Source organism: Rutidosis leptorrhynchoides, chromosome 3, assembly GCF_046630445.1.
Source record: "Rutidosis leptorrhynchoides isolate AG116_Rl617_1_P2 chromosome 3, CSIRO_AGI_Rlap_v1, whole genome shotgun sequence".
Classification (NCBI taxonomy): domain Eukaryota; kingdom Viridiplantae; phylum Streptophyta; class Magnoliopsida; order Asterales; family Asteraceae; genus Rutidosis; species Rutidosis leptorrhynchoides.
This window is the reverse complement of record NC_092335.1, coordinates 470470728-470614906: the sequence shown is the minus strand read 5'-3', so window position 1 is coordinate 470614906 and position 144179 is coordinate 470470728. Positions and strand designations below refer to the sequence as shown.

The window sequence follows — 144179 nt, the reverse complement described above, 5'->3', positions numbered from 1 at the left end:
CATTGGCAGACTTAGGTGCTAGTATAAATTTAATGCCATATTCACTATACACTAAACTAGACCTTGGAGAATTGAAACCAACCAGAATAAGCATACAACTAGCCGATAGATCAATAAAATATCCTAGAGGGATAATGGAGAACATGCTAGTTAAAGTTGGTACTTTAGTATTTCCAGTAGATTTTGTTGTTCTGGACATGGAAGAAGATTCTCAAGTTCCTCTCATATTAGGAAGACCATTCTTAAACACGGCTAAAGCAATGATAGATGTGTTCGGTAAGAAATTGACCCTAAGTATAGAGGATGAGAGTGTTACCTTTTCAGTTGATAGAGCAATGCAACAACCACAATCTGCAGATGATACATGTTATTATATTCAAACTATAGATGCACATGCAGAATTATTAGAAGAATTTCCAGAATTACAAGGAACAGGAGAATGTTCTTTAGGAGAAGGTAATGAACCAATTGATGAAGCTGAAATGTTAGCTACACTTATAGCTAATGGATATGAACCAACAACAGAAGAAATTCAAATGCTAAAAGAAGAAGACAGATATCGATACAAATCATCGATAGAAGAACCTCCGAAATTAGAGTTAAAGCCACTTCCAAACCATTTGGAATACGCTTATTTACATGGTGAATCTGAATTACCTGTAATAATATCGTCTTCTCTTACTAAAAATGAGAAATCACAACTCATTTCTGTGTTGAAAGCTCATAAACCAGCCATTGCATGGAAGATTCATGATATTAAAGGAATAAGTCCTTCGTATTGCACACATAAAATCTTTATGGAAGAAGGTCATAAAACGTATGTGCAACGCCAACGAAGACTAAATCCTAATATGCAAGATGTAGTTAAGAAAGAGATTATTAAACTGCTAGACACAGGTCTAATTTATCCAATCTCTGATAGTCCATGGGTAAGCCCAGTTCAATGCGTGCCTAAGAAGGGTGGCATGACTGTCATTACAAATGAGAAAAATGAGCTTATTCCTACTAGGACTGTAACAGGATGGTGTGTGTGTATTGATTATAGAAAATTAAATGACGCCACCAGAAAAGATCACTTTCCCTTACCTTTCATAGATCAAATGTTGGAAAGATTAGCCGGAAATAGTTACTATTGTTTCCTAGATGGATTTTCCGGATATTTTCAAATTCCAATAGCACCCGAGGACCAAGAGAAAACCACATTCACGTGCCCTTATGGTACTTTTGCTTACAAACGCATGCCATTTGGACTTTGCAACGCCCCTGCAACCTTTCAAAGGTGTATGATGGCGATTTTTCATGACCTGATAGAAGAATGCATGGAAGTATTCATGGATGACTTTTTAGTCTTCGGTGATACATTTGAATCATGTCTAGTTAATCTTGAACGAATGCTTATTAGATGCGAACAATCAAATCTAGTACTTAATTGGGAGAAATGCCATTTCATGGTTAAAGAAGGCATCGTTCTTGGACATAAAATTTCAAAAGAAGGAATTGAAGTGAATAGAGCTAAAGTAGATGTAATTGCTAAACTTCCACATCCCACCAATGTTAGAGGAGTTAGGAGTTTTCTAGGGCATGCCGGTTTTTACCGACGTTTCATAAAAGATTTTTCTAAAATTGCCACTCCTATGAATAAACTCCTAGAAAAAGATGCTCCATTCATCTTTTCAGATGAGTGTATCAAATCTTTTAATATTCTTAAAGAGAAACTCACTAATGCACCGATCATGATAACACCAAATTGGAATCTACCATTTGAACTAATGTGCGATGCAAGTAATTTTGCAATGGGAGCCGTTTTAGGACAAAGGATTGAAAAACGATTTCAACCTATATATTATGCTAGTAAGACGTTACAAGAAGCACAAACGAACTATACAACTACTGAAAAAGAACTCCTTGATATTGTCTTTCCTTTTGACAAATTTCGATCATATCTCGTTCTAGTAAAAACGGTGGTCTATACCGACCATTCTGCTCTTAGATACCTATTTTCAAAATAAGATGCTAAACCAAGATTAATCCGTTGGATCTTACTCTTACAAGAGTTTGATATTGAAATCCGAGATAAAAGAGGAGCAGAAAATCTCGCCGCTGATCATCTTTCTCGTCTTGAAAATCCCGAGTTAGAAGTTCTAAATGAATCGGCCATACAAGACAACTTTCCTGATGAATATCTATTAAAGATAGATTATAATGAAATCCCATGGTTTGCAGACTATGCAAACTACTCAGTTTGTGGATTCCTTGAAAAAGGATTATCGTACCAAAGACGAAAGAAATTCTTCAGTGATATAAAACACTATTTCTGGGAAGATCCACATCTGTTTAAAAGTTGTCCCGATGGAATAATACGCCGATGTGTATTTGGAGATGAAGCTAGTAAAATTTTAAACCATTGTCACACAGGACCAACAGGAGGGCATTATGGGCCTCAACTAACAGCAAGAAAAGTTTATGAAGCTGGATTCTATTGGCCTACAATTTACAAAGACGCACACCTTCTTTGCAAATCCTGTGATGCATGTCAAAGGGCCGGAAAAATAAATCAACGTGATGAAATGCCACAAAATGTCATCCAAGTATGTGAAGTATTTGACATTTGGGGTATTGACTTTATGGGTCCATTTCCAAAATCTCATAATAATCTATATATACTCGTAGCCATTGATTATGTATCTAAATGGGCGGAAGCACAAGCTCTCCCAACTAACGATGCACGAGTTGTAGTCAACTTTTTAAAACGTCTTTTTGTAAGGTTTGGAACACCGAAAGCTTTAATAAGTGATCGGGGTACTCATTTCTGTAATAATCAACTTGAGAAAGTTCTTAAAAGATATGGAGTAACTCATAAAATCTCCACCGCATATCATCCACAAACAAGTGGACAAGTTGAAAATACCAACCGGGCTTTAAAACGTATTCTAGAGAAAACCGTAGGATCAAATCCGAAGGAATGGTCCATTAAATTGGAGGATGCACTCTGGGCTTTTAGAACAGCCTACAAAACTCTAATTGGAACCACACCTTTTAGACTTGTTTATGGAAAAGCATGTCATCTTCCAGTAGAAATTGAACACAAAGCATTTTGGGCTTTGAAGACATGTAATCTTGATTTACATGAAGCCGGACGTCTACGAATAAGTCAACTAAATGAATTAGAAGAATTAAGACATGAAGCATACGATAATTCGTTAATCTATAAAGAAAGAACGAATAAATGGCATGATTAAAGAATCAGAAGTTCAAAAGAATTTAAAGAAGGAGACAGAGTCCTTCTTTTCAATTCACGATTCAAGCTATTTCCTGGAAAATTGAAATCAAGATGGTCTGGACCATTCATAGTCAAAAGAGTTTTCCCATACGGAACGATAGAATTGATAAATTCAAATGGGATTGAATTTAAAGTTAATGGTCACAGAGTTAAACATTACATACATGGTCCGATGGAAGTTGACAATGAAGTTAATCATAATTTCACCACCCAAGAAAACCTTCAAAATGAAAACATAAATATGTTATCAACAACATATGAAAAATCAAAACTGTAATATAGGGAGGATTCAAATTTGAGTGATGAAGAAGAATTCCTATACAAACCTCCCATTCCAAGAAACGAAGAAAAATGTGAACAAGAAATTCAAATAGAAATGAAAGAACCAAGGAAAGAACACCCGAAAAAGGTTTACAAACCAACTCGACTTACTAAAGCAGGAGACCCGGGGTGAATTTATCATTTCTTGCTTACTTAATGATGGTGTTGTATATAATGGACTCGCAGATTTAGGAGCAAGTGCAAATATTATGCCTCTTTCCTTATACAAAAGATTAGGCATGGGTAAATTAAAACCAACCAAAATAGGTGTTCAATCATTTGACCAAACCATTAAACACCCGGTTGGAATAGCAGATAATTTACTTGTTAACGTGGGAAGTTTGACCTTTGTTGCAAACTTCATAGTGATTAATATGGAGGAAAACCTTGATATTCCTCTAATTCTAGGTCGCCCATTTTTAGCAACCACCGAGGCATTCATTGATGTAAGAGAAGGTAGAATAACACTTAGGAATGGTGATACATCGATCACCTTTGTGAACCGAAAAGTTAGATCTCCACAAACCAAAACTGTTAGACCAATAAAAATGCATAAGTGTGGGGAAGATGAAGAAACACTTAATGATGATCCAATCACAAAGAATGCCGTTGATGATACAAAATTAGATGAATCCATTTTTAACAGTTCAACGAAGAAACTTTATAAACGGATTCACGATGCTAAGATTAAAGGAAACTTTAAGTTATATAACCGATTAATATCCAATTTATCGTCAAAAGAAAAGGCAATGTTAGTTGAATTTGTGAAAGTTACGGAGGAAATCAACAAATGGATTGAAGTAAAAGTCAAAGATATACAAGTTGTTAATGATTCAATTGAAAATAATGTTAATCACAATTTCGATACCACAGCCAACTAAGTGTGGGGAGAATCAAGGGGTTTATGTATTTCTGTTAGAGTTAGATTGTCTGTTTTCGTGTAGTTCTAGAAAATGGAACCTAAATGGTCTTTCCCTAGCAGACCCTAAAGAACTAGTCTTCTCCCCCCATTCTGAATTTTTATTTTTTTTTTTAGGTTTTTAGGAAATGAAGACTGCCTGTGAATTAAACCATGGTCTAATGCTACACGCTTTGATCACTAAACGTAATAATGACATACTACCTAGTGAATTAGTATCAGTAATCAGAGAAAGAATGGACGGAGTTAGAAAAGAATCCAGATGCGAAGATAATAAGTTACAATTTGGTAAAGGAAAATCAAAATCCGCAGCGAAAAGAAGAGCACGACACCTAGAAAGATGTCACAAATGCGGAAAATGGTCACATGGAGGTAAATGTTCAAATAATCAAACCTATTCAAACACCGAATTTGTTACTTTATGCAGAGACGGACCGTTCATATGTTTAGAAGAAAAGACACTGAATGCTCGAGGTTACGCCTATGTAGCTATGGAAAACCAATTAAACCGACTATCTTATGAATGGGATAGATCATATAACTAAGAAATCTATTTCACAGGTATGTTTGTACAGTTTTTATTTTATTTTTTTATTTTTATTTTTAACCTTTTGATAATAAACGCTAATTTGTTCGCTAAAAAGTATTAAATTGGTATTGAATAAAATTAGGTTTGGCGACCGAAATTATTGATATCATTCAAAAATTTATTACATCACTGCGAAATTTAACGTTTATTCTTAAGGTATAAATATCTTTAAACAATCAACCCAAAATATTTCAGAAATTCGTCATGAGTTAAATTAGGTCTTGGAACCGAAATTACTTTACCGAAAAGAGGGGCGCATATTTTTGATAATATTTGATTGATTAAAGTGGGATAAAAAGACAAAAAGATTTTTAATTTTATTTTTACCATGTTTTTAAAATTAATATTTAAATCTTAAATTAATATTGTAAACTTTGTAAAAACAATATTTTTAAAATTGTAAATATTTGAAAAATTAATATAAGTTTGGTGTGAATTTATAATATGAATTTTTAAATTAAGTTTGGTGTGAATTTTTAATTTTTAAAATATGAAATTTTAATTTTATGCATTTCAAATTTTAAGTTTGGTGTGAATTTTTAATATTAATTTTGAATTTTATATTTAAGTTGTGTGAATTTAAAAACAAAAATTTACTTTATCTCATTAAGTTAAAAATATGATTTTTAAAATTCGTCGTAAGTTGAAGACTAGGTCTTTGAACCGAAATTGCTTTACCCGAGGGAGGGACGAGAACTTTTATTATCATAATTTTTAATCTTATTGAATTAAAGTATGCCAAAAACATTAAAAAACCCAAAAATCTTAGCTTTTAAAACAATCGCTACAAAAAGACAAATTTTAAAATTTTGTCGAGGGACGGACTAGGACATCGATCCGAAACGACCTCGTCCTAAATAACAAGGGAAACAAAATTTTAAAATTAAATACTTAATTGTTTTATAAGTTAATGATTATAAAAATAAAATAAAAAATATAGCAAACTCCGCGACTCGCGGAGTTTGGAGGTTTAATCCCCGCGAGTCGCGGAGGGACAAATTTACAGAAAAAAATAAAACGTAAAAAAACAGATCAGTGCACTCCACAACTCAAACAAACTGCGAAATAACAGCGAAAATACCCGAAAAATACACCCCAAAATCACAATTTTTAACCGTTAATCACCAAATCTTTTACTAAAATCATGTTGAGAAGGATGCTATCTAGGAATTACTCAAGAAAAACGGTAAATTTCTACACCTAAACACCATTTAATCCGAAATTTGGTGTTCTTGAGCAATTTTTTCCCCAATTTGATTTTGATGCTTTTTAGTGTAATTATGCTTAAATTGTTTATGTATTATGCTTGTATAACCTAGATTGATGCTGTTTAACATGATTAGAAGCCTTAAACTTCAAATTTTGAATAATCTAGGGTTTGTGTTCTTGAGCAAATTTGGGGCTTTTTGATATAAACAGGTTATGGCCTATTTTTGTCATGAATTATTGCTAAATTAAGTAGTGTAACATGTCTAGGTAGTTAAATGATCCAAACTTTGAGCCTAAACATGATTTTGAGAATTAAAGTGGACTTTTTCAAAGTCTAAAATTCATGAACTTGATTTTTGAGAGATAATGCCATTTGAAACTTGTTTAATTGCTAGTAATGATTATTTTGACATGTTATTTGAGTTGAATGATTATGAACTTGGCGAACATTTTCGTATATGCTTATTTGAAAAAGTGTAGATTTGATAAAAATGTGAAAATGAGCTTAAGTTTGATATAAATAGATCATGTCATTGTAATTATTTTGATTGATGATTTTGCTGACACTAATGCATATTTGGATGCACAAAAATTGTGTTTGATGTGTTTTGCAGACTGAAAGGGGTGAATCTTCATCCCAAGCCCGTAATGCTCCTGCTGAGAATGCAGAACAACAGGAGGTGGATAACTACTACAAGCCGGATATACCTCATCCAGTCATGACCTTTTCCGATATGCACTTGGAAGAGTTGCACCCGAACCTGAGATTCGACAGACTTTGGATAGATTATCCAAAATATCAAAGGGGTTTGCATACTCTTCATTCTAAGGTTGTTGAGGTACCGAGGGTCATAGAATGGGGACCCTTAGAAGCTGTAGAATTGGCCAGGCCAATTAGGGAATTACTTGTACAGAGGTATGGTAATTCTACTTTTAATGACTGGGTACGTTTATTCACCATGCGTAGACCTGTATATAAAGTATGGTGTGAAGAATTGTTATGTAGTATAGAGTTGAATGATCGGGTAGCTAGTTTAACCGATCGTTCTTTTATTAGATTTTTGTTAGGCGGTTCGATGCGCCACATGTCTTTACTGGACATGGCTCAGGCTTTACGTATATATACGCCTGAGGAGTTAGCATCTGCCGATTGTAGAGGGTTGATACTAAATGGTAGAAAGATAGATGAAAATTTTGATACACACGGTGTGTGGAGTCAAATGACAAGCCATCACGGTTTCAAAGGGGGAAATTACTCTTATTTGGATATAGATAGAGCCGAATTAAGAGTGATTCATAGGTTTTTAGCTAATTCGATTACACAAAGGGGTAAGAACAAGGAAAAAGTAAATGAACAGGATTTGTTTTACCATATGTGTATTCGAGACCCACAAAGCGCTGTAAGTATACCGTATTGTGTGGGTTATTATTTATCAGCTATGGTTCGGGGGATGCGACCGCATAGCATAATAGGAGGTGGTATTTTTATTACTTTGATTGGTGAATATCTCGGTGTGGATATAAGTCGGGGGGGATTATTAGTAGAAGAACCAGAACCCCGCGATACTATAGGTTTAAATGTATACCATGGTGCGAAAGTTTTGAAAAGGCGAAATAACGCCGCAGTACCATACCATGGTAGACATCCACAGGTTGAGAGAAACCAACAGCAAGGTAATGTAGGAGGGGGGAATGAGATGCAAGAAATGCAAAGGTTTATAGCTTCTCAGGAGTACGAAAATGCTAGACAGAGAGCATTTGAAGATTGGCAAGTTCATCAGAACCAAATCATAGCTCATTGCCAACATATAGGTAGAAACTATATTCCTACACCGAAACCCATCTTCCCTCCCTGGTCTATAGAGATGCAGCCACCATATCCTACGTATAACCCTGCCGAAGCATTCTATAGCACCTATGGTTATGCCTGGAACCCCTATTGGTACCAATATCATCCCTAGTATACTTATTTTTTTTTTTTTTTTGTAATTTGTAATTATTGATACGTTTAATACTTTTGTTAATATTGTAATCATTTTTATAATTGTCTAACTTTTATTCTTAGATTTTAATAATTTTTGAATGTGGGGTAATATACCAAACTTCAAAAATATGTATATATGTTTGCAGTTTATCTTATGTACACAACAGGGTAAAACAACGCATTTTCAAAGACTGGCATTAAGTTCAGCAAAAGCAACTAATTTTGACGACAAGAAGCAAAATATATGTGAAATAACAACAAGACGGAATGAACAAATGATTTGCACCATTTATCATTCAGCAAACAAACGCCAATATATTTGGAAACTTTGGTAAAAATTTAATCATTTTCACACTAATCACCCTCAATAATTTAAATTGTTACTGATTTCTTGCAAATGAGGGCATTGCAAGATCTTAAGTGTGGGAAGGGGTTAAATTCTTTCGGATTTTAAAATTTTTATCTTAAACACTTGGTTACCATTAAAAATACTAGTAAAGCAGTAGTTGTATTAGAATCTAGTGCTCTCTGATAAAAAAAGAACAGCCCTAGTCTTATATACTAACTACCCAATTCTAGTAAAAATTTTCAAAATTTTCAATTAAATGAACTCAAAATCATGTTTATACATATTTATGAACAATAAAACTAGGTTTTAACACCGAAATTATTGTTACCTCAGAAAGGACATAAATTGAGAAACAAACTAAAATGTTAAAATTCATTTAAAATGGAATAGAGGACGATAAAAAGGAAAATAAAAGCCAAGTGTGGGAAAATTTACCAAGTTATCTTAAACATATGTCACATATATCTGTAACAAATAACTGAAAATACTTTTGCTTTGGACTAAACTAAACTGTTTTACCCGATGAAAGAAAAGAAAAGATGGATCTACACGATGAATCAATTCCATCATTAAAAGGAAGTAAAGTCTTCCGAAAAAGACACGCGCTTCTTGATTTAGGTCATGAAGTTGTCGTCCAGACCAGCTGTAGGTTGACGAAAAATCTAGAAAAGTCATCACTAAAATCAGCAGGAAATCCACGGACCTCAGCATTAAACAGGGTCGCCAAGTGGTCAGATTTATCCTAACCATGAGAAGGATTTATCTTGTACAATGGGGGGGCACCATGCAAATTAGCTGGATAAGACTAATGAATCAGATCCCCAGAAAGGATAATCTCCTTAAAAGATCAAAAATCAGCTTTTAAGCCTGATATTACTCAATCCTTGAGATTGACCTTAAAGATTGAGAATTACAAACTCATGGAATTCAATGATATCTAAACTCGAGCTTGAACGAGAAAATATTTTGATCAAAATTACAAACCGATTTGTTTTCTGAAAACCCTATTTTCAATGCGTTCATTACCATTAAACGTAAAATCCTAGGAATTCACCTGGAATTCATTAGGTCACCTGAACTAAATCGGGTGTCAACCGTAAGAACGGTGGTTGCATAGTGGTCAAAGACAGGACCTTGTGCCATACCAAAAAATCATAAGGGTGAGCTTTACTATTGCTCCTACCAAGGATAGTAATTGCGTCCGACACGTTATAGACCATAATTAAAAGCATGTCAGGGGACATTGCCTTAACAGTTGCTTGTTCAACGCTTTCCTTTACAACCGGACGGTAGTTTACCGAAAGGTAATATACGGGACAAGTGAACTGGACGTGTTGCTTTCCAAATACAAGGTTAGCAAGTGGGTGACACAAAACCATAAGTTTTGAGCTAAAATTTTCAAATCTGAAACCCACCAAACCCACAAAAATATTTTGCAAACACCGGTAAAGGGTTATTCCGGAAAACTTATCTAGGGTAAAAACTAGATTTAATTTTCAAAAGATCAAATGTTTTCATAAAGATCCAATTTCCTTAATGGATCTAAATTTTTATAGTCATGTGGGACTGTAAACCATATCGTTACTACCATTGTTTATACCGCCGTATAGAAATCACTGATGTACAAAGTGTGAAGAATAAAGAAGTGATTCTAGTATTTCAAGACGATATTGCTTGAGGACAAGCAACGCTCAAGTGTGGGAATATTTGATAATGCTAAAAACGAACATATATTTCATAGCATTATTCCTCAAGAAAGACAAGCTTTTAGTTGCAATGGTTCTATTTACAAGTAATATTCATTTAAATAATAAAAGGTAAAGACAAAAGACAGATTCGACGAATTGAAGACGCAAACGACCAAAAAGCTCAAAAGTACAAAAGACAATCAAAGAGGTTCCAATTATTGATAAGAAACGTCTCGAAATTACAAGAGTACAAGATTCAAAATGCAAAGTACAAAATATAAAATTGTACGCAAGGACGTTCGAAAATCCGGAACCGGGACTAGAGTCAACTCTCAACGCTCGACGCAACGGACTAAAAATTACAAGTCAACTATGCACATAAATATAATATAATATTTAAATAATTCTTATAATTATTTATATATTATAATTAATAATAAAAACCGTCGTCAAGAAAGACTCCAAACCAGAGTGAGCTGTAATTGCAAACTCCGCGACTCGCGGAGTTTGAAGGCAAAAATGCCGCGAGTCGCGGAGCCCCAAAATGAAAAACTGCCTATAAAGCCAACCGAATTCTGATCATTTTAATCATCTTTTTCTTCTTCTCTTATAATACTACGTAAAAATTTATATTTATATTTTAATTTTAATTTTAATTTTAATTATAATTCTAATAATAAGGGTATGTTAGCGAATGTTGTAAGGGTGTAAGTCAAAATTCTGTCCGTGTAACGCTGCGCTATTTTTAATCATTGTAAGTTATGTTCAACCTTTTTATATTAATGTCTCGTAGCTAAGTTATTATTATGCTTATTTAATCCGAAGTAATCATGATGTTGGGCTAATTACTAAAATTGGGTAATTGGGCTTTGTACCATAATTGGGGTTTGGACCAAAGAACGACACTTGTGGAAATTAGACTATGAGCTATTAATGGGTTTTATATTAACTAAACAATACCTTGTTAATTTAATATACAAACTTATAATTCGACGTATTTATATATAACCACATACGCTTGACTGGGTACGGTGGGCGGGATATCTATAAATACCAATAATTATTCATTTTACCGGATACGGAACTGGATTAATAGTTAATAAACTTGTTGAAACAGGGGTGAATTACATTCAAGGGTAATTGGTGTAATTGTTAACAAAGTAGTAAAACCTTGGTTTACACGCAGTCGATAACCTGGTGTATTCATTAAACAAAGTATTAAAACCTTGTTACAATTCGAATCCCCAATTAGTTGGAATATTTGACTTCGGGAATAAGAATAATTTGACGAAGGCTTTCGCTCTTTATATTTATGACTGATGGACTATTATGGACAAATCCGTATGGACATATTAAATAATCCAGGACAAAGGACAATTAACCCATGGGCATAAAACTAAAATCAACACGTCAAACATCATGATTACTGAAGTTTAAATAAGCATAATTCTTTTATTTCATATTTAATTTCCTTTATTTTATATTTAATTGCACTTCTAATTATCGCATTTTTATTTATTGTTATTATATTTAATTGCACTTTTAATTATCGTACTTTTTAATTATCGCAAGTTTATTTTATCGCACTTTTATTATTCGCAATTTCATTATCGTTATTTACTTTATGCTTTAATTTAAGTCTTGTATTTATTTTTAATATTTTACATTTGGTTTTAACTGTGACTAAAGTTTTAAAATCGATAAACCGGTCATTAAATGGTAAAAATCCCCCTTTATAATAATAATATTACTTATATATATATATTTGTATTTTTATAAAAGTAAACTAATATAGCGTTAAGCTTTGTTTAAAAAGATTCCCTGTGGAATGAACCGAACTTACTAAAAACTACACTACTGTACGATTAGGTACACTGCCTATAAGTGTTGTAGCAAGGTTTAAGTATATCCGTTCTCTAAATAAATAAATATCTTGTGTAAAAATGTATCGTATTTAATAGTATTTCCTGCTAAAATTAATAACTATTTTATATACCCCTCGCGAAACATCACTATATAATATGCTAACTTAATGATTTAAAACCTAGAAACACGAAAAACATCGTAAAACCGGACATACGCCGTAGTAGTAACACCGCGGGCTGTTTTGGGTTTGATAATTAAAAACTATGATAAACTTTGATTTAAAAGTTGTTCTTCTGGGAAAATAATTTTTCTTATGAACATGAAACTGTATCCAAAAATCATGGTTAAACTCAAAGTGGAAGTATGTTTTTCAAAATGGTCATCAAGACGTCGTTCTTTCGACTGAAATGACTATCTCTTACAAAAATGACTTGTAACTTATATTTCTGACTATAAACCTATACTTTTTCTGTTCAGATTCATAAAATAGAGTTCAATATGAAACCATAGCAATTTGATTCACTCAAAACGGATTTAAAACGAAGAAGTTATGGGTAAAACAAGATTGGATATTTTTTGATAGTTGTAGCTACGGGAAATATTGTAACAAATCTATATTAATCATATCCTAGCTAACTTATATTATATTATACATGTATTCTAATATATTATGTAATCTTGGGATACCATAGACACGTATGCAAATGTTTTGACATATCATATCGACCCATCTATATATATTATTTGGAACAACCATAGACACTCTATATGCAGTAATGTTGGAGTTAGCTATACAGGGTTGAGGTTGATTCCAAAAATATATATACTTTGAGTTATGATCTAGCCTGAGATGTGTATACACTGGGTCGTGGATTGATTCAAGATAATATATATCGATTTATTTCTGTACATCTAATTGTAGACAACTAGTTGTAGGTTACTAACGAGGACAGCTGACTTAATAAACTTAAAACATTAAAACGTATTAAAAATGTTGTAAATATATTTTGAACATACTTTGATATATATGTACATATTTGTTATAGGTTCGTGAATCGACCAGTGGCCAAGTCTTACTTCCCGACGAAGTAAAAATCTGTGAAAGTGAGTTATAGTCCCACTTTTAAAATCTAATATTTTGGGATGAGAATACATGCAGTTTTATAAATGTTTTATGAAATAGACACAAGTAAATGAAACTACATTATATGGGTGAATGATCGAAGCCGAATATGCCCCTTTTTGCTTGGTAACCTAATAATTAGTAAACCGATCTACTAATTGACGCGAATTCTAAAGATAGATCTATTGGGCCTAACGAACCCCATCCAAAGTACCAGATGCTTTAGTACTTCGATGTTGTTTTTATCATTTCCAAAGGATTTCCCGGAATGATAGGGGATATTCTTATATGCATCTTGTTAATGTCGGTTACCAGGTGTTCAACATATGAATGATTTTTATCTCTATGTATGGGATGTATATTGAAATATGAAATCTTGTGGTCTATTATTATGATTTGATAATATATAGGTTAAACCTATAACTCACCAACATTTTTGTTGATGTTTTAAGCATGTTTATTCTCAGGTGATTATTAAGAGCTTCCGCTGTTGCATACTAAAATAAGGACAAGATTTGGAGTCCATGCTTGTATGATATTATGTAAAAACTGCATTCAAGAAACTTATTTTTGATGTAATATATTCTTAATGTAAACCATTATGTAATGGTCGTGTGTAAACGGTATATTTTAGATTATCATTATTTGATAATCTGCGTAATGTTTTTTAAACTTTTATCGATAAAATAAAGGTTATGAATGTTTTAAAAATGAATGCAGTCTTTGAAAAACGTCTCATATAGAGTTCAAAACCTCGCGACGAATCAATTAATATGGAACGTTTATAATCAATATGAACGGGACATTTCAGTTGGTATCCGAGCGTTGGTCTTAGAGAACCAGAAATTTGCATTAGTGTGTCTTATCGAGTCTGTTAGGATACATTAGTGAGTCTGGACTTCGACCGTGTTTTCTTTAAAAATGATTGCTTAACACTTTTATTGGAAACTATATATTATTAACATGTAAATATTATGTGATATATTAATCTCTTAACGTGTTTGATATTGTGTGATAGATGCCTACCTCTACTACAAATCCCATTGATTCACCTAATAATAATGAAGAGTCGAATATATTTTGGGAAGATTCACAAATTTCCGAAGAGGAACCGGAAGAGGAGGAACCGGAAGAAGAGGAACCAGAAGAGGATGAATCGAAAGAGGAGGAACCAGAAGAAGAAGAGGTTCCGGAGGAAGAAATATTGATATCTATAGTAAATCATTTAAATAAAATAAAATCCTCAACCAACAGACCAAATTTAATAATGGCCAATGGTGTTTCCGCGGAAGAAGCAAAATATTGGGAAGATTACCAATTTTCCGATGAATCGGATCCCGATGAGGATTCCGATGATGTTATAGAAATTACCACAGCCCAATTTAATAAAGCGAAAGAAAATAATAAGGGAAAAGGTATAAAAATAGAGAAACCCGATTCCAACCCCGATGAACTTTATATGTATCGACAACATCCGTATTTCCTAAAATGTAACAATGACCCGGGAACCTCTAAACCACCAGGTTTCTCTAAACCATTGTGGAAAATGACGGATCGTATTAGAGGAACACCATATATTCCTAGAAAATTAAGAAAACGAACCAAGTTCGAAGAAGAAGAAACCAGCGATTCAGATTAGAGGGTTGTAATCATGTTGTATATTATATGTATTGTAGTGTGCTTGTACTTTTATGTTCTATGTAAAAAAAATTGCTTGTATTGTTTGTTAATTATCTTTTACAAATCTAATCCTTGTCTATTTTACAGTATAAAAACAAAATGGACGTTAAGGGTAGACAACCGAATATTTTAGAAGACCTACCAGAGGATATGATTGAGGAAATCTTGTCTAGAGCCGGTCAGAATTCATCCGCACATTTAGTTATGGCGAAATTAACTTGTCAAACATTTGAAAGACTTTCCAGAAATGCCTTAGTTTATAAAAGGCTTTCCTTTGATAGGTGGGGTATATCACATTGGGTAGAACGTAAGTTACGCCGTGTTTTCTTTAAAGCATTAAATGCGGGGAACCCAAATGCAATTTTACGCTACGGGTTAAGAACCTATTTTGACTCAACATATCCCAACATAGGATTTCGTGAATTAGAAAGAGCTTCTAACATGCAACATAAAGAAGCATGTTATGCTTACGGGTTAGTGATGTTCGCTTCTTACTAAAGTGAGAAAAAGAACATCGGATTGCAGCTTTTAAATAAGACCTTCCCACAAGTGACGGATTCAGTAGTTGGGGTGTGAAACAAGGTTTTTAGATTATTACGGGGCTGTTGGACATTACGAAACCCTCGTCCTTTTGACGACATTACAACATGCTGCCTAGCCAATGGTCATAACGGTTATTTTCCACAAGACCAAGGATGGGAAGTCGTCTTAGTAAAACCATAATGCATGACTTGTTTCTGGACTTATGAATTACGTGTCTTTATTTCCTTTGCTGAACAACTTGCGTATTAACTAGATTTATCTTCAAAACTGTCATGTATCAAAGTGTACTATATTTCATGTTATATGTAATATAGCGATGTTGTAAGTTTGAAGAATATTTATATGTGATATATTATTATAATCAGTTTTTCATATGGAATTGTAGTAGTTGAATTGTATATTAGCTACTAAGTATGAACTTAACGGGTAGGTAGTACCCGAATTTAAACTTATAAAACGCTAATATGAAGAAAAAGCTTTTATAAATGAGTTCATATTATGCTACGAAATACTATTGACTACTCTTAATATTCTGTATGATTAACTCGACTCAGTTGGCTATTTTGAAGGAAATGGCACCGACTACTCGACACACCATGAATATGAGCGAAGAGGAATTTTGTACCTTTCTTGCTGCAAACATAGCCGCAGTACAGGCTGCGCTACATACCAACAATAACTCTGATTCTAGCAATGCAGCTAACGGCGCAAGAAATCGTGTAGGATGCTCCTACAAAGAATTCACTGCCTGCAAACCTTTGGAATTTGATAGAACCGAAGGACCAATTGGATTGAAACGGTGGACTGAGAAAGTCGAATCGGTGTTTGCCATAAGTAAGTGTACTGAAGAGGACAAAGTTAAGTACGCTACACATACCTTCACAGGTACTGCGTTAACGTGGTGGAACACCTATCTTGAATAGGTAGGACAAAATGCTGCTTACGCACTACCGTGGCCGGAATTTAAGCAATTGATGAACGAGCAGTACCGTCCTAGAAACGAAGTCAATAAACTCAAGGCAGAACTTAGAGAGTTACGAACACAAGGGTTCGACGTTACCACATATGAATGACAATTCACAGAGTTGTGCCTATTGTGTCCGGGAGCATTCGAAGATGAAGAAGAGAAGATCGACGCATTTGTAAAAGGGTTACCAGTAAGGATTCAAGAAGATGTGAGTTCACACGAGCCCGCTTCTATACAGAAGGCAAGTCGAATGGCTCATAAACTCAAAAATCAGATTGAGGGAAGAATTAAAGAGCAGGCGGACGAAGAAGCCAACACGAAACAACTCAAGAGGAAGTGGGAGGAAAACGGTGACAAGAGTCACCAGTACAACAACAACAACAACAATTACATCAACAATCGCAACAACTATTCCAATAACCGTAACAATAATCGCAACAATAACCGCAATCCTAACAATAACTACAACAAACATCCCAACAACAACAACAACTACAACAACCGTTTCAACAACAATAACAATCCCAACAACAACCTCAATAACAACAACGGCAACAAAAACCAAAAACAGCCATTTCATAGGTGTGAAGAAAATCATCAGGGGTTTTGCACGACATTTTGCAACAGGTGTAAAAAATGGTCATAGCGTGACAAAGTGTGAGGTCTACGGACCAAAGTTTAACAGAGCTAAAGGAACAAATAATGTCGGAACAAGTAATGCCGAAACGAATAGTGTCGGAGCAAGTAATACCAACGCTGTTTGTTATAAATGTGGAAAACCGGTCCACATTATTAGAAATTGCTCGAATCAGGGGAATACTAATGGGCAGGGCCGTGGAAGAGTTTTCAATATTAATGCGGTAGAAGCACAGGAAGACCCGGAGCTTGTTACGGGTACGTTTCTTATTGACGATAAATCTGCTTATGTTTTATTTGATTCAGGTGCGGATAGAAGCTATATGAGTAGAGAATTTTGTGCTAAATTAAGTTGCCCATTGACGCCATTGGATAGTAAATTTTTACTCGAATTAGCAAATGGTAAATTAATTTCAGCAGATAATATATGTCGGAATCGAGAAATTAAACTGGTTAGCGAAACATTTAAGATTGACTTGACACCAGTAGAGTTAGGGAGTTTTGATGTGATAATCGGTATGGACTGGTTGAAAGAAGTGAAAGCAGAGATCGTTTGTTACAAAAATGCGATTCGCATTATGCGTGAAAAAGGAAAACCTTTAATGGTGTACGAAGAAAAGAACAACGCGAAATTAAATCTTATTAGTAGTTTGAAGGCGCAAAAACTAATAAGAAAAGGTTGTTACGTCATTCTAGCACACATCGAGGAAGTTAAACCTGAAGAAAAGAACATCAGTGATGTTCCCGTCGCAAAAGAATTTCCCGATGTATTTCCGAAAGAATTACCGGGATTACCCCCACATCGATCCGTTGAAATTCAAATAGACCTTGTACCAGGAGCTGCACCAATAGCTCGTGCTCCATACAGACTCGCACCCAGCGAAATGAAAGAATTACAAAGTCAGTTACAGGAACTTTTAGAGCGTGGTTTCATTCGACCAAGCACATCACCATGGGGAGCTCCTGTTTTGATTGTCAAGAAGAAAGATGGTACATTCAGGTTATGTATCGACTACCGAGAGTTGAACAAACTTACCATCAAGAACCGCTACCCACTACCAAGAATCGATGACTTATTTGATCAACTACAAGGCTCGTCTATTTATTCGAAGATCGATTTACGTTTTAGATATCATTAAATGCGGGTGAAGGAGGATGATATTCCAAAGACTGCTTTTAGGACACGTTACGGTCATTACGAGTTTATGGTTATGCCGTTTGGATTGACTAACGCACCAGCTGTGTTCATGGACCTCATGAACCGAGTGTGTGGGCCATATCTTGACAAGTTTGTCATTGTTTTCATCGATGACATACTTATTTACTCGAAGAATGATCAAGAGCATGAAGAACATTTAAGAAAAGTGCTAGAGTTGCTGAGAAAAGAAAAACTGTACGCTAAGTTTTCAAAGTGTGCATTTTGGTTGGAAGAAGTTCAATTCCTCGGTCACATAGTGAACAAAGAAGGTATTCAGGTGGATCCAGCAAAGATTGAAACCGTTGAGAAATGGGAAACCCCAAAAAATCCGAAGCATATACGCCAATTTTTAGGACTAGCTGGTTACTACAGAAGGTTCATCCAAGATTTTTCCAGAATAGCAAAACCCTTGACTACATTAACGTATAAAGGGAGGAAATTTGAATGGAAGGATGAACAAGAGAAAGCGTTGCAATTGTTAAAGAAAAAGTTAACTACGGCACCTATATTGTCATTACCTGAAGGGAATGATGATTTTGTGATATATTGTGATGCTTCAAAGCAAGGTCTCGGTTGTGTATTAATGCAACGAACGAAGGTAATTGCTTATGCGTCTAGACAATTGAAGATTCACGAGCAGAATTATGCGACGCATGATTTGAAATTAGGCGCGGTTGTTTTTGCATTAAAGACTTGGAGGTACTACTTATATGGGGTCAAAAGTATTATATATACCGACCACAAAAGTCTTCAACATATATTTAATCAGAAACAACTGAACATGAGGCAGCGCAGGTGGATTGAATTGTTGAATGATTACGACTTTGAGATTTGTTACCACCCAGGGAAGGCGAATGTGGTAGCCGACGCTTTGAGTAGAAAGGACAGAGAACCCATTCGAGTAAAAGCTATGAATATAATGATTCACAATAACCTTACTACTCAAATAAAGGAGGTGCAACAAGGAGTTTTAAAAGAGGGAAATTTAAAGGATGAAATACCCAAAGGATCGGAGAAGCATCTTAATATTCGGGAAGACGGAACCCGGTATAGGGCTGAAAGGATTTGGGTACCAAAATTTGGAGATAATAGAGAAATGGTACTTAGAGAAGGTCATAAAACCAGATACTCAATACATCCTGGAATGGGGAAGATGTACAAGGATCTCAAGAAACAATTTTGGTGGCCAGGTATGAAAGCCGATGTTGCTAAATACGTAGGAGAATTTTGACGTGTTTAAGGTCAAAACTGAGCATCAGAAACCATCAGGTCTACTTCAATAACCCAAAATCCCGGAATGGAAATGGGAAAACATTACCATGGATTTCATCACTAAATTGCTAAGGACTGCAAGTGGTTTTGATACTATTTGGGTAATAGTTGATCGTCTCACCAAATCAGCACACTTCCTGCCAATAAGAGAAGATGACAAGATGAAGAAGTTAGCACGACTGTATTTGAAGGAAGTCGTCTCCAGACATGGAATACCAATCTCTATTATCTCTGATAGGGATGGCAGATTTATTTCAAGATTCTGGCAGACAATACAGCAAGCATTAGGAACTCGTCTAGACATGACTACTGCCTATCATCCACAAACTGATGGGCAGAGCGAAAGGACGATACAAATGCTTGAAGACATGCTACGAGCATGTGTTATTGATTTCAGAAATAGTTGGGATCGACATCTACCGTTAGCAGAATTTTCCTACAACAACAGCTACCATTCAAGCATTGAGATGACGCCGTTTGAAGCACTTTATGGTAGAAAGTGCAGGTCTCCGATTTGTTGGAGTGAAGTGGGGGATAGACAGATTACGGGTCCGGAGATAATACAAGAAACTACCGAGAAGATCATCCAAATTCAACAACGATTGAAAATCGCCCAAAGTCGACAAAAGAGCTACGCTGACATTAAAAGAAAAGATATAGAATTTGAAATTGGCGAGATGGTCATGCTTAAAGTTTCACCTTGGAAAGGCGTTGTTCGATTTGGTAAACGAGGAAAACTAAATCCAAGGTATATTGGACCATTCAAGATTATTGAACGTGTCGGACCAGTAGCTTACCGACTTGAGTTACCCCAACAACTCGCAGCTGTACATAACACTTTTCACGTCTCGAATTTAAAGAAATGTTTTGCTAAAGAAGATCTTACTATTCCGTTAGACGAAATTCAAATCAACGAAAAACTTCAATTCATTGAAGAACCCTTCGAAATAATGGATCGTGACGTTAAAAGACTTAAGCAAAACAAGATACCAATTGTTAAGGTTAGATGGAATACTCGTAGAGGACCCGAGTTCACCTGGAAGCATGAAGATCAGATGAAGAAGAAATACCCACACTTATTTCCAGAAGATACGTCAACACCTCCAACTACTTAAAATTTCGGGATGAAATTTATTTAACGGGTAGGTACTGTAGTGACCCGAACTTTTCCATGTTTATTTATATTAAATGAAATTGATGTTTACATGATTAAGTGTTTCCAACATGTTAAGCAATCAAACTTATTAAGACTTGATTAATTTAAATAGGTTTCATATAGACAATTGACCACCCAAGTTGACCGGTGATTCACGAACGTTAAAACTTGTAAAAACTATATGATGACATATATATGATTATATATATAGTTAACATGATATTATGATAAGTAAGTATCTCATTAGGTATTTTAACAATGAGTTATATACATAAAAATGAGACTATTGAATTTAAGAAACTCGAAAACGATATATATAACGATTATCGTTATATCAACGTCTTACTAAGTACATATGAATCATATTAAGATATTGATACACTTGTTTAATTATATTAAATTATAAGTAAATATATCATTAAGTGTATTAACAATGAACTACATATGTAAAAATAAGACTACTAACTTAATGATTTCGAAACGAGACATATATGTAACGATTATCGTTGTAAAGACATTTAACTGTATATATATCATACTAAGATATATTATGTATCATAATATCATGATAATGTAACAATTTAACATCTCTTTAGATATAATAAACAATGGGTTAATAACATTTAACAAGACAGTTAACCTAAAGGTTTCAAAACAACATATACATGTAACGACTAACGATGACTTAACGACTCAGTTAAAATGTATTTACATGTAGTGTTTTAATATGTATTCATACACTTTTGAAAGACTTCAATAAACTTATCAAAATACTTCTACTTAACAAAAATGCTTACAATTACATCCTCGTTCAAATTTCATCAACAATTCTACTCGTATGCACCCGTATTCGTACTCGTACAATACACCGCTTTTAGATGTATGTACTATTGGTATAAACACTCCAATGATTAGCTCTTAGCAGCCCATGTGAGTCACCTAACACATGTGGGAACCATATGAGTAATCATTCATGACTTATTTACATGTAAACAAAATTACACATCCTTTATATCTAATCCATATATCAACGACCAAAAACACCTACAAACACTTTCATTCTTCATTTTTTTTCTTCATCTAACTGATCTCTCTCAAGTTCTATCTTCAAGTTCTAAGTGTTCTTCATAAATTCTATAAATTCTAGTTTCATAAAATCAAGAATACTTCCAAGTTTGCTAGCTTACTTCCAATCTTGTAAAGTGATCATCCAACCTCAAGAAATCTTTCTTATTTACAGTAAGATATCTTTCTAATAAAAGGTAATACTCATATTCAAACTTTGATTCAATTTCTATAACTATAACAATCTTATTTCGAGTGATGATCTTACTTGAACTTGTTTTCGTGTCATGATTCTGCTTCAAGAACTTTCAAGCCATCCAAGGATCCTTTGAAGCTAGATCCATTTGTCTCTTTTCCAGTAGGTTTATCCACAAACCTTGAGGTAGTAATGATGTTCATAACATCATTCAATTCATACATATAAAGCTATCTTATTCGAAGGTTTAAACTTGAAATCACTAGAACATAGTTTAGTTAATTCTAAACTTGTTCGCAAATAAAAGTTAATCCTTCTAACTTGACTTTTAAAATAAACTAAATACATGTCCTATATCTATATTATATGCTAACTTAATGATTTAAAACCTGGAAACACGAAAAACACCGTAAAACCGGACATACGCCGTCGTAGTAACACCGCTGGCTGTTTTGGGTTTGATAATTAAAAACTATGATAAACTTTGATTTAAAAGTTGTTCTTCTAGGAAAATGATTTTTCTTATTAACATGAAACTATATCTAAAAATCATGATTAAACTCAAAGTGGAAGTATATTTTTCAAAATGGTCATCAAGACGTCGTTCTTTCGACTGAAATGACTACCTCTTACAAAAATGACTTGTAACTTATATTTCCGACTATAAACCTATACTTTTTCTGTTTAGATTCATAAAATAGAGTTTAATATGAAACCATAGCAATTTGATTCACTAAAAACGGATATAAAACAAAGAAGTTATGGGTAAAACAAGATTGGATATTTTTTGATTGTTGTAGCTACGGGAAATATTGTAACAATTCTATACAAATCATATCCTAGCTAACTTATATTGTATTATACATGTATTCTAATATATTATGTAATCTTGGGATACCATAGACACGTATGCAAATATTTTGACATATCATATCGACCCATGTATATATATTATTTGGAACAACCGTAGACACTCTATATGCAGTAATGTTGGAGTTAGCTATACAGGGTTGAGGTTGATTCCAAAAATATGTATACTTTGAGTTGTGATCTAGCCTGAGATGTGTATACACTGGGTCGTGGATTGATTCAAGATAATATATATAGATTTATTTTTGTACATCTAATTGTGGACAACTAGTTGTAGGTTACTAACGAGGACAGCTGACTTAATAAAATTAAAACATTAAAACGTATTAAAAATGTTGTAAATATATTTTGAACATACTTTGATATATATGTACATATTTGTTATTGGTTCGTGAATCGACCAGTGGCCAAGTCTTACTTCCCGACGAAGTAAAAATCTGTGAAAGTGAGTTATAGTCCCACTTTTAAAATCTAATATTTTGGGATGAGAATACATGCAGTTTTATAAATGTTTTATGAAATAGACACAAGTAAATGAAAGTACATTATATGGGTGAATGATCGAAGCCGAATATGCCCCTTTTTGCTTGGTAACCTAAGAATTAGTAAACCGATCTACTAATTGACGTGAATCCTAAAGATAGATCTATTGGGCCTAACGAACCCCATCCAAAGTACCGGATGCTTTAGTACTTCGATGTTGTTTTTATCATTTTCGAAGGATTTCCCGGAATGATAGGGGATATTCTTATATGCATCTTGTTAATGTCGGTTACCAGGTGTTCACCATATGAATGATTTTTATCTCTATGTATGGGATGTATATTGAAATATGAAATCTTGTGGTCTATTATTATGATTTGATAATATATAGGTTAAACCTATAACTCACCAACATTTTTGTTGACGTTTTAAGCATGTTTATTCTCAGGTGATTATTAAGAGCTTCCGCTGTTGCATACTAAAATAAGGACAAGATTTGGAGTCCATGCTTGTATGATATTATGTAAAAACTTCATTCAAGAAACTTATTTTTGATGTAATATTTTCTTAATGTAAACCATTATGTAATGGTCGTGTGTAAACGGTATATTTTAGATTATCATTATTTGATAATCTGCGTAATGCTTTTTAAACCTTTATCGATTAAATAAAGGTTATGAATGTTTTAAAAATGAATGCAGTCTTTGAAAAACGTCTCATATAGAGGTCAAAACCTCGCGACGAATCAATTAATATGGAACGTTTATAATCAATATGAACGGGACATTTCAGTGTTCACCATATGAATGATTTTTATCTCTATGTATGGGATGTATATTGAAATATGAAATCTTGTGGTCTATTATTATGATTTGATAATATATAGGTTAAACCTATAACTCACCAACATTTTTGTTGACGTTTTAAGCATGTTTATTCTCAGGTTATTATTAAGAGCTTCTGCTGTTGCATACTAAAATAAGGACAAGATTTGGAGTCCATGCTTGTATGATATTATGTAAAAACTACATTCAAGAAACTTATTTTTGATGTAATATATTCTTATTGTAAACCATTATGTAATGGTCGTGTGTAAACGGTATATTTTAGATTATCATTATTTGATAATCGACGTAATGCTTTTTAAACCTTTATAGATAAAATAAAGGTTATGGCTGTTTTAAAAATGAATGCAGTCTTTAAAAAACGTCTCATATAGAGGTCAAAACCTCGCAACGAAATCAATTAATATGGAACGTTTATAATCAATATGAACGGAACATTTCAGTTTAGGGAAATGTACCTTCTGGATTTGACTTACGTTCTCAGGACCATCAGAAGACGCGTCCGAGGAGAATTCACTTTCAGTAGAAACCAAATCATCACCGATATGTTCAGGATTTTGACGAATAGTACCGTCTTGAGGATCAGACTCCAATCTATTCTTAAACCTTCGCTCACGACGATCCAAGCGCCTTATCCTCTTAGCCTATTGTTCAGTCAGTTTCCTAAGCTTATCAGCCTCTTTCTTCGACTTCTCAAGTTCACTGGTCAACAAATTTACCTTAGCTTCTAAATCAACCACCAGCTTATTCTTCTCCTTGTTCTTAGCCTTCATCATTTCATGACTGTTCACCAAGTTTAGCATAGTTTCCTGAAGACTTACTAAGGCAGGATTGGGAATAGAAAGAGCGGTAGAGTTGCCTGCCTCAGTAGTAATAGTTGGTGGTGGTGGTGCTTGCTAGGTTGGTTGTTGAGTAGGTTATACTGGAGGTGCCTGATATGGTTGAGTTGGTTGAACATCAGGTCTTTGCGTTGATTATTAAGTATTAGCAGCAGCAGCAGACAACGACACATCAGTCCTCTTCTTGAACCTTGTCCTCTTAGGTCTCCTTAATGGTTCATCATCTATAACTTCCCTTCGTTTCGAAGATAATAAAATATCAACACCCTCAGTCACATCGACTTCATCCTCCAAACTATTGTTATCCAAATCTTCTCTAGTCCGAGCTGACTGAGAACCAGCTTCTTGAACTTCTTCTTCTTCCTCTGATTCAGTTAACACTGGAGTAATATCCTCCTTACCAGAATCACTATCATCATTTCTCCACATCCTCGGGTTTCGAGCCACATAGTCAACCTTGAGCAGATGTCCAAACAACGGACGGTTCGGAGGAGTGGTATTTCCCTTATAGAACATCATTCTTCTCACAACCTCATCGGTCATGATATTCAGCTTAATACGATTCGAGTCCTCCTTAACAAGCTCATTGTGTTGAGAGTCAATGATAAGCTGCAGAAAGTGAGGATACAACAGATATGGATCAGATTTGAACTTATTATTCTCCACCATGTAGTCGAAGATCGCACCAGAAAAATTGAGTGACAAGTTCAGAATCAAAGCAACCATCATTGACTGCATGATAGAGTTTAGCTCATCGTGTCCTTCCCTCCTTGAGCTTAGACAGTGAACTATAACATGAGCCAAGTAACAGAAAGTCGGACAGAAACCAGACTTTAGCACCTTAGACTTGGTTAAATCCCCAGTATACCTACACCTGTGGAGACAGCCTTTAACCAGTCCCATATTCAGCCTCGTTTTCATCTCAGCAGAGTCACCAAAATCCCATAGCCTCCTTATATGCCCCTCAGTAACCACAATGGGCTTCCCTTGAACTGTACTGCTAATAACATCAATCTGACGATCACCATCCATCGTCTTAGACAACTTAGCGTTTTTCCAGAACTTACACTGGTGTGAGAAGTAGGAAGGCACATCGTACGAGATAGCCTTGTAGATACGAGACCTCTCTAAGAACTCCATGATCCCGTGATAGTCAGCCAGATATTCAGATTTGTTCAAGTTTGCAAGCATATTGTTGTTGCCTCCAACCTGAAGCTCATTATTATGCTCCGTTGCCTTCTTAGAGTGAGATCTAGTGACTTTCTTAGGCTTAGACCTCTTATCAGCATGAGGACGACCGGAACCAGAGCCAGTGCCCTCAATAGTAGGAACATTAGAAGCAGGAGTTCCAGACATAATTAATCTGAAAAAACACACAAAATATCGCAAACACAAGCATTAATAATCACAAAATCAAAACTAGGGTTTCTGAGGTGCATCCGTACGGTTGCATGATGATTTAACACGATTGCAGTTGTAACCGTACGGGTGCATGGCCAAACCACACGGATACACAATTGAATTTAAAATGTGAATATTGTGTGTAACCGTGCTGTTGCACAATAAAGTAACCCGGTTGCATGTTCAACCGTACGGTTGCAGATGCAACCGTACGGTTGTGTTCATCGAAGCTGTTAGGGTTTTTGAAACCCAAATCACACAAGGTTTGTGTTGATCATCAAATAAATGATTGATAAAGCTCCAATGACCTCCGTCTAACATGTTTAAGCCAATAATTTCGATTAAAACAACATGCAAATCCTTGTATTGACCTCACTTTTTCAAAATTTAAAAACTAATCAAAACTAGAAATTTAAATCACGAATCTCGTACCTGTAGTGATAAAAATGATCACAAACTCAAATAGGATTAGTAAAACAATAGCAAAAACTCCTTCTAGCACTTGTCAATTTTAGATGTAATTTGCACTTGATAATTATGAAAGCATGAACAAACTCGGATCTGAATTTGGGTATTTATACCCAACCTGCAACCGTACGGTTGCAGGGGTGTAACTGGCCACAATTTATGCAACCGTGTGGGTGAAAGTATTACCCGTAGGGTGCACATTAAGTCTAAGAACCCTTAACCCATATGTAACTGTCTGGTTACATGGTGTATCTGTACGGTTTCACAGTGTAACCGTACGGATGTATACTCTCAAAATTAAAATTTTCAAACTTAAGTCCAATCATTCTCACTGTTGTTAATTTCCAATTCAAACTTATCCTTCTAATCCAGAACAAGCTACTTCCCCAAATTCTCAAACTTATCAATTTCACTAGATCCCTTTACAACTATGAATGAATCAAGTAACCTAATACCCAATCATCGTCATTTTTGGATCTTTCACACTTGCTATCTCCCTCTAGTCCACACATACGGAGTTTAAGAAGTAACCACCAACTGTCATGCAATACTATACTGAATATGACATGCAAAAATGCCAAAACACACTAAAATCTTTTTGTATTTTTCATATTAAGATACATTCTATCTAAATGCAAATGCAAACATATACAACATGGTGAAATAAACAATAAACAATCCGCATAGTGAACATTACAAGCACACATTTGAGAACTAATCAACTCGCTATCGATATTACATAATCAAGAACAAATTTAGCGACTATCAAACATAAGCACATATTTTTGTGAGAAGATGAATTAATCAAATATTTTTGGGATCAGAACTGAACCTTAATTTGCAGTTTTAACATCGTTAATTCCTTTTAGCTCATATTTTAAGTACCTACACTTTTAGCTTTTGAAAATCAACAAACTCGTCAGATTTTCCTTCCAGACTTTTTGAAGATCACTTTAGCATTTAATTACTTGAACATATTTCTATGTCTGCTTAAATCATAGACTCAATCCTCATTTGAGATCGCACAATTTATTAGGGAGTCAATTGAGCACAATATATTGAAGTTGTCCGCTATCACCTTAATGTACTTTCGATCTAATCAAACAGGAAGGTTCTCACGATGTTTCTAGCAACCCTGGCAGCCATGAGCTTCTACCTTAAACTTATACCTTTCGATTTAGAGAGCTTTGCTTATCTCAATTTTATTGCATACTCCGAAAGAACGCATTTAGATACCAGCGGCTATAAACCCCATGCTTGAGCGGAAAGCTTATAATGATGGAATGATATGATGTATTTGGGAGTGATGGAATTCTAAGTCAAAATATCCTCCAGAAGATATCCCCATCTATCTAGATCAATCGGCATAACTCATATCAAAGACATTGGAAGCGAAGTCCTGCTAAACGATAGCTTCATGGACAAAATGATTTGAGTTCTCTAGATCTGAAACTCTGTCATCACTTCTCCCCCTCAGATATAGATAACTTAAATTATACGGATCCGCACATTGTTTGATCACCTTTCTTGTTTAATCATTGAATACATTAGATGCATATACACTAAATTCCAAATTGATATCCCTGATTCTTTGTTGTTGATGTGGTGCACCATCTTTATTTAATTACAGAAAAATAGATATACATGAATCAAATATAACATAATCCAATTTTTATTTTTATTTTTTTGATTTTCTGATGTTGCCTTTTAACTTTTGCAAACATAAATGATAATTAACATAAAATGAAATAAACAATTACAACTTTGATGATGATGCGCCACTTTTTTCATTGAAGATGAATCACACTGCAGTCTTAATCTTTGGTGTTGAAGTAGTTTCCTTCTATTGTTGACACATTTTTAAATCGATATTTGTCTGTGATACAAAATTGCACTTTTCAACCCGTTCTTAGTGAGAACACTCCCCTTTGGATACTTGACTGAGCTACTGGTGCGTTTCGGCCTAAGCAATAAAGCTTAATAGAAACTGCTATGCATTCTAACAGAGTAAGCTCACCTTGTGGACTTACTTGGCAATCCTTCACTAGAGTATAAATCCTAGTAGGGTGACCACAACCGTCTGTTAAGTTCCAGAACGATTGTTTCTCAGTACATTCTCAGTGATAGTTAGGTGACTATCGTCAACTGCTGTAAATCTTTCCATGATTTTCTTGTCAAGATTATTAACTTTATATTTGTGTGATCATCTCATTTCAAAATTCAATCGTCAAAGCTTATCAATTTTCAACTAATCATGCATTACTTACTTAATACGCAAAACGATAAACATGCAAGTTCAGTAATACAATCATTTCCCAATTTCACATAGCAACTTCTCATTTTCTGGTTTTTCATATTTTTATGGTTTTTGATTTTACCGATGTTTTTGTATTTTCTGGTGATGCAATTATCTCAACTAATCTACTAAAGCAAAAAGCAAACAAACATAATCTTTTTGGTTTTTCATTTTAAATTGCATAACAAAAAATAAAATGATCTTGCAAAACAGAAATAAGCTAATTAACCATGCAAAATGATGCAACATGCATATGCAAATGTACAAATTATACAGATTGGATGGTTACTTCAATAACTCCTTATCAGACACAACCTCTACCCTATCTTTCACTCCTAATACATTCAACAAGAACAGAAAATGTGGATGGTCAAAAGCCTTTGTAAACAAATCAGCACGTTGGGTTGTGTTACCTATTTATAGGACATCTATTAATTTCTTTTCGTAGCAGTCCCTAATAAAATGATACTTGATCCCTATGTGTTTGGTCTTAGAATGGTTAACAGTGTTTTTAGTCACAGTAATAGCAGCAGTATTATCAACATAGATATGAGTGTTAGAAATATGCAAACCGTAATCCAGCAGCTGTTGTTGAATATAGACAACTTGAGACGTACAACTTGCAGCACCAATATACTCGGATTCACACATTGATTGTGCGACTGCTGTTTGTTTCTTACACTGCCAATTCACTAATCTGCTATCCAAAAACTGACAACCACCAGAGGTAGATTTAAAATATCTTTTGTAGCCTCCATAGTCAGAATCACTATACGCTGTTAACTCGAACCCATCCTTTCGTGGATACCATAAGCCCAAAATAGGAGTTCCCTTAAGATAACGCATGATCTTCTTCGCAGCTAACATATGATTCATATTCGGATGTGCTTGATAATGAGCACATAAACAAGTCGCGAACATGATATCAGGGCGGGATGCAGTAAGATACATTAACGAACCAATAATAACTCTATATAGGGTCGGGTTGACTTTTGCCCCTGTATTTTCTGGTGTATTCTCGTGATTCACTGATAGAGGATTCTTGGCAACTCGTTCATCTTCCATCTTGAAGCGGCTCAAGATGTCAGCTACATACTTCAATTGATGTAGAAAGATGCCTTTTTCCATTTGATTAACCTGCAGCCCTAAAAAAGAAATTAATGGCTTCCAGTGAACTCATCTTGAATCGTTTTTGCATAACTTCCTGAAACTCATCTACCATTTTCTGATGTGCAGACCCAAAGATGATATCGTCCCCATACACCTGTACCAACATTATATCATCGCCCTTTTCCTTGATAAACAGAGTTTGATCGATGACTCATCTCCTAAAACCATTCTCTATCATATAGTTTTACAGAGTTGCATACCAAGCTCTCCGGGCTTGGTGAAGACCATACTACGCTTTTTCTAAGAGATACACCTTTTTCAGATGATGCGGATTAACGAAACCCGGTGGCTGAGTCACATATACTATTTCCTAAAGAGCGCCATATAATAATGCATTCTTAACATCCATCTGAAAAACCTTAAACCCTTTAAATGAAGCAAACGCCAAAAACATTCGAATAGCCTCCAGTCTAGCAACTGGAGCATAAACCTCATCGTAATCAATCTCAGGATATTGCTAAAAACCTCTGATAACCAATCTTGCTTTGTTCCGGATCACAATACCTTGGTCATCTTTCTTATTTTTCAAAACCCACTTCAGGCCATAAGGTTTACAGCCTGATGGTGGAATCACCAATCGCCAAACACCCAAATGATTGAATTATTGTAGTTCTTCCTGCATAGCCGAAACCCACTCATCATACTGCAATGCCTCTTTGACATCCTCAGACTCAATTTGCGACACGAAGCAACAGTGCGCATTCCTGAAGATTCTTCCGGTCTGATTCAAATGAGTATAAAAAGCAGTAACAACATTTGCAGAGAGTGTGACACGCTCATATGAAGTAGAAGTTCCGTCTGTCATAGCACCTAAAACACCTGCAGGGTCAAATACATAATCATCAAAATGTTTAGGGAGAGATACAGTTCAAATAGACCGTCGTGGTCCGTTGATCTCAGTAGATTCTTCCGTGGTGGTCTGAATAGGTTCCCCAGTCGTGGTTTGAATCAGTTCCTCATTCACCACATCATCAAATACTTCATTAAATACTTTATCCCCCTCATATTGTAATCCCATCTCTTCTAATTACGGAATAGAATCATCGGAATATGATTCATCATTATTTGGCCCAGTTTCCAGTGTACTTTCCTCAGCTACAATCGGTATTAGTTTACACACGCACATCAGACATACGTTCAACGGAGATACGCATGTTATACATCATTTGTGCTACAATCTCTTCATCCTCAGAGTTATCCCAGGTAGATGGAATGACTTAAACAAATCATTATAATCAAACTGCCACGAATACCCTTTACCATCTGGAATATAAGCATGCCTTTGAATATCGATTTTAGTACGTTCTTTAACACACCGAGAATCCAAATTATATACCCTTTACACGCATTCCCATAACCCAAGAATCTTCGTGCCACCGCTTTCGGATTGAATTTTTCACATGTATCCCGACCATGATGGTACAAAGAGAGCCAAATGGGTCAAGATGTTTGATATTTGGTTTTCTTTTCAATAGCACCTCATAACATGTCTTGCCATGATGTTTCACAACAAGAACCCTATTCATCATATAGCAAGCATTTGAAACTGCTTCACTCCAAAACGTAACAGGTAATTCGTAATTCTGAGTCAGCCAACATGGTTCTGGCAGTCTCAATTAGAGTTCTATTCTTTCTCTCAGCTACACCATTCATCTGTGGAGTGTAAGGTGAACTGAACTGTTGTTGAATACCTCTTTCATTACAAAACTCTTTCATCTTCTGATTCTTAAATTCGGTCCCATTATCTGTATGGATCATTCTTACTCTCAACTTGTACAATGTTTCAAGTCTCATGATCAGTAACTTGATTTGATCAAACGTATCAGCTTTACTTTTTAGCATCACTACCCACATGAAACGCGAGTATTCATCAGTAACCACTAAACAATATGAATGACCAGTGATACTCTTCTTGTTGATTGGACCAAAGAGATCCATATGAAGAAGATCAAGAGGAGTTTCAATGGAATGATTTTTCTTAACTTTATGTGGCTTTTTGGCTTGCTTCCATTTCTTACATGACAAACATCCATTAGGAACATGAAACCCTTTTACATTAACTCCTTCAACCAAATTGTTGTGAACTAAGTGGTTCATCTTCCTGAAGCTTAAATGACCCATCCGTTTATGCCATAATATAGACTCTTGTTCAGAAGCTTTGGATACGAAAGCCTGTTGCCAAGTAGCTGCTTTCACATAAGCCTTTGACATATCCAGAATGTATAGGTCTTGACATCTAGGTGTCGTCATAAGAATCATGTTTTCAGGAACTTTGTACTCTTTTCTCATAATATAACACTGCTGCTCGTCAAATAGATCTTTATGCCTCTTATCACACACTTGAGAAACTGACAGCAGGTTATTCTCTTTAACATAACTCACTTTATCAAAACTGATCGAGGAATTCGAAATCATCCCTTGAGCAGTAATAAAACCTCCTTGATCACCCACAAAAGAAACAGGTCCTACTTTTATAGATTTAACATCATGAAGCAGTGACATATTTCTTGTCATGTGCCTGGACGCCCCACTATCAACAATCCATGTATTTTTTTTTGGGACTGTAGGCGACTTGCACAAGTAGATAAAAATGATTACTTTAAGGGGGATACCCATGCTTTGTTAGCAATGGGTTTCCCGTTGACATTAACAACCTTTTCATCTTCCCCGTCATTAGCAACACCCGAGCTACTAGCCCCATTTAATCCATCCTTATTTTTTCACATTTGATTTTTATGCAAAGCTTTCTTGTAATAAACATTGTTTTGATCAACCTTTAAATCATTTACAGATTTGGACGGATGTGCTGGAATCACATGCTTTTCAGACTTCCCAGATGAAGGTCTGGTTAACATGATTCTTTGGAGGAGAGACTGATCTATAGTTACGAAATCGTTTGGGTGGACTTAGCTTAATTCTCCTCCTGGGTGCAGTAAACTTCTTAAGATAATTAATGGCCCTGTGACCTCCCAACCCACAATGAAAACATGAGCGTGTTTCCAAATTATCACCCCTGTAGTTAGAGTCAAGCCTAGGGTTTTGTCTAATTAGGGATCTAGGTCTTTGAGGTCTGGGTGGATACCTCCTTTGCACAGGCGATCTTTCAGGAGTCCTATTCAGAGACCTTTTTGGTGGAGGAACATACTTTGGCGGTTACATGCTGGTTTCAAGAAATCTTCCTCCTCAAAACTAGGACCTTTAACAAATTTAATTAGGGAACGATTCCTAATTCTGATTGGTCTCTGAATAGCAGGGTTTTTCAGAATAGTCACTGGCTTGGGGTAAGGTTTACCAGTACTATCATTCTTTGAGGTTTCTACCTTCTCAGTCTTTGCGACACCTACCATAGTAGTCTCAGAACTATCTAACCTTTTACCCTTATCATGTTCCATCTCAATGGGTTAAATCGGAACATAGTCCTCTCCAAACTGTTTCTCTGGCGGTGAGAAACTATAATCATGCTCAAAAGGTGAAGGACACTGCTTGTAGTCACCACCAGATTCCTTTCCTCTTACATTTTGACATACTCTAAAACAAAAGCAGACCTCTAAAAAATATATGCCTCATCTCTTTCAATTTTAAAGCTAATCCTTAATGATTCTTTTCTCTCTTAAGGGCATCTATCTCAGCAATCTATCTGCCTCATTATGGTCTAAGTATTAAGCAAAACATTAGATTTCAAATCTGTCACGTGGTCCTTTAGGGTTTTAATGATTTCCCTAAACTCCTTCTCTCTAGTTTTAAAGATCAAGTTATCCTCATACTGTCTCTTAAGTGTCTCATTACCTTTTCTAAGTATCTCAATTTCCTTTTCTAAGGCAGTACAATTATTACAGTTTAGGCAAATCTCAGTCAATTTCTTAATCTGTTCTTTTAATGTAACACATTTAGGACAGGAAGTTACAGATTCTCCAAGTCTTTAAGTTTCAATTCTAAACTAACACAATTTTCACAAACAGTTTTAGTTTCTGATTGTACCTTTTCTTTATTAGACGAATTTGCCATAAAAGCATAGAGACGCATAACTTTCTCCTCAACTTGACCAGATTCTGACACGGACTCCGATTATGATTCAGAAATCGAGCTATCTGACCCAATGTCTAAATTACCCATCTTTTCAGCATTAACTTTCTCAGCAGCATTACCAGTCGTTACACCATCAATACCAGAACTGCTTCCAAAAAACTGACCATCATTCTCACAAGACTTCCAAGATTCGTCATCTGAGGATGAAGACTTACTGTCAGTCCATACGTCCCCATCATTGTGAATGGCTCACTTAAACTTTTCTACCACCCTTTTGTTCACAATCCCTCAACTCAAGTAATTTGCCCAGTACCATGCTCGGACAATTCTTTCTTCCATTTTGCATCTTTGCAAGACTTGTCTCATCCAACACATCCCATATTCTCTCTCTCAGCTTTCCCTTTCTCAATCTCTTCCTGAACTCTCACAACATTAGCATGATGATCATAAGTATCAGTTACCTCAATAGACCAGTCATACACTTCATCTTCATACGTTGCAGCCAAAGCTTCGGAAGACTCTTCTACAATCAGTATATTGATCTTAGCTTTAGGTTCTCGATTCTGATTGTGAAATGGATTATGAAAACCTGGCTGCTTCGGCTTACTACAGTTTCTCTTGAAATGACCCAACTCATTACAATTGTGATATCTCACTTTATTCATATCAAATCCAAACTTGGTGTTCTTGTTGATACCCAGATTCTTCTCACCAGTTTTCTGCAGATACCTCGTAGCCTTACGAATCACACTACCCATAGCCCAGAGGATGTCCATCTTCTCCATTTCATTCTCATCGATCTGATCATAGTCCTCCTATTCCAAGTGACTGTTCCCAATATGTCCATTCAGCATATCATAATATGAGTTCACAACCATAGCAACTAATGCCATATCCTCCTCAACCCCTTAAATAGTACGCAATCGAATGTTATCTGTTTTGAGAATCTAAGTACTCTCATCTTTGTGTGAAGTGGTATGATGAAGAACACTTTGGGGAGCTGGAGTAACATAGCTAGATGTCGATTTTTGATTGTTGGAGGGGAAAGCTGTCTGACAAGGTGCATGTTTCTTATTCGTTGAACCAATAGCTGGAGCTTTGTAAACAACAGGGTTTTGAACCACTTCCAATTTTTTCAAATGTTCCTGCAATTCAAATTCCTTAGCCTGCAACTTAGTAACAAAACTACTAAAAGAATTATCCAAAATCACACATGATTGCACAATTTGATGCACGATTAGATCCCACTTAACAGGCAAACCCTCACAAAAACACTGCACGATCTTCTTATTCGTGAAATTAATATCAAACCTCTTAAGCTCAGTCAACAAATGACAGTACCTAGCAATAGCAGCCTCTAAAGTTTCATCAGGTTGGACTGCAAAGTTTTTCCATTCCTTCTTCAACACTTTACCCTTAGTCTTTCTATATTCAGCACTACCCTCAACGCCACTCTCAATTGTATTCCAAACTGCATATGTAGTCGTATGTGTCTCAAACTGATGCAAAATCTCCTTAGAGAGAGATTGTGTAAGATGACTGTACGATTTACATTCTAAATTGTAGTCCTCTCTTTCTACTGCGTTAAGTTTCATAGGAGTCTTAGATTCACCTTGATCCTTGACGGGAAACATGTATTTAACCTTCAAGAAGTTGTATAGCCGAGAGTCAATACCATTCAGCGAGATTAAATACCTAGGTTTCTATTCAGCATAGTCATCAAGAGATTCAAACCTAGGTACTCTATAGGTACTCCCTATTTCATTCTCAGTTTGAAGAAATTTCTGAAGACCCGACGAAGAGGCACCAACTAAAGCTGATTGCGTTTCGGAAGTTTCAACTTGATCTGTCATTGTAACCGTATGGTTGCAATACACGGATGCACAACAGTTACATGGATGCAGGTCTAACACAGATGTACTAACACGGTTGCAAGGTTACACGAATTCAGGAGTAACCGGGTAGGTATTATACGGTTGTGGTAGGTATCCGTACGGGTATAAGATGTATTTGTACGGTTGCAAAGTCACACGGTCGTAGGTTAAACGGGTGGGTTTTACACGGATGCAAGGATGTATCCATACAATTGCAGTAACCGGGTGATGTATCCGTATGGTTGTAGTGTGTAACTTTATAGTGGTGTTCTTGATGAATTCTGGGGAGAAAACTGCACCAAAATTAGAGTTTTGGATTTGATGGGGTCTAGCACTCGATCTGGATTAAAAAGCTTGATTCTTTTACGTCCAAAGCAATTATTTTGACGAGATTAATGAAATGCCCCGTTGATTAGGCATGAGCAAATTGACCGAATAACCGAAACCGATCCCGAACCGAACCGGTACCGGTACCGAAAACCGTACCGAACGGTATTCGCTATCGGTTTCGGTATTTAGAATTCATTGATTTTGGTTTCGGGATTTTTCGGTACGGTTCCGGTAATTAAACGGGAATTCGGTACTAGGTACCGAAACATACCACATAGTATAAAATTGAATATCAGAATTATATAATAGAAAACATACACACACAAAAAAAACCTAGTTACCTAAGGTGTACATTTAAGTTTGTACATATTTGGAATGAAATTCTTACTTATTAATTATTACAGTTTTAATTGAGTTAATGTATTCTGAAAGTTGTAGTAACTAGTTTGAGTTATGTGTGGTACTATAAATACTATTTGAAGAATATTAGGTTTAGTATACTTAGTTTTAGGACTGAAGAGTTAATGTATTGTGAAGATTATTAATTTTAGTATACTTAGTTGAAGAATATATAACAGGAGGTTCTCCATCGCTTGAATAACTTTACAAGAATATTAGTTTTAGATGCTTGATAAAAACATATAAATTGTTTAGGACTAAAGAGTTTAAATTGAGGTATTAGTAGTTCAATCGATAAATAATATAGTTACTAGTATGTTTTGATCATATAACATACTATATGATATATGATTATATATGCACATGATAGGACCTTGATAGTTCTGTCGATTAATAACGTCATTGGTTTTTTCTAGGATGAAGATACATTTGTTGAAGACACCGATTATATGAACATCAGGGATGATGATGATGTTGTTTTTAACGGATAATCTACACCATATATAATGAAAGAAAATAATGTATATGTATATACATCATACCATGTCACTCGAATTATCTAAACCATTGTCAAAAAAATGCGGTACCAAGTGGGTAAAAAACCGAAAAATACCGGTACCGTACCGGTACCGAAACCGGTACCGTATTATAATTTCAGTACAGTTTCGGTTCTCTATTTTACCCAAATTCGGTTCGGTACTAACTGGTTCCGGTACGCTTCGGTACGGTTCCGGAACTGATCTCATCCCTACCGTTGATATCGATTATAAATGTTTCATATTAATTGATTTCATTGCGAGGTTTTGACCTCTATATGAGACGTTTTTCAAAGCTTGCATTCATTTTAAAAATAAACCATAACCTTTATTTTATTGATAAAGGTTTAAATGACATAATATAGATTATCACCAACGATAATCTAAAAGTACAGAGTTTCCACTCAACCATTACATAATGGTTAATAATATGTTACAAACAGAGATTTTTGAATGCAGTTTAAACAATATAACACAAGCATGCTGACTTCCAATCTTGACCTTTGATAGCATGCAACAACAGAAACTTTTTAATAATCACCTGAGAATAAGACATGCTTAAAACATGAACAAAAATGTTGGTGAGTTATAGGTTTAACCTATATAATAAATCATAATAATAGACCACAAGATTTCATTTATAAACAACATACAGGAATCACGTCTGTATAAAAATCACTCATACGATGAACACCTGGTAACCGACATTAACAAAATGCATATAGAATATCCCCAACATACAGGAATCACATCTGTATGAATTTGAAGTACTAAAGCATCCATACCCTGGATGGGGTTGTTAGGTCCAATAGATCTATCTTTAGGTTTCACGTCAATTAGTGGCCAGTTCACTAATTCTTACGCTACCAAGCAAAAATATGGATATCCGGTATAACAATTCGATCATAGAATGTAGTTTTCAAGTACTTGTGTCTATTCTGTAAAACATTTATAAAACAGTATGTATTCTCATCCCAAAATAATTTGGTAGTAAAATTGGGACTATAACTCACTTGATAAGATTTTTCAAATCGTTGAAAAATTAAGACTTGGCCTCGATATGATTCACGAACCTATAACAATTATATATATATATATATATATATATATATATATATATATATATATATATATATATATATATATATATATAGTTAGTTTTCTTGCATAAATATCAAGGTAGAAGTTAAATGGTTGGTTTCCACATGTTTCTAATCAATTATGGCTGATTAGGTGGTGATTTTGATGTGTATTTACCAATGGTAAATGCGTCTAGAAGCTGTGTATAATACGAGTAAAAATACATATGAATACGAGTAGAATTCTTGAGAAAATTGAATGCGAATACGAGTTTAGCTATCTTTGTTGAGTATAAGTATATTGATATATGTATTTAAGTTTTTCAGAAGTGTATTAATACATCTTAATACAATACATATATATACATGTTAACTTAAGAGTTATGACGTTGTTAAATGTTATATATATATATCATTTTGAAACTCTTAAGTTATGTAACATCCCGCCTTTTTCCGTTAAATTTATTTTTAACACCGTCTTTTTCTTTTAAATAATACCTTTCGTTATTTAAATTCGTAGTTTCCGTTGACTAACGTTCACAATAATTCCGTCATTTAATTATAACATCTCTCGTTAACTTGCGTTTTAAAAATATTCGTTTGGTTAATTCCCGCACCCGCTCTGAAACTTGAGGGACTAGTTCCGCCACTTGACCAAAGAGGTGGCTAGTAGTTGACTAGTCAACCACTCACCACCTCCACCCCTCATTCATCCATTTCTTTTTCCTTCTTTCTTTCTTTTTTTCTCTCAAGAACACAAACATAAATCATCATCTAAATCCGGATCGGGAAGCAAACTTCAAAACAAATTACATATTTGGAATCCTCTCTTCATCCTCTACAATTTGATACCAACTTCATCTCGTTTGGGTAACTTTCTAAAAACTCTAGATTTCTATAAATTCGTGTTTTTGACTTGAAATGGTGTTAGTTAGTGTCTATGGCTCGTGTATAACATGAATATATGTTTTGTTTGCTCGATTCGTTGTTTTGAGTAACTAGTTTGAACATTTGAAATGGGTTTGCTTAATCCTTGATTTTGGATGAGTTAATGTTGTTAGATTGTTAAAGTGCATGTTTTAATTGTGTTACTAGTATCACTAGCTTCGTTTGGATGTGTAGGTTGATTAAGAAAACTTCAAAAACCCGATTAATGATTTTGTGATGTTTGACTAGGGTTTGATAGTTCTTGACATGAACATTTGGATGTTTAAATGCCATGGAATGTTAATTGTTAGTGTTTAGTAGTAATGTATGCTTCATTACCTTCAAAACGGCATATCATATGTGTGAATTGGATTCCCGAAACTTAAAATGCAATTGATGAACTTGAAACTTTGAAAATGGACTTTTAAATGATCACTTGACGAGAAATCGGTTATGGAAAATATTGTTTTTGTTTGATGAAACATGTTTAGTTGTGTTCCTTGTCAAAAGAGCTTTCCAACGGTATAAGATACGCTTTCTAATTGTTTACGGTTTGAGTTTTGCGTTTGTTTGAAATTTTACCAAGCCTTGAACAAGTGAAACAGGCCAGGGACCAGGCCACGGCCATTGTCGCGCCGCGGAGCAATTTGTCGCGCCGTGGCCCAAAGGGTGATTTTAGAACATGTTTTTCAAGCTTTCTGACCTTCAACATAGGCATTTGTCGCGCCGCGGAGCAATTTGTCGCGCCGTGACAATTGCCTGTTTCATCCGAACTTCAGCAAACTTGTTTTGGCCATAACTTTTTGACCGTAACTCCGTTTTCGATGAATCAAATATCGTTGGAAACGTAATAAGATTTCCTTTCTAATGGTAAGGTTTTGAAATGTCAACTCAAACTTTATTACAATCGTTCTAACATGCTTTTATACTTGATTCTTGCATGAAACTTGACAACGTGATTCACATGCTATACTATTCGAGTCGTAACGAGCCATAGGACTAATTGAACACATTTCACCCGACCTTGTGTCGTAACCGGTTAATTGATATAACTTACTTGTTTAGGTCAAGGCTAAGCAACTTTCATGCACACGTTTACTTGTTGAAGTACCTTTATACTCGTGCACTCGAGGTGAGATCATAGTCCCACTTTTTACTCTTTTGAACTTACTTTTGGGATGAGAAAACATAAACGATTCTTTTGAACTAAGTGAACACAAGAACGGAAAAACAAACATTCTACATACGAGTTTAGAACGAAAATCCTCAATCCGATTATCATTAGTTACATCAGATGGTGTAAGCGAGAACTTATGTTATATGGCCATATGGGTTTGACAAACCCTCATTCAAACGGTTCGCTACCGTTTACGAATGAAATATATTTTCGGGAACAGTGTTGTTCTAGCACTAAGTGATGGGGTATTCAACGGACGGAACGTTAAGCTTTGATAATTGGGTGCTCGTGAATATTAACTTTTAGAATGTATTACTATTATTTCAACTTTGCAAATCTTGTGGTTCGACTTACTTTACCTTTACTCACTTACTTAAACCTATGATTTCACCAACGTTTTTGCGTTGACAGATCCTTCTATGTTTTCTCAGGTTTATACATGGCTACTTGATACATGCTTCTGCACTCTTTGATTACTTGATTGGAGTCTACCATGCATGCATACGCTAGGGATAGCACTTTTGGATTCAAACTTTTGTCTACTTACTTACGCTATTTATAGCAACTGTGATTTTAAACTAATTATGTCGCGAGTTATTTAAATCATACTTTATGACTTTTGTAAACTTAGACTTGTTGTCGAACGGTTTTGTAAACTAAACTTGCAAGTCTTGTACCTTTCAAATGAATGCGACATGATTTAGGTCAAACGAGTCTCATATAGGGACTACGACCACGCAACGGGACCTAAGTTAACGGCGCCGTCAATAACGGTTTTGGTCGGGTCGTTACAAGTGGTATCAGAGCGTTGGTTGTAGGGAACTAGGACGTGCATTAGTGTGTCTAACAGAGTCGTTAGGACGCATTAGTGAGTCTAGACTACAACCGGATAGTTAGCATTTGCATTCTGACATACATTTGCTATAGATAGCACTTACTTGACTACTTGTGCATTATACTTGAATCATTCTTAGGAAAACTTTTTAATGGTACCCAACCTTCGTCATACGAACTCGTATTCCGCCACTTTTTGGTAACACACGTAAATTCATGATTCACACACGTATGGATGACGACGACTTCATTAGTCATACTTGTTCGGGAACTCTGTCTCCCGGATTGTTATTTGCCACCGTTTCAACTTACTATCGGTTTCCCACTGGTGTTTCTTACTATCTACTTTTTAGTGTTACTACCATCACTACTCTAGATGAGTATCGTCATCACTATTTATCGCTACGGTTGCGTACTACTTGTTATCATGACTCGTTACTCTTTTCATACCTAAATACATTATTGTTTGAATCGAACCGATTTGACGTTAACAATCATTTATACTCTTCCCGCGGGGAAACGCTTCTTTAGAGTTGTAGAAACTATTTCGATTTAATACGAGTCACGTTTGAGACGTCGTTACATTTTGTTCATTTTAGATTTTCGCGATGACACGAACTTGAACCCATGGAGTGATGTGGGAATGGAGGTATGAGTTAGCGTAATATAACGACATTCGATCAACGTGGTTATATTACGGTAAGACATACCAAAGTTCTAGTGACGCGTGATGGTGGTTAGACTCGATCAACCTAAACACCACCATGTGCCATGTGCATGACTTCATCCTTTCATGTTTGGACATCCGAAAACCCCGAGAAAATTGATAACAACCATACCGGGGACACCCCTTCGACTTTTGTCGAACTATACTTATGCTTCCGAATGAATTACCGATTCCTCTCGACTTCAACCGTATGTTACACGTGTATACTATCTCGTCCTCGCACAGTCTTATTGACTAATTACGATTTACTCGTTATGCTCGCACCGAGGCGGAAACTTCTCTCTCATCACACTCGTACTTCCGGTTCAGGAAATCTTTACTCTAAACTCTCAATGGGGGAAGAGACTCTCCACGTTATACTAGTATTCACCTCGAGGGTGAATAGTTCCGACGAACGTTTTTCTTTCAGAAACCGATGAGAACTTGCCCCGACGAACGTTTTCGAAAACCGATAAATCTTTCGCGGCGCGAAATTCTTGAGAAACAAAAACTTGTTCAAAATATATCTTGTGGAGATATACTTCGTTTCGGATCGAGATCCTCGTTTCACTTCTAGATTTTGGAGTACCTTACAAAAAGCCTCGGGACCGCGTTTAGACATGAGTACCGCGTACCATCCACAACCCGACGGACCGAACAAACATACGATTTAAGTCTTGAAAACCATAATACGAATTTGTATTACCAACTTCAAATTTACTTGGGAAAAGTATTTTCCTTTAACCGAATCCTCGTACTACAATGATCTTCATTCGAGTTTTAACGTCACACCTTTTGAAACCACATGTGACCGGAAACGCCATTCTCCTTTGACGAACCAAGTAAACGATGACCAATTCACCGGGACCGGGATTATGCATGAGCGACCGAGAAAACTTATCCATATCCAAGAAAGACCCAACACGACTCGTTGTCACCAAGAGCTACGCCGATGTTAGACGTAAACATTTCAAATTCCACGTGGGAAACCGCGTCACGTTAAGAGTCGCACCTTGGAAAGGTGCAATCCGTTTCGGGAAAAACGTAGGAAGCTAAATCCGCGATATTTTGATCCTTTAAATTCTTGGGGTGTTTTGGACCCGTCGCTAGCCGTTTAGATTTTTCCGACTCATTTTGGGTCTCCGTTTATCCTACATTCGATGTATCAACTCAAAGACGTGTTTTGCGAAACGAGAACTTGTTATCTCCTTTGATGAACTCACTATCGACGATAACCCTCACTTCCTAGGAGGACCGGTTGAAACCATAAATCGTGAAGCCAAACCTTAAAACAACACATGATCCCGACCGTCAAAATTCGTTGAAATACCTTAGAACGTACTTCTCCCTCATTCGTAGAATTGGCAACACAAGATCTCGAGGAAGATTCAACGACTACTACTTCCAACTAAATTTCGGGACGAAATTTCTTTTGAGGTGTGGATAATGTAACATCCCGCCTTTTTCCGTTAAATTTATTTTTAACACCGTCTTTTTCTTTTAAATAATACCTTTCGTTATTTAAATTCGTAGTTTCCGTTGACTAACGTTCACAATAATTCCGTCATTTAATTATAACATCTCTCGTTAACTTGCGTTTTAAAAATATTCGTTTGGTTAATTCCCGCACCCGCTCTGAAACTTGAGGGACTAGTTCCGCCACTTGACCAAAGAGGTGGCTAGTAGTTGACTAGTCAACCACTCACCACCTCCACCCCTCATTCATCCATTTCTTTTTCCTTCTTTCTTTCTTTTTTTCTCTCAAGAACACAAACATAAATCATCATCTAAATCCGGATCGGGAAGCAAACTTCAAAACAAATTACATATTTGGAATCCTCTCTTCATCCTCTACAATTTGATACCAACTTCATCTCGTTTGGGTAACTTTCTAAAAACTCTAGATTTCTATAAATTCGTGTTTTTGACTTGAAATGGTGTTAGTTAGTGTCTATGGCTCGTGTATAACATGAATATATGTTTTGTTTGCTCGATTCGTTGTTTTGAGTAACTAGTTTGAACATTTGAAATGGGTTTGCTTAATCCTTGATTTTGGATGAGTTAATGTTGTTAGATTGTTAAAGTGCATGTTTTAATTGTGTTACTAGTATCACTAGCTTCGTTTGGATGTGTAGGTTGATTAAGAAAACTTCAAAAACCCGATTAATGATTTTGTGATGTTTGACTAGGGTTTGATAGTTCTTGACATGAACATTTGGATGTTTAAATGCCATGGAATGTTAATTGTTAGTGTTTAGTAGTAATGTATGCTTCATTACCTTCAAAACGGCATATCATATGTGTGAATTGGATTCCCGAAACTTAAAATGCAATTGATGAACTTGAAACTTTGAAAATGGACTTTTAAATGATCACTTGACGAGAAATCGGTTATGGAAAATATTGTTTTTGTTTGATGAAACATGTTTAGTTGTGTTCCTTGTCAAAAGAGCTTTCCAACGGTATAAGATACGCTTTCTAATTGTTTACGGTTTGAGTTTTGCGTTTGTTTGAAATTTTACCAAGCCTTGAACAAGTGAAACAGGCCAGGGACCAGGCCACGGCCATTGTCGCGCCGCGGAGCAATTTGTCGCGCCGTGGCCCAAAGGGTGATTTTAGAACATGTTTTTCAAGCTTTCTGACCTTCAACATAGGCATTTGTCGCGCCGCGGAGCAATTTGTCGCGCCGTGACAATTGCCTGTTTCATCCGAACTTCAGCAAACTTGTTTTGGCCATAACTTTTTGACCGTAACTCCGTTTTCGATGAATCAAATATCGTTGGAAACGTAATAAGATTTCCTTTCTAATGGTAAGGTTTTGAAATGTCAACTCAAACTTTATTACAATCGTTCTAACATGCTTTTATACTTGATTCTTGCATGAAACTTGACAACGTGATTCACATGCTATACTATTCGAGTCGTAACGAGCCATAGGACTAATTGAACACATTTCACCTGACCTTGTGTCGTAACCGGTTAATTGATATAACTTACTTGTTTAGGTCAAGGCTAAGCAACTTTCATGCACACGTTTACTTGTTGAAGTACCTTTATACTCGTGCACTCGAGGTGAGATCATAGTCCCACTTTTTACTCTTTTGAACTTACTTTTGGGATGAGAAAACATAAATGATTCTTTTGAACTAAGTGAACACAAGAATGGGAAAACAAACATTCTACATACGAGTTTAGAACGAAAATCCTCAATCCGATTATCATTAGTTACATCAGATGGTGTAAGCGAGAACTTATGTTATATGGCCATATGGGTTTGACAAACCCTCATTCAAACGGTTCGCTACCGTTTACGAATGAAATATATTTTCGGGAACAGTGTTGTTCTAGCACTAAGTGATGGGGTATTCAACGGACGGAACGTTAAGCTTTGATAATTGGGTGCTCGTGAATATTAACTTTTAGAATGTATTACTATTATTTCAACTTTGCAAATCTTGTGGTTCGACTTACTTTACCTTTACTCACTTACTTAAACCTATGATTTCACCAACGTTTTTGCGTTGACAGATCCTTCTATGTTTTCTCAGGTTTATACATGGCTACTTGATACATGCTTCCGCACTCTTTGATTACTTGATTGGAGTCTACCATGCATGCATACGCTAGGGATAGCACTTTTGGATTCAAACTTTTGTCTACTTACTTACGCTATTTATAGCAACTGTGATTTTAAACTAATTATGTCGCGAGTTATTTAAATCATACTTTATGACTTTTGTAAACTTAGACTTGTTGTCGAACGGTTTTGTAAACTAAACTTGCAAGTCTTGTACCTTTCAAATGAATGCGACATGATTTAGGTCAAACGAGTCTCATATAGGGACTACGACCACGCAACGGGACCTAAGTTAACGGCGCCGTCAATAACGGTTTTGGTCGGGTCGTTACAAGTTAGTAGTCTCAATTTATTATATAACCCATTGTAAATATACTTAATGAGATACTCAAATATCATATATATATATATATATATATATATATATATATATATATATATATATATATATATATATATATATATATATATATATATATATATATATAAATACACACACACACACACCATTATATCATTATTACAAGTTATGACGTTCGTGAATCGTCAGACAAACTGGGTGGTCAAACGTTTATATAAAACTCGTTTCAAATATTCAAGTCTTAACAAGTTTGATTGTTTATCATGTTGGAAACATTTATTTATGCAAATATTAATCTCATATATATCTACGAAAAAATTCGGGCCGTCACAATTAACACCTATTACTAATAAAAACACTGACTAACACGTAAACAAATTAAGATTTGGTGATTTCTTTGCAAAAACACTAAACCCACACTTTCAAAAATGATTTTGACACAAAATTCGATCGATTAATCATACCTACAGCTCTGATACCACTTATAGAATCGTGTAAATAGGATTAAACGATCTAATCTTCAATATCGAATGCGAAATAACTCGATATTGGGTTTTATATCAAAAACAATCAAACAAACAATGATCTTAAGTTATTAATTGACTTTAGGATGATTAAGATCAACCCACAAGAGTGCTAGACGACTAGGGATTCGGTTATGACAGTTAGAGAGGTTTAGTATACGTGTTGGTCCCTTGATAACATCAGGAGTATTGTAGAGGGGGGGTGAATACAATTATTTTTAAAATAACTTAACAGTTAAACACGATTAGTATTCAAGCATGCAAATAAATAGAGTTACAGGTAATTTTCAACAGTTATTCTTTATTGATTGAATCACAAAGAATCACAACTATCCTTGGCGGAATGATAGTTGGTTGATACAGATTACCTAGATTATAGCTAAGAGGTTAACTAACAGCTATTACACGTTTTGACTCTATAAAAATAAACCCACACCACTAGTTGTTACAATAGTGGATACAACAATTTATAGTAGTCCTATTATCCGTGTAATGGTTCTATTGTCCACTGGTACATAAGATGTCTGTACTTGTGGGGACAACTATATCAGAGAGCATGCTCTCCTCTTTCCTCTTTGGTAGCTATTTGTAGGAACATCCCAATTCGGTTTGGCACCACTATTTGATTATACAAATAGAATGTTGTGTTCCCTAGGTGTTGACAATGTATAACCCATGTCTGCACATGCGTTAAACTTCTGCATTCCCACGTGGTCTTGTAAGGTCACTTGTCAGCCGCTGACGCGTGTCCTTTTCTGTTCAACTTTGTCTTAGACTTCTGTTGAATAGTACCATAGATGTAGACCACTCGGGAAACTACTATGCTTATAATGGAGCATAGATGTCTTGTGTAGTAAGCTGCATTCCAGCTGTGCTGGTTCTTCATTGCTGAGCCACTTCATGTTCTTGATTTGCTGAGTACACATCCTGTGCTGATTGAAGAACACTGTCTACCTTGTGCTGGTAGACTGAGCAGCAAACTAAACACTCGACACAACAATATCTGCTGTCTATACATAAACAAACTTGTGCTGACTGCACATAACATTTTAGTGTATATAAATTACAGTTTTGTCATAATTAAATCCTTAATTATTTTGGGGACTCAACAAACTCCCCCTATTTGATGATGACAAAACCTATGACATATAGAGAAAACACTAAAGTCAGCACAGAGGGACCTAATGAAAAATAGGCAGTAAATTTGTCCGTTTTTTAAGTTTGTTTTTGGGATCTTTTGCTGAGTTACCCATATCTTATAATTTGATATAATTTTGAAGATAAACTCATTTCACTTTCATTACAACAAAGTATGTACAGTAATTACAACAACAGCAAAATGAAAAGTGAATTAAACAAAAGATACAATTTGAGCACATAGGAGACTATCTATCTTTATCTTTATCTCGTTCTTCTTCAGATAGCTCCTCTTGTTTGATTCTCCAGGCTTCAGGGGACAGATAAGGTACATCAGCAGGGTCAAATATAGGGATATGAGGAGGTAGAATGATGGGGCCTCTTCCGGTTGGTCCTTCACCAGTAGATTGCTTTCCTTTAGGCTTTTGAGAAATGACTTCTTCTACATTCACCACTGGTGCATTCCCAAACCTTGTTGCTTTCTTGAAGAGCTATTGGAGTTCAGATTTAAGTGTATTTTTTATAGCACTTTCACCTTTACCAACAAAATACTCCAAGATCTCCATCCATTCACTAAATCCTAGGGATCTTAACTCGTCATAGTTTATTCTTTCTTGAACCTTATTCTCCTTTATGACATTGAAAGCTCTTTTTGACCCTCTGTTCACTTTGATGATCCTGCTGGGATTGGATCTTTTATTCATCACATCACCATACCTACTCCTATAATAATGATCACGAAATTCAATGGTACGGACAAATTCTATAGGAGCAGTAGCAGGTGCTTTCTCAGCAGCTTCCATCTCATCAAGTGCCTTATCCTGTTCTTTGACAATGGCTTTGGCTAACTTTAGGGACTCAGCCTCTTGCTTTTTATCAGTGGCCAATTTGTCTTCTATGTCCTGAAGCCTTACCCTCTCAGCAAGTTCAGCATCAGCAGCCTCCCTTCTTTAATGTTCAGCTTGTAGGCCCAACAAATAATCGTCGGCAGTGATTTTCAGGGATTTTGCTGTTTCAATCATCTTTCTACCCTCTTCAATTCTAAGGGCAGCACGATACTCCCTTAGATCCATACCCAGCTGGAGAGCCTCTTGAAATTGAGCTTTCTCCTCATCAGTAGAGAGCCTTTGACCACTGTTGTTTAAGTATACACTAATTTCAATGCCATAAGTCAAGGCGGTGATGTAGAGTGGCTGATCAAGGGGATGATGCAGCAACCTAACTTGGCGTATCCTTTCATTAATAGCAGCTTGTCTTTGCTCATGCAATTCTTGTACAGTGATCTCCAGCCTGTAAGCATCTCTTTCATCTGGATTCATTTTAAATAAGTCTGGCTCACCACGGGTAACTGAATCATCTTCCCAAGTTCTGTGTTTACCATGACATTTTGGGGAAGATGGAGGATACATGATTGATTCACCTATGCCAGATGAACTCACTGAAAACTAATTAACACGATTATCCTGTGTTCTGTTAAAATAAGTGAGGGTCTGGGGAGAGATAGGTGATTGAACAAGTAAGTGATCTCTACTACCCCAGACTATAAAGTCAGCAGGATTAACAGTATCATCATCTTGATTAACACCCAGCTCAACCACCTTGGCTGGGTCTTCAACACTTGTAACACCCAGCAGCACACTTCTGGCTGGGTCTTCATTCACAGCACTCCTTGCTGTGTCTTTAGTACCAACTGACCGATTAGTATCAGCTGGTACAACCACCTCAGTATCTTCATCAGCTGCCTCAAATAAGGGTCCTTTCTTTAGGGGCTGATTGTCCCTAGGAGCAGATTTCACCCTTTGTTTATCAATGGGCATGGGTTCATCTGATGGTTCTTGTGTTGATACTGGCTCAAGTGGAGGCAAGTAGGGAACGATAGCAAGAAGCTCCCCCTGAACATCATCATCATCAATATTGATTATGTCTGTTGGCTTTTGTTGTGGAGCTGGCTGTGCAAAAGATGTTGGACGAGAAGATGAGCTGGTTTCTAACATAGCATCTAACCACTTCATAAAAATGTCAGCTCTAACTCCTCCCCCTGACTCAGTAGATGCAAGATAATCTTTCATTTCTTCAGGACTCATCCGTTTGATCCTGACTGCTCGCTCAGCATACAGCTTTGCCCTCTTTTTGTCGTATTTGACCATGAACTTAGCATTTTTTTTTTTCGTGCATCCTTTTTGAATTTATCAATGCCAATCAGGTCATCATCAATGTCCCTCTTTTTTGGGTCATCCATCTCCTATGCTCAATTCTGTGGCATTTACGAGCAACATAGGCATCCCATTTGACATTGAAGGCATCATTTAATTCTTGCTGTCTCTTCTGATGTCTCTCCAGTTTTCTTTTCATTCTTCTTTCAATAGTTTGAGAGACAACAAAAGCTTCAGCAACAGCCAATGCAGACACATCACTGGGCTTACTGCCAGAACCAATATCATCCACTGATGTGGCAGACACACTGGGTTGAGATTCACCAGCTGCCTGTACACCAGCTTCAGTATGAGCGTTGCTGGGCTTAGTGCCAGAGTCTTGACCAGTAGTACCATCACCACCATCACCATCCCTCCTTGGTTGTTTTGGAGCCTTTTCATGCTCATGCTCCCCCTCTGATTGTTTTCTCTTTTTGAGTTTCTTTTTAGATTTCTTCACCCCCTTTTTGTCATCAGCAGGGGCAGAAAGGTGAACAGGGGAGACCAGTGCATCAAGGTCACTATCTGAATCTGGAACAGAGAATGAAAAATTATTCCAGTCAGCAACTTCAGGAGTAAGATGGGCACCAGGATCCACGCTAAATTGTCGAAGAAGGAGGTTGGAAGACCTAACTTCATTCCTTGCAACACCCATAGCCATCTGTTCAACAATGGCCCTAACATCACCCTGTAAGGTAGCCAGTCATTGCATATTTTCAACCATTTGAACATAGGCAGAAGCAGGAATCATGTTAGCCATTTGTTGTTCCTGCGAATCCAATCTCTCATGTAGCACCGTATTTTCTTCATTAAGAAAAAGAATTCTGCGATTAGCAGCGTCCAAATCAGCTTGAAGACGGGTAATATCCTCAGTATACTCATTGTGAGAGATGATTCGTTTCTTTAAGTCCTCCTCCTCTTCATGTTGTCTGACAATGGCATCCACCGCAAGATCTGCAAAGGCACATACTTGTCTGAGCTGGGCTTCAATATTGGAAGTGGTAACTTACCCAACGTTACGTATGGCTTCAGTCACACTATCAACAATAGTAGTGCGAATGGTGTTTTGTAGATCAGGTGTAACTTCGGCGAGTGTCTTATAGACTGCCAGGGTGGAGATGTCAGCTATCTCATCAGCATTAAATTTAGCATAGCTGGTTGAGGGGTAGTCAGTAGCAGCTAACACAGAACTACCTCCGTGGGGTGGTGGATGTGGAAGGTCAGAATCTGACCCGTCACCATGATCACCATCATTTCTACCTTCACCCGAAGGTTTAGAACCACTGGTATTCTTGTCAGCATCATTGACAGCATCATCGGTGAGATCCACTGGTTTGTCTTTAGTACCAGTCACATTATCATGAGTGACTGGTTCATCCTTACCAGTACCTTTATCAGCATCACCATCAGAAGAAGAAGCTGATGAATCAGAAGGTACCGGCGAATCAGGAATATTCTGCATAATGTATTTACCAGTAGAGGGATCTCTGATGAACTTGAAAGGCCTCCATGTACCAGGCCATGGAGAAGCAGCTGGAGCCATGCCAAAATAGTGATAATATGGCTGCTCGCTTATCTGTTCTAAAGTAGCCAGCCTCTCATAAACTTCTTCTCTAGCTGGTCGATCAAGCTGAGACAATAGTTCAGTCAGCTCTTCGCGAGGCAATTTGCTGGCTGAGACTATGGCAGTTTGAGGATCAGTTGTTAGCTGATCCACCAGCAGAGCAACTCTGGGAGTGATAGACGCTCCCCGATAGATGAAGTTAGGTACAACTTCATCAGGATCTGGCACCTGGCACACATATGGTTTCTTCTCAGCAGAAACAGTAACCTGAGAAGAGTCAGTATTGGCAGTAGCAGAGGTACCAGCATCCAAAATGGGTTCCGCAGAGCCAGTAGCAGCAGTAGGTGACTGTGCAGTAAGTGAAGAAGCAGCATCTGCAGCACCTTTAAAGAATGTATCCGGTGTTGAGTCAGAAACCTGTAGATTACCAGTGGAATCCATAGTAATAAATTGTCGCGATTGAAGATTAGAAACATCCGGAATAACATTAGTAGCAGCAGTATCCATCTTTGGCTCTTTGGAAACATAGCCAACATAGCCAGCATTAACAAAATCAAGACCCTCCAGAACAGTATTACCCTGTGAACCAGAGTCAGATGGAAAAGTAGCACTTGTACCAGCATCCATGATAACATCATGTACATTAGAATCAGATGGAAAAGTAGCACAAGTACTAGCATCCACAAAAACATTCTGTGCATCAGCAGAAACAGCAGCAGAATCAGCAGCTTTATCAGCACCCTTTGGTTCAGTGACAGGTTCATCAAGTAGAACATCCTTGACAATATTGTTAATTACCTTTTTAAGAACAGGAGGATCTACTATGATTTCATCTTCCACTTCAGGTTCAGTAGTGGAAGCAGCAATACTGGGAGCAATATCACCAGCAGCTATAGAAGCAACAGTACCAGCATCAGCACCACCAGTAGGAGAAACAGTAGCACCAACACCAGTAGCATAGGTAGCAATCTCATGAGTAGGAGCAATAACATATTTAACTTGCTCCCCCTCTGCCTGTTCATCTACCCTGCTAAGAACTGAAACAATAGAACATTTTATGTTAACAACTGTAGAACCAAATAAATTTGACTCAACAATTGCATCTGTTGTTGGTCTCTGGGGACAGACTGGTGATTTGGTCAGCCCTTCGAAGGAGACATAATAAGGTGTCTGTAAGTACAGATGTGACTCTGCTGACTCATTGGCAACACATGTTGACCCAGATAGTGTAAGAGTTCTGGCTGGTAATGATGTAGGAGTGAGACTCTTATCATGATCCGAGTAACAGAATGGCTGTACAGTATCCTGAGCTGGTTCAACACGATGAGGACCCAGCTCAAGTTTGCTTTGGGGGTCAGGTATGTGCTCTGCTGGTTGTACTGTCAGCAGAGGATATAGCATTAAGTTTAATTTAGAAAAATGTGGAAGTGTCTGGCTAGAAGAGTATGGGTTGCTACTCTTCTTAACACTAGTTTTAAAACCAGTTAGCTTGGGGGCCAAGGTTATACCTTTAACTCCACTTTCATTTTTCAAGTCATCAGGTAAAAGATTTTTAATTAAGTTAGAATTTTCTGCTGTTTGGTCTAGAAACGCACCAGGTTCCATAGTCACATCCTTTGCAGGAGCAGCAGTTGAGACTGGTGCAATCTCCCATGTGGTGTGCTTGGAGCCAGCTTTTGCACGTTTAGATTTGCATGTTACCAAGAAATAGTTAAGCAACGGATTCCAATACTAGAAGTGGGAAGTCAGTATATAAGACTAGGGTTGTTCTTTATGATCAGAGAGCACTAGATTCTAATACAACTACTGCTTTACCAGTATGTGAGATGGTGGCTGTACTAGTTGAGGTAGCTGGCTTCTTCCTTTTTACAGCTGGCTTTCGCTGAGGTCCCTCCCCCTCAGCTGATGCAGCACCAGAGACAGTCGGTTGGTTCACTCCACCTCGAGCAGCAAGATACTCAAGCATGCCTGGTGTCAAGGCATTATATAGAGCAGCAGGAGCATCTTTTGGCATTCCCCCTTGTTTTGGAGGTAGGTCAAATGATTCATCAGCAATCTGCTGGTAAGCTTCACCCAGCTCATTTTCAAAAACAAGGCTCAAAAACCTTGGAAAGGGGATTAAGTGTGTTTGTTTGGGTGCAAGCACCATTTCCCTTAGCCTTAAGTAAATTTCACCGGCATAATCAATATTTCGATTGAACAGCATCCCGTGACCAATCTTCGGCTCAAATTCAGAGCACTAATCAAAGCTCCCGGACTTCTGACTGATGCAATGAGTCAGCAAGCCAAAGAAGTAATTCCACAGAGGTGGCATCTGCTTCCATAAGGGCGTATGAGCCACTGGTCCATCAAACCCTATAATTTCCAGTACTTCTCTTCTAAACTCATCACTGGTTGATGAATTAACAAATGGACCAATAGGTAATTGGAGAGCACGTTGGATGGCATCAGCAGTGATGGAGCAGGGTAGGGTTTCAGTCACCATGCCACGAATACATGGAACGTTCTGTTGAGTGTTGGCCGTGGTGGCAGTATACCAGAATCTGGCCAAACAGGCCGGATAAAGACGAGAAGGTATGCCGGTAATAGCTCGAGCCAGTGGTGATTGTCTTATGTAATCGATAAGCGTATCATAGCCCATGTTGTCTTTGGATTTGGGAATTGAAAGGGCATGAGCAGCATTGCCTCGCGATAGGCGAATGGAAGAGTGTTCAGGTGCATTTGCAGCCCTAATAAGGTTTGGGTGCAGGTTGAACAACGGGCCCTGCACCACTTGTTCTTCGATGACCGGTGGTGGTTGCTGTTCCGGTTGTTGTGGTTCTACCGGTTGTTGTTGCTGTGGTTGTTGCTCCTCTGGCTGGTTTGTAGTAGGTGGTGATTGATGTTGTTGTTTTTCTGCCATTAATGATTTCGTAGAAGATGGATGTATGAATTGATTTGAAGATTTGGGGATTTTTAGAGAGAGGAGTGTGAATTTGAAAACTGAATAACCGAAGGTTATTATGGAAGATAAAACACTCTTTTAACCGTTGTGATTGGATGAAAAAGGCAGGAGAGAGAAAAAGACAACTGCTATTAGCAGGCGCGTGGGCAGATGTGACAGACTGGCACACTTTCGAGGGGACACAGACTGTTGATTTGACGTATATACGGCTTGAACACTCATACCTCCCATTCAGTATTAAATGCAGCAGGTTTTAATTAAAAAAAATGATTTAAAAACCACAAAATAAGTTTTGTATTAAATACAAAATACTTTCTTACATTTAATATGTCATGAATTTAATTTAAATCATTGGGAGTAAATGAGTTTCAGATTTAAGGAATCAATTAATTTTGTGAGCTATTTATTATTTCAATTAAAAACATTTTGAGTAACCAAAGTATAAAAGACCTTGTTGTACTGAGTGTTTTACATGTAGGCAGTAAGTTAACAAAAATGACTTACTGGTTTGCCCTACATGTTGTCGAGCCAGCACACCAACAAAAATTGTCTTTTATTTAAAGTTCAAGCATACCCAGCTCAGAGATGAGATAGTTAAAACGTTTCTCATCTAAGGGCTTTGTGAATAGATCTGCTAACTGCTGGTCTGTTGAAATAAAATGTAGCTCCACATCTCCTTTTTGAACATGATCCCTTATGAAATGATATCGAACGTCAATGTGCTTTGTTCTTGAATGCATCACAGAATTGTTGGTGATAGCGATTGCACTTGTGTTGTCACGGTAGATTGGAGTCTTTGTAACATGAACACCATAGTCTTTCAGCTGGCTTTGCATCCACAGTACTTGAGCAGTACAACTACCAGCAGAGACGTATTCTGCCTCAGGAGTAGATGTGGATACAGTATTTTGCTTTTTGCTCGTCCAATTGACTAGCCTACCACCCAGTAACTGGCAACCACCAATAGTACTTTTCCTGTCTATTTTACACCCTGCAAAATCAGCATCTGAATACCCAATTAGCTCAAAATCCTGATCTTTGGGGTACCAAAGACCACGTTTAGCAGTAGCTTTCAGATACCTAAATATCCTTTTGACTGCTAGCAAGTGTGACTCTTTAGGATCAGCTTGATATCTGGCACAGAGACATGTGGCAAACATAATATCTGGTCTGCTGGTTGTGAGATAAAGTAGGGATCCAATCATACCTCTATATTCAGTGATATTGACTGGTTCACCATTGGGATCAGCATCTATTTTAATAGATGCTGCCATTGGGGTCCCTATATCTTTTAAACAGGTCCAACCAAATTTCTTTAGCATATCTTTGATATATTTATCCTTACTTATAAAAATTCCATCATCAAGTTGTTTAATTTGCAATTCTAAAAAGTATTGCAAATCTCTTTGTAAGTTCATTTCATATGTCTTTCACATAAGTTTTAAAAAATCTTGACATTCACATTCACGTTTTTCCAATCGGGATACATGTAGGGAAGTCTCAGCGTGCTAATGTGGGTCTTTATGTTTCTTAGGCAAATTTTTAAGTTGGTGTAATCTTTTACTATCTTTTTAATAAAACGTTCATTCAATATTTACATATTTGTATTTTATTCTATACTTTTTTATAAATATATATAAGAGATTCATTTTGGGTAAGCGAGGACACTCTCCTATTAACGAGCACATTGGCTCCCCCATAGGTAAAACCTCGGGTAATCAAGCCCTCCCGAGCGCGAGACCTGGTACCGGGTGAATTGCGCATTATGTGCACCCTCTAGTCACACTTCCTTTTTGAACAATTTGGCATAGCCAGAAATTAAACTCGGATAATGTGCTTCATTGGGCAACTCGGTGAGGCAAGCCTGAATGGTCATAAGAGAATCATTTAATGAGAGGGAACATGTAAAAGTTAGAAATATATGGGAAAGAAAAGGAAAAATTTTATACGAAAAAAATGCAATAATGAAAGATGAGATGGAAAAGCATTAAGGGGGACAATACTTTAAAAAAATATACTTTTACCTTTTCAAGTTGACTCAACCGAGCACGTTAGTGAGATATAGTACCTGAAATCAAAATTTTCTTTTCTTGATGTTAACATTAACATTAACATTAATGTTAATCTTAAATGTGAATTGTCGCCTAACCAAATAAAAAAGGTAAACAACAACGTAGCTAGCTACCAAAGCTGGAAAGTTGTTAAGCAAGTTTTCGTTTGTGATGGCTTTGTTTACTGCATGCTTCCTTCTTGTCTTAATCCCTTATGAAGCTTCAATTTCTTTCAATCTTACAGATATTAGTCCAAAATTCAATACAATGTTTCATTTGAAAGAGGAGATTATGCATCCGATGAAGGAATCCAGGTGACCCCAGAAAACAAACGTAACGATTCGACAAAGTTTGCAGGCCGAGCGACATATGTCCAACACTTAGAGAGGTTTAGGATACGTAATCCTAACATTGAACCCGAATTGACCTCAATATACATTCAGCACCTGCAACCGTGTGGTTGCAGGATGCAACCGTGCGGTTGCCCTTTGTACCCGTACGGATGCATGTTGCATCCGTGCGGTTGCACTCCAGGTGTGTAAACGAAACGTTAAAGCGTATTAACTCGTAGACAATTACACATCGTCTACTATAATGAGCTCGGGGACTAACATTATGCACCAACACTAGATACACCCATTTGTAAGCGATTTGTGAACGGTCAGTAGCTTCTAAACTTTAAAAGGTTTCAAGGCCAAAGGGAGAACATGTAGCGGCTTACCTAGATCTCGTATTTCTCACGTAGTCTGTCGGTCAAATCAATGATTCTCCTCCCGAGATTAAAGAGATCGAATTCCTCCGGGGAACACACGAAATAAAGATATGAAGATTCTTAAATTTAGTCATCGTTTCTTTAAACCGTGTATTTTTCGAGATATATCTATTGGCATAGTGTCAAAGTCCCAATTTTTTTATATTCAACCTTATATTCTGATTTGCCTTACAAATGTGCGATTAGCGATATCAGGTTGTATTTCGAAAGAAATCGGGACTTTGATACTTTGCCAAACAGATAGATCTCAAAAATATACATGGTTAAAAAAAAGTGACTAAATTAGAACAAAGGATCAACATATATGACTTTCAAAGTTTAGTGGCCACATGACATTCGCAAATCGATTGTGAATGGTCGTATCCGGTTTTTGGCCTAGTCGCAAATCGCTTGCGAATTGGGTGTAACAGGTTTTTTTCATATACCCAAATCGTTTGCGAATGGGAGTATCCGGTGTCTGCAATCATGACCAAAAAATTTCTAGGAGTGACAAAAAATCATGCCATACACAAGCCGCTTGCGTCTTGCGTGGGCATATTAAAGTTTTTCTTTTTTAGGGTGAAACGTTATAGGCATTCTTCGCTAATAACCTGGTTAAGAACACGTCTCAATAATGCTGAAAGGGACGTGTTAACAAGTGGTTTGTGTAAAATATAAAGCTTATAGCAAATTAAACAGACTGCCAATCATATCCCACAACTTTGTATCACATTTCCATAATCATGTTCATCTCAATATACATTCTTTTTGTTTTAATCCCTCATGCAACACCAATCTCATTTGAATTCGAAAATATCAATACAGCAAATCTGAACACAGGCATACTAGTGTGGGTGATATTTCTGTTTCCAACAACGGAATCCAATTGCTTCAAGATCAGACAATTGAGGAAACAAGCCGGGCGACATACGCCAAACCGCTTCATCTTTGGGATAAAGCTTCAAATGAGCTTGCGGATAAAGCTTCAAATGAGCTTGCTAGCTTTTCTACACAATTCTCAGCTTCAAATGAGCTTGCTAGCTTTTCTACACAATTCTCATTTGTGATTGAATCAAGCTATTCTCGTGATGGTAGTATTTATGCGGATGGACTCACATTCTGATAGAAAACCGTGGGTACTTTTAAATTTTATAAATGCAGCGGAACATGAAAAATAAACATCTTTTATTTAATTTAAAATAAACATCTTTTATTTAATTTAAAATAAACATCATTTATTTTATTATAAACTTTCAAGTAAAACATTCACACGATTAACGATCCCAACAAGATCCAATTACACCATTAATAATTGTCAATTAATAAATTCACAAAGAGGAGTTTAGATATACCTTTAGCGAGCGATGCAAGAACGGCAGAAACAACTGTCCATGTCTATATTGAAACATATATTCAAAGTGTATGAATATCTCCATGGTTGATCCACACAGCACCTCAAACAATACCAAACGGATGCTAGTCCGTATATAACCTTAAAACAATATCAGTATATTGTTTTCACTTATCGAAAGCAAAATCAAGTTTATTTTGTTTAACTCAGTTGACCAAAAGAATAGAACCACACAGCATGTGGTGTTCGGATCATTGAAAAATAAGAATTATCTTCTTTGATTTTATGTGAAACCAACATCCCATGATTGATTTGAGTAGTAGCCTTAATGAGCAAAAACATAAACACACACACACACACACTGTGTGTTGTAAATAAAAATGCAATTTTTAAAGACAAAAGTAGGGAAATGAATGAATGTGTGAAATGGTGGGCACATGAGTATATTTATTCATTCATTTCTGTATCTTACTTTTCTTTGTCAACACCCGTGACTTTAAAGGGTTAAAGGTATCAATTATTTTTGTAGACATGCATAAACCAAAAGTCCAAGAGGCAACTAAATTTATTATATTTTATTTCATTTGTTTTCTTTTAACCTAAAGCCCATCCACTCCACTATTTAATAATTCAATGCCCATTTATTTTAATACTCATATTAAATCTTTTTCTTTAATAAATTTAATTAAATCATATTTAATTAAAGAATGCTTTTCAACTTGTAGGTTATAAATTATATATCAACAATATATAATAATTGGTGTCTAAATGCTAAAGTGTGTGACCCCATAGGCCTGTACATAATCGGTAGTATAGATTTGTGTTATGATATGCACAATGAACCAACAAACTCCCACTTGTGAATGACATAACATCTAGAAAACTATACAGACATATATTAGCGTCTAGCAACACGTCAATGCCCCCGAAAATATACAAGTGTTTGTTTCAGGTAAACGAACTATCATTATTATTAAAATGATTTTAATGATTGAGTGTCATTCGTCCTTTTATTACTGATACTGAGTTGACATGAGACATGGATCCAGTCATTCTCATTTATCAACTAATTCTGTTTCTCGATCTAGAAAATTTGAATGTGATCACTAAGTTAAAATTGATCTACAATCAATATAGCTTGGACACGGCTGTGTAAATATCCATTCACTTTCATCAAGTGGCCCAGTGGTATCATACTCTCAAATAGAGGAATAAATCCCATTTTGATTATATGCGTTCATCATGTACTTCACATCATACCTAATGATGGCCTTTATAACTACCTTGTTCAGGATAGCGTTTAACCATATCAAAGTATAATGTGTCACACAATCGAAAACCAACATACACACCTCAGGTCTAAGGACACAAAGACATAATCATTATGAGATTCACTATTGACGATGATCCATGCAGTGACATCTCATGATTGGGTCATTCCAATATTCATCATCAATGAATACATATGACTTTTGGCCTCAGCTAGTTAACTATTCACCATCAGTGAATAAAACCAAATTTCATAATAATCTTAGTTCATGTTACTCCCATAACATGACCGATTATGGAGATTTAGAATAATCAACAATTATTCATGGATTAAACATGCTAATATAGAACACAGTAATATAAATGAAAACGACCATACCGAGTATCTCAATTCATTTAGATAAAACTGTTTAATGTTCCAGAGATATCCAAATACTAAATTACAAATGAAAAAGATTAGTAGCTTAACGAAGTCCAATATTACTAGCATGATCATCATGCTGGTTGTGCATTAAGGGCTTCGTGAACGGTTCAGCCACGATATCATCTGGTTGAACCTTAAGAATACTAATATCATTCCTCTCAACGACTTCATGAATGTAGTCAAACTTTTGAAGAATGTGTCAGATGGATTAATGTATATGTCATTCTTTCTCAAGTATAATACGTGACGAACTATCACAATACATTTTCATAGAAGATTTAATGTTGGGAACTACTTCGAGTTCAACAGTAAACTTCTTAATCCAGACAGCTTCCTGAGCAGCTTCTCAAGCAACAATGTATTCTGTTTTTGTTATAGATTGTTCAACCGTGCTCTTCTTAGAGCTCTTCCAGTCAACTATCTCGTCCATCATGACAAAGACACAACCTGACTGGGATCGAGAATCATCTCGATCAGTTTGGAAACTAGCATCATGTATAAAACTTAATACTTGACTCCTTTTTCAAACCACCGTAAACCAAGAACATATCTTTAGTACTCTACGAATACTTAAGAATATTCTTAACAAAAATTAAATATTCTTAACCTAGATTTTGTTGATAACGACTCGTCAAACTAAAAATTAACGAGACGTCATTTTAGTACATAACATGGCATATATAATGGATACTATAGTCGAAATATATGGGATACATTTCGTTCGTCTTATCTCATCATGGGTGATAAGACTTTGAGACTTGCTCAAGGATATGTCCTTTTGAACATGCAATGCTCCAAGGTTGGAGTAATGCATGCTAAATCTCTGCAAGATAAGATATGTACATTAATTCAAACCAATCAGCCATTTGAATCTATTTCTATAGATCATGATTCCAAGTATATAAATGAAATGTCCCGTTCTTATTGATTAAAAACGTTCCATATTAATTGATTTCGTTGCGAGGTTTTGACCTCTATATGAGACGTTTTTCAAAGACTGCATTCATTTTTAAAACAAACCATAACCTTTATTTCATAGATAAATGTTTTAAAAAGCTTTACGTAGATTATCAAATAATGATAATCTAAAATATCATGTTTACACACGACCATTATATAATGGTTTACAATACAAATATGTTACAACAAAATAAGTTTCTTGAATGCAGTTTTTACACAATATCATACAAGCATGGACTCCAAATCTCGTCCTTATTTAAGTATGCGACAGCGGAAGCTCTTAATAATCACCTGAGAATAAACATGCTTAAAACGTCAACAAAAATGTTGGTGAGTTATAGGTTTAACCTATATATATCAAATCATAATAATAAACCACAAGATTTCATATTTCAATACACATCCCATACATAGAGATAAAAATCATTCATATGGTGAACACTTGGTAACCGACATTAACAAGATGCATATTTAAGAATATCCCCATCATTCCGGGACACCCTTCGGATATGATATAAATTTCGAAGTACTAAAGCATCAGGTACTTTGGATGGGGTTTGTTAGGCCCAATAGATCTATCTTTAGGATTCGTGTCAATTAGGGTGTCTGTTCCCTAATTCTTAGATTACCAGACTTAATAAAAAGGGGCATATTCGATTTCGATAATTCAACCATAGAATGTAGTTTCACGTACTTGTGTCTATTTTGTAAATCATTTATAAAACCTGCATGTATTCTCATCCCAAAAATATTAGATTTTAAAAGTGGGACTATAACTCACTTTCACAGATTTTTACTTCGTCGGGAAGTAAGACTTGGCCACTGGTTGATTCACGAACCTATAACAATATATACATATATATCAAAGTATGTTCAAAATATATTTACAACACTTTTAATATATTTTGATGTTTTAAGTTTATTAAGTCAGCTATCCTCGTTAGTAACCTACAACTAGTTGTCCACAGTTAGATGTACAGAAATAAATCGATAAATATTATCTTGAATCAATCCACGACCCAGTGTATACGTATCTCAGTATTGATCACAACTCAAACTATATATATTTTGGAATCAACCTCAACCCTGTATAGCTAACTCCAACATTCACATATAGAGTGTCTATGGTTGTTCCGAAATATATGTAGATGTGTCGACATGATAGGTCGAAACATTGTATACGTGTCTATGGTATCTCAAGATTACATAATATACAATACAAGTTGATTAAGTTATGGTTGGAATAGATTTGTTACCAATTTTCACGTACCTAAAATGAGAAAAATTATCCAATCTTGTTTTACCCATAACTTCTTTATTTTAAATCCGTTTTGAGTGAATCAAATTGCTATGGTTTCATATTGAACTCTATTTTATGAATCTAAATAGAAAAAGTATAGGTTTATAGTCGGAAAAATAAGTTACAAGTCGTTTTTGTAAAGGTAGTCATTTCAGTCGAAAGAACGACGTCTAGATGACCATTTTAGAAAACATACTTCCACTTTGAGTTTAACCATAATTTTTGGATATAGTTTCATGTTCATAATAAAAATCATTTTCTCAGAATAACAACTTTTAAATCAAAGTTTATCATAGTTTTTAATTAACTAACCCAAAACAGCCCGCGGTGTTACTACGACGGCGTAAATCCGGTTTTACGGTGTTTTTCGTGTTTTCGGGTTTTAAATCATTAAGTTAGCATATCATATAGATATAGAACATGTGTTTAGTTGATTTTAAAAGTCAAGTTAGAAGGTTAACTTTTGTTTGCGAACAAGTTTAGAATTAACTAAACTATGTTCTAGTGATTACAAGTTTAAACCTTCGAATAAGATAGCTTTATATGTATGAATCGAATGATGTTATGAACATCATTACTACCTTAAGTTCCTTGGATAAACCTACTGGAAAAGAGAAAAATGGATCTAGCTTCAACGGATCCTTGGATGGCTCGAAGTTCTTGAAGCAGAATCATGACACGAAAACAAGTTCAAGTAAGATCATCACTTGAAATAAGATTGTTATAGTTATAGAATTTGAACCAAAGTTTGAATATGATTATTACCTTGTATTAGAATGATAACCTACTGTAAGAAACAAAGATTTCTTAAGGTTGGATGATCACCTTACAAGATTGGAAGTGAGCTAGCAAACTTGAAAGTATTCTTGATTTTATGTAACTAGAACTTGTAGAATATATGAAGAACACTTAGAACTTGAAGATAGAACTTGAGAGAGATCAATTAGATGAAGAAAATTAAAGAATGAAAGTCTTTGTAGGTGTTTTTGGTTGTTGGTGTATGGATTAGATATAAAGGATATGTAATTTTGTTTTCATGTAAATAAGTCATGAATGATTACTCATATTTTTGTAATTTTATGAGATATTTCATGCTAGTTGCCAAATGATGGTTCCCATATATGTTAGGTGACTCACATGGGCTGCTAAGAGCTGATCATTTAAGTGTATATACCAATAGTACATACATCTAAAAGCTGTGTATTGTACGAGTACGAATACGGGTGCATACGAGTAGAATTGTTGATGAAACTGAACGAGGATGTAATTGTAAGCATTTTTGTTAAGTAGAAGTATTTTGATAAGTGTCTTGAAGTCTTTTAAAAGTGTATGAATACATATTAAAACACTACATGTATATACATTTTAACTGAGTCGTTAAGTCATCGTTAGTCGTTACATGTAAATGTTATTTTGAAACCTTTAGGTTAACGATCTTGTTGAATGTTGTTAACCCATTGTTTATTATAATAAATGAGATGTTAAATTGTTATATTATCATGATATTATGATATATAATATATCTTAGTATGATGTATATACAGTTAAATGTCGTTACAACGATAATCGTTACATATATGTCTCGTTTCGAAATCATTAAGTTAGTAGTCTTATTTTTACATATGTATTTCATTGTTAATACACTTAATAATATATTTACTTATTATTTAACATAATTAACCAAGTGTATCAATATCTTAATATGATTCATATGTACCTAGTAAGACGTTGTTATAATGATAATCGTTATATATATCGTTTTCGAGTTTCTTAAATTAATAGTCTCATTTTTATGTATATAACTCATTGTTAAAATACCTAATGAGATACATACTTATAATAAAAACATGTTAACTATATATATAACCATATATATGTCATTGTATAGTTTTTACAAGTTTTAACGTTTGTGAATCACCGGTCAACTTGGGTGGTCAATTGTCTATATGAAACATATTTCAATTAATCAAGTCTTAACAAGTTTGATTGCTTAACATGTTGGAAACATTTAATCATGTAAATATCAATCTCAATTAATATATATAAACATGGAAAAGTTCGGGTCACTACAGTACCTACCCGTTAAATAAATTTCGTCCCGAAATTTTAAGCTGTTGAAGGTGTTGACGAATCTTCTGGAAATAGATGCGGGTATTTCTTCTTCATCTGATCTTCACGCTCCCAGGTGAACTCGGGTCCTCTACGAGCATTCCATCGAACCTTAACAATTGGTATCTTGTTTTGCTTAAGTCTTTTAACCTCACGATCCATTATTTCGACGGGTTCTTCGATGAATTGAAGTTTTTCGTTGATTTGGATTTCATCTAACGGAATAGTGAGATCTTCTTTAGCAAAACATTTCTTCAAATTCGAGACATGGAAAGTGTTATGTACAGCGGCGAGTTGTTGAGGTAACTCAAGTCGGTAAGCTACTGGTCCGACACGATCAATAATCTTGAATGGTCTAATATACCTTGGATTTAATTTCCCTCGTTTACCAAATCGAACAACGCCTTTCCAAGGTGCAACTTTAAGCATGACCATCTCTCCAATTTCAAATTCTATATCTTTTCTTTTAATGTCAGCGTAGCTCTTTTGTCGACTTTGGGCGGTTTTCAACCGTTGTTGAATTTGGATGATCTTTTCGGTAGTTTCTTGTATAATCTCCGGACCCGTAATCTGTCTATCCCCCACTTCACTCCAACAAATCGGAGACCTGCACTTTCTACCATAAAGTGCTTCAAACGGCGCCATCTCAATGCTTGAATGGTAGCTGTTGTTGTAGGAAAATTCTGCTAACGGTAGATGTCGATCCCAACTGTTTCTAAAATCAATAACACATGCTCGTAGCATGTCTTCAAGCGTTTGTATCGTCCTTTCGCTCTGCCCATCAGTTTGTGGATGATAGGCAGTACTCATGTCTAGACGAGTTCCTAATGCTTGCTGTAATGTCTGCCAGAATCTTGAAATAAATCTGCCATCCCTATCAGAGATAATAGAGATTGGTATTCCATGTTTGGAGACGACTTCCTTCAAATACAGTCGTGCTAACTTCTCCATCTTGTCATCTTCTCTTATTGGCAGGAAGTGTGCTGATTTGTTGAGACGATCAACTATTACCCAAATAGTATCAAAACCACTTGCAGTCCTTGGCAATTTAGTAATGAAATCCATGGTAATGTTTTCCCATTTCCATTCCGGGATTTCGGTTTGTTGAAGTAGACCTGATGGTTTCTGATGCTCAGCTTTGACCTTAGAACACGTTAAACATTCTCCTACGTATTTAGCAACATCGGCTTTCATACCCGGCCACCAAAAATGTTTCTTGAGATCCTTGTACATCTTCCCCGTTCCAGGATGTATTGAGTATCTAGTTTTATGAGCTTCTCTAAGTACCATTTCTCTCATATCTCCAAATTTTGGTACCCAAATCCTTTCAGCCCTATACCGGGTTCCTTCTTCCCGAATATTAAGATGCTTCTCCGATCCTTTGGGTATTTCATCCTTTAAATTTCCCTCTTTTAAAACTCCTTGTTGCGCCTCCTTTATTTGAGTAGTAAGGTTATTATGAATCATTATATTCATAGATTTTACTCGAATGGGTTCTCTGTCCTTCCTGCTCAAGGCATCGGCTACCACATTTGCCTTCCCCGGGTGGTAACAAATCTCAAAGTCGTAATCATTCAACAATTCAATCCACCTACGCTGCCTCATATTCAGTTGTTTCTGATTAAATATGTGTTGAAGACTTTTGTGGTCGGTATATATAATACTTTTGACCCCATATAAGTAGTGCCTCCAAGTCTTTAATGCAAAAACAACCGCGCCTAATTCCAAATCATGCGTCGTATAATTTTGCTCGTGAATCTTCAATTGTCTAGACGCATAAGCAATCACCTTCGTTCGTTGCGTTAATACACAACCGAGACCTTGCTTTGATGCGTCACAATAAATCACAAAATCATCATTCCCTTCAGGCAATGACAATATAGGTGCCGTAGTTAGCTTTTTCTTCAATAACTGAAACGCTTTCTCTTGTTCATCCTTCCATTCAAATTTCTTCCCTTTATGCGTTAATGCAGTCAAGGGTTTTGCTATTCTGGAAAAGTCTTGGATGAACCTTCTGTAGTAACCAGCTAGTCCTAAAAACTGGCGTATGTGTTTCGGAGTTTTCGGGGTTTCCCACTTTTCAACAGTTTCTATCTTTGCCGGATCCACCTTAATACCTTCTTTGTTCACTATGTGACCGAGGAATTGAACTTCTTCCAACCAAAATGCACACTTTGAAAACTTAGCATACAATTCTTCCTTCCTTAATACTTCTAACACCTTTCTCAAATGTTCACCGTGTTCTTGGTCATTCTTTGAGTAAATAAGTATGTCATCAATGAAAACAATGACAAACTTGTCAAGGTATGGTCCACACACTCGGTTCATAAGGTCCATGAACATAGCTGGTGCATTAGTTAAACCAAACGGCATGACCATAAACTCGTAATGACCGTAACGTGTTCTGAAAGCAGTCTTTGGAATATCATCTTCTTTCACCCGCATTTGATGATACCCGGAACGTAAGTCAATCTTTGAATAAACAGACGAGCCTTGTAGTTGATCAAATAAGTCGTCGATTCTCGGTAGTGGGTAGCGGTTCTTGATGGTAAGTTTGTTCAACTCTCGGTAGTCGATACACAACCTGAATGTACCATCTTTCTTCTTGACAAACAAAACAGGAGCTCCCCACGGTGATGTGCTTGGTCGAATGAAACTACGCTCTAAAAGTTCTTGTAATTGGCTTTGCAGTTCTTTCATCTCGCTGGGTGCGAGTCTGTAAGGAGCACGAGCTATTGGTGCAGCTCCTGGTACAAGATCTATTTGAAATTCAACGGATCGATGTGGGGGTAATCCCGGTAATTCTTTCGGAAATACATCGGGAAATTCTTTTGCAATGGGAACATCATTGATGCTCTTTTCTTCAGTTTGTACTTTCTCGACGTGTGCTAGAACAGCATAGCAACCTTTTCTTATTAGTTTTTGTGCCTTCAAATTACTAATAAGATGTAGCTTCGTGTTGCCCTTTTCTCCGTACACCATTAAGGGTTTTCCTTTTTCTCGTATAATGCGAATTGCATTTTTGTAACAGACGATCTCTGCTTTCACTTCTTTCAACCAGTCCATACCGATTATCACATCAAAACTCCCTAACTCTACTGGTATCAAATCAATCTTAAATATTCTCGATTTCGACATATATTATCTGCTGAAATTAATTTACCATTTGCTAATTCGAGTAAAAATTTACTATCCAAAGGCGTCAATGGACAACTTAATTTAGCACAAAAATCTCTACTCATATAGCTTCTATCCGCACCCGAATTAAATAAAACGTAAGCAGATTTATTGTCAATAAGAAACGTACCCGTAACAAGCTCCGGGTCTTCCTGTGCCTCTGCCGCATTAATATTGAAAACTCTTCCGCGGCCTTGTCCATTCGTGTTCTCCTGGTTCGGGCAATTTCTAATAATGTGGCCCGGTTTTCCACATTTATAACAAACTACATTGGCATAACTTGCTCCGACACTACTTGCTCCGCCATTACTCGTTCCGACACCATTTGTTCCTTTCGTTCTGTTAACCCCTAGTCCGTAGACCTCACACTTCGCCGCGCTATGACCATTTCTTTTACACTTATTGCAAAATTTGGTGCAGAACCCCGAGTGATACTTTTCACACCTTTGGCATAGCTGCTTCTGATTGTTGTTGTTGCGATTGTTATTGTTGTTGGGACGATTGTTGTAGTTGCTGTTGTTATTGTTGTTGTTGTTGTTGTTGTTGTTGTTGGGCCGTTTGTTGAAGTTGCGATTGTTGGGATAATTGTTGCGATTATTGTTGTAATTGCTGTTGTTGTTGTATTGGTGATTCTTATCACCGTTTTCCTCCCACTTTCTTTTGACTTGCTTCACATTGGCCTCTTCAGCAGTCTGTTCTTTAATTCTTTCTTCAATCTGGTTCACTAGTTTGTGAGCCATTCTACATGCCTGTTGTAGGAGGCGGGCTCGTGTGAACTTATATCTTCTTGGATTCTTTCCGGTAATCCTTTCACAAACGCGTCGATCTTCTCTTCCTCATCTTCGAATGCTCCCGGACACAATAGGCACAATTCTGTGAATCGTCTTTCGTACGTGGTAATATCAAATCCTTGGGTTCGTAACCCTCTAAGTTCTGTCTTGAGCTTATTGACCTCGGTTCTGGAACGGTACTTCTCGTTCATCAAGTGCTTGAATGCTGATCACGGTAGTGCGTACGTATCATCTTGTCCCACTTGCTCTAGATAGGTATTCCACCATGTTAACGCAGAACCTGTGAAGGTATGCGTAGCGTACTTCACTTTGTCCTCTTCAGTACACTTACTTATGGCAAACACCTATTCGACCTTCTCGGTCCACCGTTTCAATCCGATCGGTCCTTCGGTTCCATCAAATTCCAAAGGTTTGCAGGCAGTGAATTCTTTGTAGGTACATCCTACACGATTTCCTGTACTGCTAGATCCAAGGTTATTGTTGGTATGTAGCGCAGCCTGTACTGCGGCTATGTTTGAAGCTAGAAAAGTACGGAATTCCTCTTCATTCATATTCACGGTGTGTCGAGTAGTCGGTGCCATTTCCTTCAAAATAGTCAAATGGAACAAGTTAATCATACAGAATATTAAGAGTAGTTAATAGTATTTCGTAGCATAATATGAACTCATTTATAAAAGCTTTTTCTTCATATTAGCATTTTATAAGTTTAAATTCGGGTAGTACCTACCCGTTAAGTTCATACTTAGTAGCTAATATACAATTCAACTACTACAATTCTATATGAAAAACTGATTATAATAATATTTCGCGTTCAAACTTTTATACAATATTTTACAAACTTACAATACCGCTTATTTTACATAAAGCATGAAATATAGCACACAATAACTTTGATACAAGATAGTTGTGAAGATAATTCTAGCTAGTACACAAGTCGTTCAGCAAAGGCAATAAAGACACGTAATTCATACGTCCAGAAACAAGTCATGCATTCTGGTTTTACTAGGACTACTTCCCATCCTTGGTCTTGTGGAACATAACCGTTATGGCTGTTGATAAGACAGCGTGTTGTAACGTCGTCAAAGGTACGAGGGTTACGTAATGTCCAACAGTCCCGTAACAATCTAAAAACCTCATTTCTTACCCCAATTACCGACTCCGTCACTTGTGGAAACGTTTTGTTTAATAGTTGTAGCCCGATGTTCTTGTTCTCACTTTGGTGAGAAGCGAACATTACTAATCCGTAAGCATAACATGCTTCTTTATGTTGCATGCTAGCCGCTTTTTCTAAATCACGAAGTCCAATATTCGGATATATTGAGTCAAAATAATTTCTTAACCCGTTGCGTAAAATAGCATTTGGGTTCCCCGCAATATATGCGTCAAAGTAAACACATCGTAACTTATGGGTTTCCCAATGTGATATCCCCCATCTTTCAAACGAAAGTCTCTTATAAACCAAGACATTCTTGGAATGTTCTTCGAATGTCTTACAAACTGATCTCGCTTTAAATAGTTGTGCCGAGGAATTCTGACCGACTCTAGACAAGATTTCATCAATCATGTCTCCGGGTAAGTCTCTTAAAATATTGGGTTGTCTATCCATTTTGTGTTTTTAAACTGTAAAATAGACAAGAGTTAGATTCATAAAAAAATACTTATTAATACAAGCAATTTTTACATATATCATAAAGCATAAGCACACTATATTACATATATTACAGCACACGAATACAACTATCTTATTCCGACTCGCTCGTTTCTTCTTCTTCGGTTTTGGTTCGTTTTGCCAAGTTTCTAGGGATATATGATGTTCCCCTAATACTAACTGTCGTTTTCCACAACGGTTTAGAAAAACCTGGTGGTTTAGAGGTTCCCGGGTCATTGTTACAACTTAAGGACTTCGGGGGTTGACGATACATATAAAGTTCATCGGGGTTGGAATTAGATTTCTCTATTTTTATGCCCTTTCCCTTATTATTTTCTTTTGCCTTTTTAAATTCAGTTGGGGTAATTTCTATAACATCATCGGAATTCTCGTCGGAATCCGATTCATCGGAGAATTGGTAATCCTCCCAATATTTTGCTTCCTTGGCGGAAACACCATTGACCATAATTAACCTTGGTCGGTTGGTTGAGGATTTTCTTTTACTTAACCGTTTTATTATTTCCCCCACCAGTTCTATTTCTTCATCCGGTTCCGATTCTTCTTCCGGTTCCGATTCTTCTTCCGGTTCTGACTCTTCTTCCGGTTCCTCTTTGGGAACTTGTGAATCAGTCCACGAATCATTCCAATTTACATTTGACTCTTCATTATTATTAGGTGAGTCAATGGGACTTGTTCTAGAGGTAGACATCTATCACATAATATCAAACGCGTTAAGAGATTAATATATCACATAATATTCACATGTTAAAAATATATAGTTTCCAACAAAATTTGTTAAGCAATCATTTTTCAAGTAAACACGGTCGAAGTCCAGACTCACTAATGCATGCTAACAAACTCGATAAGACACACTAAGGCAAAATTCTGGTTCTCTAAGACCAACGCTCTGATACCAACTGAAATGTCCCGTTCTTATTGATTAAAAACGTTCCATATTAATTGATTTCGTTGCGAGGTTTTGACCTCTATATGAGACGTTTTTCAAAGACTGCATTCATTTTTAAAACAAACCATAACCTTTATTTCATAGATAAATGTTTTAAAAAGCTTTACGTAGATTATCAAATAATGATAATCTAAAATATCCTGTTTACACACGACCATTACATAATGGTTTACAATACAAATATGTTACAACAAAATAAGTTTCTTGAATGCAGTTTTTACACAATATCATACAAGCATGGACTCCAAATCTCGTCCTTATTTAAGTATGCGACAGCGGAAGCTCTTAATAATCACCTGAGAATAAACATGCTTAAAACGTCAACAAAAATGTTGGTGAGTTATAGGTTTAACCTATATATATCAAATCATAATAATAGACCACAAGATTTCATATTTCAATACACATCCCATACATAGAGATAAAAATCATTCATATGGTGAACACCTGGTAACCGACATTAACAAGATGCATATTTAAGAATATCCCCATCATTCCGGGACACCCTTCGGATATGATATAAATTTCGAAGTACTAAAGCATCCGGTACTTTGGATGGGGTTTGTTAGGCCCAATAGATCTATCTTTAGGATTCGCGTCAATTAGGGTGTCTGTTCCCTAATTCTTAGATTACCAGACTTAATAAAAAGGGGCATATTCGATTTCGATAATTCAACCATAGAATGTAGTTTCACGTACTTGTGTCTATTTTGTAAATCATTTATAAAACCTGCATGTATTCTCATCCCAAAAATATTAGATTTTAAAAGTGGGACTATAACTCACTTTCACAGATTTTACTTCGTCGGGAAGTAAGACTTGGCCACTGGTTGATTCACGAACCTATAACAATATATACATATATATCAAAGTATGTTCAAAATATATTTACAACACTTTTAATATATTTTGATGTTTTAAGTTTATTAAGTCAGCTATCCTCGTTAGTAACCTACAACTAGTTGTCCACAGTTAGATGTACAGAAATAAATCGATAGATATTATCTTGAATCAATCCACGACCCAGTGTATACGTATCTCAGTATTGATCACAACTCAAACTATATATATTTTGGAATCAACCTCAACCCTGTATAGCTAACTCCAACATTCACATATAGAGTGTCTATGGTTGTTCCGAAATATATATAGATGTGTCGACATGATAGGTCGAAACATTGTATACGTGTCTATGGTATCTCAAGATTACATAATATACAATACAAGTTGATTAAGTTATGGTTGGAATAGATTTGTTACCAATTTTCACGTAGCTAAAATGAGAAAAATTATCCAATCTTGTTTTACCCATAACTTCTTTATTTTAAATCCGTTTTGAGTGAATCAAATTGCTATGGTTTAATATTGAACTCTATTTTATGAATCTAAACAGAAAAAGTATAGGTTTATAGTCAGAAAAATAAGTTACAAGTCGTTTTTGTAAAGGTAGTCATTTCAGTCGAAAGAACGACGTCTAGATGACCATTTTAGAAAACATACTTCCACTTTGAGTTTAACCATAATTTTTGGATATAGTTTCATGTTCATAATAAAAATCATTTTCTCAGAATAACAACTTTTAAATCAAAGTTTATCATAGTTTTTAATTAACTAACCCAAAACAGCCCGCGGTGTTACTACGACGGTGTAAATCCGGTTTTACGGTGTTTTTCGTGTTTTCAGGTTTTAAATCATTAAGTTAGCATATCATATAGATATAGAACATGTGTTTAGTTGATTTTAAAAGTCAAGTTAGAATGATTAACTTTTGTTTGCGAACAAGTTTAGAATTAACTAAACTATGTTCTAGTGATTACAAGTTTAAACCTTCGAATAAGATAGCTTTATATGTATGAATCGAATGATGTTATGAACATCATTACTACCTTAAGTTCCTTGGATAAACCTACTGGAAAAGAGAAAAATGGATCTAGCTTCAACGGATCCTTGGATGGCTCGAAGTTCTTGAAGCAGAATCATGACACGAAAACAAGTTCAAGTAAGATCATCACTTGAAATAAGATTGTTATAGTTATAGAATTTGAACCAAAGTTTGAATATGATTATTACCTTGTATTAGAATGATAACCTACTGTAAGAAACAAAGATTTCTTAAGGTTGGATGATCACCTTACAAGATTGGAAGTGAGCTAGCAAACTTGAAAGTATTCTTGATTTTATGTAACTAGAACTTGTAGAATATATGAAGAACACTTAGAACTTGAAGATAGAACTTGAGAGAGATCAATTAGATGAAGAAAATTGAAGAATGAAAGTGTTTGTAGGTGTTTTTGGTCGTTGGTGTATGGATTAGATATAAAGGATATGTAATTTTGTTTTCATGTAAATAAGTCATGAATGATTACTCATATTTTTGTAATTTTATGAGATATTTCATGCTAGTTGCCAAATGATGGTTCCCACATGTGTTAGGTGACTCACATGGGCTGCTAAGAGCTGATCATTTGAGTGTATATACCAATAGTACATACATCTAAAAGCTGTGTATTGTACGAGTACGAATACGGGTGCATACGAGTAGAATTGTTGATGAAACTGAACGAGGATGTAATTGTAAGCATTTTTGTTAAGTAGAAGTATTTTGATAAGTGTCTTGAAGTCTTTTAAAAGTGTATGAATACATATTAAAACACTACATGTATATACATTTTAACTGAGTCGTTAAGTCATCGTTAGTCGTTACATGTAAATGTTGTTTTGAAACCTTTAGGTTAACGATCTTGTTGAATGTTGTTAACCCATTGTTTATTATAATAAATGAGATGTTAAATTGTTATATTATCATGATATTATGATATATAATATATCTTAGTATGATGTATATACAGTTAAATGTCGTTACAACGATAATCGTTACATATATGTCTCGTTTCGAAATCATTAAGTTAGTAGTCTTATTTTTACATATGTATTTCATTGTTAATACACTTAATAATATATTTACTTATTATTTAACATAATTAACCAAGTGTATCAATATCTTAATATGATTCATATGTACCTAGTAATACGTTGTTATAATGATAATCGTTATATATATCGTTTTCGAGTTTCTTAAATTAATAGTCTCATTTTTATGTATATAACTCATTGTTAAAATACCTAATGAGATACATACTTATAATAAAAACATGTTAACTATATATATAACCATATATATGTCATCGTATAGTTTTTACAAGTTTTAACGTTCGTGAATCACCGGTCAACTTGGGTGGTCAATTGTCTATATGAAACATATTTCAATTAATCAAGTCTTAACAAGTTTGATTGCTTAACATGTTGGAAACATTTAATCATGTAAATATCAATCTCAATTAATATATATAAACATGGAAAAGTTCGGGTCACTACAATAAATAGCTTCTCCAAGATCATTTACGAAAAAATGTTTTCAAGTCAAGACTTGGCATCTTGCAAGTTGAAATGTTATTTTCAATAAGCAGTATGTCATTAATATACAAGATCAAGAAGACTACTTTGCTCCTACTAGATTTAATGTAAACACAGAGCTCATCTTATTTTTGAGGAAAAACCAAACTCTTTGATATTCTCATCAAACTTAAGATTCTAGCTCCTGAATGCTTGCTTTAATCCATAAATGGATTTTAGAAGCTTTCATACTTTAATAGGATGCTTCGGATATATAGATCATTTTGGCTGAACCATATATACGTCCTCGCTTAGGTCGCCATTTATAAAAACGATTATGATATCCATTTACCATACTTCATAATCATGAAAAGTAGCTATGACAATAAGTATCCGAATTTATAAAGCTCGCGATCAGTGGAAAAGTTTCATCATAACCTTTTGCCACGAATCAAGCTTTAAAAGTGTTTACATTACCGTCCATGCTAGTCTTCTCTTTGAAGACTCATTTACACCTCATTGTCTTACAATTGGGTGGAAGATCAATCAAATCACATACTTGATTATCTTTCATGAACTGCATATTTGCATTCATAGTATCTCGCCATTTTTAAGATTCGTGATCTTATATGGCCTCATGGTAGTTAGAGGGTTCATAATCCTCTAGGTGAGGTTCATCTGACTTAATCAGATAATCAAACCTCTTATGCCGATGAGGAGTTCTACCAGACATATGAAGTTCAGCTGCAACACGTTCTGACTTACCAACAATGCGCTCAGATTCAACGTGTGGATTACTAGTGCTTATAGAAGGTATGTTACTTTGTGGTTCTTGAATTTCTTCAAGATCTACTTTACTCCCACTAAATTCTTATAAGAGAAGATCTTTTTTTTTTAAAGAATTTAGTAGACCGAGCAGAAAACACTTTGTTTTCAGCTTCGTAGTAGAAGTACTAGCCCATTGTTTCCTTTGGGTATCCCATAAAGTGAAATTTAATACTTCAGGGTTTTTATTTGTTTGAAGTGTCATGCTTCACATACACTTCACAACCCCAGAATTTCAAATAAGACAACTTGGGAATCTTCCCATGCCATACTTTATATGGTGTCTTTTCTACCTTCTTGGTTGGAACCATATTGAGTATGCCCGCAGTAGACACTAATGCATAACCTCAAAAAGACGGCGGTAGAGTAGTCAAACTCATCATAGATCAAACCATATCAAGTAAAGTTCGATTCCTCCATTCAGACTCACCATTGAGTAATGGTGTGTGAGGTGGAGTGAATTGTAAGACAATCCCACAATTCTACAGATGGTCCAATGTGACGACCCGAAAATTTCCGACTAAATTTAAACTTAATCTTAATATGAATTCGACACGATAAGCAAAGTCTGTAATGTTGAGTCTCAAAAAATTTGGAACTATATTTATGTAATCAATTACCCTTCGACTATTCCCGACAATTCACGAGCAACCTTGTATATATATATATATATATATATATAAGTATATGAACATTACTAAATAAATAAACATACACTTTAACTAAATAGAATTAAAAATGTAGAATAATATATAGAATAATTAAGTTGTTATTAATAATTAAGTTGTTATTAAAATGAATCTATATATATATATATATATATATATATATATATATATATATATATATATATATATATATATATATATATAATATATAATTTCCATATAATTATTATTATATGTAATATATATACTTGTATAGTGTGTAAATATTCAATTATATATTATATAAGTAATAAATTGTAATATAAATAAATTAAATGTAGCTACAAGTTAAAAATATAATTGTTATGAAAACTATTATTATTACTACTTTCATTATTATTAAATATTAATATCAATACTAGCATTATTAATATTATTTTAAATATATATAATCTATAGATGTGAATTTGATATATGTAAATTGTTATAGTATTGTTATTTGTGACGATCGCTCCAAATCCATATGGACGGACACGTCATTCATCGATTTCATTGTGAGGTATTTGACCTCTATATGATACGTTTTGTAAATATTGCATTCTTTTGAAAAGGCACACCATAAATGAATATTTAAATCAAAGGTTTTCAACATATGATGATTTCTACATATAGACAATCACCTAAAATAATAGTTTACAATAGTACTTCTGTTGACAATGCAGTCAAAATAAGATACATGGTGATGATTTGGTGAATGCAACATTTCCTTGAAAAATATGCCATGTAAGACTTCATGCACATAGCTTGTCTAACATATAAGCAAACAGCGGAAGACTTCTAGGAAACCTGAGAATAAACATGCTAACAAGTGTCAACACAAAGGTTGGTGAGTTCATAGTTTTAGTGTTTCGCATAATCTGTATATAAAAGTTGGATCACAAGATTTCAGTTGTTTCATCCAGAAACGTTTATCAAAATATTCTACGAAATTGAGCACCCTGGTAACTAAACTTAACGTATATATAATTTATACCCTTTGTATAATCATCTTAATAATACACACAAACTAACGTGTACGCTTCTCAAATAGCATACGTCCGTTAAAAGGCTAGTGCTCTAGCTCGGACGGGGATATCAAGTCCTATGGATCCATATACTACTACTCGCGCCCACCAGTTCTTATAACCGGTAGTTACTAGTTACCAAAGCTAAGGGATTTTCGGTTCAAACTCAGTGTAGAATTTAGTATGTACTTGTATCCATTGTGTTTAAAATAAATTGCATGTATTCTCAGTCCAAAAATATATATTGCAAAAGCAATTAAAAAGGGATCAATGAAACTCACCTTAGCAGCATATAAAGTCATTTACCAAAATGTGACCGAAACTCGGATTACCAAATAACCGTAGATCTCAACCTAGAGAACATATGTTGGTCAATAAATGTCTATCAAGCTAGGTCTGGTCATAGTGTATCACAATCCTAATGCTCGATATCGATATACAAAAGTTATCCAAAGTCGTTTTAAAAAGTCAATTTTGACAGTTGTTTAACAAAATGAGACGTACCTTATATGAGGATTCATTTACTCGGTTGGTAATATTCAAAAATCCAATTTATCAATCTCGTAAACAAGTTGTTTAAATCTTAATTGCAGATTCAAAAGTAATTTCAATTAACGTCAATCATAATTCAGTTGATCATATCTTTTAATCCGTTCATCGAAACTATTCGATATCTAAATGAAAAGTCATTGATTTTTCGCCAGCTTTCCAAAAACATGCATATCATATACCTTTTACCAGTAATATATGTATTTAATTCGTGATTCATCATAAACTGTTTAACGACGAAATTTTGCATACGAGCATGCATAAATATATATACTCGAGCACTAGACATGGATACACTATTAGTATATAAAAGATAAAATATAAATGCTTACGTATCAATATTGTGATTCAGTATTGCAGAAAAGTACGTAGACGCAACATAGATGATAACAGTAGGTTTGACTTGTAAATAATACCCATGAACATTACCCATAACCTCCATAGCTATAACCCATAATTTTCTTAGCTTTATCCCGCTCATAAAACTATTTTGAAAGTGACACGCTCATGACCTCGTCGTAGTATTTTATGTATAATACTAATAATATTACTAATAATAATTAGATTAATAATAACATTAATCTTAATAATAATAAAAATAATAATAATAATAATAATAATAATAATAATAATAATAATATAAATATAAGATGTATCGTATATGTGTGTGAGAAAACAGAACCGAAGTCGAGCTTTTATATAGACTTGGCCAGCAATATGGTGCCATGCGATCGCATGGCTTCCAAGCCTTTCTCCCATGCGATCGCATGGGCAAGATTCCCAGCTCACGATCTTTTAACATTTAGCTTGTCGACATAATATTATATAATATATATAATATATTTAATTTATATAATTAATTATATATTATATTAAATTCACATACATAGTTGACTTGTAATTTTTGTTCCGATAATTCGTACGTTGTTACTCGACTTATGTCCCGGTTCCGGTTTCTCGAACGCATTTTCGTACACTTAGAAAACTCGCTTTTTACGTTTCGTGACTCGTACCTTTGTTAAAATATAGTCTTAAATTATCCCTAAACCATACCACTCGAGGTATAACTTATACATTTGAGTGTTTTGGTCATTTACTTCTATAAATCATCGTCTCACTATTTGTTAATATATATATATATATATATATATATATATAATACATACATTTTCATTTTGAAATAGTGTTTTACTGTAGCAAAGTCAATTTCACTGTAGCAAAGTCAATTTCACTGTAGCAAAGTCAATTTAGTGATTTTCGAAAACACTGTAGCATTTTGAGTACTGTAGCAATTTGAAAATACTGTAGCAAATTAGTGTTTTACTGGTTCATCTTAAACGCTTTAGTTAACTTATCTAAATATCAATCGAATCAATAAACGAATGTTACTATCGTTTACTAAATAACTTGAAATTATATATATGTATATATATTTTTAATATACATAAATCAGTTTTTAAATACACATAAAATTTAATAATAAATATTTCAACTTATCATATATATTCAAATAGATATTTAAACCAATAAGTTTAATGTATGGTATCAAACAATTAATACATTGTTACCTTTTCAAGTTATAGTATATATGTATATATTTACATATAATTGTTCGCGAATCGTCGAAAACAACCGAAGGGTATTTAAATATATAAAAGTAGTTCAAAAATTTTGAGATTCAGTTTTACAGACTTTGCTTATCATGTCGAAAATGTTAATCATACAAAGATTAAGTTTAAATTTGATCAGAAATTTTCGGGTCATCACATTATTACTGAAATTATTATTATTATTAGTATTATTATAATTAGTATTATTATTATTATTATTATTATTATTATTATTATTATTATTATTATTATTATTATTATTAATATCAACATCAATATTATTAAAAATTATTATTTGTATTTTAATTGAAATATATGATTTATTATATTTAGTATTATATGTAATGATATTATTGTTTTTATTTGTATTATTATTGTTATTAATATTAATATCCTTATTATTATAAATATTAATAATATTATTATCTTCAATACATTGATAACTATTAATATTAGTTAAATTTAAATTATGTAAACAAATATATATAATTACAGTTATATAGAAAATACATAAATACATAAATACGTATACGGTAGTTTTATACAGTTATACATATACTCAGATAAATATTTAATTGCGCATTCTGTTTCACTTCACAATCAACTTTATTTGATTTATATTTTCCTGTCTGGTCGATCATGTATCAGCTTTATTCCATCGTACAAATCAAGTGGAAAAACCAGCTATCTGTTAATATTTTTATTCTTTTTATTTAATTTCTGTCTCAATTTTTGTTAACTGTAGAAATCAATCATCAATACAAACAAATTGTGATCAAATCATGTTAGAGTATCAAACAAACATTACACGTTACATAATCTCTATTATTGTTTCAAAAATCAAACGAAGAGAGCAGATAATGAAACCGTAACCTCTATTCGTTACAACTTTTCATCATTTCCTTGAATTCGATTCAATTTTTAAAATCTATAAATGAGGTTAGATTAGAAATCCTCTAGTAAAATTATCTGCAAAGTTTCATACCCCAAATCTTAATATCGAAGTCTAATTTTGAGGTCAAAGTTTGAATTCAAAAAGTCAAACTTTTGTTCAACAATCAAATTGAGGTCGTAGATGTTGTTTCTGTTGAAATTTTTGATTTCTAAAGTTTTAGTGAATGATTTAACACATGTTTCATGTTGAATTCATAATCTAAAAGTGTTTAAAAATCAAAATCAATTTTGAACTTCGTGGTGTTCTTCAAACGACTGTTGTGTTGATTTTTTTTCTCACTTTCTGTTTCTGTTAATCCATCCAAACATAACGAATCATTTTCTGTAACAAATCATATCCTAATTCCAACCCTAAACTCACGGATATGATTTTGATTTCTCGCTGGTCGATTATTTAAGTGAAGAAGAAGAAGTAGAGCACAAGATAATACGGGATATAATAATATAAGGTGTAATAAGTTTAGAAAAATATAATGGCTTAGATGGTTTGGGTGTTGGAACCGTTAACGAGAGTTCGAGGGTTCGAGCCCGGCTTGTGGCATCTATTTTTTTTTTTAAAGCGTTTTGAGGTAGTTTTCTATACTAAAATTATTATTATTATTATTATTATTATTATTATTATTATTATTATTATTATTATTATTATTATTATTATTATTATTATTATTATTATTATTATTATGATTGTTAATGTTATTATTATTAGTAATATAGTTATTAGTATTATTACCATTATTATTATTTTTACTAACATTAGAATATATTTAGTATTATTATTATTGATATTATCCCTAAGTATTAATATTAAGTATTATTAGTTTTAATATTACTATCATAATGAAATATAATATATCTATCATTAATATTAGTAGTATCATCAAAATTGTAATTATTATTATCATTATTATTATTATAAGTATAAGTATTATAAGTATTACTAAGATTATTATTATTATTGATTGTTATGAATACTATGATTAGTATTATTATTATTATTAACATCCTTATTATTAGTATAAGTATCGTTATTATGATTAAGATTATTAACAATAGTATTTTTAAGATTACCATTAATAATAAGATCGTTATAATTATTATTATCAAGTAATAAGTATTAATATCAAAAATTAATATTTTCAGTATCATTATTATAAATTATCCATTTTTATTAAAAACTACTGATACAATCTTATTATGAGATTTATTATTAAAAATTAACATTAATATTCGTATTAATCAAATTATAAATAATATCATCATACTTATTAGTATTATCACTACTAATATTTCAAATATTATCTTAGTATTACTAAAGTACTGTTTTAACAAACCAATAATACACACACACACACACACACACACACACACACACACACATATATATATATATATATATATATTGTGACGACCCGGGAATTTCCGACCAAATTTAAACTTAATCTTTATATGTTTCCGACACGATAAGCAAAGTATGTAATGTTGAGTCTAGAAAATTTTGAAACGATGTTCATATATTCATTTGACCTTCGACTAGTTCCGACGATTCACGAATAACTATTTGTAAATAGATACATATATATTTAAAAATGTATATATGTATATTTTAATATAATTTGAAATATTATATTATGTAGTTATTAGAATTAATTTTGTAAAATAAAATGATATAAGTAATAATAAAATTTATTATTTAAATAATAAATATATATATATAGTATATTGAAAATATATATTTGGTTTTGAATTCATTCTGTAAACGATAGTAATACTCGTTCATCAATCGATGGTTAATTAAGCAAGTTTAATTCAAACTTATGTAATTTTAAAATAAACAGTGATACGAAAATGAGTTCTATAAATTTTAAGCTTATTAAAAATGTATTTAAGAACTATTTGTTAAGTTTTAACACTTTTTATATTTTACCCAGAATTGAGAGGGACAGTTGATGTAATTTTTATTTAATAAATTAATGATCGAATTTTATACCATAATGACCAAAATAAATAAATATAGTTAATTTAAAAATATGAGATTTTTCTGAACACTTTTATTCACCACTGATTTCGTACGATACCCAGTTCGTGAAAACTGTCGGTAGAAGATTACAAACTAATTGGCTGCTTTCCTATTGTGTTATTATTTGACATGTACCATTTTCTTTTATGTCCGTGATTCATTCCACTAGCTCATCTTATCTCAATTCATATTATATTATAGAATATATCTATATATTCATATTCAGAAGACATATGCATACATAGAACAAAACTAAAATCCATCATTCTTTCTTTCTTATATCTGTAAACCAACCTTGATAACGGCCACCATCTTCAAATCATTTGTATTTTCTATTGCTGATCTATCGACACCACCAAGCCATCCTCATCACCTTTGCCAATGCTAACCCGCCACTCTAACGACCCATCGTGAACCCACCATCACTTGTGGCTAACTATTACCGTCATGGTTTGGTCTAAATATTAACCTTATCACCACACCATCAACTACTGTATCACGCTGCTATAGACGTCCTGTTTCAACAACAAACCACATCACCTCGTGAAATCACCACCAAGACAATCATCACCACCTCACTCCCTCTCTAACCTCTCTCTCCCTCTCCTTCGTAAAACACTATCAAATGAACTAAACCACCACAAGCTATTCGAATTATCACCATGCCACCTGCAACCTTACTCTCTTCGATCATCACCATCATCGTTCACTTATGACAAACTGTGTACGTATATTTCTCTAATTATATGAAACGTTATATTTTTTTGTTGTGTTTCACTTCTTTGGAAACCCACGACCAAAACCACCATTACCATTATGAACAACCACCATCTCCAATTAACTACCACTTGAACCTCCTGTCGACTACCATATCACCACATAAAACCCATGACCAACCTACCATTAAACATATATATATATATATATATATATATATATATATATATATATATATATATATATATATATATATATATATATATATATATACACCTCTTTGTTAGACGGCCCAAACCCAAAAAGAAAACCCTTTCTTTACTCAACTGTAAAAGCTATGCAACCTTCACCCACCTTATTACAAACCACTGCTGCGACCTCTTGATCACAGCTGTAAATCGTCACTTAAAACCTTCACAAAATCTACAGGTTTTTGTCAACTAGTTAATCCTGTTTTTCTGGTTGAAGCATTAAGCTGCTACTACTCGATGTGTTCTACTTCTGTTTACTTCATGTTCTGTCCGAAAACTATCATAAAACCACTTCACCATCCAACCAATCAATCATGAACCGTTACTGCTATATCCTTCTATTAGTAACCACCCTTGAATCCCACTATTGCTTGATACTATTTTTTTTCTTTTTGCTGGATAGTAAAAACGAAAAGAAAAAAAAAGAATGATGATGGTACGAGTATGATAATGATGGGAGGGGTCGTAATTGTCTGCTACCACTTGCCTTTCTGCTAATTTATATTATAAATCGAAAACCCTTTATTCCTTTTTGACTCACGGCTGCTTACTCGTTTTCTCTTCCCTGTTATCCTTGCATTTCTGTGTTGGGCCGACCTTAATTAAATAGTTTGGGCTTGTGAAGAAAATATTGGGCCACGATGATGCATCTATCGTTTCTAAATTCTGGGTTTTACTCGACAGTAGGTTATGACGAGATGATAATTGACGATGAGGATTATGTACATGAAATGATGTGTTGGTGATAACATTTGACGATGATAATATTATGTCGATAATGATAAAGAAGACGATGGGTGTTGATGATGAACCAAGAGGATGATGACGATAATATTATGTCAATGGTGATATGATAACTAAGATGATCGATGTGTGGTTGAAGATATAGCTCGATAATGATGAAGACCGTAGAGGGATATGAAGAAGATGAGGTTATAACGAGATTTTGATAATGAATATACAAGTAAGAATAAGAAAGAAAAATGATTAAAGATTTCGGATTAGTAATATGATAAATAATTAATTATGTGAATTAATACAAGAACGCAATTGGCGGTTAAATGGTTTGGATTGTGCTTGGTTGAGCGGGAGGTCATGGGTTCGAGTCTTGTATGAGACAATTTTTTTTTGGGAAAAGCTTGTTGGAGGTAGTTTTTCTTACCAAAGATTATTATTATAAATATTATTATTATTATTATTATTATTATTATTATTATTATTATTATTATTATTATTATTATTATTATTATTATTATTATTATTATTGTTTTGTCATTAAGTAACATAAGTATTATTATTATTATTATTATCAACTATTTTTAATATTAGTATCATAAGTATTAGTATTATTATAGGTAGTATTATTAGCATTATAATTAGTAATATAAATATTAGCATTATCATAATGAGTATAATTAATATTATTATCATTATTATTATTAGTATTATTAAAATATATAGTATTATTATTAATATGACTATTAAAATTTCTATTAGAATCATCATTTTTATTTAAAAGTACCATTATTATATAAAATATTATTTTTATGAAAACTAACATTTTTATCTTATCATTATTATCTTTTCATTAAAATTATTATTATTACTAACATTACTTTTATTATTAGTAGTATTATCAAAACTATTAATGGCAGTATCATTACTAAATCTAATTACTTTTAGTATTATTATTATTATCATAAAAAGATACAAATTTTTATTTATTATTATTGATATTATTTTAACAAATAAATAACTATATAAGAATATTTTTAAAACATATCACATAACAACATTAATATTTTCATAATAAATACTAATTATTTATCTAATGTATATAAAATAAAGTATAGTTAATTTAACTATTAATGAAACACACAAGTTACTGAAATAACAATTAATAATAATATCTAAACTTGTTCGATTACAAGTATATGCTTTAATAGATATATGAATAATATAGGTTCGTGAATCCGAGACCAACCCTACATTTATTCAATGACGTCATATGTATTTTTACTACAAAATACAGTATGATGAGTTTCATTTGCCTTTTTACCCTTTATATTTTTGGGCTGAGAATACATGCACAATTTTTATAAATGTTTTACGAAATAGACACAAGTAACCGAAACTACATTATATGGTTGAATGATCGAAGCCGAATATGCCCCTTTTTGCTTGGTAGCCTAAGAATTAGGGAACATCACTAATTTTGAGAATTAGTGCACGCCTAATTGACGCGAATCCTAAAGATAGATCTATTGTGCCTAACGAACCCCATCCAAAGTACCGGATGCTTTAGTACTTCGAATTCGTTTTTATCATGTCCGAAGGATTTCCCGGAATGATAGGGGATATTCTTATATGCATCTTGTTAATGTCGGTTACCAGGTGTTCAATCCATATGAATAATTTTTGTCTCTATGCATGGGACGTATATTTATGAGAAATGGAAATGAAAATCTTGTGGTCTATTAAAATGATGGAAATGATTATTTATGTTAAACTAATGAACTCACCAACCTTTTGGTTGACACTTTAAAGCATGTTTATTCTCAGGTATTACAGAAATCTTCCGCTGTGCATTAGCTCATTTTAAGGATATTACTTGGAGTCATTCATGGCATATTTCGAAAGACGTTGCATTCGAGTCGTTGAGTTCAATAAAGATTATGATTAAGTAAATGACAGATTAGATCATTTATAGATGGATATTATGAAATGGTATGCATGCCTGTCAACTTTCGATGAAATGAAAGTTTGTCTTTTAAAACGAATGCAATGTTTGTAAAATGTATCATATAGAGGTCAAATACCTCGCGATGTAATCATATGTTATTGTATTCGTTCTTATGGATTAGGATGGATCTTTACATGTGGTATCAGAGCGGTGGTCTTAGCGAACTAGGTCTTGCATTAGTGTGTCTAACTGATAGTTGTTTAGATGCATTAGTGAGTTTGGACTTCGACCGTGTCTGCATGTCAAAAGTTTTGCTTATCATTCGTGTCAAAAATCATCAACTTATTATCCTTAGAAAATTACCTGCTTATCATTCCTAGTCTAGACACATCTTACTGCATTGATTGCATGAATAGTGTATAGACGAAATTCATATCTTAGCGTATCTGTTATTGTTACCTTTGCCTGACAGCTTCCGTAGATTCCTCCGTAACTTATGGGATTTTAGTATGATATATGCATATGTAAATTATGTATTGCAGGGTACTAATCTACATCCTATAATCTATTTCTTATCGAAAATCCTTCATTTGATCGTACGATATGGATCCCTCAACCAGTTTGAATTCCGCAGATTCTGACAGTTATTCTGACACGGATATTCACCTAAGCTCCGGAAGCAGCGTCACCAGAATGAATCAACCAATCATCCATCCCCAATTCATCTGATGGGTTCATGATCTACTTAATCATTGGAGACAAGAAGAAGGTGATCCTTTCCACCCACCGAATTTCCCTCTTGGTGAAGAACCTGAAGCAGTTACTGGCGAACCTATCCGAAACACCATTTTCAGCCTCATTTCCAGGGTAGCTCGTCACGATTATATTCTATCTACAATTCTAAACCTTATTCAGCCGCTCATTCCGACTGACAATCATTCCGGAATAATGGAAGAAGTCAAAAAGCTTCGCGCTCGAGTAATCAATTTGGAGAATATGGTGCAAAACTTACCAGCTTCAGCAACAACATCAACATCAGTACCACCAACAACCCAAGTTTCAACATCACATGCCTCAACATCGCAATCTATACCTCGAGCATAATTTTCGTTCTACATCTTGTCCTACATCGATTATCTTCGTTCTACGTATCGTTCTACATCCTTGATCTTCGTTCGACATGACGATTATGTAATCTCTAATGTTTTAGAGATTATGTATTCTTGTTCTAACGGTAAAGCAAATGAGATTAATATCATATTAACTCATTAAATCCATGATTACATCTGAAGAAAATATATATGTATATATGTTTTCATAAAGATTGTAATTAAAAATTCTTTTGTACAAACTGTTAATGATGAAAATATTTTAACGGGTAGGTAATACCCAAGGAATATTTAGATTTCACATTAATAAATTACACTGTACATTCTTCGAATCTGATTCAACAAGCCATTTACTATCCTACTTACATCCACAGATATACGTATCCGTTCACCACAGAATTACCCTTTTCATTCAATTTCATATTTGGATTTTGACCTATCAGAATTCGACAAGTGGCATAATGAAGAAAACATTGGACAAAATAAAATTTGTTACAAACAAACAAATTAACTATGAGGAATTTTTTTAAGAATCCACGCTAACAAAATCCTAGCTAACTGTTCCTAGCTAACTGTTAATTCCTTATTACATTTTATTATCGCAATTTATTTATCGCAGTTTATTTATCGCAATTTATATTCTCGCAATTTTATTTATCGTCATTTAATTTATGTTATTTATTTTACGCACTTTATTTATCGTCATTTAAATACTGTTATTGACGCATTTTAAATATCGGGACACGTATACAATGTTTTGACATATCATATCGACGCATCTATATATATTATTTGGAATAACCATAGACACTCTATTTGCAGTAATGATCGAGTTAGCTATACAGGGTTGAGGTTGATTCTATAATAATATATATACTTTGAGTTGTGATCGAGTCTGAGACATGTACACGGGTCACGATACGTATTAATTAATTCGAATATTATATATTAAACTATATATGAATTATTGGACTATTAACTGTGGACTATCGACTGTGGACTAATAACATTGGACAATTAAAATGAATTAAAATATTGATTATAACATATGAAACTAAATATTTCTTCAAGTTTGCCACTTGAGTTCATCTTAAACCTCATTTGTATCTTGACGATTACAATCTGCTTTCAAACCTTTCATGATTCATGAAAACACCTCAATCGAAAGGATGAACCAATCGCACTTTACCTACGAAAAAAAGATTGATACATATAGTTATGCACCTGAAAAACTCTCGGAAACTGAGTAAACGTTTAACACGTAGCTGTGCTAATTCCTTTAACGTTGTTATTACTGAAAATAACTTTGCAATCTCTTTTCAATTTAGCAAATTTTGTCACAGCTCCAACAAGTCAACTTCAACTTTCATTCGGATTAGCCTTATTATAGCCTTGATATATAAGTCTGCCTTTCATCATCGTTACCGGAGAACCGTTTATATTCCACACATTAGCAATAAACTTATTAGCAACTTCATTACTCATTGGCTTAAGTCTCTCCGAAGAGCCATTATATCTGTTCGTTAAAACCCTATCATGTACTCATCTGTATTTTGTGACGGTGATTGCCATATCAAATACCGAGAAGAATTAATCATTTATTCTCGAATTTCTCAGCGTTCCTACGTCAATAGTTATATAACGTATATCTTCTGGACTGATGAATATCAACTCGGAATCTATGAATTCCTGAAAAGAACTCTAGCTCACGAATCAGATCTCTGAGTTCTGAAAAAGCTGATGAAGGCAGTGTGACAGTCGAAAGTTTGATGATAAAAATTAGAGTGTTGAAAAAGCTCAAAGATTTTTGACAAACAAATTAAACAAACCATAAAGGAGAATCTGAACAAATCATAAGGACTAAACTTATACATAAAGAATCCTGATGATTCTGTATCCGATGAAACCTTCAACGAATATCTTGCTCCGTACTCATGTTAAAATCTTGCGAAAAATCTTTCTTCATCAACCATCGAACTTAGAAATTCCAAAATATCATCATAAATATCTTCGATATTTCTGAAGATATTTTCATAAATATTCTCGTCCGAAATTATTTATCTCTTCGTGCTATCTATATTACATCATAAAGGAAACTACTTTAATTTCTAAATTTCTTTAAAATTCGAGTTTGAATTATGAATGATTTTGAAGTAGTGTTGGGAACTGAAGCATGAGTTAGTATAATATAATGACACTTGATCAATGTGATTATATTACAGTAAGTCATGCTGAGTTTCTAATGGGACATGATGATTCACAGATCATAACGTCATCACGTGCCATGTTACATAACTCTTTCATTCTGCTTAACTTCTGAACATATCAAGAAAATATATTCTTGATAGTTCTATTCTCAGTGATTCTGGTAATTTGACAAATCAAATCATGCTATTACATTCTTTCTTGTTTAGAACATTAAGTTCATTCGAAATTTCGTACTTACGAATTCTGGACCATTATTCGCTTGATTTAAAGTCGGGAAGAGAAAACAAAAGAATGAAGATCTGAAATAAAAATGGGAGTATAAATCACAGTAAATTGGAGAGAGTATTAACTGTGGATGTCAATAATTACAGAAGGACAGAAGTAAAGACATCGAAATGTAAGGGAAGATATAAACCCAACAACAACTCAGAAATTACAAACCGTGGATATTAATACGAATAGCAATATAAAGACACGGTAGAATTAAGAATAGTATCACCCCAAGGTAATAGTAGAAGTAAACAGATTTTTCTGGTGGAAGATTGAAAAGAAGGATGACAGAAGTGATAATTAGAAAAACATCAAGGATTAGAACTGGATTAAGCATTTTCACAATCTTTTGGATGTATGAACTAAGAAAGAAAGTATAGGAATGGTGAAAATAATGGGACAGAAGAGTTTAATTTATAATGGAAATATCAGACAGAGTAATCGAGGCAGATCACCGTATTTAATTATAGAGGTTCTAATTTCCTTATTCACCGAAGAACCATATCTTGTAGATTTTAAAGATTTTCTTTAAATCCCTTGAATTTCGGAAACCAACTGTGACTACGTCAAAAGTTAAGTCGAACCTCTACTTAATTCAATTCACTCTTTTGTGATAACTTCACTCATACGCTTCGAATAATCGAATTGTTTTATCTGTATTACCCGATGATGATAAAACTCTATTCATCAACTCATATTTGTTATGAAAACATTTCTATTATTAGCCATGACCACCTCACTCAAATTTCAGAATGAAAAATCTTTAACGGGTAGGTACTGTGACGACCCGGGAATTTCCGACCAAATTTAAACTTAATCTTTATATGTTTCCGACACGATAAGCAAAGTATGTAATGTTGAGTCTAGAAAATTTTGAAACGATGTTCATATATTCATTTGACCTTCGACTAGTTCCGACGATTCACGAATAACTATTTGTAAATAGATACATATATATTTAAAAATGTATATATGTATATTTTAATATAATTTGAAATATTATATTATGTAGTTATTAGAATTAATTTTGTAAAATAAAATGATATAAGTAATAATAAAATTTATTATTTAAATAATAAATATATATATATAGTATATTGAAAATATATATTTGGTTTTGAATTCATTCTGTAAACGATAGTAATACTCGTTCATCAATCGATGGTTAATTAAGCAAGTTTAATTCAAACTTATGTAATTTTAAAATAAACAGTGATACGAAAATGAGTTCTATAAATTTTAAGCTTATTAAAAATGTATTTAAGAACTATTTGTTAAGTTTTAACACTTTTTATATTTTACCCAGAATTGAGAGAGACAGTTGATGTAATTTTTATTTAATAAATTAATGATCGAATTTTATACCATAATGACCAAAATAAATAAATATAGTTAATTTAAAAATATGGGATTTTTCTGAACACTTTTATTCGCCACTGATTTCGTACGATACCCAGTCCGTGAAAACTGTCGGTAGAAGATTACAAACTAATTGGCTGCTTTCCTATTGTGTTACTATTTGACATGTACCATTTTCTTTTATGTCCATGATTCATTCCACTAGCTCATCTCATCTCAATTCATATTATATTATAGAATATATCTATATATTCATATTCAGAAGACATATGCATACATAGAACAAAACCAAAATCCATCATTCTTTCTTTCTTATATTTGTAAACCAACCTTGATAACGGCCACCATCTTCAAATAATTTGTATTTTCTATTGCTGATCTATCGACACCACCAAGCCATCCTCATCACCTTTGCCAATGCTAACCCGCCACTCTAACGACCCATCGTGAACCCACCATCACTTGTGGCTAACTATTACCGTCATGGTTCGGTCTAAATATTAACCTTATCACCACACCATAAACTACTGTATCATGCTGCTATAGATGTCGTGTTTCAACAACAAACCACATCACCTCGTGAAATCACCACCAAGACAATCATCACCACCTCACTCCCTCTCTAACCTCTCTCTCCCTCTCCTTCGTAAAATACTATCAAACGAACCAAATCACCACAGGCTATTCGAATTATCACCATGCCACCTGCAACCTTACTCTCTTCGATCATCACCATCATCGTTCACTTATGACAAACTGTGTACGTATATTTCTCTAATTGTATGAAACGTTATATTTTTTTGTTGTGTTTCACTTCTTTGGAAACCCACGACCAAAACCACCATTACCATTGTGAACAACCACCATCTCCAATTAACCACCACTTGAACCTCCTGTCGACTACCATATCACCACCTAAAACCCATGACCAACCTACCATTAAACCTATATATATATATATATATATATATATATATATATATATATATATATATATATATATATACATACATATATACCTCTTTGTTAGATGGTCCAAACCCAAAAAGAAAACCCTTACTTTACTCAACTGTAAAAGCTATGCAACCTTCACCCACCTTATTACAAACCACTGCGGCAACCTCTTGATCACAGCTGTAAACCATCACTTAAAACCTTCACAAAATCCACAGGCTTTTGTCAACTAGTTAATCCTGTTTTTCTGTGTAACATCCCGTTTTTCCCGTACATATTTAAAGGTACAAACTAAATTATTAGCACGATTATACATGTTCGTTTATGTGATTAAATGAGCCAAAGTGTTAGTTTTTGAGTAAATGTATAATTATATTTATATACGTGAATGCGTGCGTATGAGTATTTATAATGTGTCGAGATGGAGTGAGTCGTGCGAGAATTAAGGTTGAAGCTAGGCGTGCATAGGAAGTGTGAATGAGGTGTGCTAATTGTTTGAACCATCGTTTTGTGTTAAATGGTCGAAGTGACCAGGCTCAGGCAAACGTCGCGTCGCGGCAAATGGGTCCGCGCCGCGGCATATCAAGCGAACCAGGATCAGGGAATGGATTAAGAAGGGTCTATTTTCCCTTTATGTGTCGCGCCGCGATGATTGAGTCCGCGCCGTGACAGTTCTGATGGACTGGTGTCGGACTTAGCTCATTTTAAGGGGTTTTAAGGGGCAAAATGGTAAATTGACATGTGGATCTGATGGGAGCATTAACTCTCCACCACATATTCATTTATTTCATTTCCTTTTTCATTTTCTTTCCAGTTTCTCTCCCAAAACACAAAACCCACTTAGTTTAATCTTGAGATTTGGAGTTGGAGATTTGTGAATCAAACCTACGAGCGAGATTTAAAGTTGTTCTCCTTGTTACTAGCTACGAGAAGATAGTCTTGGTAAGTTCTAACTTTATGTTTTAAGTTTATTTGGTTAAAGGCTAGGGTTTGGGTTACTAGAGATTTGTATGACCCATTTGAGGGTAAAACGGGTGAGTTTGGGTTATGTTGTTGTAATGAAACCCTAATAGCCACAATCTAGGGTTTTGGCCTTGTGATTTGGAGTTGTAAGTGCCAAATGATGTTGTTAGTCACTAATGCACTTTAAGATTAATGAAAGAAGTGTAAATGGGTAAGTTTGACTTGATTGTGAATCTAAGAAATATAAAATGGGTCAAAATGTACTAGTTGACCTAATTAGATGAAATGGGTATGGATTGCCCTAAGTTTTGTGTTAATTGAAGTTAATAGACTTTAATTCACTAGTCTTAGTGATTAAAGTCGAGTCTTGGCCATTTATGGGCGGTCGTGAGTAGTTGAGTCATTTAATGCAAATTGGGTCATTAAATGCTCAAGTAGGAGTATTGTGGTTAATCCAACTAGTTGTGAAATTGAATGTGCACTTAATGATTTAGGTACATTGCGTTGAAGCTCGGAAGTGCTAAATCATCATCCTTGTGATAAGGTGAGTGGAATAATTATACGTTCATGTATATGGCATGTTTATTTGTGAATGTTATGGTATGAACCATGTGCCGGTAGTGCCATAACATGTATGTGACGGATATAGGATGTGAACCACATGCCGGTAGCATCGAGTGTGAACCACGTGCCGGTAGCACTATAAAGTGAGGCGTGAACCACGTGCCGGTAGCGTCAAAGTGTGAACCATGTGCCGATAGCACTATAAAAGAGTGAGACTCAAATGCGTATGGTGTGAACCACGTGCCGGTAGCACCATAGCGTCATGGTTAACCATATTGTGTTGTGATCGTTTAGCATTATATATATATATATATATATATATATATATATATATATATATATATATATATATATATATATATATATATATATATATATATATATATATATATATATATATATGGTGTTGAGTATATGCTAATGAGATTTGGTGTCAATGTACGACTTGTTGGTATTTCGGGTATGATTGACTTGCTATGTGAGTTACATGTTCGTGCGAGGTATTTGGTATTTGTGATTGCAAATAGATGGGTTATATATATGTATGTATAACTATTGCATTCACTAAGCATTGCTTACTCTCTCGTTGTTTACCATTTTTATAGGTTCCGGCTTGGACAAGGGTAAGGGCATACGTTTGGACTAGTGATCTCCCGCTTATGTTGTCGGGGGTGCTTTTGGTGTTAGCTTTTGAAGTTGGCCTAACGTTTTGGGTAGTTTAGCCCCAAACCATGCTCGAGGTCGTTTGGATTATAAACTATCATTTTAGTAGGTCAAACTTGTATTAAACTTAATTAATGGCCTTCGTGCCTTTTGTAAACATTTAAATTGTTGTACATTTAAATGGAACTTGTAGAATGGTTTGCATATTTAATTGGCGCGTAAATGTGTATTATAAAAAAAAATTATCGTATGGAATACGGGTTGGGTTGTTTTAAGTGGTATCAGAGCATGGTCTAAGGGATTTAGGCGACTTGAGATAGGTGCCTAGACTTGAACTTTATTGTGTGAGCGCTTCATGTGGGACTTGTAGGACTTTGGGTATAATCGGGAATTGTTAGTGCTTTGGTTTATGTGAACTAACCTTGTGCTAATTGATTTGTGTTGTGTTTAGCAAGCATCGAGCGAGATGGATGTTGTACTAGCAAGTTAATGCGACATGCTCGCGTAACAATGATTAGCTACCATTGTTACGGGTGCAAATCGTGTCAAACAAGTAATGTACAACGATTGTCGAGCAAGATGGATTAGTGTGGTGTACATGTATATACTTACATGTTATATCTTTTAGTTCTTTGTTTAATCCTTTCTGTTTTATAGAATGAAGACGAGAAACGGACACGATAATGATAACGGTGGTACGAGTGAGGATGCTGAACTCACGGCCAAGGTTGAGGCCATCTTTAAAAAGTTAAAGAAGGATTTTCTTGACGATGTCCGAAAGGTCTTCCAAGAGTCGGTCGATGGACAAGTGACCGAAATGATCAACGATCGAATGAAAGCTGCAATAGAGGAGGCTTTAGAGGCTAGAAACATTTATCCTCGAGGCGAAGGGGGTGAAGGTAATGGTGGGGGTGGAAGGCGGGACTTCCACTACAAAAATTTCAAGGATACTCAACCTCCGATGTTTAATGGAGTGAGGGATCCATTGAAAAGCACTTGTTGGATTTTAAATATCGAGGGAGCTTTCCGTACCGCGGAATGTCCTCTCGAGAAGAAGACGAGATATGGGTCTAGCATGCTACGTGAAGAAGGCAAGTTGTGGTGGGATGATAAAATCAATTTATATGGCGAAGAGCAATGCTTGAGCTTGACATGGGAGGAGTTTAAGAAGGAATTCTTCCAAGAATACCGAACTTCTTCCGACCTTGATAGAATCCGGGACGAGTTGCATCATTTGCAACAAGGTTCAATGGACTTGGTTACTCTCAAGTCTACCTTTTTGTCAAAGACTCGTTTTTGCCCGGAATATGTTGGTGACGATCACAAATTAATGAAAGATTTCTACCGTACTTTAAATGATGAGTTGAAGGGTAAGATTAGTCGGGGTATGGCTAAGTCTTTTGAGGAGTTGTTTGAGTTGGCTCGGGGTTTTGAGCCAGAGGTTCCAAGGAAAAGCGATTTCACTTTTTCTAAAAGAAAGTTTGAAGGTTCGAGTCATTCGAACTTTTCAAATAAAAAGAACAAGAAAGGCTCCAAAAGCTTAAGTATGTGAAGAAGGGTGCTTCCGGGGGTTTCGGGCCCACGTATTTTAATTGTAAACAAAGGGGACACATGGCCCGTGATTGTACCAATGGCCCGAACAAATTTACTTGCTATAATTGTGGTAAAGAAGGACACCGAAAGTCAGAGTGTCCCGATTTGAACAACGATAATGTTAAAAGGCTAGAGAAGGCGGCGGGTATGGCTCGAGGTCAAAACTATTTGATGACTAATGACGAAGCCAAGCAATCCAACGAAGTTGTCTCAGGTACCTTCTTGGTTAATTCTAATCCGGCAAGGATTCTTTTTGATAGCGGTGCAAATTTGTCGTTTGTGTCTCCAAAATTTGTGCCTAAACTTGATGGACCGTTAGCTAAGTTAAGTCATCCGATAGAAGTCGAAATAGCGGATGGCAAGACGGTGCTAGTGGTTGATGTGTGTAAGAATTGTGATGTCGTTTTTGGTGCCGAAAACTTTAAAATTGATCTCATCCCTATGACTTTGGACGATTTTGATATCGTTGTTGGTATGGATTGGCTCGATCGAAATAGAGCCGATATTGCATGCCATGAAAAGTTTATTCGTGTGAAGACCCCTAGTGGGGGAGAGTTAATTATTCATGGCGATAGACGAAGAAGACTTGTGCCGATATGTTCTTTTGCACGGGCACGTCGTTTTCTTGTTAGCGGTGGCATGGATTTTCTTGCCCATGTTGTTGATACTCGTGATGAGCCACCACCTATTCATGAAATTCCGGTGGTTAGTGAATTTGAAGACGTTTTTCCGGATGAGTTACCGGGTGTTCCGGCGGAAAGACAAGTTGAATTTCGTATTGAGTTGGTTCCGGGAGCTACTCCCATTGCTAAAACTCCTTATCGTTTAGCACCAACGAAAATGCAAGAATTGTTAAATCAAACCCAAGAGTTGCTTGAGAAGGGTTTTATTCGACCGAGTGCTTCGCCGTGGGGCGCTCCGGTTTTATTCGTGAAAAAGAAGGATGGTAGTATGCGGATGTGCATCGACTACAGGGAGTTGAATAAAGTGACAATCAAGAATCGTTATCCACTGCCTAGGATCGACGATTTGTTTGATCAACTCCAAGGTGCGACATATTTCTCTAAGATCGACCTACGGTCCGGCTATCACCAAATGCGGGTCCGTGAGGAAGATATTGAGAAAACGGCTTTTCGAACGCGTTATGGGCATTTTGAGTTCATAGTTATGCCTTTTGGTCTTACGAATGCACCGGCGGCATTCATGGATCTTATGAACCGAGTGTGCCAACCTATGTTGGACAAGTCGGTAATTGTGTTCATTGACGACATACTTGTTTATTCAAAGAGTATGAACGAACATGAATGTCATTTGCGTGAAGTATTGAAGACATTACGAAAGGAGAAGTTGTATGCTAAGTTCTCCAAATGTGAATTTTGGCTAAGGGAAGTTCAATTCCTTGGTCATATTGTGAACGAAAACGGTATTCAAGTAGATCCGGGGAAGATAGAGACGGTGAAGAGTTGGAGACAACCGACTACGCCTACAGAGGTCCGAAGTTTTCTCAGATTGGCCGGTTATTATCGTCGGTTTATCCAAGACTTTTCTAAGATCGCTTCTTCGTTGACGAAATTAACAAGGAAGAACGCGAGGTTTGTTTGGGAGAACGATCAAGAAGTTGCCTTTCAATTGTTAAAGGAGAAGTTATGTCAAGCTCCGGTGTTAGTATTGCCGGAAGGAGTGGAAGACATGACGGTTTATTGTGATGCTTCGTTAAATGGACTCGGGTGTGTTCTAATGCAAAGAGGTAAAGTCATCGCTTATGCCTCTCGACAATTAAAAGAACACGAGACGAGATATCCGACTCATGATCTCGAGTTGGCGGCGGTTGTGCATGCGTTGAAAATTTGGCGCCATTACTTGTATGGTGTCAAGTGTACGATTTATTCGGATCATAAGAGTTTGAAACACCTCTTTAATCAACGAGATTTGAATTATCGTCAACGTAGGTGGATGGATGTGGTGAAAGATTATGATTGTGAAATACTTTATCATCCGGGCAAGGCGAATGTGGTCGCGGATGCGTTAAGTCGAAAGAGTCATCACCCGGCGTTACGATTGGGGTTGTTACGTATGATTATTACTAACGATTTTCTTGAAAAACTCGGTGTGATTCAAATAGAGGCTTACGTTCACAACAAGCATGCGGAGCGAATTGTGGGACAATCGGAGTTCATTACTATGGGCTCGCGTGGTTTGTTGTCTTTTCAAAGAAGAGTGTGGGTGCCTAAGATGGGTGATTACCGACAAGTGCTACTCGATGAAGCACATAAGTCAAAGTATTTCATTCATCCGGGCGCGACGAAAATGTATCTTGATTTAAGGAAAGATTATTGGTGGCCGGGCATGAAACGTGATGTTGTGAATTATGTTGAGCAATGCGTCATGTGTTTGTAAGTTAAAGCCGAGCACCAAAAGCCGTATGGTAATTTACAACCGTTAGAAATCCCGAAATGGAAATGGGAGCACATTACCATGGATTTCATCAAAAAGTTACCTAAAATGGCAAGAACCTAATTTGATTCGATTTGGGTTATAGTAGATCGATTGACGAAAAGCGCTTTGTTTCTTCCCATTAAGGAAGCGATATCGTCGGAGACCTTAGCTAAGTTGTTTATCAAGAAAGTCATCTCTCGACACGGCGTTCCTATATCGATTGTTTCGGATAGAGATACTCGTTTTACATCTCGATTTTGGGAAAAGTTTCATGAGGATATGGGTACACAATTGAAATTGAGCACGGCATATCATCCTCAAACGGACGGTCAAACCGAACGTACGAATCAAACTTTGGAAGATATGTTACGCACGTGCATTATCGATTTTGGTGGTAGTTGGGACGAGCACTTACCTTTGGTGGAATTCGCGTACAATAATAGTTATCATACTAGTATTGGGATGCCACCTTATGAGATGCTTTATGGGCGTAGGTGTCGAACCCCGATTTGTTGGGGTGAAGTGGGACAAAAGGAAATCGGGAGTACCGATTTGGTTCAAGAGATGAATAGCAAGATTGATGTGATTCGAGAGCATTTGAAAAAGGCTCAAGATAGGCAAAAATATGATGCCGATAAACGTAGACGAACGATCAAATTTCAAGAAGGTGACATGGTGATGCTCAAAGTTTCGCCATGGAAGGGTATTATTCGGTTTCGAAAATGAGGAAAGTTAGCTCCTCGGTTTATTGGGTCGTTTAAGGTTTTAGCTCGTGTTGGTGAGGTCGCGTATCGTTTGGAATTACCCGAAGAGCTTGCGGGGATCCATAATACATTTCATGTTTCCCACCTCCGTAAGTGTCTTGCGGATGATTCATCTTGGGTGCCATTAGACGAGATTGAGCTAAATAATAAGTTAGAGTATATCGAGGAACCGATTGCCATACTTGATGAGAAGGTCAAAAGATTGAGACATAAAGAGGTAAGGACTTTTAAAGTTCAATGGCGTCGTAGTAAGGGTTCCGAGTTCACCTGGGAGCCCGAAGAGTTTGTATTGGTTTATCTTCCTTCTTGTCATGCGGCTTGGATCGCGAGAACGCGCTCCGATTCAAGTGGGGGAGAGTTGTAACATCCCATTTTTCCCGTACATATTTAAAGGTACAAACTAAATTATTAGCACGATTATACATGTTCGTTTATGTGATTAAATGAGCCAAAGTGTTAGTTTTTGAGTAAATGTATAATTATATTTATATACGTGAATGCGTGCGTATGAGTATTTATAATGTGTCGAGATGGAGTGAGCCGTGCGAGAATTAAGGTTGAAGCTAGGCGTGCATAGGAAGTGTGAATGAGGTGTGCTAGTTGTTTGAACCATCGTTTTGTGTTAAATGGTCGAAGTGACCAGGCTCAGGCAAACGCCGCGCCGCGGCAAATGGGTCCGCGCTGCAGCATATTAAGCGAACCAGGATCAGGGAATGGATTAAGAAGGGTCTATTTTCCCTTTATGTGTCGTGCCGCGACGATTGAGTCCGCGCCGCTACAGTTCTGATGGACTGGTGTTGGACTTAGCTCATTTTAAGGGGTTTTAAGGGGCAAAATGGTAAATTGACATGTGGATCTGATGGGAGCATTAACTCTCCACCACATATTCATTTATTTCATTTCCTTTTCCATTTTCTTTCCAATTTCTCTCCCAAAACACAAAACCCACTTAGTTTAATCTTGAGATTTGGAGTTGGAGATTTGTGAATCAAACCTACGAGTGAGATTTAAAGTTGTTCTCCTTGTTACTAGCTACGAGAAGATAGTCTTGGTAAGTTCTAACTTTATGTTTTAAGTTTATTTGGTTAAAGGCTAGGGTTTGGGTTACTAGAGATTTGTATGACCCATTTGAGGGTAAAATGGGTGAGTTTGGGTTATGTTGTTGTAATGAAACCCTAATAGCCACAATCTAGGGTTTTGGCCTTGTGATTTGGAGTTGTAAGTGCCAAATGGTGTTGTTAGTCACTAATGCACTTTAAGATTAATGAAAGAAGTGTAAATGGGTAAGTTTGACTTGATTGTGAATCTAAGAAATATAAAATGGGTCAAAATGTACTAGTTGACCTAATTAGATGAAATGGGTATGGATTGCCCTAAGTTTTGTGTTAATTGAAGTTAATAGACTTTAATTCACTAGTCTTAGTGATTAAAGTCGAGTCTTGGCCATTTATGGGAGGTCGTGAGTAGTTGAGTCATTTAATGCAAATTGGGTCATTAAATGCTCAAGTGGTAGTATTGTGGTTAATCCCACTAGTTGTGAAATTGAATGTGCACTTAATGATTTAGGTACATTGCGTTGAAGCTCGGAAGTGCTAAATCATCATCCTTATGATAAGGTAAGTGGAATAATTATACGTTCATGTATATGGCGTGTTTATTTGTGAATGTTATGGTATGAACCATGTGCCGGTAGTGCCATAACATGTATGTGACGGATATAGGATGTGAACCACGTGCCGGTAGCATCGAGTGTGAACCACGTGCCGGTAGCACTATAAAGTGAGGCGTGAACCACGTGCCGGTAGCGTCAAAGTGTGAATCATGTGCCGGTAGCACTATAAAAGAGTGAGACTCAAATGCGTATGGTGTGAACCACGTGCCGGTAGCACCATAGCGTCATGGTTAACCATATTGTGTTGTGATCATTTAGCATTATATATATATATATATATATATATATATATATATATATATATATATATATATATATATATATATATGGTGTTGAGTATATGCTAATGAGATTTGGTGTCAATGTACGACTTGTTGGTATTTCGGATATGATTGACTTGCTATGTGAGTTACATGTTCGTGCGAGGTATTTGGTATTTGTGATTGCAAATAGATGGGTTATATATATGTATGTATAACTATATCATTCACTAAGCATTGCTTACCCTCTCGTTGTTTACCATTTTTATAGGTTCCGGCTTGGACAATGTAACACCCCAGCTTAACATGACCACAATATTGTCCGCTTTGCCCGCAGGCGCACGGCTTTTTCTTGGCGACCACACACGAGAAGCACTTTGCCAGGAGGTCACCCATCCCGGTAGTGCTCTCGCCCGAGCACGCTTAACTGCAACGTACTCGCACATCTGCTCTGCCTGTAATCCCAAAACGCGTTGTGTCATTTAAGCGTGAGTATTACATTATAATCCCATGATCACTCATGTGTGTGGGCAATGTGGGATTTGCCTAGGGTGTTACATTCACCCCCCCTTAGGGACTCATCGTCCTCGATGAGGTTTGCCCCACCACCCCCAACGGCACATGAGTGGCTCTGATACCATTCTGTAACACCCCAGCTTAACATGACCACAATATTGTCCGCTTTGCCCGCAGGCGCACGGCTTTTTCTTGGCGACCACACACGAGAAGCACTTTCCCAGGAGGTCACCCATCCCGGTAGTGCTCTCGCCCGAACACGCTTAACTGCAACGTACTCGCACATCTGCTCTGCCTGTGATCCCAAAACGCGTTGTGTCATTTAAGCGTGAGTATTACATTATAATCCCATGATCACTCATGTGTGTGGGCAATGTGGGACTTGCCTAGGGTGTTACATTTTCTGTAACACCCCAGCTTAACATGACCACAATATTGTCCGCTTTGCCCGCAGGCGCACGGCTTTTTCTTGGCGACCACACACGAGAAGAACTTTCCCAGGAGGTCACCCATCCCGGTAGTGCTCTCGTCCGAGCACGCTTAACTGCAACGTACTCGCACATCTGCTCTGCCTGTGATCCCAAAACGCGTTGTGTCATTTAAGCGTGAGTATTACATTATAATCCCATGATCACTCATGTGTGTGGGCAATGTGGGATTTGCCTAGGGTGTTACAGACAAGGGTAAGGGCATACGTTTGGACTAGTGGTCTCCCGCTTATGTTGTCGGGGGTGCTTTTGGTGTTAGCTTTTGAAGTTGGCCTAACGTTTTGGGTAGTTTAGCCCCAAACCATGCTCGAGGTCGTTTGGATTATAAACTATCATTTTAGTAGGTCAAACTTGTATTAAACTTAATTAATGGCCTTCGTGCCTTTTGTAAACGTTTAAATTGTTGTACATTTAAATGGAACTTGTGGAATGGTTTGCATATTTAATTGACGCGTAAATGTGTATTATAAAAAAAAATTATCGTATGGAATACGGGTTGGGTTGTTTCATTCTGGTTGAAGCATTAAACTGCTACTACTCAATGTGTTCTACTTCTGTTTACTTCCTGTTCTATCCGAAAACTATCAGAAAACCACTTCACCATCCAACCAATCAATCATGAACCGTTACTGCTATATCCTTCTATTAGTAACCACCCTTGAATCTCGCTATTGCTTGATACTAATTTTTTTTTTTTGCTGGATAGTAAAAACGAAAAAAAAAAAAGAATGATGATGGAACGAGTATGATAATGATGGGAGGGGTCGTAATTGTCTGCTACCACTTGCCTTTTCTGCTAATTTATATTATAAATCGAAAACCCTTTATTCCTTTTTGACTCACGGCAGCTTACTCGTTTTCTCTTCCCTGTTATCCTTGCAAACCGAACATAAACATAATTTATGCTAATGGACTGTTAGTTGGGTTGCTTTTGGACTCTTGAAACATAGACCATGAATTTCTGTTTTGGGCCGACCTTAATTAAATAGTTTGGGCTTGTGAGGAAAATATTGGGCCACGATGATGCATCTATCGTTTCTAAATTCTGGGTTTTACTCGACAGTAGGTTATGACGAGATGAGAAGTTGATGATGAGGATTATGTACATGAAATTATGTGTTGGTGATAACACTTGACGATGATAATATTATGTCGATGATGATAAAGAAGACGATGGTTGTTGATGATGAACCGAGAGGATGATGACGATAATATTATGTCAATGGTGATATGATAACTAAGATGATCGATGTGTGGTTGAAGATATAGCTCGATAATTATGAAGACCGTAGAGGGATATGAAGAAGATGAGGTTATAACGAGATTTTGATAATGAATATACAAGTAAGAATAAGAAAGAAAAATGATTAAAGATTTCGAATTAGTAATATGATAAATAATTAATTATGCAAATTAATACAAGAACGCAATTGGCGGTTAAATGGTTTGGATTGTGCTTGGTTGAGCGGGAGGTCATGGGTTCGATTCTTGTATGAGACATTTTTTTTGAAAAGCTTGTTGGAGGTAGTTTTTCTTACCAAAGATTATTATTATTATTATTATTATTATTATTATTATTATTATTATTATTATTATTATTATTATTATTATTATTGTTTTGTCATTAAGTAACATAAGTATTATTATTATTATTATTATTATCAACTATTTTTAATATTAGTATCATAAGTATTAGTATTATTATAGGTAGTATTATTATCATTAAAATTAGTAATATAAATATTAGCATTATTATAATGAGTATAATTAATATTATTATCATTATTATTATTAATATTATTAAAATATATAGTATTATTATTAATATGACTATTAAAATTTCTATTAGAATCATCATTTTTATTTAAAAGTACCATTATTATATAAAATATTATTTTTATGAAAACTAACATTTTTATCTTATCATTATTATCTTTTCATTAAAATTATTATTATTACTAACATTACTTTTATTATTAGTAGTATTATCAAAACTATTAATGGCAGTATCATTACTAAATCTAATTACTTTTAGTATTATTATTATTATCATAAAAAGATACAAATTTTTATTTATTATTATTGATATTATTTTAACAAATAAATAACTATATAAGAATATTTTTAAAACATATCACATAACAACATTAATATTTTCATAATAAATACTAATTATTTATCTAATGTATATAAAATAAAGTATAGTTAATTTAACTATTAATGAAACACACAAGTTACTGAAATAACAATTAATAATAATATCTAAACTTGTTCGATTACAAGTATATGCTTTGATAGATATATGAATAATATAGGTTCGTGAATCCGAGACCAACCCTACATTTGTTCAATGACGTCATATGTATTTTTACTACAAAATACAGTATGGTGAGTTTCATTTGCCTTTTTACCCTTTATATTTTTGGGCTGAGAATACATGCGCAATTTTTATAAATGTTTTACGAAATAGACACAAGTAATCGAAACTACATTATATGGTTGAATGATCGAAGCCGAATATGCCTCGTTTTGCTTGGTAGCCTAAGAATTAGGGAACATCACTAATTTTGAGAATTAGTGCACACCTAATTGATGCGAATCCTAAAGATAGATCTATTGGGCCTAACGAACCCCATCAAAAGTACCGGATGCTTTAGTACTTCGAATTCGTTTTTAACATGTCCGAAGGATTTCCCGGAATGATACGGGATATTCTTATATGCATCTTGTTAATGTCGGTTACCAGGTGTTCAATCCATATGAATGATTTTTGTCTCTATGCATGGGACGTATATTTATGAAAAATGGAAATAAAAATCTTGTGGCCTATTAAAATAATGGAAATGATTATTTATGTTAAACTAATGAACTCACCAACCTTTTGGTTGACACTTTAAGGCATGTTTTTTCTCACGTATTAAAGAAATCTTCCGCTGTGCATTAGCTCATTTTAAGGATATTACTTGGAGTCATTCATGGCGTATTTCGAAAGACGTTGCCTTCGAGTCATTGAGTTCAGTAAAGATTATGATTAAGTAAATGATAGATTAGATCATTTATAGATGGATATTATGAAATAGTCTGCATGCCTGTCAACTTTCGATGTAATGAAAGTTTGTCTTTTAAAACGAATGCAATGTTTGTAAAATGTATCATATAGAGGTCAAATACCACGCGATGTAATCATATGTTATTGTATTCATTCTTATGGATTAGGACGGGTCTTATATATATATATATATATATATATATATATATATATATATATATATATATATATATATATATATATATATATATATATAAGTATATATAATACATATAACCTAACAAAATTTAATATTTTTATATACAAAATCAATATATGAAACATATATATATATTATTAAAATAAAATTGATATAAATAATATATATATATATATATATATATATATATATATATATATATATATATATATATATATATATATATATATGTTCAATTACAACTATGTATATTGATAAATATACAAATGATATAGGTTCGTGAATCCGAGGCCAACCTTGCACTTGTTCAATGCCATCATATGCATAATTACTACAAAATACAGTAGAGTGAGTTCATTTGCTCCCTTTTTACTCATTACATTTTTGGGCTAAGAATACATGCAAATGCTTTATTAAGTGTTTTACAATATTTATATGCGTGAGTTCATTTGATTCCCTTTTACTCTTTACATTTTTGGAACTGAGAATACATGCGCTGTTTTTATAAATGTTTTACTAAATGCTTTTGAGATATATTTTGAACTGTGAATACATGAACTGTTTCTATGGTTGAATTATTAAACCGAATATGCCCCTTTTAGTCTGGTAATCTAAGAATTAGGGAACAAACACCCTAATTGACGTGAATCCTAAAGATAGATCTATTGGGCCCAACAAGCCCCATCCAAAGTACCGGATGCTTTAGTACTTCGAATTTATCATGTCCGAAGTTGTCCCAAAATGATGGCGAATTTATCATGTCCGAAGTTGTCCCGGAATGATGGCGAATTTACCATGTCCGAAGTTGTCCCGGAATGATGGTGAATTTATCATGTCCGAAGTTGTCCCAGAATGATGGGGACATTCTATATGCATCTTGTTAAGGTCGATTACCAGGTGTTCAATCCATATGAATGATTTTTATCTCTATGCAGTTTGCGAAATGCCTGATATGAGAATGATGTTTATGAAAAATGAAATCTTGTGGCCTATTATATAATTGGAAATGATTGTTTATGATAAACTAATGAACTCACCAACCTTTTGGTTGACACTTTAAAGCATGTTTATTCTCAGGTATTAAAAAAATCTTCCGTTGTGCATTTGCTCATTTTAAAGATATTACTTGGAGTCATTCATGGCATATTTCAAAGACGTTGCATTCGATTCGTTGAGTTCATCAAGATTTTTATTAAGTCATATATAGTTGGATATATTATGAAATGGTATGCATGCCGTCAACTTTTGATATAAATAAAGTTTGTCTTTTTAAAAACGAATGCAATGTTTGTAAAATGTATCATATAGAGGTCAAATACCTCGCAATGAAATCAACTATTGTGAATCGTTTATAATGTATATGAATGGGGCATTTCAATTGGTATCAGAGCGGTGGTCATAGCGAACCAGGTCTTGCATTAGTGTGTCTAACTGCTAGTTGTTTAGATACATTAGTTGGTCTGGACTTCGACCGTGTCTGCATGTCAAAAGTTTTGCTTATCATTTCTTGTCGAAAATTACCTGCTTATCATCCTTAAAGTCTAGACACGTCTTACTGCCTCTATTGCATAGATAGTGTATAGATAAATTCGTATCTTAGCGTATCTGTTACTGTAAACTTTGCCTAACAGCTTCTGAAGATTCCTCAGTAACTTATGGGATCTTGGTATTCTATATACATATGAAAATTATGTGTTTCTAAGTCTTATAATCTATCTCATATCGAAAATCAATTCCCTGATCGTACGAAATGGATCCTTCAACTAGTTCCAGTTCCTCGGGTTCTGACAGTTATTCCGATATGGATTTTCACTCGAACTCTGAAAGCAGTGTGACCGGAATGGATCAACTAATCAGTCATTATCAAATCTGGAGAAATTGGGGATGAGTTCGTAGTCGACTTAATCAATGGAGACAAGAAGAAGGAGATCCCTTCCACCATCCGAATTCACCTCTTGACGAAGAACCTGAAACACTTACCGGCGAATCAGTCCGAAACACCATTTTCACCCTCATTTCAAGAGTATCTCGTCACGATTATATACTATCTCAGATTCTAGATCTTATTCATCCGCTCGTTCCAATCGACAATCATCCCGGAACAATAGAATAAGTTAACGAATTTCGCGCTCGAGTAATCAATTTGGAGAATATGGTGCAAAATTTACCAGCTTCAGCAACATCACCGGCACCAACAGTACCATCAGTAACAGCACCAGTACCATCAACAATCCATACCTCAAACTTAATCATCATTCTACGAATCGTTCTACATCATTTATCTTCGATCTACATGACGATTATGTAATCTCTAATATTTTAAAGATTATTTACTCTCGTTCTAACGGTAAACCAAATGAGATTAATATCATATTAACTCAATAAATCCATGATTATATCTGAAGAAAATATATATGTATATATGTTTTCATAAAGATTGTAATTAAAAATTCTTTTGTACAAACTGTTAATGGTGAAAATATTTTAACGGGTAGGTAATACCCGAGGAATATTTAAATTTCACATTAATAAGTTACACCGTACATTCTTCGAATCTGATTCAACGGTCATTTACAATCCTACTTACATCCACAGATATACGAATCTGTGCACCACAGAATAACCAATTTCATTCAATTTCATATTTGGATTTTGACTTATCAGAATCCAACAAGTGGCATAATGAAGAAAACATTGGACAAAATAAAATATGTTAGAAACAAATAAATTAACTATTAGAAATTTTGTTAAGATCCACGCTAACAAAATCCTAGCTAACTGTTAATTTCTTATTACAATTATTTATCGCAATTTAATTATCGCAATTTTAATTCTCGCAATTTTATTTATCGTCATTTAAATTCTGTTATTTATTTTTCGCACTTTAAATATAGTCGGGACACATATACAATGTTTTGACATATCATATCGATGTCATCTATATATATTATTTGGAATAACCATAGACTCTCTATATGCTGTAATGCTCGAGTTCGCTATACAGGGTTGAGGTTGATTACAAAATAATATATATACTTTGAGTTGTGATCGAGTCTGAGACATCTATACAATGGGTCACGACACGTATTAATTAATTCGAATATTATATACTAAACTATATATGAATGATTGAATTACTAACTGTGGACTACCAACATTGGACAATTAAAACGATTTAAAATATTGATTATAACATATGAAACTAAAAATTTCTTCAAGTTTGCCACTTGATTTCATCTTAAACCTCATTTGTGTCTTGACGATTACAATCTGCGTTTAAACCTTTCATGATTCTTGAAAACACGTCAATCGATAGGATGAACCAACCATACTTCATCAATGGAAGAAAAGATTGATGCATATTGTTATGCACCTAAAAACACTCAAAACCTGAGTAAACGTTTAACACGTATCTGTGCTAGCTCCTTTGGCGCTGTTATTACCGAAATTAACTTTACAATTCCTTTCCAAATTAGCCAATTTTGTCACAGCTCCAGCAAATCAACTTTGACTTTCATTCAGATTAAACTTATTATAACTTTGATATATAACCCTGCCTTTCGTCATTATTACCGGGAAACCATTTATATTCCACCATATTAGCAGTAAATTTACCAGCAACTTCTTTACTCATCGGCTTAAGTCTCTCTGAAGAACCATTATATTTGTTCATTAAAACCCTACCATATACTCATCCACATCTTGTAACGAGAATTACCATACCAAGTACTGGAAAATCAGCAATCAATATTTTGAATCTCGCAGCGTTTCTACATCAACAGTTATATGTATACTTATAACATCTATCTCCTAGAATTATGGTCTTCAATTCTGAAATTCTGAAAAGCACCAGTCTACAAATCAATACTCTGAATGTTGAAAAAGCTGAATGAAGCAACAAAAACTGTACACGATCTTAACAGTCGAAGGTATAAAGATGAAGAATAGTTTGGCAAAGCTCAGAAAGGTTGAAACTGGAAAACGGATCTAACAAACTATGAAGGAGGCTATAGACAAATCACAAAGACTAAATCTGCCTTCAAAGAATCCAAATGATTCAGTATCTGCTGAAGTCATTATCGAATACCTTGCTCCTGACTCTAAACCTTTACTAACAAATCATCATCATCATCATCCATCGATATTAGAAATCCTAAGATATCATCGAATTATAAATATCCTCGATATTTCTGAAGATATTTTTATACCTATTCTTAGCTGAAACCATTTATCTCTTCGCGATATCAGCATTACATCAGAAAGGAAACTGCTTTAGTTTCTAAATTCTGAAGAAATTCTAATTTAAAATATGAATGTTTTTGAAGTAGTGTTGGGAACTGAAGCATGAGTTAGTATAATATAATGACACTTGATCAACGTGATTATATTACAGTAAGTTATGCCGAGTTTCTAATGGAACGTGATGATTCACAGATCATAACATCATCATGTGCCATGTTACACGACTCTTATATTCTATCTAATCTCTAAACATATCAAGAACATAATTTCTCGATAGTTCTATCTTTTCTCTTGAATTCTGGTAACTTAACCACTCAAGATCGTGCTATTACAATTTCTCTCTTAGAACATTAACTATGTTCATTTCGAATTTCATATCTATGAATTCTAGATCATTATTCGCTTGACTTAAAGTCGGGAAGAGAAAACAAAAGGATGGAACTCCCAAAATATAAAGGAAATGAAGAGGGTGGAATTATAGTGAAATATCCGACAGAGCAACCAAAACAGATTATCGTATTTAAGCAAAGAAGATCCTATTTCCTTAATTGCTGGAGAATCAAATCTTATTCAAATTTCAGAGAGTTCCTTCTAAATTCAATGAATTCCGAAAATCAACCGCGGCTACGTCACCGGTTAAGATGAACATGTATTTACTCATTTTCACTCTTTTGTGATAGCTTCACTCGTACTCTTCACAAAAATCAAATTAATTTATCTATATTAACCAATGATGATAAAATTCTATTTATAAACTCATATTCATCATGAAAACATTTTTATTGTTAGTCATGACGACCTCAATCAAATTTCGGGGACGAAATTTCTTTAACTGGTAGGTACTGTGATGACCCGGAAATTTACGACTAAATTTAAACTTAATCTTAATATGAATTCGACACGATAAGCAAAGTCTGTAATGTTGAGTCTCAAAAATTTTGGAACTATATTTATGTAATCAATTACCCTTCGACTATTCCCGACGATTCACGAGCAACCTTGTATAAATAAAAATGTAAATATACTTATATATATATATATATATATATATATATATATATATATATATATATATATATATATATATATATATATATATATATATATATATATATATAAGTATATGAACATTACTAAATAAATAAACATACACTTTAACTAAATAGAATTAAAAATGTAGAATAATATATAGAATAATTAAGTTGTTATTAAAATGAATCTATATATATATATATATATATATATATATATATATATATATATATATATATATATATATATATATATATATATATAATATATAATTTCCATATAATTATTATTATATGTAATATATATACTTGTATAGTATGTAAATATTCAATTATATATTATATAAGTAATAAATTGTAATATAAATAAATTAAATGTAACTACAAGTTAAAAATATAATTGTTATGAAAACTATTATTATTACTACTTTCATTATTATTAAATATTAATATCAATACTAGAATTATTAATATTATTTTAAATATATATAATCTATAGATGTGAATTTGATATATGTAAATTGTTATAGCATTGTTATTACTGATATTATTATTATTAGTATTATTATAATTAGTATTATTATTATTATTATTAATATCAACATCAATATTATTAAAAATTATTATTTGTATTTTAATTGAAATATATGATTTATTATATTTAGTATTATATGTAATGATATTATTGTTTTTATTTTTTATTTGTATTATTATTGTTATTAATATTAATATCCTTATTATTATAAATATTAATAATTTTATTATCATCAATACATTGATAACTATTAATATTAGTTAAATTTAAATTATGTAAACAAATATATATAATTACAGTTATATACAAAATACATAAATACATAAATACATATACGGTAGTTTTATACAGTTATACATATACTCAGATAAATATTTAATTGCATATTCTGTTTCACTTCACAATCAAATTTATTTGATTTATATTTTCCTGTCTGGTCGATCATGTATCAGCTTTATTCCATCGTACAAATCAAGTGGAAAAACCAGCTATCTATTAATATTTTTATTCTTTTTATTTAATTTCTGTCTCAATTTTTGTTAACTGTCGAAATCAATCATCAATACAAACAAATTGTGATCAAATCATGTTACAATATCAAACAAACATTACACGTTACATAATCTCTGTTATTGTTTCAAAAATCAAACGAAGAGAGCAGATAATGAAACCGTAACCTCTGTTCGTTACAACTTTTCATCATTTCCTCGAATTCGATTCAATTTTTAAAATCTATAAATGAGGTTAGATTAGAAATCCTCTAGTGAAATTATCTGCAAAGTTTCATACCCCAAATCTTAATATCGAAGTCTAATTTTAAGGTCAAAGTTCGAATTCAAAAAGTCAAACTTTTGTTCAACAATCAAATTGAGGTCGTAGATGTTGTTTCTGTTGAAATTGTTGATTTCTAAAGTTTCAGTGAATGATTTAACACATGTTTCATGTTGAATTCATTATCTAAAAGTGTTTAAAATCAAAATCAATTTTGAACTTCGTGGTGTTCTTCAAACGACTGTTGTGTTGATTTTTTTTCTCACTTTCTGTTTCTGTTAATCCATCCAAACATAACGAATCATTTTCTGTAACAAATCATATCCTAATTCAAACCCTAAACTCACGGATATGATTTTGATTTCTCGCTGGTCGATTATTTAAGTGAAGAAGAAGAAGAAGTAGAGCACAAGATAATACGGGATATAATAATATAAGGTGTAATAAGATCAGAAAAATAGAATGGCTTGGATGGTGTTGGTGTTGGGACCGTTAACGAGAGGTCGAGGGTTCGAGCCCGGCTTGTGGCATCTATTTTTTTTTTTTAAAAGCGTTTTGAGGTAGTTTTCTATACTAAAATTATTATTATTATTATTATTATTATTATTATTATTATTATTATTATTATATTATTATTATTATTATTATTATTATTATTATTATTATTACGATTGTTAATGCTATTATTATTAGAAATATAGTTATTAGTATTATTACCATTATTATTATTTTTACTAACATTAGAATATATTTAGTATTATTATTATTGATATTATCCCTAAGTATTAATATTAAGTATTATTAGTTTTAATATTACTATCATAATGAAATATAATATATCTATCATTATTATTAGTAGTATCATCAAAATTGTAATTATTATTATCATTATTATTATTATAAGTGTTATAAGTATTACTAAGATTATTATTATTATTGATTGTTATGAATACTATGATTAGTATTATTATTATTAACATCCTTATTTTTAGTATAAGTATCGTTATTATGATTTAGATTATTAACAATAGTATTTTTAAGATTACCATTAATAATAAGATCGTTATAATTATTATTATCAAGTAATAGGTATTAATATCAAAAATTAATATTTTCAGTATCATTATTATAAATTATCCATTTTTATTAAAAACTACTGATACAATCTTATTATGAGATTTATTATTAAAAATTATCATTAATATTTGTATTAATAAAATTATAAAGAATATCATCATATTTATTAGTATTATCACTACTAATATTTCAAATATTATCTTAGTATTACTAAAGTACAGTTTTAACAAACAAATAAAATATATATATATATATATATATATATATATATATATATATATATATATATATATATATATATATATATATATATATATATATATATATATATATATATTTAACACATATAACCTAACAAAATTTAATATTTTTATATATAAAATGAATATATGAAACATATATATATTATTAAAATAATGATATAAATAATACATTTATATATATATATATATATATATATATATATATATATATATATATGTTCAATTAAAACTATGTATATTGATAAATATACAAATGATATAGGTTCGTGAATCCGAGGCCAACCTTGCACTTGTTCAATGCCATCATATGCATAATTACTGCAAAATACTGTAGAGTGAGTTCAATTGCTCCCTTTTTACTCATTACATTTTTGGGCTGAGAATATATGCAAATGCTTTATTAACTGTTTTATAATATTTATATGCGTGAGTTCATTTGATTCCCTTTTACTCTTTACATTTTTGGAACTGAGAATACATGCGCTGTTTTTATAAATGTTTTATTAAATGCTTTTGAGATATATTTTGAACTGTGAATACATGAACTGTTTTTATAACTGTTTTACGAAATAGACACAAGTAATCGAAACTACATTCTATGGTTGAATTATTAAACCGAATATGCCCCTTTTAGTCTGGTAATCTAAGAATTAGGGAACAAACACCCTAATTGACGTGAATCCTAAAGATAGATCTATTGGCCCAACAAGCCCCATCCAAAGTACCGGATGCTTTAGTACTTCGAATTTATCATGTCCGAAGTTGTCCCGAAATGATGACGAATTTATCATGTCCGAAGTTGTCCCGGAATGATGGCTAATTTATCATGTCCGAAGTTGTCCCGGAATGATGGCGAATTTATCATGTCCGAAGTTATCTCGGAATGATGGCGAATTTATCATGTCCGAAGTTGTCCCGGAATGATGGGGATATTCTATATGCATCTTGTTAAGGTCGATTACCAGGTGTTCAATCCATATGAATGATTTTTATCTCTATGCAGTTTGCGAAATGCCTGATATGAGAATGATGTTTATGAAAAATGAAATCTTGTGGTCTATTATATAATTGGAAATGATTGTTTATGATAAACTAATGAACTCACCAACCTTTTGGTTGACACTTTAAAGCATGTTTATTCTCAAGTATTAAATAAATCTTCCGCTATGCATTTGCTCATTTTAAAGATATTACTTGGAGTCATTCATGGCATATTTTAAAGACGCTGCATTCGAGTCATTGAGTTCATCAAGATTTTTATTAAGTCAATTATAGTTGGATATATTATGAAATGGTATGCATGCCATCAACTTTCGATGTAAAGAAAGTTTGTCTTTTTAAAAACGAATGCAATGTTTGTAAAATGTATCATATAGAGGTCAAATACCTCGCAATGAAATCAACTATTGTAAATCGTTTATAATGTATATGAACGGGGCATTTCATCTAAAAGCTCTTGACTCATATACTCAGTTCATCCATCAGAGTGAAGTGATTTAATGATATTTCCAAGCTGACTCTTTACTTCATTTTGAAAGACTTTTGAACATTTCAAAAACTTCATGTTTATATTTCAGCAATTAAAACATAACCATATCTACTATAACCATCGGTTATTGTAACGAAGTAAGACTTACCATTTCTAGACATTGTTCTAAAGGGCCACATACATCAATATGTATTAGTCCTAAAAGATATGTAGCTCTTTCACCTAAGTCGGAGAAATGAGCTTTTATCATCCTTTCACGTAAACATTACTCACATACATCAAATGAATCAAAGCCATTTAATTCCAAAAGTTCATAAGAATGGAGTTTTGAAATGCGCTGTTTATATGACCAAGATGACAATGTCATAGATAGGTCTTATTCAAGCGTTGCTTGAATTGCTTGGCGGTACAGGTATACATAGAATTCTCATTTGAAATCACACCATGCATATCAATTTCAAAAATACCATCACTTGGATAGGCATTAAGATAAAAAAATATTATCCTTAGAAATTGAAATATCAAAGTGCGTAAATGCAAGTTCAAAACCAGCATCTTTCAAATCATATTGCTCCTAATACTAGGAGCATGATAACATTGTTTCAATAAAACAATAAGACCACTTGGAAGATTAAGCTCATAGTGATCATTGGCTTCAATCGAAGCTTGATTCCCAATTTCCACTCGTAAATCCAGTGTGCCTTTCTTCAGTCTATTATTTCTTCTCATTCCCTTTATATTGTTATAGGTGTGAAGGCCACAACCGGTTAACAATGATCTAGGAATCATTAGAAGAAGTATATAACTGTATATGAAATATACTTGAGATTTCTAGTCTTACCAGCATTGCCTTTTCTCAGCTCAGATTGGTAGATAGGACAACTTATTTCTCCAATTGCCAATCTTTCCACAATGGAAACATTTGGCATATTTTATTGGGATTTCCTTCTTGGAAGGTGGAATATTTTTTCTAGCAAATGATTTTTCATTTCCTTCCACAAAATATTCGGCTTATTCTTTTTCACCCTTTCATCCTACTTCTCCTACTCATCGAACAACTTTCGATAAGTATTTTGCTTAGCAGCAGGAGCTGCGCAAACAGAAGGATCGGATAAGGGTTCTAATTTTGTTCAACTTCCATTCATGCTTGAGAATAATTCTCAGGTTGCAGTGCCAGTCTAGAAAATTTGAACATTGAGTTTATCCTTTCTCCAACAAAGAAGGAAGTGTGTTTTGGTTTACGTTTTGATTATTTGAGATTTACAACAGATATAAGATTCAATTTAGTATTTTTGATATTGAGCTTTAATAAATTAACTACCCAAGTTTTTATAATATTTTTAAAAAACAATTAATTTACGAAAGCCTAAGATCCACATAGGGGTTCCATATCCACATCTGTTGATCAGCTAGCAGTTATGGAGTCTATTAGTAGGTAGCGGGTACCAATTGCATTACAAGTACAACTCTTAGATCTTTATGACACCTAGAGATATATGTAGTCCAATGAACCAGTATTATCTAATGGCATGTTTGTCCCATCCTTGCCTCGAACTCAGGTCTCACCGTGAATACGATTAAGTCATCCAATTTGGAAACAGTGGAAATTAACGCTAGTCTCACTAGATCGAAAAATCCACCTCGTGGCTATAATTCAGCCTAGTCTCACTAGATCAGAAAAATAACGAGGAGTGTTTGCAAGCTCGTTGGATGGCATGACTTAAATTTGACGGGTATTTTAGAAAACGTTCGTGTCAACGAATAATGCATGCACACAAGATTCGCTACACTATTAGTTAAAAAACATTTTAACCATTTATATATATGTCAATCATGTTTATGCGTCTAGTTTGTTATTTTATTTTATATATAAAAATAACAAATACACATTGTGTATCGTTTTAAAACAGTTTTAAAAGATGTTGCCCATATATATTATTTGAGTTTCAAAAAACATTTAACTTTAAACTCGTTAGAGTTTAACTTTTTAAAATCATCAATTTTAATCTTGAAACTCATTACCGGTTTTATTTGATGTTTTCATCAAAAATATTTAGCATATATTATAATCAACAATTAAATATAAATGCATAAAATAAAACACAACCATGCATCACACACACATAGCCTAGCCCAAAAATCCTATGCTTGATCCCATGAGCCGACATGGGATCAAGAGGTCAAACTAAGGGTAATATCATAGCTCCCACTTGATTCAATAACCAAGTGAAAAACTTGACAAACGTCATCGTTGTTAACTTGACATGTTCGCCATCTTCTAAGTCAAACTTCATATTACATCTATATCTTCAATCTTCATCTTATTACATTTATTTAAAATTGAAGAATACAACTAATCTAATACTTTTACAATTTAGAATAAACATAAATAAATACTATGAAATTGAAAAATAAATAAAATACAACTTTGGCTTCAAAATGGCCTTTCTAATAAAATAAATAATCAACATGATATAATATTGTCGTAATCAACAATCACAACAATCATACATAGGTCGGGGCATTATTAGATATGTATGTAGTCACAATTTTAATAACTACATTATTAAAACCTATATATGGCTTGTCCATGGTTACAATGCATGTGTATAACCATGGAATACAACAATCAATAATTATAATAAATATTCAAGTCATAACTATTAAATCTACAATTTAAAATAGTGATATTCTTTCAATTATATTTGTGCGTCATGAGGTTAAGTCTAGATCAACTGAGTTGACTTTAAAAACCAAAAAGGTTTTGACTTTCACCAATACACCACAAAGCTAAATCTAAAGAATAGTCACGCGACAATTAAAACTGTGTAAAAGCGGCTCGGATACCACTGATGGAAAACCGTGTGTACTTTTAAATTTTATAAATGCAGCGGAACATGAAAAATAAACATCTTTTATTTAATTTAAAATAAACATCATTTATTTTATTATAAACTTTCAAATAAAACATTCACACGATTAACGATCACAACAAGATCCAATTACACCATTAATAATTGTCAATTAATAAATTCAAAAAGAGGAGTTTAGATATACCTTTAGCGAGCGATGCAATAACGGCAGAAACAACTGTCCATGTCTATATTGAAACATATATTCAAAGTGTATGAATATCTCCATGGTTGATCCACACAGCACCTCAAACAACACCAAACGGATGCTAGTCCGTATATAACCTTAAAACAATATCAGTATATTGTTTTCACTTATCGAAAGTAAAATCAAGTTTATTTTGTTTAACTCCGTTGACCAAAAGAATAGAACCATACAGCATGTGGTGTTCGGATCATTGAAAAATAAAAATTATCTTCTTTGATTTTATGTGAAACCAACATCCCATGATTGATTTGAGTAGTAGCCTTAATGAGCAAAAACATAAACACACACACTGTGTGTTGTAAATAAAAATGCAATTTTTAAAGACAAAAGTAGGGAAGGAGTGAATGAATTAATCAATGAATGAATGTGTGAAATGGTGGGCACATGAGGATATTTATTCATTCATTTATGTCTCTTACTTTTCTTTGCCAACACCCGTGACTTTAAAGGGTTAAAGGTATCAATTATTTTTGTAGACATGCGTAAACCAAAAGTCCAAGAGGCAACTAAATTTATTATATTTTATTCATTTATTTTCTTTTAACCTAAAGCCCATCCACTCCACTATTTAATAATTCAATGCCAATTTATTTTAATACTCATATTAAATCTTTTTCTTTAATAAATTTAATTAAATCATATTTAATTAAAGAATGCTTTTCAAATTGTAGGTTATAAATTATATATCAACAATATATAATAATTGGTGTCTAAATGCTAAAGTATGTGACCCCATAGGCATGTACATAATCGGTAGTATAGATTTGTGTTATGATATGCAAACTCAACCAACACATTCTTCCTTGCTGAAGATAATTTATTGCTAACGCCAGGTAATTCCATCGGGCTCCCCTTCAACAACTTAACATATGGGATGAAATATCGATTTGTGGCAGTGGAATTTGATACTTTTCAGAATTTTGGTTTGGATCCTGATGATCTTTCCAAATACGATTATCATGTAGGTATCGATGTCAACAATCTCACTTCTTTAGTGTATAAGAATTTGTCAATCAATGTAAACGGAACACTCTGTCAAGCTAGCATAGAGTATAAATCTGAATCGAAAAACCTTAGTGTCTCGGTCACTGATATACAAAATGGTGTAGTTGAAATTAGTTACTTAATTGATTTAAGGGATAAGTTGCCTGAAAAGGTTATTTTTGGGTTTTCAGCTAGATATACGGATGAGAAAATAACGGTAAAATAACGGTAAAATCTTGGAGTTTTAGTTCAAGTTTAGGGGTTCATGATCTGAAGCCGCTGCCGCCACCACCATCGCCGCCACCACCAATGACGAACCCCAAACAAGTGAAAGGAAGTAAGGTGGGATTAATAGCTGGATTTTCTATAGTAGTTCTTTTATGTTTATTTGTATTTATTTTTTGTCTATGGAGAAGGAGAAGGAAGAATAATAAAGGAGAAGTGGTAGAAATGGAAGAAGTGCAAGAAGATGCATTTGGTATGGAGATGAACAAAGATTTTGAAATGGGCACTGGGCCTAAAAGATTCTCTTACAACGAATTAGTTCAGGCGACTAATGGCTTTGCAGATTCAAACAAACTTGGGCAAGGGGGTTTTGGAGGGGTTTATAAAGGTTTCTTGAAAGATCTAGGCACTTATGTTGCAGTGAAACGGGTGTCGAAGACTTCTGAACAAGGGATCAAGGAGTATGCATCAGAAGTCAAAATCATTAGCCGATTAAGGCATAAAAATCTGGTGGAACTCAAGGGTTAGTGTCACGAAAGAGGTGAACTCTTGCTCATATACGAATATATGGAAAATGGGAGCTTAGATTTACATCTTTTTAAACAAAAGAGCTTGTTGACGTGGGACACACGGTACAAAATTGCGCGTGGCATGGCATCAGCTTTGTTATATCTACATGATGAATGGGAGAAGTGTGTTTTGCATAGAGATATCAAATCTAGCAACTTGATGTTGGACTCGATGTTCAATGTGAAGCTTGGCGATTTTGGATTAGCTAAGTTGGTTGACCACGAAAAACGCTCTCATACAACTATGTTGGTCGGAACCTTAGGTTACATGGCTCCCGAATGCTTAGTGACCGGAAAGGCTAGTAAAGTTCAGATGTTTATAGCTTCGGGGTTGTTGCATTGGAAATAGCGTGTGGGAGGAAGCCCATCGAGCAAAAGGCACCTCAAAAGCAAATACTACTAATAGAATTGGTTTGGATGCTTTACGGAAATGGGGATATGTTAGAAGCAGTTGATCCGAGCCTCGGGTTAGATTTTGATGGAGAAGAAGTTAAGCGTCTAATGACGATTGGATTATGGTGTGTCAACCCTGACTCACAACTTTGCCCATCGATGAGACAAGTAGTTCACGTACTAAACAATGAAGCTTCCTTGCCTATACTCCCCTCAAATATGCCAGTGGCTTCTTACTCTTCTTTGATGTACATGTCCTAGTCGAGCATGCCATAAAACTATAATAATTTGAACCAGAACTAATCATGCAAGCAGAATTATCAACAACGGGAACATTTATGAGATTCAACATAAACATACCATTATTATGATAGTCAAATCCGATAAACACACCACCCTTCGACAAGATATACTTGTTGGATTCAAATACCTATTTGTAACAAAACTTATTTAATATAGGATTGAAAATCAGATTCTTTATCAATCTGGGTAAATACAACACATTATTTAATGTAATTGTCTTTCCAGAACTGAATTGTAAAACAACACTTCTACGACCTAGAACATGAGCGATTGATTCGTTTCCCATGTGATGTACGCCGTTGTCCGTTTGAAATTACTTGAACCAGCAACGATCTTTACATGCATGACATGTGGCCCGGAATCAATCCACCACGCAATATCATCATCATGCACATAAAAAGCTTCAACGATATGTGATACATAATTCTGAACAGAATAATGCAATCAAAATTATGACCTTGGTTAGGAACTTGGCCCTTAGACCCGTTTCCCGAACCCGAACCGCTTACTTCATCCTTATTCTTTTCAACACGACAATCCCGCTTAAAGTGACCAGGTTTGCCACAAATCCAACAAGCCCTTTTATCTTTCTTATTAGAACCATCGTTTTTGCCTTGAAACTTTCAATTTTTTCCATTAAACTTTTGATTGTTTTTATTCCCACGTTTACAATCCTCAATCATGTTGAGAAAGGATGATCCAACATCTTTTTCCTTAGTCTTACCACTTTCTTGAACCCGTATTGATTCTTCAATATGTAAGTGGCCTCCCAATTCAGTCAAAGACAATTCTTCTTTCTTATGTTTTAACATGTGTTTGAAATCTTGCCATGATGGTGGCAGTTTGTCTATTACCGAAGACACATAAATGGCTTCATCCATTTTCAGAATATGGTGTGTAAACTGTCCCAAAATTCTAAGAATTTCGTGGAACTATTCCATCACAGGCCTTGAATCCACCATTTTGTAATTGTTAAATTTACTCACGGGGAACTTCTTACTTGAAGCATCCTCGGCCATGTATTTGGATTTAAGTAAATCTCATAATTCCTTTGCAGATTCGACATTTTGATAAACATCAAAAAGGGCATCATACATACCATTGAGAATGTGGCCACGATAGATGTAGTCATCGATGTGGAATTTGTTTCTTTTCCTTATTTGATCCACTGTTGCATCTTCGGATATTTTTGGCATGGGGGTCGACAGAACATAAACAACCTTCAAAGTAGTCAGAAGAAAAACGCATCTTTTGTTGCCATCTTCAAAAATCAACACCTTCAAACTTATCCAGTTTTGCAAACCTACTCGTCATCTCTTTCACTGATTCTCCAGACATGATCATAAACAAAATACTTTATAGATTTGTTAGAATTGGGTACGAATTGACTGTCCGGATTGATACTTGAATCGTGTATTCACTTTCTCTATAAAGTATTTCGACCCAATGATTGCTTGGTTTCACGAAATCTTTACAGGGATACGACAAGAACGCAATTAGTGTTTTTGGCAATGAAATCACTAATCAGATACCAGAGAGATTTTGTATGTTTTCTGTTGTTCTGTAATGAATGCAGAATGCCTAATACGAAATTAAGAAAACAATTCCATTCGGCAGTTACAATTTGAAAGGATGTAACCTTTCATTTCGCGCGGGAAAAACTGTTATAACACTTGGCTTGAATACACTTTCCTTTCGTAACGTATAGTGTATTTCGATTTAGGTTTCAGGGCGCTGCCCCTTGGACCCCGCAAGGGGCTCCCTTGACCCCCCGCAATTACGCGATAGTTAGCAGCCAACTCTTACGAGCGTGTACTCCACACTCTCCGAACCCGTTGTTAAGTATAACTAGCTAAATCTTGCATTCATGCAATTTCCAATTAACTAAAAAGAATGTTGGATGACACTAAAATCACCAACAAAGCTTGGTGATTTTGGGTTAGCTAAGTTGGTTGACCATGACAAAGGCTCTCATACAACTATGTTGGCTGGAACATTGGGGTACATGGCTCCCGAATATATAGTTACCGGAAAGGCTAGCAAAAGGTTCAGATGTTTTTAGCTTTAGGGTTGTTGCATTGGAGATAGCGAGTGGGAGAGAGCCCTTCGAGCAAAAGGCGCCTTTAAAGCAAATACTATTAATAGAATACCTCAAAAGCAAATACTATTAATAGAATGGGTTTGGATGCTTTACGGAAATGGGGATATGTTAGAAGTAGTTGATCCGGGCCTCGGGTTAGATTTTGATGGAGAAGAAGTTAAGCGTCTAATGACGATTGGATTATGGTGTGTCAACCCTGACTCTCAACTTCGCCCATCGATGAGACAAGTAGTTCACGTACTAAATAATGAAGCTTCCTTGCCTATACTCTCCTCAAATAGGCCAGTGGCTTCTTACTCTATTCCTTCCACAATGTCGTTATCTAGTGACAATTCCATCATTCAAAGTCAATCATCAACTAGCGTCACTAATGTGGATTCTTCAAAGCAACCTACATTGTCTACGGACCCATCATACTCATATGGTCGTTAAATGCCTTTATTTTCGGCCGGTTTTAAGCGAGGGCCTTTGAGGTACTAGTTTGTTAATTACGATATTGGAGTAAAGTAATTTGTTTGTTGAAAGTTTGTATTGTTAATCTAAATATGAATATGAATTGGGACTTGGTTTGTAAGTATTTATTGTGGTTGTGGTTTGTTTATAAAATGTAGGTGGTCAGAATGTATGGAAATGTAAATTTTGTGGTTTCAGGTGGAAGAGTTAAGTTTCTAGGTTTTCTGTGTAAAGGTTGGTGGTTATAAATTACAACCAATATAAGGTGCAATATAATTCACAACTTGAGCACGTGGATTGCGCATACCAAAAAGACTAATTTATACATCTATACTGCACATATTTGTGTTAACCAGGATCAGTAATAGAAATGATGATTCAGGGCACAAACCCCATATCCTTGAAGTACTCGTGCTGCAATGCAGAGCTCGCTGTAATTCTTCTGCTGGGGTCCACACAAAGCATTTTCTGAAACAAAAAAGCCCATAAATGATGCTGTAACCAAAACTATCATAACATATAAGCAAAAATGATGACAATGTAATCACACGCTACACATCTATTAATAGCAATATGGGTCGGTCAGACGGGTCAAAACAGATAAAGATGTGGTAACACTTATGTTACACCTTTACATATATGAGTTGTAAATGTCCCCTCTGTTATACAGTAGTTTTACTATAGTTGCACATTAATACTTTGTCGCAAGTAATACGCAAGCACACGCGTGAGGTCAGCCACATTGATAAAGACACTATCAATATTTCTACAGGTTGTTTACAATAATAGCCTTCTCTAAAGATGCAAGAAAGTATGATGTACATACGGATGATAAAGGAAATGGGCTTTAAGATCTTATCAGGCTCAAGAATGGCAGCAGAAATCCAGCAGGCCCAACAAGCCCAGTAACATGAATTTGGATGATTTCTTTGGGCTCAAGGCAAAACCAGTTTAAGGGATTGGATAAGTATGCACGAGATTTGGAGTTTTTTAGAATTGTTTTCGGGGATTTTGTTTCCTATTTTCCAGTTTTCATTTTCAGTATTTATATCCTTGTTTCTTGTTACGCTGGCATTTGATTATTATGGCATTTGATTATTATTATCGTGGAATAAAAATAAGCTGTGAGCTTTTTGTTATCTAAATTCGTATTATTCAATCGTTGTTTCAAAGTAGAAAATGCCCTGTTAGTTTTTTAAGTACACTAAAACAGATAAAAAACAATGCAAATTAAAAAGGACTAAATGTGAAACTAATCACCTCTGTTGTGTGCGTTGTTATGACTACATCGAAGCGTGGAAAGTAAATCACTCCGGGCCATGTCTCCTCGTTTGGCGTTCCCATTATTCTATAAAGAACGAAAGAGCAAAAAAAGAATATAAATTACATAAAAGGCACACTAGTACACTTCACTCACTAAACAAAAACATATGTAATATAAACAAACAATACATTACTTAATAATACGCATCAACTGGTCAATTTCAGATTCTCCTTGAAAAATAGGCTTTTGATTCACCATTTCAGCAAATATGCAACCGATTGATATCAACAGGATCAGAATATCGGGTGGAACCAAGGAGAACTTCGGGTGCCTTATACCATAGTGTCCCCACCTAAAAAGTTATATCAATAATTTAAGTGGAAAAAAAAAAAAGGAACTTTTTTATGTAGCAGCAACATATCACATGTGTCTTTGCTTTATAAAATATCATTAGAAACAGATAAATGACAGAATCTAAGATTAAACTTGAAACTGAACACAAACTTAAAACCAGTTACTTACATCACGCGTTAAAGAATGGACAGGAACAAAAAACGGTCTGGCCAATCCAAATCCTGCAATCTTGACAACGTTGTTAATAGGATTTATGAACAAGTTTGCAGGTTTGAGATCTCTATGCAGAACTCCACGAACATGACAAAAGTCAATAGCAGACAGCATTTGATATAAAAACATCTGAAATTTAAAGCAGATAATGGAAAGTTACATTATGCTAGGAAAATGAAGAATAAATATAAGTAATAACTATATAATTAAAATAACATTTAATCATGTACGTCCAGGTGGCTTTGATATTCATTACTGATACAATTAACTTCAACTTCACTTTTTTTTCGTAGGTACTTACAAAATTTCCATTTAACTAAATTGTTCTGTTTTTTCATTTCAAAGTAGTGAGCATTTCAATTATAATGTTCCCAATTATGTTACTCAGACTAAAACTAGTAGTGAATTTGTATCATGCTCAAGTAATATTTAACAGAGAATAAATTTTATGTTTTATTTTACTTTTTTGCTTTCATTCCACTAGTTTTCAATTACTGCAATTTACTTATTTATTGTCCTGTATGTTATTTAAGATCCTGCGCTTTCTAGGTGCTGTTCTTATCCAATAGCAGAAGTTTAAAAAACAAGGAGAAATTGAATATCACAAATTTACTTACTTTTACAAGACGAGGATCATTTGAGAAGTCTGGACAAGAATCCATGTATTTCCTCAAATCCAAGTCTAGGTACTCAAGAACCAAATAGCATTGTTCTTTAGTAATCACAACATCAAGTAACCTGTCAACAAACATGTATATTCAATGTAAAATTCATTCATTTTATGTATATAATTCCCAATACTCTAACAAAACGTATACTAATTAAACAAATTCAAAACTGGGATAACAAAACTATAGACCTGACTATTGCTAAGTTGAAATTATACAAGGTAAAATTACCCGATGATGTTTTCATGCTTCACCGATGTTAACAAGTTGGTTTCTCTTATAAAAGAGCTTGATATTCCTATTTCGTTTTCTTTTGGACGAATCTTCTTCAAAGTGACAATTTCATTAGTTTTTCTGTCCCGAGCTTTGTAAACCACATAATATGGTCCTTCACCGATCTTCTCAATCTTTTCATACTGTTCCATCGTCTCTTTCTACATATACATGACAAGTTATATATATATATATATATATATATATATATATATATATATATATATATATATATATATATATATATATATATATATATATATATATACATAACACATGTTAGTTAATGTTTACACTAAGAATTAATCAAAACTGAAAACAACGATGAACTTAAATCATAATAGAGCATGGAAAGCCTAATTTTTAGAAACATAGGTTGATCTATATCATTGTCATGTGCTTTTTGTACTGAAGTATAACAAGAGATCAAAACAATTAAGAAAAGCCTAAACATTACATATGTCAAGATTCAATATCATGGATAACTTGGAAAGTAATTGGTCAACTGAGTGGTGAAGAAGAAGATAAGAATGGAGTTACAGTAATCGGATTTTTTTTTACTGACTTTGTATTAGTACTTTTTAAAAATTTAAGTGCTATTTTCTTGTATACTCACATTGCTAGTTTTACTTTGCTAGCTTATGCATGATGTTATAATACATTCCTCTTAAGGGGGCAACAGAGCATGTACTCTAAATCTCTAAACTTCCTACAGGTTCAATAATAGAGTTTGGATTAACTAACATGTATATACTTTAAAACGGTCAAATGATTCAAAAATCCCATTGTCATCTTAGAACATCGAAAAGAAACATATAGAAATACAACTAGAAGTTTTGGAGGCTTATCGGGCCGGCCACTTTATGGGCCATTTGGGTCGCGAGGAACGATTGCATTTTTAATGGAAGATATACTTGTTGGGCTTCCGTTGTACGACATATCAAGCTTAAAGTCTTTGTATGGGCTTCTACTTTCAAATTGTGTTATAATCATCAATTTTATGTTTGGGAGTATAACCCCGGTTTATTATGCCACTTGGTTTAAACTTCATTTATAAGGACTATTTGTTAGATCTTATCGAGTGGACTTTTCATGTTATAATTTTGTTGTAATAGGTGCCTTTCATCTTTTTGATGAAAGGTTTCCATCCTCTTTAATTAATGATATTCGCTTCCTTTTCGCTCAAAAATAAAAATAAAAATAAAAAATAAAAAAAACAAACACAAAAATAGTGTATCTCATTAACAATCTCAAAATTTCTTATAAGGTAAGATGACTTAGAAGCAAGAACTCGTGACATAGTTACTAATTCAATTAATAAAAACTAGTTTTATCATAGATACTAATTCAAAACAATAATGAAGAAATAAAACAGTAGTAAAAACACAATTCAGTCACAAAAAAACTCATTTGCTACATCATAAACAAAAAAAAATATATTCAACTTCTACAACTCTACTACATTATTCAGTTGTTGAACGACACTAACAATTTTATAGTTGTTATCCATACGGTTATACGAAATATTTGCTACACCCATCATCCTCGAAGAATATATAAAAAACAATTACATATGTAGAAATTCATGTGTAGCTTCAATTCCTAAACAGTTCAAAAATAACGAAGGGTAAACTTTCAAAATGGACGGGGTTGCAATAAGTGTAATTACAGTTTCTAGTAAAGGGGTAAGTAACAAATCCTTGTTCTAATTTTCCCCATAATTTAACTTATTCCATCTACATTCCAAATAAATCACCAAAACCTATCTGTTAGAATTTAAACAAAGTACTCAAAATTGTAATAGTAAGCCGAAGGTGTTAAACTATTGTTGCAGGCCCTAATAATTATACATGATACTACAATGGTTCATGCTTAACACAATCAAGAATATGGCACTGATTTCATGACTTATTTGCAATATAAATAAGTTCCAACAATAAATAATAAATAATCAAGTTTGAAGAATAAAACATATACACCAGCTTACCTTTTTTTAAGGTTTTATTACAACAATCCCACTACACAACCCAATAGCATACACCTGCACACCAAATATTATTAGTTGTTAAATAGCATAGACACAAATAGGTGTTTGTATCCATATATCACATATGAAGGGAACAAATATTACATTCGATCATTCCATAGAAACCAAGTACATACTTATACTAAGAAATAGGGATGGCAATGGATCGGATATAGAGCGGGTGATGTCGTATCCACATCCATATCCATTTAGTTTTTGTTTATCCATATCCATATCCATATCCGTTTAGTTTCAGGTCATCCATCCATATCCATATCCAGTGGATTAAGCGGGTTAATGAATATCCAATGGATATTAAAAAAATGTTATGATATTTTCTAATATGCGATTAAAATAAAAATGTAGTATAGCATATATAAATATAACTTGACATATTTTAAATCTATCCATAAGAATGTGGTAATCTTTGTCGAAAAAATAACAAAATTTGTTAAATTTTACTATAAAACATGGATTATTAAAAATTAAACATGAAAATTGTAAATTTATTTTATTAGATATGCGTGTTTTATTGAATATATTATAGTTATTTCATTATAAGGTTGAAAGCAAAATATAAATCTAAGGGTAAATGAACTTGTAATAATAAATATGTAAGCATATATCTATATTTATGTATTTGTGTATGTATTTCGGGTGGTAATGGATATATCAATGGATGAAACTTTTCATCCATGTCCATATCCATATCCATTTAGGTTCATCCATATCCGTATTCATATCCATTTAGGTTCGTCCATATCCATCACGAAGCGGGTGGATCGGGTGGATATCCACCGGATTGGGTGGTCATTGCCATCCCTACTAAGAAAGCAACACAAATACTAACTCTGTAAATCACTACAGCAACACAAACAAACAGAAATACTAAAAGTGGGATGATGAAGGAAACATGCATACGTGTATGTATGCTAGATGTGTAGAATCATGTGCATGTGTAACATAATACCATAGAAATATGCATGGGAGTTTGCAGACTTGTAGAACGTGAGGACAATAAACACATCTTCACCTATACAAACCATTTATATGATGATAAACTGCTACTACTACGAAAGGCAACAAACGGCTTCTTTGACTTAGTAATATTATGTAACATTTGTGAGTGGATCAGTTGTCTTGTTCATTAACCTCGTAAATTCAATAATCATATTTTCTAATATGAACATGTTGTTCATTAGTATTATTATTAACTCAATTGCAACATACCTATAGAATCCAAAATAAGCACAACCAACAAACTATTAACAGTTGAAGAACATGTTAGACTGCAACAACCATAACCAAATAACCATGTTTGGTTATTTGGTTTAATGAGATCAGAAACTTAGTTTCATCCTTCCCAATTTAGACAAGTCACAAGATCACCTCAACAACAACAAGGTGCCAAATAAACGGATCCAAAGGCAGCAGGATATCAGTCAACAATCTCCATGAATAGGAGAGTCACATGTCACTAGATAACACCAAAAGCAACAAAGAATAGTTTCGGTTTGTTAATAATTAATATGCGGAAATATTAATTGCAAGTAAACTGAATTCATTATCATTGAATTGATTATGAACTAAAAGAAGACTATAAACTTTGAGGACTACATTTTTAATATATTGCTTAATTAAACTTGTTACAATGGCCCTCTCTTTATACTAGAGCATTTAAGGCTTGGAGCCTTTCATAAATTAAATACAAAAAAGATGTTTATATCTATTTTGGTGACTCCATGTGTCCGTTGAAAGAGAGTCACATGTCACTAGATGACACCAAAAGTTTCAACGCACACATGGAGTCACCAAAATAGATATAAACATCTTTTTTGTATTTAATTTATGAAAGGCTCCAAGCCTTAAATGCTCTAGTATAAAGAGAGGGCCATTGTAACAAGTTTAATTAAGCAATATATTAAAAATGTAGTTCTCAAAGTTTATAGTCTTCTTTTAGTTCATAATCAATTCAATGATAATGAATTCAGTTTACTTGCAATTAATATTTCCGCATATCAATTATTAACATGGTATCAGAGCTTACGGTTGTCTGATCCGAAATCTACGCAATCGATTATAAGCTTCAATCATTTACCAAACTAAGCTGCCATGTCAATCGACGGTAGCTTAGTAAACAGTTTCGAAAACCAACGATAAACAGGCAACAAGGAAGAGCTGAATAGGTTGCTGATCTTAGAATCAAAGCAATCACCTTTCAAGGCTTACTTCCGTTACCATGATTTGTGTCACCATGTCCAAAGACGGTAGCACAAATCAAACCCATTATAATATACCATAAATAACCATGATTTAACTGCTCAATTGAGCAGATTATCAATTACTTTAATCACTTGAATGTTCTTTGCCAATGAACTCTTAAGTCAAGAGAGGGCAATTGAGAACTCGGAATGATTAAAATTAGACTGTCATTGATGGTAGCTCGGAAAACAGAAGCAATAAGCTTCTTAAATCAAGCCGCCATGTCAAAAAGACGGTAGCTTAAATCAAGCCTCGATATCACCGGCCACCAAAAGCAACAAAGAATAGTTTCGGTTTCCATGGTGATAATATGACGGCTTTAGAACAAATAAATGGTGGGATTTGCAGTCGTGGGTGAAACGACCCGTCCTAATCCATCCGGACGAAGTCCATATCGATTATAAACGATTCACAACAGTTGATTACATCGCGAGGTACTTGACCTCTATATGATACATTTTACAAACATTGCATTCGTTTTTGAAAAGACAATCTTTCATTACATCACAAGTTGACGGCAGGCATACCATTTCATAATATATCTAACTATGATTGACTTAATAATAATCTTGATGAACGCGACGACTCGAATGCAACGTCTTTTGAAATATGTCATGAATGACTCCAAGTAATATCTCTAAAATGAGCAAATGCACAGCGGAAGATTTCTTTCATACCTGAGAATAAACATGCTTTCAAGTGTCAACCAAAATGTTGGTGAGTTCATTAGTTTAACATAAATAATTATTTCATAAATTTTAATAGACCACAAGATTTTATATTTCCATTTCTCATAAACATACGTCCCATGCATAGAGACAAAAATATCATTCATATGGATTGAACACCTGGTAACCGACATTCACAATATGCATATAAGAATATCCCTATCATTCCGGGATCCTCCTTCGGACATGATATAAATTTCGAAGTACTAAAGCATCCGGTACTTTGGATGGGGCTTGTTGGGCCCGATAGATCTATCTTTAGGATTCGCGTCAATTAGGGTGTATGTTCCCTAATTCTTAGATTACCAGACTTAATAAAAAAGGGCATATTCGATTTCAATAATTCAACCATATAATGTAGTTTCGATTACTTGTGTCTATTTCGTAAAACATTTATAAAAATTGCGCATGTATTCTCAGCCCAAAAACATAAAAGGGTAAAAAGGCAAATGAAACTCACCATACAGTATTTTGTAGTAAAAATACATATTACAAAACCAAACAATGCAGGGTTGGCCTCGGATTCACGAACCTATATCATTTATGTATATATTAACACTCATATTGTAATCGAACAAACTTATATCATTCTTATATTAATAACCTATATGTTTTCATATTTTCATTTTATATATTTAAAATAAATAAAAATATAAATTTTGTTATGTTATGTGTATCAAATATATTTTTGTATATATTTATATTACAATAATACTAAAATAATATTAGTAATGATAAAAAAAAATGATAATAGAGTTAAAATTGATACTTTTAGTATTAATGATAAAGATGGTAACTTTAGTAAGAAATGATACTTTTAATTAAAATGTTAATTTTAATAATAATAAACACTAATAATAATAACTATAAAAATAATAATTTTACTAATAATAATAACGATAATTTTAGTAACACTAGAAATTTTATGAAAAGATAAGTTTAATAATAATGATACTACTAATAATTTTACTAATATCAATAATCCTAATCATATTACTAACAATTTGTAAGATGATACTAATAATAATATTTATAGTGATAATTTGCATTATGTTCATAATAATGATAATAATAATAGTAATACTAACAATTATAACGATAATACTTGATAATGGTAATGGTAATGGTAATGGTAATGGTAATGGTAATGGTAATGGTAATGGTAATGGTAATGGTAATGGTAATGGTAATGATAATGAAAAAGAATAAGAATAAAGAGCATACCCTTTTTTATAAAGCTTTTTGTAAAAAGTATGCCCCAAGCGTGACTCGAACCCGCGACCTCTCGGAACCCGACACCACTCAAGACCATTACTCCATATCAATTATCTTGAATTAAGCACCACAAAATTTAATATATATCTCGTTTTATTCTTTTATTTTTTTATTTTTATTTTCTTCTCAACTCAGCCCAACAAAAGGTTTCAATGGATCTCGGCCCAAAATAATTAAAACGGCCCAAACAAATCTCGACCCACTAATAGATTAGGTGATCCATTTAAAAATTAATCTGATACGGTAGTCTTTAACCCTAATCATAAACAGATCGAGTAAAACAGAAGCAAATCGAGTAAAGAAGAAGGAAGACGCAGCCTGAATCCCGTTTCATGGGGTCTCCGATTCTCTAAATCGATCAATCGATCAAACAATCGTCATCAAGGAATAACATGTCTTCGATTCATCATCATCATTCAATCAGTCAATACTCATCATCATCATCATCATCATCGTCTTATATTTGCTACCGAGTCATAATCATCATCAATCGAGCACAAAATTTCTATCGGTATGTTTATGTTTTCAATTGTAATCCGAATTTCAATTTCAAATGAGTTCATAAGATTTTTTTTGTGTATCATTGACTGTAATTTATTATGAATCTGTTTGTGATTAGGGTTTTTAATTGGAGTGTAACAGGGAAAATAGGGAAACAGAAAAATAAAGAAGAGGTAGTAGCGGCTGTACATGGTAGCAGGTGGTGATTTGGTTTGGTTGTCAATCGAAATAGGAAAATAGAAAATAGCAGGTAGTCTGTTCGTTATCATTCTCTCATAATAGTTTTCAGATTTTGTATTTGTATTGTTGTTGGAGTGGTGGCTGTACAGAACAGTAGTTGCAACATGAACAAACTGCAGCATAAATGAGTTGTAATTGATGGTGATTGTGGGGGTTGTTTGGCTCGACTGGAACAAAAATAATGAACTTAGCAGCGGCCTTTAATGAAGGAAGTGGTGGTTTGGTGAAGAAGATGGTAGGAAGTTATATGTGGGCTGTGTTTGACATTTGCTGAGCTTAAGGTATATATAAATATATACATCTCATAATTTAGTTCACAATTTGTTTGATAGTAGTTGTTAATTTGATGAAGGTTTGTGTGGCTTTTGATTTTGTTATGGTTCGAAAATAGGGACAAAAGGAACTGCAGGTAACAGCGAAGCAGAATTACAGATAAGTATAGTTGCAGGTGTTACCTTAATTACAGTCATGATAAAAATGCAGTAACAGCAGGTATGTAATAGGTTTTTTTTAAGGGTTGTTAAGGTGGTTTGAATTGGTGATCATAATGTGTCGGTTTGATGATAATAGAGTGACTTTGGATTTGATTTTACAGCAGACAGTAGCAGCATCCATGATGGTTGTTTGTGGATTCAACAAGACAGAAGTAGAAAGTATGGAGATTGGTATTACAAGGAGGGTGAAGATGATGGTTGCTGGTTGATTCTTGTCGTGAGATGGTTAAAGTGGGTGTTGGGTTTTACGGCAGAAAGTAGTAAGAAAGAGTTTAGTGATGATCGGTTCATGGTGATTGCTTGACGATATCATTTTCTTGTCAGAGAGAAGGATAGTGGATTGTAATCGAAACAGAGACGATTAATGAGGTGATGTTGGGTTTCACAAGAAAGAAGAAGAGAAAGATAGATGATAGTTGAAATGATTATCTAAATCGTTGTATGTAATATGTATATATAATTGATAGAGTTTAGATAGATATTGATAGATATACATATGTAACAGAAAGTGAGCTTGTGACCAACAATAATTTCATAAATTCAAAAGGTAAATAGTATGTCAATAGTTACAAGTTGGGTGGTTGTTGAGAGAATCATAAAGTGAAAATAAAAGATCGTGTAAAGAAAACAAGGAATCAATCATACACAGTAATCAATCTAACACAATAACTCAATTACAAATTGGTGTTTTGATTCAGATTACGCTTATTTGTCATTCAATATGAAATAGACGTGTAACAAAATTAAAGTGACCAATAGAAAAAGGTAATATCAATCATAAACATTTATAGTGAAGAAGCAGTCTCTTGTTTCAGTTGACATCAAATTTTTGGAGCAATATTTCGTTTGATACTAGAGCTCGGTCCCGAGTAAAAAAAAAAAATTTAATGAAATGCTAAGATTTGACTAATAGATTCTAAATACATTATTAATAAGGCTGTAACTCATATAATTTATTTTTGAATCCACGTTTATTTTAAAATAATATAAGTTTGATTTTAACTTGCTTTATATCAATTGAAACATCAACGAGTATTACAATTATTTAATATTTATTTTTAATATACATTATTTTTATACAGATATGTTTTAAGTAATAAATATTATTTTTACATAATTAATTTCTAACGATTACATCATAAATTATATTTCAAATTATATATATATATATATATATATATATATATATATATATATATATATATATATATATATATATATATATATATATATATATATTTATAAATAGTTGTTCGTGAATCGTCGGGAATGGTCGAAGGTCATTTGAATCTATGTAAACAGTTCAAAGATTTTAAGACTCAACATTACAGACTTTGCTTATCGTGTCGGAAACATATAAAGATTAAAGTTTAAATTTGATCGGAAATTCCCGGGTCACTACAGTACCTACCCGTTAAAGAAATTTCGTCCCGAAATTTGAGTGAGGTCGTCATGGCTAACTATAAAAATGTTTTCATGACGAATATGAGTTGATAATTAGAGTTTTATCATCATTGAGTAATATGGATAAAACAATTTGATTATTCGAAGAGCACGAGTGAAGCTATTCACAAAAGAATGAAATGAGAAACAAAGATTTGTTTTTAACTTTTGACGTAGTCAGGTTTGAATTTAGAAAATAAAGCGCGTCTTAACTTTTGACATTGCCTTGGTTGAATTCCGGGATTCAAGGGATTTAAAGAAAATCTTGAAGATCTATAAGATCTTATTCTTCGGGATTTATGGAAATTAAGATCTCTTTAATTAAATACGGTGATCTGCCCCGATTACTACGTCTGATATTTCCTTTATAAATTTACCTTTTCCGTTCCATTTATTTTCACCACTTCTATACTCAATTCCCAAATTCAAAAGATTTATGAAAATGCTTAACCCTGTTCTGATCCTTATTCTTATTCTAACTATCGCAATGATCGTTCTTCTTTTCCAACTCCCACCTAAAGAATCTGTTTATTTCTATTATGCTCTAGGGATTATTGTATTTATAATCCTCCCGTGTCTTTATATTGCTATACGTGCTGATATTCACGGTTTGTAATTTCGGTGTTGTCATTGGGCTTTATATTTTCTCTTATATTTTGGATCTCTTTTGCCTTTTTATTATCCTCCCGACCTCTAGTAAAGCGAGTAATGGTCCAGAATTCGTAAGTATGGACTTTCGGATAAACATCATGTTCTAAATAAGAAAGAAGGTATTAGCACGATTTGATTTATCAAATTATCAGAATCACTGAGTACAGAACTATCAATAATATATATTTTTGATATGTTCAGAAGTTACGCAGAATGAAAGAGTTATGTAACATGGCACGTGATGACGTTATGATCTGTGAATCATCACGTCTCATTAGAAACTCAGCATGACTTACTGTAATATAATCACGTTGATCAAGTGTCATTATATTATACTAACTCATGCATCAGTTCCCAACATTACTTCAATAACATTCATATTTTAGGCTCGAAAGTTTACATAATATAGAAACTAACAGTTTCTATATGATGTAACACTGATAGTTCAAAGAGATAAATGATTTCAGATAAGATTAGTTATGAAAATATATTCAGAAATATCGAGGATATTTAAAATGAAAGATACGATAATATCTTTGAATATTTAAGATCAGAGGATGATGGGAACTATTGTCCGCAATGGTTTAGAGTAAGAAGCAAGATATTCGCTAAAGACTTCAGCAGGCATTGAATCATTTGGATTCTTTGAAGTCAAACTTATTCTTTGTGATTTGTCCACGGTTTCCTTCATAGTTTTGCATAATCCGTTTTTCGGTACTAAATTTTCTATTGAGTGTTTCCAATACTCCATTCTTTATCATCAAACTTCCGACGGTTAAGGTCGTGTACAGTTTTTGCTGTTGTATTCAGCTTTTTCAGAATTTGTGGTATTGATTTGTAGACTGGGTGCTTTTCAGAATTTCAGAATGGAAGATCATAATTCTAAGAGATAAATGTTATATGTTTACATATAACTGTTGATGTAGACATGCTGCGAGATTTCAAAATATTGCTTATTGATTCCCGGTAATTGGTATGGCAGTTCTCGTTACAAGATGTGGATGAGTATATGATAGGGTTTTAACGAACAAATATAATGATTCTTCGGAGAACTTAAGTCGATGAGTAATGAAGTTGTTGATAAGTTTCTGTTAATGTGGTGGAATATAAACAGTTCCCCGGTAACGATGACGAAAAGCAAGCTTATAAATCAAGATTATAATAAGGCTTGTCCAACTGAAAAGTCGAAGTTGACTTGCTGGAGTTGTGACAAAATTTGCTACTTTTAAAAGGGATCGCAAAGTTATTTTTGCTAATAAATACCAAAGGATCTGACGCGGCTACGTGTTAAACTTTTACTCAGTTGCCGAGAGTTTCTCAGGTGCATAACTATATACCAAAAATCTTTCCTTCCGTAGATGAAGTGCGGTTGATTCATCCTATCGATTGAGGTGTTTTCAAGAATCATGAAAGGTTTGAACGCAGATTGTAATCGTCAAGATACAAATGAGGTTTAAGATGAAATCAAGTGGCAAACTTGAAGATTTGTTTAGTTTCATATGTTATAATCAATATTTTAATTCATTTTAATTGTCCAATGTTGGTAGTCCTCGATTGATAGTCCACAGTTAGCAATTCAACAATTCATATATAATTTAATATATAATATTCGAATTAATTAATACGTATCGTGACCCGTATACATGTCTCAGACTCGATCACAACTCAAATTATATATATTATTGTAAAATCAACCACAACCCTGTATAGAGAACTCGATCATTACTGCATATAGAGTGTCTATGGTTATTCCAAATAATATATATAGATGCGTCGATATGATATGTCAAAACCTTGTATACGTGTTCTGATATTTAATGTGTGTAAAAATAAATAACAGAAATTAAATAACGATAAATAAAGTGCGTAAAGTAAATAACAGAAATTAAATGACGATAAATAAAATTGCGAGAATGTAAATTGCGATAATTAAATTGCGATAATATAAAATGTAATCAGTTAGCTAGGAACAATTAACTAGGAACAGTTAGCGTGGATTCTTAACAAAATTTCTCATAGTTAATTTGTTTGTTTCTAACAAATTTTATTTTGTCAAATGTTTTCTTCATTATGCCACTTGTTGGATTCAGATAAATCAAAATCCAAATATGAAATTGGATGAATATGGTTATTCTGTGGTGAACGGATTCGTATATCTGTGGATGTAAGTAGAATAGTAAATTATCGTTGAATCAGATTCAAAGAATGTACAGTGTAACTTATTAATGTGGATTATAAATATTTCCTCGGGTATTTCTTACCCGTTAAAATATTTTCACCATTAACAGTTTGTACAATACAACTTTTAATTACAATTCTTATGAAAACATATATACATATATATTTTCTTTAGACGTAATCATGGATTTAATGAGTCATTGTGATATTAAACTCATTAGATTTGCGGCTAGAACTAGAGTACATAATCTCAAAAACATTAGAGATTACATAATCGCCATGAAGGACGAAGATAATTTATGTAGAACCATGGTTGCAAAACTCGGCCAACTCGGCCGAGTAATCGGCGATTACTCCTCTGGAAGAACAAAACGAGTAATCGGTGTCTAACTCGTCCATTTACTCGGTCAACGCCGGTCAATGCCGGTCAACGGCGTCGGAAAACTCAGTGAAAAGATGAAGGAAAACAGGAGACGATTAATCTGAGTTCAATAAGGTTTTGATCGACGTCCAACTCCCTAATTTCTCCAACAACTTTCTCGTCCAACTTTTTTCAGAATTGAAATTAAGAGTTCTGAATCGATTTGATGTGTTTGTTTGTTTAGATAGAACAAATTGAAGGAACATACCTGTAATGTCTCGATTTCCATCCATGAAGAGAACAAACAATTTAGGGTTTGGTGACTGAGCGGTTGAAGAAGAAGAAGTGGGTAGCGTGACTGCTACCGCTAGGGTTTCTGAGTCATTTTATTATTTTTTAACTTACATTCAAACCCCCTAAAGTTTAACTGTTATTTATTTTAACACCTCAAGTTTAGTTTTTCTTTCAACTTCATTATTATATATATACAAATCTAACCCCTCCAATTAAAATAAATATTTATATGTAACTAAACTTTACATATTTAACATATATATTTATAAATTTTATATATTTAACATATATATATTCTTAAAAATGTTTGTTTATAGCTAATATATATATTATATATCTATAATATATTGAAAATATTTAGTTATATTAGAAAAGTCAACAAAAGTCAACATCCGAGTACTCCTCCGAGTACTCCCCGAGTCGCCGATTACTCCTCAAAAACCTCCGGCCGAGTACTCCCCGAGTCGCGAGTTTTACAACCTTGTGTAGAACGATTCGTAGAACGATGATTATGCTTGAGATATATATTACGAGGTTGAGACGGGTGATGATGTTGTTGTTGTTGGTACTGGTTATGCTGCTGGTGCTGCTGATGGTGGTACTGTTGCTGTCGGTGCTATCAGTGTTGTTGTTGTGGTTGGTGATGATATTGGTGTGGTAAGTATAGCTTGTAGATCACGCACCATTCTTGTCAGGGTTTCTATCCTACCTTCTATCATTTCTATCCATCCACTCATCTGATTCGATAGATCTTGGTTATCAATTCGAAGTTCTCTAACTTCTTCTAATATTCCTCTTCGATTGGTATTCGGAAGTAGAGGTTGAATATTTTCTGAAATTGCAGTAACGCGACCTTCGAGGTGGAAAACTTTAGCAAGAAGGGTGAATACAGTGTTGCGCATAGGTTCACTGGTGAGTACATCGTTTTCTCCGATGTTAGGAGGTAAGTTTGGTTCGTGGTAGGGCTCGCCTTCTTCATTTCTCCATCGAGTGAGTAAGTCTCGGACCCACCCCATCTCCTCCAGAAAGAAAAATAATTAAATGGTTGAGGCACTTCTGGTTCATTGACTTCGGAGTCTGCTTCAATATACATCTCGAAATCGCTTCCGGAATTAATGGAATCCAAGCTAGGTGTAGGATCCATCTCTCACGATCAGTTACAGGGTTTTGATATGAAATGATTTTCGAATATCGAATGATATTCTAATTATATATAGAATATCTATACATACTTCCAAAGATCCCGTGAATTACGGAGAAAATTAAGGAAACGTGTCAGATAAAGTCTACAGTGACAGATACGCTAAGATATGAATTTTGTCTATACACTATTCATGCAGTCAATGCAGTAAAACGTGTCTAGACTAAGAATAATGAGCAGGTAATTTCCTAAGGATGATAAGCAGATGATTTTCGACAAAAACGATAAGCAAAACTTTTGACATGCAGACACGGTCGAAGTCCAGACTTACTAATGCATCCTAACGACTATCAGTTAGACATTCTAATGCAAGACCTGGTTCACTAAGACCACCGCTCTGATACCAACTGAAACGACCCGTCCTAATCCATCCGGACGAAGTCCATATCTATTATAAATGATTCACAACAGTTGATTACATCGCGAGGTACTTGACCTCTATATGATACATTTTACAAACATTGCATTCGTTTTTGAAAAGACAATCTTTCATTACATCAAAAGTTGACGGCAGGCATACCATTTCATAATATATCTAACTATGATTGACTTAATAATAATCTTGATGAACGTGACGACTCGAATGCAACGTCTTTTGAAATATGTCATGAATGACTCCAAGTAATATCTCTAAAATGAGCAAATGCACAGCGGAAGATTTCTTTCATACCTGAGAATAAACATGCTTTCAAGTGTCAACCAAAATGTTGGTGAGTTCATTAGTTTAACATAAATAATTATTTCATAAATTTTAATAGACCACAAGATTTCATATTTCCATTTCTCATAAACATACGTCCCATGCATAGAGACAAAAATATCATTCATATGGATTGAACACCTGGTAACCGACATTCACAATATGCATATATGAATATCCCTATCATTCCGGGATCCTCCTTCGGACATGATATAAATTTCGAAGTACTAAAGCATCCGGTACTTTGGATGGGGCTTGTTGGGCCCGATAGATCTATCTTTAGGATTCGCGTCAATTAGGGTGTATGTTCCCTAATTCTTAGATTACCAGACTTAATAAAAAAGAGCATATTCGATTTCAATAATTCAACCATATAATGTAGTTTCGATTACTTGTGTCTATTTCGTAAAACATTTATAAAAATTGCGCATGTATTCTCAGCCCAAAAACATAAAAGGGTAAAAAGGCAAATGAAACTCACCATACAGTATTTTATAGTAAAAATACATATTACAAAACCAAACAATGCAGGGTTGGCCTCGAATTCACGAACCTATATCATTTATGTATATATTAACACTCATATTGTAATCGAACAAATTTATATCATTCTTATATTAATAACCTATATGTTCTCATATTTTCATTTTATATATTTAAAATAAATAAAAATATAAATTTTGCTATGTTATGTGTATCAAATATATTTTTGTATATATTTATATTACAATAATACTAAAATAATATTAGTAATGATAAAAAAAAATAATGATAATAAGTATTAATGATAAAGATGGTAACTTTAGTAAGAAATGATACTTTTAATTAAAATGTTAATTTTAATAATAATAAACACTAATAATAATAACTATAAAAATAATAATTTTACTAATAATAATAACGATAATTTTAGTAACACTAGAAATTTTATGAAAAGATAAGTTTAATAATAATGATACTACTAATAATTTTACTAATATCAATAATCCTAATCATATTACTAACAATTTGTAAGATGATACTAATACTAATATTTATAGTGATAATTTGCATTATGTTTATAATAATGATAATAATAATAGTAATACTAACAATTATAACGATAATACTTAATACTAGCAAATGATAATGACAATTGACAATTGACAATTGACAATTGACAATTGACAAATGACAAATGACAAATGATAATGATAATGATAATGATAATAAATAAATAAAAAGAATAAGAATAAAGAGCATATCCTTTTTTATAAAGCTTTTTGTAAAAAGTATGCCCCAAGCGTGACTCGAACCCGCGACCTCTCGGAACCCGACACCACTCAAGACCATTACTCCATATCAATTATCTTGAATTAAACACCACAAAATTTAATATATATATCGTTTTATTCTTTTATTTTTTTATTTTTATTTTCTTCTCAACTCAGCCCAACAAAAGGTTTCAATGGATCTCGGCCCAAAATAATTAAAACGGCCCAAACAAATCTCGACCCACTAATAGATTAGGTGATCCATTTAAAAATTAATCTGATACGGTAGTCTTTAACCCTAATCATAAACAGATCGAGTAAAGCAGAAGCAGATCGAGTAAAGCAGAAGGCAGACGCAGCCTGAATCCTGTTTCATGGGGTCTCCGATTCTCTAAATCGATCAATCGATCAAACAATCGTCATCAAGGAATAACATGTCTTCGATTCATCATCATCATTCAATCAGTCAATACTCATCATCATCATCATCGTCTTATATTTGCTACCGAATCATAATCATCATCAATCGAGCACAAAATTTCTATCGGTATGTTTATGTTTTCAATTGTAATCCTAATTTCAATTTCAAATGAGTTCATAAGATTTTTTTGTGTATCATTGACTGTAATTTATTATGAATCTCCGTTTATGATTTTAGAAACACTCCGGTAACCCACCAACTCTCTCGCGTCTCTACAAACCCTAAAAATCCCAAAACTCTCACCCTCTTCCACTCTCGATTCCGGCCGGCTCTCTCCCACCGCTAACCACTTTCTTTCACTTCGCCAGTTTCCTACACGAATTGCTACCCTCTCTAACCACCTCAAACCGCCGATACCTTCTCTTTTTCCGACCAACTGACGCTCAGATCTGTTATTATATGGTGTTGCTGGCGCTCGATGGATGTTTCTTGTGGTGGCTGCAGGAGGTTGGAAGTAGTGATGTGCATTAAAAATAAAAATGTAGACGATCGTGGTTGTGGTGGTGTACATAGGTTAACGGCGTTGTTGTTTCACCCATTTTAAGAGTTTTTCATTATACTATATACTAAATATGGACAACGAGTACCAATCATATCTCGCCACCTCGCCTAAAACCACTGTTATACCGTAGCAATCACTGTAGCTACTGTCGCAATTATTTTTTTTATACTATATACTAAATATGGACAACGAGTACCAATCATATCTCGCCACCTCGCCTAAAACCACTGTTATACCGTAGCAATCACTGTAGCTACTGTCGCAATTTTTTTTTTTATTTACTATTTTACCACCAACATATCTCCTGCCGCCACCACCACCACTGTACCTCCAGTTACCTACCATTATTCGACCTCCGCCATCGCACTACCACCTCCACCACCAGCGGTTACTACCAAAAACAACCATGATATCAACGACCGCCATCGGTCTCCACCTGTTTTTGGTAGTAACCGCTGGTGGTGGAGGTGGTAGTGCGATGGCGGAGGTCGAATAATGGTAGGTAACTGGAGGTACAGTGGTAGTAGCTACAGTGATTGCTACGGTATAACAGTGATTTTAGGCGAGTTGGCGAGATATGATTGGTACTCGTTGTCCATATTTAGTATATAGTTTTTGCCGCGTAAGCTGGGGGCCAGCGGTGGAGACCGATGGCGGTCGTTGATATCATGGTTGTTTTTGGTAGTAACCGCTGGTGGTGGAGGTGGTAGTGCAATGGCGGAGGTCGAATAATGGTAGGTAACTGGAGGTACAGTGGTGGTGGTGGCAGGAGATATGTTGGTGGTAAAATAGTAAATAAAAAAAAATAATTGCTATAGTAGCTACAGTGATTGCTACGGTATAACAGTGATTTTAGACGAGTTGGCGAGATATGATTGGTACTCGTTGTCCATATTTAGTATATAGTATAATACACCTTAAGCCCCTAGTTAACTTATTATTACAAAAAAAGCCCCTCTGGAAATAACATTTTCTTTACAAACAATATAGAGTAATAAATAACCCCTTACTCAAAATCATGTTCAATCGGTCATGGGAAAGGTAATAACTCTTGTTTTTTGTGAAAGGTCCAAATAAAAAAATGCATTTGATGTTGTGAAGACTTAGACACAGACTATTACTCTTTAGGCTGTGAGAAGTAGGGCCTTTAAGTCAATTTTTTAAAAATAACTAAATGTTTAAGTGAATATTAAAAAAAAAATAAAAAAAATAAAAAATAAAAAAAAACTTAGTCTGCAAAACAACTCTTTTGAAATGAAGTGTTTAAATAAGTGAAACATTAAATAAATCATAATAAAAAGTTCTTTTAAAAGGAAAGGGGGAAAGTAAAGTAACAACATTTTAATATAAAAAAGAGAGTAATTTTTAGATATCCCTAAAACACCATAACGTTTTATTAGAAAAAGGAGATTTAAGAAGAAGAAAAAAATATTTTCTAATGATATAGAAAGCTTTTTACGTTTAACATAATGGGGGGAGGTCAAAGAGATGGTCAAATTGTTTCAAATAACAAGGGTTGAATGAGATGTTTCTTGAAAAATCCAAGTTTTCATCAGTGTGATTAAGAAAAAATAATAATAACAAATCTTTCAGGTCAAATTGATTAAATGTTTCTTTTGAAAATGAAAAATCAAACGTTTTTTTTCTTAAAGGGAACCTTGGTTTGTGATAGTTGTCTTTTTGTTCAATGTTAAATCCTAATTAAAAAAAAAAAAAAAAAAAAAAAAAAAAAAACGTTTCAAAAATTTACCCGAATATCTTTTAAAATGACAAAAATGCTTTTACTGTTTTAAAGGGAAGGGGGAAATAACCTTATTGTCATATGACCTCAAATTTAACTCAAGTTTTATTCCTAGAAAATTCCAATTTATTTAAACCTATTTGAAAAGTAACAAATGAATCAATTAATTACGCCTTAACTCCCTGGTTGACCAATTATTACAAAAAGAATCCCAACACACAAGGGGAGTTTGATTATAATACTATTGATTATAATACTATTGTTGTGTGTTGGTGGAAAAGAATTGTTATTAAAAGTTACTAATCCTTGCTTTAATGATATTTCCGGTACATATCCAACACACGG

The 144179-nt window shown here is 34.1% G+C and overlaps 2 pseudogenes; one reads left to right on the top strand and one right to left on the bottom strand.

Annotated features, from left to right (window-relative positions):
- Positions 1-56822: 56822 nt before the first annotated feature.
- LOC139901660 (L-type lectin-domain containing receptor kinase IX.1-like) lies at positions 56823-122710 on the top strand (annotated as a pseudogene).
- Positions 122711-123109: 399 nt separating this feature from the next.
- LOC139901659 (cell division control protein 2 homolog A-like) lies at positions 123110-125660 on the bottom strand (annotated as a pseudogene).
- Positions 125661-144179: the final 18519 nt, after the last annotated feature.